General features: G+C 24.5%; 4 protein-coding genes and 2 non-coding genes across 9 annotated transcripts; 4 read left to right on the top strand and 2 right to left on the bottom strand.

Moving 5' to 3' along the window:
* The first annotated feature begins 287 nt into the window (after nt 1-287).
* On the top strand, nt 288-1,263 carry LOC129614067 (craniofacial development protein 2-like). Its single transcript, XM_055528455.1, has 2 exons — nt 288-549; nt 644-1,263. The coding sequence occupies exons 1-2, from the start codon at nt 288-290 to the stop codon at nt 1,261-1,263; spliced, it is 882 nt and encodes a 293-aa protein (XP_055384430.1).
* Nucleotides 1,264-3,024: 1,761 nt separating this feature from the next.
* LOC129614096 (chromatin-remodeling ATPase INO80) lies at nt 3,025-85,057 on the top strand. Of its 2 annotated transcripts, XM_055528494.1 has the most exons (15): nt 3,025-3,179; nt 3,257-3,534; nt 3,591-3,784; nt 3,846-5,881; nt 5,939-6,121; nt 6,182-6,356; nt 6,415-6,815; nt 6,894-7,155; nt 7,222-7,389; nt 43,086-43,244; nt 45,744-45,846; nt 46,835-46,914; nt 48,742-48,991; nt 79,788-79,970; nt 84,580-85,057. In XM_055528494.1, the coding sequence occupies exons 2-15, from the start codon at nt 3,291-3,293 to the stop codon at nt 84,864-84,866; spliced, it is 4,725 nt and encodes a 1,574-aa protein (XP_055384469.1). In that variant the 5' UTR covers nt 3,025-3,179; nt 3,257-3,290; the 3' UTR covers nt 84,867-85,057. The 2 variants fall into 2 exon arrangements, with proteins under 2 accessions (XP_055384469.1, XP_055384468.1); XM_055528493.1 differs by having other exon boundaries at nt 3,025-3,534.
* On the bottom strand, nt 19,279-22,602 carry LOC129614097 (BUB3-interacting and GLEBS motif-containing protein ZNF207). Of its 3 annotated transcripts, none has more exons than XM_055528495.1 (3): nt 22,366-22,602; nt 22,137-22,250; nt 19,279-21,052 (listed from the first exon to the last, which is right to left on the bottom strand). In XM_055528495.1, the coding sequence occupies exon 3, from the start codon at nt 21,015-21,017 to the stop codon at nt 19,440-19,442; it is 1,578 nt and encodes a 525-aa protein (XP_055384470.1). In that variant the 5' UTR covers nt 21,018-21,052; nt 22,137-22,250; nt 22,366-22,602; the 3' UTR covers nt 19,279-19,439. The 3 variants fall into 3 exon arrangements, with proteins under 3 accessions (XP_055384470.1, XP_055384471.1, XP_055384472.1); XM_055528496.1 differs by having other exon boundaries at nt 22,137-22,210; XM_055528497.1 differs by lacking the exon at nt 22,137-22,250.
* LOC129614099 (putative serine protease K12H4.7) lies at nt 56,509-58,607 on the bottom strand. The gene is made up of 7 exons (XM_055528498.1): nt 58,097-58,607; nt 57,799-58,031; nt 57,491-57,722; nt 57,253-57,416; nt 57,056-57,182; nt 56,813-56,976; nt 56,509-56,745 (listed from the first exon to the last, which is right to left on the bottom strand). The coding sequence occupies exons 1-7, from the start codon at nt 58,480-58,482 to the stop codon at nt 56,633-56,635; spliced, it is 1,419 nt and encodes a 472-aa protein (XP_055384473.1). The 5' UTR covers nt 58,483-58,607; the 3' UTR covers nt 56,509-56,632.
* Nucleotides 85,058-102,002: 16,945 nt separating the features above from the next.
* Nucleotides 102,003-102,074, top strand: Trnag-ucc (transfer RNA glycine (anticodon UCC)). The gene has a single exon. It is a non-coding gene; the product is annotated as a tRNA-Gly (tRNA).
* Nucleotides 102,075-102,808: 734 nt separating this feature from the next.
* Trnag-ucc (transfer RNA glycine (anticodon UCC)) lies at nt 102,809-102,880 on the top strand. Its single transcript has one exon. It is a non-coding gene; the product is annotated as a tRNA-Gly (tRNA).
* The last annotated feature ends 19,016 nt before the right edge of the window (nt 102,881-121,896 follow it).

The raw sequence follows: 121,896 nt of genomic DNA, 5'->3' as shown, positions 1-121,896 counted from the left end.
ATCTGTTATTAGATTTTTTATATTTATTTTTTTTGACTGGGCTTCAAAAGTTCAGGATGCGAAAACATAGCCTCTCCGAACTAATTGCCAACCTCAACCTTCTCGTGGTGAAGCCTGTTTAAAACAAATGAGGATAGGGCGACCGAGTATTGGCGGTATAACCATAGCGAAAAACATCCTGGATTAAATACCCAGTGATAACAAGATGGCCCTCCAAAGATGGGGGTTAGGCGTGGGGCTAACTACCCAACCCTGTAAAAACCAAACCAGTTACGAACTCTTTAGGAATGCCTCGGATATACGATGGAAACAACAGATCACAGACCCGGAAACGTTTAAAAGGACATGATTTGAAAATTGGTACATGGAATGTTCAGACTACGATGAGACCTGGAAAAATGAACGAAATTGCAAGTGAAATGATGAAAAACAATTTAGATATAATAGCTTTACAAGAAATAAGATGGATGGGATATGGAAAAATAAATAAACCCGATTTCTCTATATATTACAGCGGGGATAATTTTAGATCTGGAATGTGCGGCACAGGTTTCATTCACACCGATCAACAAGAGAATGTGTAGCATTAGAGTTAAGGGAAAATTTAATAATATAACAATCATATCTGTATATGCCCCTACAGAGGAAGCAAATGATGACGAAAAGGATGAATTTTACGAAGAATTGAACAATTTATGTGAAGGAATACCTGACTATGATACATTAATTATAGCAGGTGATCTAAATGCGAAGATTGGTAGGGAACGGTGTATACAACAAGTGGCTGGAAGATTTTCGTTGCACAATGAGACGAATGAAAATGGAAGGCGTTTATATCAATTTGCTAATGAGAATAATCTAAGAATAAGGAGTACAGCTTTTGAAAGAAAAAATATACATAAAGGAACATGGAAGGTTCCAGAAAGAAATGTAGTGAACCAAATAGATCATGTACTAATATCAAAGAGATGGGCAACATCAATAATTGATGTGCGAACTTACAAAGGTGCAAATTGTGACAGCAATCATTTTCTGGTCGTATCAAAACTGCGACAGAGAATCTCCAATGTAGTAAAGCAGAAAGGAGTAAAAAGAAGAAAATGGAATACGGATAATTTAAAAAATGAAGGTACAAATGAGAATTTCCGTAATATTGTAGAAAGAAGACTTGAAGGTGAAATAAATAACGCAAGAAGTATCGATGAAGAATGGGATCAGATGGAAAATGCGATGAGGAGAACAGCAGAAGAAATAGTAGGCTAAAAACAAACAGAGCGTAATATAGAGTGGTTTGATCGGGAGTGCAAGGATGCAATTGTTATTAAAAATGAAACCTACATTTAATCGCAACAGAGGAAGGCCAAGAACGAGATGGGAAGACAATGTTAAAAATGACACCATTAAACTTCAAGTCAGAAACTGGAAAACAGAGGCTAAAGATCGAGAAATATGGGAGCAAATAGTAAAGAAGGCCAGGAGCTTACCAGGAGCTGTAGAGCCAAAGAAGAAGAAGAATTTTTTTTAACATAAATAACGTTAATTTTACGCAAATGTACTTACTTTGCTGTCTTAAAAACTTGCTTTTCAATTATTTTTTTCAATTTTCAAAAAAATGCTTTATTAATTCATTTTATTTTCCTTTTACCAATAACTTGCATCTAATAAAGAACTAATTTCACATTTTATTTATTCTTCTTTTTTTATTACTCGCCCTCTGCTGGAGCACTCTAAGAGATTCTTTTTATATTGTAATTTTTAAATTATACATACATATGTACATATATTTTGTTTTGTGTCATTTTTTTAAAATTGTTTTTGAAATATAAAAATAATAATTTTTTTGGTTTTTTCTGAAAATTTTCAAAAAATCAAAATACATAAACGTATATCACAGTTTATTAAGTTTTGTTCATAAATCACTAGTTAAGCTCTGAGCTAGCAAAGACGGAAACCATATAATAGAATAATACGTACTAATTTGCAAAAATTTTAGTTTTTTCAACAAGTGTCAATCTATATGTGTATAATATTAAAATTTTAATTTTTATAAAAAAGTTTTTAAATTTGTCTAAAAAAGTATTCAACTGAATGTGCCATTTTTTTAACTTATTTTTTTTTCGATAATGTGAATATCGAAATGTGTTCTTTTTAATTACAAGTCTTGATAGCACAAGTAAAATCATCGCCAAATAATTATGTATACAATTATTATAAATAATTATGTGAATGTTATCAAGCGGAGTATCTTAAAGTAAGTTTTTTTCTGTAGTATAGTAAGAGTATACATAATTTTTGCGCAAAGTGGAAACTGCAAAATTTTTTCCAATTTGATAGCAATCAAGCAAGTGGTTGCACAAACGAATCTTTCGACATGTTTTCAAGCTTATCTTATGCTGCGTTTATATGCAGCTTGAAACCGACTCCAAGCGAATTTAAGCTAATATAAACGATACTTGACTTTTCAGGTCAAATCGATTCGATAAAATTAATAGCTCGAAAATCGATTGTGTATACGTTGATTGAAAGGTGGATATTATAATGTAGTGGATATGATGGAATTTAATTGTCAAATTCAAGTCGATTTCACGTAATATTATTTCATTCTGTAGTACAGTATATACGGAGATTTAGTTTATTAGTATATACTATATACGGAGATATTAGTTGCTAATCAGTGTAGAAAATGTTGCAAACATGTTCAATATTTTGTGTTTTCGCATTATTTGAATACAAAGGTTCACAAAATCAAAGTTGTTTATGAATTATATGCATGAAGTATCATAAATATTGAAAAGAGTTGTACAACATTATACATTAAAAAAAATGAACATATTATTTAATAAACAATTTTCTAAAAAAGTAGCATATTGTGTTTTTAACAAAATGTGCTGTTCTATTATTACATATCCCTGCAAAATGAGCGACACATTTGTGATGCATCTGTAGGGATATGTATACTTCAACTGTCAACATGACACCATTACCGCTAAAAAACGTCAAAACAAAAAAGAAACAAGACAAAAATGTTTTTGGCTTCATTTCTACAATAAATTATAAAATCGCATGGTTTTGAGCTTGCGATTGTATAATTGACAGCAAAGATATTTTCTCATCCTATGTTGTCTCCATTTTGAAAAGTAAATTTACTGTACAAAATTCTGAAGAATAATAAAAAGTCAGTAAGTTGTTCGGTTGTTTTGATGTAAACAAAAAATTTGAAACAAAATATACAGCAAAACAATAAATATTTCTATAGATTTGGAAGAAAAAGTAAATGTCACTCTGCAAAAATGAATATAAAAAGATCGTCTGCAGTTGAAGAAAATGGTGAATTATTTGAAAAAAAGAAATTCGCCAATCCACTTCATATACAAAGGCTTGAAGCTAGTTTGAATATGGGCTCCTTTATGGCATATGCACATCATGTCTTATCCCGACCAATAGTAAGTGATAGTGACTCAAATGATTCTGAAAATGGTAAAGAAATGCATCAAGGTGATAAAATGGTTGGGGGATTTAAACTATCTAAACAAGGTTACTTTATATATAATTGATACATACAGAAAAGTTTTTAATATAATAAATTTTAGAACGGAGAGCTGATAAACTTCAAGTTTTCAATTTCTCCCAAATCGATGCTGAACGTAAATGGTTGCAGGATGTGCTTTTAAGTGATACCGAAAGTGAATCCGATATTTCAGACGAAGATGATTATATTAAAATTATGTTAAAACAGCATATTATGGAACAAAAATTTAGAGAAAAATATTATAAAAAGCCAAGTGTAGGTTCCAGAAATTAGATATATGAGACTTCGAAATTTTTGAAAGTTTCTTTCGTTGTAGAATTCTCAGTACGCCTATTACGGTGCAGGTCTACTGTCAAATTACGATCAATTTCCAGATCATCAGCGCTCAATAGTAGGTCCAAGGAAACGTAGAAGAAAAGAACGCGAAAAGAAAATTAAAGAACACAAAACTAAAAGTCATAAGGATAAAAATGTTAATAAACCTAACCAGACGGAACCAGGAGAAATCGATCCAAATGATATTCCCGATTTAGATTGGGAAGATTCAAGTTTACAAATTAAGGAAGAAGTAGATGACGATGATACTCAGGGCGGTTTAGGGCTCCCCGGCAGTGGAAGAGGAAGAAAGAAGAAATCATTAAAGATGACTCCGGAACTCATGGCCGTTAGGAGGCGGAGGGCTTGGCAGACAATGGCAAAAAAGGAATTAGGTAAAGTACAAAGAGCCAAGGTCAATAATCACAAAGAAATGCTCCAAAGTTGTAAAAGGGTTGCTACAATGTGTATGAAAATAACTCGACAAAAAGCCATGGCTTCACAAAAACTTATGAAAGATTTAGTTTGGAGAGCAAAGAGATTAACTAGGGAAATGCAAGGTTATTGGAAACGTTATGATCGTGTTGAAAGAGAAAATAGACGCAGAATGGAGAAAGAGGCTGAAGAACAGAGAAAGTTAGATGTAGAAATAATTGAAGCAAAACGTCAGCAAAGGAAATTAAATTTTTTAATAACTCAAACAGAATTGTATGCGCATTTTATGTCTAAGAAATTGGGACACGGAACAGAAGAAGAACAAATCAGAATATTGCAACAATTGGATGAAGAATTGAATCCAAGACTGGCAGCTATTGACGACTATGATTCAGATTTAATGAAATTAAAAGCTCAACAAAATGCTGAAGATGCATTTAGCGCAGAAAAAGCTAGAACGCAACAATTTAATGTTGCAGCAGAAGAAAAAAAAGTAGCTCCGACCATAGGTGATGATGGTATCGCAGAACTTCCTCAGCCTCATTTATTTACAGGAACCCTTAAGGGCTACCAAATAAAAGGTATGACCTGGTTGGCAAATTTGTACGATCAGGGAATTAGTGGCATTCTAGCGGATGAAATGGGTTTAGGAAAAACTGTACAATCAATTGCTTTACTTTGCCATATAGCTGAACGTTATGGAGTATGGGGACCATTTTTAATAATATCACCTGCTTCAACTTTGCACAATTGGCAGCAAGAAATGCAAAGATTTGTACCAGATTTTAATGTCGTTCCTTATTGGGGTAACCCAAATGAACGAAAAATTTTAAGACAATTTTGGGAACAAAAAGATCTACATACAAAAGATGCAAGTTTTCACGTTGTGATCACTAGTTATCAACTCGTGGTTTCAGATTATAAATATTTCAATAGGATAAAATGGCAGTATATGGTTTTAGATGAAGCACAAGCAATTAAAAGTAGTTCCTCGCAACGTTGGAAATTGCTTTTACAATTCAATTGTCGAAATAGACTGTTATTAAGTGGTACTCCTATTCAAAATAGTATGGCTGAATTATGGGCTTTACTGCATTTTATTATGCCTACATTATTTGATTCTCATGATGAATTCAACGAATGGTTTTCCAAAGATATCGAAAGTCATGCTGAAAATAAGACTGGGATTGATGAAAAACAAATATCGCGACTTCATATGATATTAAAACCATTTATGTTGCGCCGTATTAAAAAAGATGTGGAGAATGAACTTTCTGATAAGATTGAAATAATGGTATATTGCCCGCTTACAACACGGCAAAAGCTATTATATATGGCATTAAAAAAGAAAATTAAAATAGAAGATCTATTGCATTGTGTTGGTGCTGAAGGACATCACGTGGATAAAAATTTTACTTCAAATCTTATGAATTTAGTTATGCAATTCAGAAAAGTTTGTAATCATCCCGAATTGTTTGAAAGAAGAGATGCAAAAAGTCCATTCTCAATGAAATGTCAAGAATATATTATACCAAGGCTAATTTATGATGATGGAATATTATTAACATCTATACCAAGCAGAAAGCATTTACTATATAATAGGTTTGCCAATATATTAAGTTTTTAAACTACATTTTATAAATTTTATTTTTATTTTAGGTTTAGTATATTTAAAGCAGAACATATACATAGATCAATTTTCGAAAAATTTTCAACAGATAAAAATATTAATTATAAGAATTATATAGATTTAAATTTAAGTAGTTCATTTTCGTGGTCAAGATTTACGAATCATTCACCTAAAGAAATAGAAGACTCAACCCTAAACGGACTTTTATTACTGTAAGAATATAACACATAAATAATATTATTGTTAAAATTTTGGTTTTATCCTTTTTATAGGTTGGAAAATGTTCGTAAATTTAACGAATTCCTGCCTATCCTTGCATATCGCTATAATTGGCTAAATTCACTTCGAAGCTCCAAATATTTATTATTAGAACCAACTTTTATGAATGTTTTAGATAAAAGATATTTAGGAAATAGTATCCTGCAAAATTTTCTATTCACATCGATGGTACATATTTTATAATTTCAAAAATCGTTTAAAAAATAGCTTATTATGTTCTTTTCAGACCATTAACGAAAGTATGGTTTACACCTTCGGAAGCTATACAGTCCGAAATATGCAGGAAACGATTGAACACAGAGTTATTCGTAGTAGAAATCGCAATCGGGAGATTGACTCAAAATCTTTAATAGATTTTGTAGATCCTGTTAAAACTGAAATCAAAGTGGAAGATGACGATAAATCATTTAATAATGAAGACGTTAAAAACATTCCCTCTCCAAACAAAGTTGGAAGACCACCGAAATATGCTGAAAAATCGCCAAAATCTCCGGGAGCTACAACTTTACTGCCAGAATTTCCATATATTCCCCGACAGCCAAAAACATACGAATGTGAAGGAATTGTTTTGCCAAAATTTTTGTGTAATATTGGTCCCAAAGTTCAAGCATATGGCAGAAGACCATAGTGAGTAGGAATCAAACCACAGTTCTTCACTAATAATTTATTAAAATTACTAATAAATAATATATTTTAATTATATAGCTGTGAAAGTAGAGCTGCTGAAACTAATTATATTCGTCACATAACATGCGAAGATTTTGAAGGAAAAGAATTAGTTGATAATATTCTTGCTGAATGTAAACCCGATACAGGTTGGTCATGGATAACAATACCGGATAAACAAACATTAATATCGGATGCTGGAAAACTATCTGTATTAGATAGCTTATTAACTAGGTTAAAATCACAAGGTCATAGAGTATTAATTTATTCTCAGATGACAAAAATGATTGATTTGTTAGAAGTGCGTTCGAATATCAAAATATTTCTGTAGATCTTTTGTTTAGAATTAATTTTTTTTTTTTTGCAGGAGTATATGTGGCACCGAAAATATCGATATATGAGGTTAGATGGTTCAAGTAAAATATCAGCTCGTCGAGATATGGTCGCTGATTTTCAAACAAGAGCAGACATTTTTGTATTTTTACTTTCCACTAGAGCTGGTGGTTTAGGAATTAATTTAACAGCTGCTGACACGGTAAGTTTTATTATTGTTCAATATTCTCAAATTCTAATTTCAAAAAAAAATGCGGAAAATAAAAAAATTGATATATGTAAATATGAATACTAAAAAATATAAAGCGATAAATACCCAAATCGTATTAGAAAATACTCAAATCTAAAGCATATTGGCTTTTATAAGAACATTACGAAACTCCATAATAATTTTAGGCAGTTTGAGTTACATTTGAATTTCATAGTTAGGAGCAAAAGAAAATCTTAAACTCGAGATTGAAAATGTTACAAATTAATCTCTATTAAAATATATCCTATTTTTTTCTCCTTCAAGTTTCATTGATGCAAAGTGACTTCTATTTTGAAATGATTTCTATTTTGATATATTTAGTAAAAATTTCGGTAGTCTTAATATAGTCATCTAATTGTATCACGTAATTGGAATAGTTTTCCATATTATATTCCACAATATAACAAAATATTATAAAATTATTTTTTATCAAGTTCATTGCTTCTCCTTGTGTTTTGAAATTAAGTTTTTTTGAACAAAAAATGTCTTAATGCTAAATATACAATTTTATTTATGTAAAAATATTGCGAGAACAAATTAAAACGTTTATTTTGTTATTAAAAAGTATTAAAAAATCGGTTATAATTAGGACTTAACGAAATATAGAATGTGAAATGAAATATAAAGGGAATAGAAAGAAAGAATTGCTAAATTAAATATACATTCATTTTAAATGAAGTAAAAAATACCCCTAAAGCTGTTAAAAGTATAACACTTTTTCTTCTACATTTTTCTATATTTATATTTTCTATATTTTTTTCTATACATATTATAATCTGTATACAAGAACAAATATATATATATTTATATATTTATGTACTATGTTGTGGAGGATAATAATGAATAATACTGAAATGTTGTGTATTCATACATTGGTGTATATATTTTACTTTAAACGTGCTTAGTATATCTAACATGACATATTCTTGGTACCATAGTGTAAAAGAAAAAAATTTTATATAAAATTAAAGTGCTTTTTAACTTACTTTTTTCTCTACTTAAAAAAATGGATAACAAAATCAAACGACTCAAAGAACTGGGTTGAGAAAAGATATAGGATGAGTAAAAAAGAATTGATTTTTTTTACATAGGTTAAAAAAGGACGTTTTAGATAATTACTGTGTTGCAGTAAATACCGGATTTATTGCGTTATTTTATTTAAAAATGTAAATATTTAATTTATAAGCCCTTATGCTTTGTTGCATTTTTTTTAATTACTAAAGAATTTAACAAAAACAGTTTTACGCTTCCACTTATAAAATGAAATCTAACTAGAAAATTTTAAAAGCTGTAAAATAAAAATGGAAAGTTCTTACTTTTTAATATTTTGTAATACATTAAAAACATAAGTTAGAAACAATTTAGTATTTAATTACTTAAATTTCAAATGTGATTCCTGAACAGACCATGCAATTTTTTGAATTTTACTGTTCGAATTTTTATTCGCTCATTAATAAAAAATTCAGTATAACTATGTATATAAATTTCAAAGAGAACAAGCACGTGCTTAAATTGATTTAATTTTTTCTGATAAAATATATTAGAAAAAATTTTTCGTACATTTATCATCATTTTCTTCCTTTTTTTAAATTAATATTTTTGAAATTCAAGCAATTCTTGCGATTGATCGATATTGTACAATAAGTATATTCTACACTATTAAAATTTATTTATAAAATACTAATAGCTCTGATTATATAGAGATTACAAATATTAAACTAATGTATTTTGATGTTCTTGCAATTTTATACAATAAAACTAAATTTTACATAAACCTTGTTGCTAATTCGAGTTTTGACTTTTTTAAAAAACTTTGATTAAAAAATCTTAAAAACTTTGATTAAAACATGAGCCTGTTGGAATGGGAAACCTACTTGCTGTTCTACATGTACATTCGAACTCAGTGCTAAAATTTCTAAAACCTTTTTAGAACTAATTTAATATTTAGAACAAGTTTGTATCTAAACGAAAGAAAAAATTTCCTTTTGGTGAGCTAAAAATTTAAAATCTTCCTAGAGTAATTTATCCGTCATTGTTGTAAATTTGTACATAAAATATAATTTTTGTGTTTTCTTTTTTTTTGAAAACAATAAATAACAAAAACACTTAAATATTTTAAATCTAAATAAATAAATAATGTTATCCTTTAAAATTTATTATGAATCCATAAATACAGGTGGGGAAGCATTTCATTCATTAATTTTTGTTTGTTTTTAAAATAAAATTTTTAAAATTTTTCTTTCTTTTAATTTGTATTTTAATTTTATATTTTTGAAATTTACAAATTTTGTTATTCGTTTTTTTTTCATTAGTTAAGTTCTAAGACAGGGGTTTTAAAATTCCAATTTAGTTAAGTTTGCAAGGGTTTTCAATTCAAAGCTTTTTGATTCCATAATCGTGAATTGAAATATGAGGAACCCAAAACTTTAAATTTATTTTTATTAATATTTTATTGACAAAAACATTAATTATTATACTTTTATTTAAACTATATTATGTGAAGTATATACAGATACATATATATATATATATATATATATATATACATATATATATATATATAATTAAATATTGACGATGGCTAATTTTATAATTTTGGTTTCTCAATCTATATCTCAATCTCAGTTAATACCTTAGTGCCAACAAAACACTTAATATAATTCAATTAAAATTTATATTTAATAATAAGAACATTATGACGAGGAAATGACTATTATCAATTAAAATATTAAATTAAATGAACTTGTGTTATAAATTAAATGTAATAGGCGAATTTAAATACTCGATATTATACACTCTTATATTGCGGATGTAATTGTATTTATTAATATAAATAACTTTAAATTCTTCCAAAATTATATTTCCAGTTACAACATTTTTAAAGGAAGAAATGAAACATTGTCAATATATTAAACAAGAAATAAATTTTTAGAGTTTGTTTTAGACCCACTTGTTTTAGAAAGTTAATTCTTTCTTGAAAGCTTCTATAGCTTATTACAAAGTATTATTTTTCAGCAGATGGCACATTTTCTTTTGTTTTAAAAGAGAAAAACTTTTATTTTTTTTTTCAATTTATTTATTTTATGAAAATTTGAATATGACCCTGAATGTCCGGAACTTTCCTTATTGTCATTATGTATTATAATTATGAATATATATCTATATCAACTTTCGAATATGTTTGTGCCTTACAAAAATTACGTGACATAATTGATGAATTGTTATTTGCCTAGAATGTCGTATAATGTAACTATTTCTCTAGATATACTGTTCTATAATAAGTATGTATCTAAATACGTACATATGTACACTTAGTTTACACATGTACGTATAATACCGTATTAATATTAATAAGTTTTGTCAAGTTGTTGACATAAAAACTTTATAAGTAACCAGAAAAAATTTTTTTTTTTTTTCGGTTTTTCATATTTATTCTTTCCGTTTTTATTTTTACCGCAAAGAAAATTTATTTTTCATTTCGTTTTTCATACGAGTCTTGCCAGAAAAAAAAATGACAAAGTGATGGTAATAAAAATAAAAATATAATGAAAATAAGTGTGTGAATTTTTAAGTGTCTAATGAAGTAGAAAAACGTTTTTCGTACATAATATGATTTCTTATATTTTATGTATGATTTAAACTAATAGAACCAGAATCACACTACCAACTTTCAATGAGTAAAATAATTGTGCTAATACATATTGGTCCTTATTATGAAAAAATTATCGTGTGAGATACGTTATTTTTGATAAATTTCATAACGTAAAAAAAGCTATTCAAACTTATCAAGAAATAAGAAGAAAAGCTTTTTTGTTGAATATATTTATTGATTTTATCGACTATTGGTTTATAATGTTGTCGTAAAATAGCGATAACTATTTGTTTCCTGTAACGCACATCGGCTCTATCGAATCGCTACAATCACCTGCTATTTCATCTTTAAAATTTGTTTTGTGGTCAAATTTTCAAACCTTTCTAATTAATTTAAATAACGTTTTAATTGTAAAAATTTATTTTTTAATTTCATTGATATTGTTTTCCGAAATATTAAAAATGAATAGAAATTTCGTGTAATTCAAGTAGGATATACTAAATTTTCTAAGATTATACCGAGATATAACATTCTCAAATTTGGCGACGCCTTTGGATGTCGTTCACGTTAAAATCAAATATTTTGTTTCTTTTGCCTTGATTTTTACAAATTTCATACCTAATTATTTAATTTAGAATATTTATGATATTTTAATGTAAATTTTCGAAATAAAATCAATTTCATAAATTTTTAGATTTTCTAATTGAATATAATCAATTCGTTACAATATACATACATACATACTCGTATGTGCATTCCTTTGTACGTCCGAATCAATTTTTCTTTTGTTACTTTTGACTTTAATTGCTTAAATATACATATTTTTAATTTTCTTCCGATGTAGATATTATGTGTCGTATGTTAAATTTGTGCGGATATTCATGTACAATAAAAATATATTCGTTAATATGTGTACTTATGAACATTCATATTTTGTGAATAATAAATTGTCTGAGAATTTATAAATTAAAATATTTGAGTGAAAATTTAATGAATGAGGTTGGCGCATATTTTTTTTTTAATTACGAGTATGCCAAAAAATATGGATGAAGCATTATGAATTTATTTTTGCATGATTTACTTATCACAAAATAAAACAAATTATGTCGTAATACGAATGTAGTCAAAATAAGTGCTCCAAATATCCTATATGAAGGTACATACCAGTACACAACTCTATTGTTTATTACAGGTATGGTATATTAGAATTTTGTAAATTTATGTTAACTTTAGTCAATATTTGCAATTTCCATTTAGGTTATTAAGTCAAATTCAGTTTGTTCTTCTATTGATAAGTTCGGCCCCTTGAAAGGGTTAAACAAACTGTATATTTGAGTAAAAAGAATTTAACTGAGAATTTAACTTCTATTTTTTGTATGAAACCTATCCAAACAAATTTTTGTTTCTAAAATTTCAAGATAACATCTTATTAGCATTTCATTAACAACAATCTTAAGGGTTAATAATTATTAAATTTGTAAAAATTTTATAATTGAAAATTTTTCTTCTCTATGGAAAAATTTATATATAAATTATTTTTGAATAAGAAGCTAATTAAATATTCTTTTTATGAAAATTAAGAGGTCATTGACTTTTGTTTTTAACATTAAAATTTAAAATTAAAAATTTTTGCCAAATTAGTATACCTAATAAAGGAGTATTCCTTTGTCTAAGTGTTGTCAAAATAATTGCTTTTTTTTATTAAATTTAAAATGTCAATTGTTAAAATGTACATAATGTATTTTAGGCTCCAAATTTAAATTACATTTCATTTAAGCATAATATAAAAAATCTATTTTATATATGTATGTACATCTATACATATATGTATATGTATATGTATGTACATAAATACAACTAAAAAGATTCAATTTTAACTTAATAAAAAAGCAATTTAATATGAACATTTTTATTATATTTTCAACTATTAAAAAAATATGTTCTTAAGGCTTTTTCCGACATTAAAATTGCTAATTTAAGAAAAAATAAAAAAAGAAAATATTTTTTTTTTTTAGTTCAAGGCGGCTTCTAAAAATAGAAATATATATTTTTTTTAAATAATATTATACATATATTACCAATATGTGCATGTATGTATGTATGAATAAAATATTAAGTATGTACATACATATGTACATAAAAAAAATATGTATATAGAAAAAAACATTTTGTTTTAAGAATCATTTTTGTTTATAATTATGAGGCCTATTAGCAGTAATGTGGTTTTATATGTACATATATATGTATTTAAAAAAAATAAAAACAGTAACTATAAAAAAGGTTATTATCGTTGTTGCTAGAATAATTTAAAAAAAAATTCGGTATATACTACATATTATGCCCAAGTAAACAAATATTTCATCTGTATTTAAAAACGTGAAAAAATTAGAGATTGAAAAATTTTTAAAACGTACAAAAAATTATTCAACTTTTCTACTTAATTGCCATTAAAATTTTTCTATTCTTATTTTAAGAGAATTTTATGTTCTAAATTCTAAAATATATACATTAAATACATACATATTACTTGTATCTCGTATCGTCATTAAATTATTGAACATTGTATTTACTATACTATTCAAATTATTGCAAATTAATTTTAATTCAGTTAAATCAGTAAAATATGATAAGGTTTGTCTCTTCCCACCAAAAATTGTGTGTTATGACACAGTAATACTGTAATTTTGAAGTAAGGATTTTGAAAAAAAAATTTTATTTTTTTATTTCTACTTTTTTGCCGGTCGAATTAAATACAAGGCCGGTTATATAATCACAGTAAATTTCCCGATTTATGAAAGATCGCTTAAGTTTAAACTAATATAGGAATTGCACAATTATTCTGGTAGGTTTTAATTTTATATGGCAAACACATATGAAATATTTTTAAAAATACAAAAATAATATCTTATGAAAACTATGACATTTTTCGGACAATTGTCATTTTTTTCATTTTAGAATCTATAAATGAATTTTATTATTTTTTATTGAGCAATATTCTTTTTATAATTGAAACAATTTCTTTTTATATTAGTCTTTGAAAAATATTTCCATCTTATTTCGAAATTGAAAAGTTTTAAAATCGTATTTTTACAAATACCCACCAAAGGCAAAATCTTATTTTTTTTTTGTCATAAAATTTTTTTTATGGCTTTGACTTTTAATTTATCCCAATGCTGATTGAAATTTTTTAAAGACTTCAGTGTTGTAAAATTACTTTTAGTTCATAACATTATATGAAAAAAACACAAAATTACTGTGTTATCCACTTTGAAATTGATTATTCAAAAATTAATAAAAATTATGGCAAAAGTAATATAAAATAAATTTAAATTTTTATTGTTAAGTATTTTCGTTTATTATATAATACTGGGATATTTAAGGAAATAAAATAATTATAAATACATAAATGTTAAATAAATAAATAAAAATTGAAAAGAAATGAAAAGAAAAAATGAAAAGAATTTTAAACAAGTTTTAAATTAAATTTATTTAGGCTTATTTACATAATTTTCCTTAAAAACTAATAATTTTATAACTTAGAATTTATTAAACATTATTATAATTATCTAAATATTTTCTAAACAATTAATTGTATACAATTAACATTATATACGTCATACATCACAAACATATTTTACAAGTTTTCATTTTGAACACAAACATTTTATATTAATTATTTCTATTTTATTTAAAGAATAAATAATTTCATTGAATTTTTATGGTATTATAAAAATTAAACTAAAACATTTTAATAATAAATAATTTTTAATTTTTTTTTTGTTTGTAGAAATCGTTGAATGTTTTTTATTTTTTTTTATAATTTTTTGGCATTGATTTGATTATAATGTTAATTATTATTAATTTAATTACTTAAAAAAATTAAAATTTTATTTTTCAAAATATTTGAATTTCAATAATCCATTCTTATTTGATAAATCATAAAACAAGTTCGGTAACGGTTCATGATAAGTCGGAAAACATAAGAGTATATATTTTTTTAAATTTTATTTTACATAATATGAACTATAATGGCCAAAATTGAAATTATGACTAGGGTTTTTAAATGTAATTTAATATTTTATACATTTGCAGAAAATACAAACGTTAACGCAAAATAAAGTTTTTTATATTTTCATCCCATGTTATTCAACTGGACTGTTCTTATAGTTAATGAGATCAACCAGTTTTCAAATTTCCTTTTTTTTTTATATAAATGTAATATTAATTTTAATGTAGAATTTTTTTTCTTTTATGTTATTAAAATTCCTTCTTTTTTTATTTTTATTTCAACAATTTCCGTACAAAATCTAAACATTCTCTTAATTTTCTTTTTTGTTTACTTTAAAGAAAAACTGGGTTTTTCATTGAATAATACGTCATATATATTTGTGCGAATGGAAAATAATATCTATGCATGTATAGATACGATTAAGTATGTGTACTTTAATATACATATTGTTTGGCATACATTGAAAATTCCTTGGAGTATTAAAATAATACAAGTAATAAATTTGTCTTTATGTTTATTTTTTGTTCCTTTTTTTATTTATCCTGCTTTTATTTTTTGTTTGTTTTTTTTTTTGTTTCCTCTTTTATTACTCTTTTGTTAAATTGTTTTTTAGGTGGTTGTATTATGCATCGCAAATTCACACCATTCGGTTGTTCATCAATTGACTTATTCCCAAAAATTTAAATGATATTTGTTTATTGTAAGGGAATAATTCTTTTTATTATTTAAAAGATAATTTCCTTTTTCTACAGGAAGGCTGTTAGATTAAAATAATCGAATTTTATTCAAATACTATTATTCGTTTATTTTAAATTTTATCGATAAAAATTTTAATTAATTGAATTACAATTTATCTTAATTAGTTAGCAAATTTACAAAAAAATTCCAATTTTTCAAGCGTGATGGGTTATAATAAAACTTAGAGCATGTATTTCCAAAAATTTTTATTGTATATATTAAACTTATGAAAAAAATAAGGTCCTGAAATTTCAATATCTATGCCACTACAGTAAATGAAATATAAAATTTTGCTCGAATGCTTGATTTTAACTATAATCAATTTTGTTTAATAGAAAGAATTTTCGAATTTAATTTATACGAAAAATTTAAAATTTGTAATATTTGGTTAATAAAATAAAAATATGAATTCATTTTACGTATTTCGCATTCATTCTCATTAAATCTATGAAAACTATATTCATTTTGATGAAGTAGTTTTATACTTAGGGGCTATAAATATTTGTCTTGTTCTTTTATTAATATATAAAACAGAAGATAAAAAATTCTCTTCAGATTTTTTTCAATAAAGATTTTGCTTATCTGGCAGTAGCTTTTCATATACAACATTTATCCCTCTTTTTAAATTAAAAAGCACTTTTTATTAACACTATTTTAAATTGTTATTTTCTTTTTATTCAAAATCAAATGCTTTTTTAATTAATTTAAAAATAGATATGAACAAGACTGGATGCAAAAAAAAAATTATTTCACTTTAGTTTTCTGTAAATTTTTATCACACGTTAAATTTTTTTTTGTAAAAACAAAACAATAAAATTAATTAATTAAATTTTGTAATACATAGGAAATAACAAGCGAATAAAAGCTACAGAGAAGATTTAATTTCTAATTGACCAAGTATGCTTATAGCCTTGCAAATATTGTAGGTGTTGTTTATCTTTCAAATTTACAGATTTTTGTTTTTTATTTTTTCCACTTTGATTTGCGCAATCTACTTTAGTTTCATTTTATTATTTCTTCTTATAAATTTTGACGTAATTTATATTAGAATTTATATTTTTATACTATGTATTTATACTTAAGGCTGATGAACTTTTATTAGTAAGAAAAAGAGATTTTAGAAAATGATAAGAGAGCTTTTACATAATATTAAAAATTGCAAGCAATTATATAGGATTTTGCAATAGAGAATTTTTTTTTATTTTTCTATCTAATTAATACAGTTTTCAATTTTCAACTCTATTTGAGTTAACTATTGAATATCAAATAACTTGGTATTTCATAATGTTAGTTTTTTTTTTGTAAATTTTTAAAATTTTGATAAAAAATTTCATCATATATTTACTAAAATATTCAAAATTTCTTTATTTCGATTGCATTTTGATAGTGTTTATTATTTTTACTGCCTTTTCAAAAATTTAAATGATTAAATAGAAAATGAAAGATGGAAAATCAAATAATTTACATCTAACGTAAAAAAATAATGTTTGATATACTCTAAAATATTTAAAAATTTTTAAAAAAGCTGAAAGTAAATTAAAAAAAAAACTCGTAATGGTATTAACATTAAATTGAAAATTATTTTTTTATACTGAAATATTCTGATTTAAATCTCCTCTTTTATATTATCCGAATCTTCTGTGCATATACAAAGCATTTCAATTTCTATTAATTCTATGCGATTGGGTTCAATATTAGAAATAAATATCATCTGAGATGCTATCATATTTTAACTATTAAATTTAATCTAGTTATGAATTTTAAAATTTTCATCAAAAAATTAATATTCAGAAAAAATTTATTGTCAGCAATATCTAAACTTCGTTACAAATTGCTTCTCTAAATATACGATTTCGAAAAATAACACTTATTAAAAGTTGATTTCTGCTGCTAAAGCATAAATCAATATAAAAGAAAATTTTTAGATTAAGAATCCTTAATATGTCAAACAGACCTACTCATGGGCAACTTTAAAAGAGAAAAAGAAAACACTTTAACAACTTATGTTGCATGACATGAACATTGTATGCCTATAAAAAGGATATTTAAAGAAAAAATTTAAAGGAAAAGCTTTACTAGAAAGTTTTTTATAAAGAATTATTAATATTCGACGACATTTAAGTCGCATTTAAGTAATAATTTTATAAGGTATTCCATAGGTAATTTTAGTAAGGTTTTCATATTGATTATAAATAACGTATTTTAAGTACATATTTTGAAACTATCGGGGTTTAATTAAAATTATACAAAACTTTTTAGTGATTGTATTGTAAATTTTTAAAATTTTCAATTGTAAATTTCATTTAAAATATGTATATATTTATGATTTATGAAAAGTTTGATGACTTTGATGCAAGCAAATATTTTTAGACTTTTATTTTGAGAATAACCTATTTTCAATTTCAAGTCATTTGCTAGACTTATGTATAAACAAATTTTCTTTTAAATAGAAGTATTGTCCTTGACATCAAATACTCATAAAATATTTTAGTGCTCAGATTTATTTGAAATTTTTTAAAATAATAAACTTCTAACTTTCATCGCTTTTCTGTTTCGGACACTTTTAAACTTTTTCTTACTTGGTTCAGACTTTTAAATAAAAGAAATGAGACAATACAAAATTTTTCAGTTCTTTTTTTTTTTTTTGTTGACTCAGATCTGATAATCTTTTATTTGATCCTCATGCATGAAACTTTTATAAATTTATTTTATAATAATCTTTCGATAAGGATGTTATTTTTTGTTTTATTATAAAAGTTCTGCATCCTTGTTTACTATGAATATCCTTTTTTTTCCTAAAACCTCCTTTATAAAGAATATAATAATGAATTATGCAATATCTCTATTTATGTTAAGAAATGATTAATTCAAGTTCTTACATTCAAAAGCATAAATGCTACATAATACAAAAATCATATTTTTTCTTGTTCTTGATGTCATTATTTTCTCTTTAAATATGTGGGTCAAACGATATGAGCTAATGGGGAATTTGCGTCTTGACAGCATTTTACATGTAAATAATAATAAGTTTGTACATATGTATGTAACTATGTATGTGCTTTGCCCATTAAATTTGTATTCTATTCCAATAATCGTTAATCCTTTATAACGTGCATTACGTAACATACAAATATATTATTTCTTGATAATCAGACTCAAAGAACATCCTAATTAATGTAAATCTATTTTTTCTGAAAAAGAAAAGAATACATACAAACATTCCTTGATTTGAATTATTTTAAAATATCAACAATTTTAGATCTCCAACGAAAATTTATTTTATTGTTTTTTTTTTTTAATTTATCTTAACAGTTTCATACCGTTATACATATTGAAATAATAAAAATCTACCTATTTTAAATTTAAATTTTATTGTTTCCTTAATTTTATTTCAAAATATTCTAAAATTTTAAAATTTGTATGTATATAAATAATTCGATAAAAAAATGAAAGAAACAATAATTGAAATTATAGAAAAATGATCAAAAACATAACACTCAACTTACTTTTTTATGTTTACTTTGTTTTCAGTTTTTTCTTTTAATCTCTTTCTTTTTACCATAATATTTATTTACTGTAATTATTAATATTTCTTTAAGGATACAATATTAGCAATGAATTATCAACTAACGGAGTCAAACAAAATGACTCCCTTGAAGTAGATCACCGAAATCTAGGTGGCATCATCGGCATTATATGCGGTGGTCCTGGTATAACAACACCAATACCAGGTGCCACCATTCCTGGTATTGGTGCTAATAGCCCAGCCGGCATCTGGTGTGGCGGTGGTGCGCCAGGCCTTAGCATATTACCACCTAAAATTGCAGCACCATGTGGTGCTAATGCCATTGTTGGTCTCATAACGGGTTGAACTAGTTGCATTTGCGTTGATGCAACTGGTACCATTCCTATTGGATGTCCCGCTGCTTGTCGACTAGCTTGTTGTATACGTTGCAACATTACTGCTCTATTAATATCATCGAATTGCTTTTGTTGTTGTTGCTGCTGCTGCTGCTGTTGTTGTTGATGATGATGTGCAACAGCCGCTTGGGCATGCGCTTGCGCTTGAGCCTGAGCTGCTTGTGCCTGTGTATGTGCTGCAACAGCAGCAGCTGCCGCTCTTGATTGAGCCGCAGCTACGTGGGCTTGTTGTAACGCAACAGCTGCTGCAGCAACACTTGCTGGGGATGTTTTCGTTAAAGTTGGTTGTTCATGGCCATGTTTGGCCGCATTATTACTAGCTATTGTTGTCGCCGTTGTTGTTGTGGTTATACCAGTAGAATTGATTGAATTTTTTATCGATGTTGTTACATTATTTATTATTGTTGCTGTTGCTGATGTTGTCGAAATTTTATTTTTTTGAATTTTTGCTAATGCTTCTTGAACTAATTTTGCGTATTTTTCTTTCCGTGCTCTAAACTCTTCCAAGCTAATATCTTCTGATGGATGTATTATTTTCGATGTAGTATTATTTGTGACGATTGAATTTTTATTTGCTTCATTTGCAACGCCTGCCACAAAATTTGATGTTAAAGTACCACTTCCACCGCCTGGTATTTGATTGGCATTATTGCTATTACTATTTTGATTTGTTGTAGGAGGTGCACTTATAGTAGCATTACTATAAGCTGGAAATGTTGGTTTACCTTGTTGGGTAGATGGATTACTTGTTTGCTGGTGATTTAAGTGATTAACAGCTGCTGCAGGAAATAGTGGTCTTGTTGGAGGACCCATAAATGGTTGTGGCGTAGGCATATATGGTATTCCACCAGGTCCAATATATGGTTGCATTGGACCCATCGGGCCCATAACATGAGGTGGCATTGCCGCAAACGGAGGAACCATTGGTGGTGCTTTTAAATTTGTTACCTGCAAACCATCTACTAAAGTATCTGTCCTAGTTTTCTTAGTTGTTGGCTCATCATCATCAGAATCTGATTTGCCACCATTTTTTTGTTTTTCATGTTCTTTTAAATCCTCTGATGGTATACCATCCATGCCGTAAATTTCAACTTCTATGCTTGATCTATTTGGTAGTGAATTTGGTACTTTATCAATTGTTTCTTTATGTACTTGCATACAATGTATTGATAGTCCGGGTCCAGTGTATAATTTTTTATGACAAATATGACATTTAAAATGTTTTGCTTTCTGATGATGGACTAGAATTTTTTCATCATCAAACTCACGGTTACAGTACCAGCACCATGGTTTCGAAGCCTTCTTCTTTTTCCTTCCCATTTTGATTGAAGTTGTTTTTACTTCTTATTTGCAAACTATAATAATATTGAATAAATTTATTACATGGAAATTGATTGCTTAAAAAAATTTTTTTGTGTGATTTTGCAAAGAAAAAAATGTAGTTTATTTGTAATTAATAAAAAAACTCATTCAAATAATTTTCATTACTGGAAGCATTCCATATCAAAACGTGTTTTATTTTACGCCAAATTTATATTTTTAAAGAATTTTTCCAAACTAATTGATATTTTTTATGTTATATGAAAACAAAAAATTAACATTACCAACAAATCAATTTATACTGAATTGTTCTATGTATTTTTGGCGGTTTATCGATATAAAGAACTTAATTATCATAAAATTAAGTAAAATTCATAGTCTATAGCTAAATTCTAAAATTTTTATTTTGAAATTTTTGAATATAATTTATATTTACTTTAGGTAGATACTTAATTTATATATAGTCTTTTCAAAATTTGATATGAAATACTTCCATTATCTATTATAAAATGTAATTGAAAAAAGTTACTACACCTATTTTGGTATAAAAGGGTAATAAAAAAAATATATAGAAGATTCAGATATTAGAAAAAAAACTATGTATATAGATATAAAATATATTTATGTATGTAAATATTTAAGTATAGTGTAATAATATTATATATGAAAAAAGAAACCCTCTTTTTTATGGATACAAATCGCAACTTGTGTTAAAAATTATTATTACTTTTCTAAACTTATCATAAACTTGAGAAGAAATACACAACATTGGAACAAGCGAACAATATTACTAAATATATATATATATATATATGTATATAATTTGTAAAAATTTTCTTATAAATATACTGCGTCAATATATATAAGTATGTAATATGAAATCAATTGCCAAACTGCTCATACATAACCGAATGTGAAAATTATATGTTTATATTATATTTTTTTTTATATAATTTTTTTATACATTTAAATGGAAGCCTTTTAACAAATTCCAAAAAAAACAATTTTCCAGCATATTTGAAAAATTAAATTAAATTTTGAACAATTTTATTTTATTTTATTTAATTTTAATTTTGACATAAACAAAAACCAAAGTTGTGATTTTGTTTTTGTACTTACTGTAGAACCGATTGAACATGAGGGATATAGTAATTGGTTATCATATTTTTCACCTCACACAACCTAATTTGAGTCTTCTCATTGAGTAAAATCCAAAAACGAAAAATGGTTTTTCTTTAATGTTAAACAAATTTTTTGGTTTGATTTTTTTTTTTTGAAAATTAAATTTGTTTTTAAAAATTGATAAAAATTTTTAAAATTATTTACTGAAAATACTTTGAGTACGTACCTTTTGTTGCTATTAAAATATAAATCTATTTATATTTCGATTATTCTATGGCGTATGATTTGATTACTTGATTGAAATATTTTAATATTAATGGATTGTCAAACAATAAATTAAAAACTAAAATTATATTTTTTTTCTTGTCTCGCGTTTTTTTTAAATAAAAAAAAAAGAAAATGGAGCTATTCGTGGTCGACTCAAGAACTTTGATTTTTTACCTTGCCTTTTTGAATTTCTGACATTGACAAATCTTGCCTGGGTTGTCACAGATTAAAACTGTCAGAATGCGTTCGATAAATTTTCGTTGAGTATGTCAAAATAGTATTTTGTTGAAGTGTGTGAATCTGATAAATCGGCGGCGGCTGAAATTAAAATTGAAAAAAAAAAGATGTACTAAACAATTAAGCTAAAAACTTGATATTAAGCCATCCACATTTTATTTGGTACTAATTTTGTTTTTTTAATTATTTGAAATACATATGTATAACTTAGTTAATCGTTTCTTACACAAATTTAATATATGCGTCACAAAGAAAATTTAAATATTTAAAATAGCAATAGGGAATTCTTAGTCATAGGGGAACTCTTGATCAACCTGAAATGTTTTAATTCTAAATAAATTGTATTACGATTTACAACGTGCAGTTTAAACTAAATCATCGTTTTTTTGATATTTTAAAAAACTAACAATGAATATAAAATAAACAACTGCATATTATAAATAATTAAACCCTTTCCACTCCAATGTCGAGTGTCACTCGACACTGATTTTGTTCCAAAGCTTTACTGTAGAGTGATACTCGACATGGTGTAATATCTGTCAAATGTAAAAATTTTATCGATGCTACATAATAAAACTAGTTGTTATCGCACCGTTATATGTTCGCGTCGTAATTATGACAATTTTTTTTTATTTATTAACACTTTTAAATTAAAAATACACATGAATTTACATGATTATAAAATAATACACATGTATTTAAAAGATTTTGGGGCTGCTCGGAATAGCCTAAAATCCTATTTTACCGCTGGTGGTTTTTGGTTGATATTATCTGTTTCCACGTTTGTGTGACATTATATGTAAAAATGCTGATATAGTTCATTTTGCCGTTTCACTGTTTTTCTTGGCTTAAACACAGAAATTGCCCGTCGCTAACGTTCGTACTTGGTTATATTTTTACAACTAAAAATAAGAAAAAAGCTAATTTTCTAGCCATTGATTAATTTGAAGTCAGCTAAGAGTTTTTTTAATTGAACGAAACAGTGCGCTATTCTAAAATACAAAGACACCTGGCGACTAAAAGATAAAACAGAGATGTGTACACACTTTTCAACTATCATAATGCACTTTAATACGCTGAATTTATATTGAGTTTTCATAAACCAAAAACTATAAAAAACTTATTAAAAGCTTTCAAAGTTTTAGAAAGTATTACGTAATTCTATATCCTTTGACGTCATTTTCGTTGTTTTTCCTTTGTTTTTTCTGACTTTCTTCTATTTCGTATTTTTCTAGTAATGTTATTTTTTTTCACCCAATCCAAGTTCCATAATTTGTACAAGTGATAAGCGTATGTTGTTAAAATTATTTTTATAGCAACAAAAATGAAAATATATAAATATCATGACATTTTGGTTAAAAAAGAAACGATTTAATTCAAGCACTTTTATGTACATAAATACACATGAATTTGAGAGTTGAAGCGTCATAAAATCACAGGCACAGTTTTTGATATTGTTTCGCCTGTATATATGCAATTTAATTTTTTTAAGCTTATATTTGAATTGCATATATCATTTTACGCATTTTTTTTCGTTTTACATAAATGATTTTTCTTCGCGGTCGTAATAATTTCCAAAATTATTATTATATTTCTTATTTAATAGAATTATATTATTCTTCATTGAATAATGTAATATAACTTTCATATTTACTTAATACAGGTGAAAGTAATAATTACATAGTATAATGCACCTGCCAATTTCAAAAAAATTTTCTGATATTTGTCTATTATTTTGTTTTATATTTTCCCATTAGTGTTAAAAAACAAAAGAAAAATGTTTGTCAACCCTTTTTCTAAATTTCTCATAAAAATAACTAGAGCTAAATAACCATTTCAACTTGATCTACCTTAATAAAAGTTGTTCGCGCCAGTGTGTTTCAAATTAAAATACTCTCGACAACAATTCTATTTGTCTAGTATTTCTAAACACTTAATGTACTATTTTATCTTCAAAATCTAATTAAAAAAAAAGTGAAACAAAAGTATGAAAAATATTTGGCGATAATATTAGAATTTTTTATAATTAATAAAAGGAAAATATTTTATCCACATTTTTAACTAAATTGGAATTTTTAAAACTTTTATATATAGAAAAGAATGAGTGTACGTAATTAATTTTGAAAAGAAAATTATGAGATGAATTCGATTTTCATTATATTTAACTTTTAAAAGAATGTTATTTCTACCTGTTCTATATAAATAATATGATGGTTTACTGAAATAGTTCGTAGTCAATTTTGGAACCATAGGAACTCTTAACTAATAATTGAACTAGTTTTTAAGAATTTTCTAACTTATTTAAAATATATTTATGGAAGGCGATACTTAGAATGTTTAAGATATTTTTTAATTAAGTAGATTTAGTAGATTAAGTTGATAGTTTATTGTTTACTTTTGCTTTTATACGATTTGTTAAAAATACAAAACCTTGTATAACATTTTATTAAATTTATTTTATTTTTTTTTTTTATAACAAAATCAGTTGTCATTTCAAATAAATACGAAGAACAGTGCACCGCAACATAAAGTGACAAATTTAATCTTACTTCATGTTGAGGAATAGGAAAAAATTTTTTTGCAAGATTTATAAGGCTTAATTTTAAATTCAAAAGAAATACGAGTATTTATATACAGTTACGTATACGTGAAAAAATATACGATTACAATGACGTAAAATTTTTTTTCTATGAATAGCTTTTAAAATTTAAATTTCTGATAAACTTACATATATACATACATATTTCTTGTTTTGTGAAAAAATACTAATAATACTTTAAATACCTTCTTGAAAATCTTGCTTATTAATATTTTCTCTATTTGATTAAATTTTAATTTTAATTTACGTATTTCAATTGTTTTTAATTTTTTTACCAAGAGAATCGTTAATTTTTCTTAAAAACTAAAATAAGTGTTCCAATAAAATAATTATTTTAATTCATCGTATTATTAATTATCGAAATATATGTATATGGTTGTTTTGTTTATGTATAAGCATTCACGTCATTTACAATATAACCAATAAAATCAATGTAATAATGACATTATATTCAAAAGAGTATTTGTTGAGGGCAAATCTAATAGTCAGAAGATACACTTTAGAATTTTAGATTGGTTATATTTTTGGATCATTTTTATAACGAGTGTACTGTATTTGTTACGTTCTCTTAGTATACTATTGTACCATGAGTATTTTAATACATAAAAATTACTTTGTTTTATTTTATTTTATTTTTCTTTATCTTAAAACTAAAATGGATACATACTATAAACTATACTATTGTTCTACGGGAATTAATGGAGTGATATTATTACCGTGCGTAACATAGTATTTATGTAATATAGAAAATGTATGTATGTATGTTCGTTTTTGAAATATTTAACTTTCATTTAACTCTTTAATTTCTTCCTTTTCTTTCTTATTTAAACGGTTATGTTTGTGTATGTATTTAAAATAAATTAATTATATTATTATGATAATATGTTACAGATATGGATATACGCACAAACATATTTAAATTTTCTTCTGGGTGCTACAAAATTACCTACCGCATCTTTAATATAAGATTCCTTTGAAAAATTAGACTTCAAATTAGATATAATTATGTCAAGATATAAGAACATTAAAATATTAAGAAAAAAAGTCATGTATATATAAAGTTGTTATGAAAATTTATGCGATTTGACCTTTTCTATACCATTATTATTAAAAATGTTATGATGTCTTTTATTACGATTGCTATTATTAGTGTTGTCGCTATTTCATAAAATTATTGTATCAACTTGGTTTGTTTTTAATGTTGTATGGTTTAAGCTCAATTTCACTATATGGTTTACAGATTAACAATAGTTAATCTATATATATAGATTATAACTTTCGGTTCCTACGTGTTTTTGAAATATGAAAATGTATTAATTAAATACAGTCTTACATAAGAATTTATAAAATTGTGTAAAATTTTTAAGGTATTCAAGATATAATTCTAATAAAAGTTCCATTCAATTTTCCGAGATCTATATTTTAATTAACACAATTTTATGAATACCAAAATAAAATTTACATGCTTTCTCTAAATGTGTATCATATTTGATACATATGTTTGAATATTATTAGTTTTGTTGATTTAATGAACCTTTTAAATTTTTCATTATTATTTACGGATGCAACTTCAAAAATTTAATATGAGAACAGGTTCATAAAAAATAGAATATCATTTTCAAAGGTGATTTTTTTTTCCTCTATATATTCCTCTTGTTATTGTTTTAATATTTTGTGGGTCGTTTTTCTTATCAAAAAAATTGTCTTTTAAATGGTTGAAAAACAGGAATAAAGGCATTAATAAAAAGATTAGATTATGAGATTAAAAGATTAGAAAATAAATTATATTTATTAGTACATGTATGCAAATTAATACATTTTGGTTTTAAAGGAATGCATCCCAAAAATTAAAAAATTTAGAAAAAAAAATTTTTGTACCCACAATCCTTTGTTCTCAGCAAAAGAAAAAAAAAATTGTGGATTATTAAAAAAATTAATGGTATTATGTTTGTAATTTTTAAGTTACTAATACTGGAGCTACTGTAGAGAAATAATAGAAATATTTAATATAATTGATTGAATAAAAATTAAATTAATAATTAAAAGAGAAGTTGTTAATCTAAAATCTTTTGCAATTTTCAAAATTAGTTTTCAATTATTGTGTATGATACCATAACAAAATATAATAAAATATTTTATTTGGAAAGATTAATTTTAGTCTTATATCATCGAAAATTGTTTACAGATTAAGTGAAAGAATTCATATTTTCTTTCTTTAAATATTAAATATAGTGGAATATATTATGGTATTATTTTGATATTAGTCAAATTATTAAACGTTACGCTGACATCGTAATTGTATTATAGTATAAATCCAAATAGTAAAAATGTTAATCACTTTATCACTCTTCAATTTGGCATTTTAGAACTTATAATCTAAATTTGGCGCTAATATTGAAATCCAAATACAATATTACTGCAATTCTAATGTCACGATTAATTTCTTCAATAGCTTTATATTAATTATATTAGTTTTAATAAAAATTCAAGTGTTTTCTTAATAAGTATAATAAAACTAAGTAACGAAATCTTGTCTGTTTGAATCCAATTTAAGCCAGTAAATATGTACATCCTCCAAGAGCTGCAGAAAAATAAAAAAAAACGTGAATTAAACAATTATTATAGTTTATTAATATCAAAATTATAACACAACTTTTTTGTTGCATGTCAATTCCTTCATTTGGTACGGCCGAAAAGATTAAAATAAAATAAAACATCGAACTTAGAAATTCAGGAAAAGAATTTTTTTAATGAATAAGGTTCGACCAACAGTAATAAATTAAAAACGGATAAAAAAATTTCGCTGAATATTAAATTGATTATTCGACGAATGTGAAAGAATATAAAATGCCTATAAAAAATTTAGGAAAAAAAAACAGCTGAATATCCTTAAAAAGGATAAAAGAGATGAAAAAAAAAAATGACTATTGAATTTTTTCAATTAAAATTTTTTCACTTTTACCCTTTTATTCTTTATTTGGTTGTGATGAATGTATAGAACCATTTGAAAGGACATTAGGACATTTCTTATGTGTTTTTTTTCTTCCTTAAAAGGCGTTTGTTAAAAAACGATAAATTAAAAAAAAGTAAAAAATATGAAATTATCATTAAGTTTCACATTGCATTCTAAAATGCGTTAGAAAAAAAAAACAGTGAAAAAAACGAGGTCATTTGGTCAGTTATTCAAAATTTTGTTTATTTTTTTTTTTATTTATTACAAAAAAAGGCTTAAATGCAATAAAAACCATAAAAAAATTTAGGATAAGGAACAAATGTTCATTTTAATTGAAAGGAATGCATGACCGTGAAATTTTAATAACGTTCTTGTAAATTTTAACGATAGTAAAATTATTTTTTTGTTCATAAAAAATATTAGTTGCGTGTATCAATTAATTTACTCGACTCTTGTTTTCTTTTTCTAATTAAAGAAAACATCCCTTTCAAAATAACACAAAACGAAGAATCCTTTATAACAATACAAAAATACTCAAATTTCCAAAAACATTAAAAAAAGGAATAGTTCTTAAAAAATTTTGGTGAAAAGGCTTAGTATGCTAAAAAATATTTTGCTCTGATAGAATTTAGAATTATTCAACTATCTTCAACTTTTTTCACAAAATTTTATTTTGTACAAAAAATACTTTTATTTTTTAACTTACAATTGTCTTAATAAACTAAATACTAGCATAAAAAATTTGTTTTCAAATTATTTTACCGCCAACAGTTTGAAAGGACATTTTTTGTTCAGTTCCTTTAATAGTATGATTATTCGTTTGAAATTGTTCAAGCCAACCATTTCCGTACATACTCTTGTAATTTAGATTTGGAAGCTTTCATCTCTACTGAATCAGAATCGCTTATTGAATCAAAATCTTTACAATGTGCGTATACTAAATGAAATTTTAAATTAAAAAATAAGTTTTTAACAAAATTTAATTTCAATAAACTAACATGGAATAATAGCAGAAGTTTGGTCATCATTCATTTGTATTCCAGCTGGATACCATGGATCAATTCCACCATGACTATAATAAACATTTTTAATTTTTGGATTTAAACCGCCATAATAGTTATTAGTTTTTTCAATATTTGCCCATAGTTGTGCTTTGTCTATTCTGCAAATTGAAATGCATAAATTTAATTAAATTTAAAAAATTATAAAAGATAATTTTTTTTATAATATTAACCCAAAAACATCATAGCAAATGTGTTCATAAAATTCTACTGGAAATTTTGTACCAAATGGTTGATAATATGATTTTGAAGTTTGTGAGTAACCAAATTCAGTGCAAAGTAAATAGGTCCATTGACGCCCTAGAAATGAATATGATTGTTAATATTACCCTTATTTTTTTTTTTTATTTTAATATTTTGTACAAATCGAATTTGTGACTTGAGTATATTTCATATGAGCTACTGTTGCAGGAAATGTATAGTCAAAACATTCTGCTCCTCCTAATTTTGAATTATACCAATTGGCAATACCAGTAACGTCATCTACTGCAGATAAAATTTGTTGACAATCTCTTTCAATGTCACCACGACTACAAAGGAATTTACAAAAATTAACAATAAAAAAAAAAATGGAATAAAATATGCAAATTTACTTATGATTTTGTACTAAACCAGCTGCAATATTTGATATTGAACTAAAAAGTGCACCAACATCTAACCAATTATCAACATCAAAATTATCACATATTTTCATAACAGTTTTTAATTCTGATACCCTTTTAGTCTCAACATATTCCTCGAGTTTTCTTATACCATAATAAAAACGATTAAAACAAGCATCACCACCAATATTTCGTATAGCTTGTCCAACAACTTCTTTGTATTCTAAAATAGATAAAAAAAAAAGTAAATGACATTTATGTTTACATGACTAACTTTATATTTTTATCGTATATATACCTGGAAAATCAACTTTAGCAAGAAGCGGTGCACTTGATGCCCAACTTCCATCCACTAAATCAGGATATAAATGTTGAAACCAAACAGTTAATGCTCCTGGATATGAACCACTAGCTAAAATTACTTTAGAATTTGCAAATTGTGGTTCAGCTTTTTTTGTACGTATAAAATGTGCTAAATCGGCTAAAGCTTGATACGATTTCAAATATTGTAAATTTTGTAATGATAAATCACTGTACATCATAATTCAAAATACAAATTATTTTCTATTGTTTTGTATGATAAAATTATTATTTTAAATAGCAATCAAATAACTTACGCTGTTGGAATACTTTTTCCATAAAAACGATGTTCAGTAGTACATAGATAACCATTATGTTCCCTTGCCATATCATATAAAATACCGGCACGTAGGAAACCATCATGTATTTCACCTTCACCACCGACAAATATAAAAATCGGTCCATTTGGTTTATGAAATTCACTATTGGACATGTATCGCATATTCCATGTTCCTGCTGCCGGATTAAAATGATCCAAATTTTGGGTAATATACTCAATCATAACATTAAAACTACTTTTTGTATTCAAAGTTATTGGTGATTCTATACTTTGATGTAAAAAATTCAGAGATCTTATAAATCCAGATTCTAATGATGGTGACGGTAATTCATTTTGTGCATTATTTTGTATTAAATTTCCAAATATTAAAAATGAAAATATAAATAATTTTCTCAACATTTCAAATGAAAATTGCAAAAAAATTTTTTTGAATAAAATATTTTCAAAATTTAAATCACGATTAAATTGATTTAGAATTAAAATGAACTTTAAATAGAATTTTTTGTTTTTGGGAATATTAGAAAAAATTGTCTTTATTTACATTATCTAATCTGATGTATACTTATATATACATACTTTTGATGGTATGTACTTATTCATATTCGCTCATATTAATAATAATTGATAATAATAATCTTGTTATTAAAATCTAAACCTCTTGAAATTGACAAATTTAATTGATCATAAAGAATAGCATTTAAATTTAGTTTTCAAGTGTGTAATTTTGTGTATGTACATCTTATTTTTAAATATTTTTTATTGTAAATTGATTAGATATGCTTTGTATACTTATTTCAATTTAAAATACGAGGCGAATAAAAATTAATTATGATGAACATTTTTTTACAATAATTTCTCTTTAAAAATAATATCTGAAAAGTTCGCTTTTTCAGAGAAGTATATGTAACAGGAATAAATAATTCTCTTAATTTTTGACGTCTTTTTGTTATTAATTACATATTAAACACTTTAAGACTGCGAAATTAAACCAAAATAAATCAAATAATTAACTAAAACTTTTAATAATTCTCTTTAACAGCATATATTAATAAAATTTTAATTATATGACGCTTATTTGAAAATAATAATTATATCTTAAATTTATTTACTGTAAGTGTTATAGCGAATACAAATATTAAACTTTTAATACTGAGAAACCAAATGATTGTAAACAATTTGAATACCTATTGGTGACATTTTACGAAATAAATAAAAATATTCTTAACAGAAAGAAAAATTACTTTCTCTTGGACCCAAACATTTTTCTGAATATACACAAAATCAAAAGAGAAAAGAAAAATCAAAATGTGCTCATAAAAATTCCCTAAATAAGGAATAAAACTTGGTTACGGACATGGTTATGATCAAAGTAATTTAAATAAAAAATGAGTTTGTAATAAACCATTGATGATATTAATGAAAAAAATTCTTATATTTCATGCAATTTCTTTGAAAAAAAAAGCTTTGATTTTCTATCATAATAAAAAAATATCGTTTAAAAATAAAACAATAAAAATGCGAAAGCATTCAATAAATTTATTAAAAAAAAGCACCGAAATTTGATATTAAAATCTTAATCAGAAATTTTGTGTACAATGATTCATTTTATCGTGTTATAGTTTTAAGTTGAATGCTCAAACGACCGGTTTATTGAGCACGATAAAAGCAGACGTATTTCGAATATTGTTTTTCTATATTTTTTTAATAGCTTTTTTGCCATTTTCGTCAACCTGCTTATTTTGTTTTTATTTTTTTTTTTTTTAATTTATGTATATAGACTAAGTTTGTTTATTTCGATAATTTTTTGTTAGAACTGCTTAGTCTATTTTATCTGAAAGCTGAAAGAATTAATTTTGAAGAATTGTTTTTTATTGGATTTAATGCATTCCACGAGTAGTTTTTATATGTAAATTGAATAACTTCTATAATTTTTTAACCCTTTAGTAAAAAATATATTCATAAATTTTATAAACTTTATAGAAATTACGGTGCTTTTTATCTTTAAAGTTATAAATATTAAGCATTAAAGTGCGTTAAACGGTGTTTGTTTTTTTCGAAATGATAACTATTAAAGTATGTTGTAATATTGAGCTTTTTCTCAAATTTATCAGCACTCAGCAGTATACTCTAGAGTTTAGAAAATCATCATGTTTACATACTTAAACAAAACTATCAAGCTACTAAAATTTTTCTCCAAAATCAGTTATTGATTCTCCCAATTTATTGAGTTTAATGGATGAAGTTTTTTTTCATAAAGGGCGTATTTAATAAGCAAAGTGATCGCACATTGAAAACAATCCTTTCGCAATATATGGAAAATTGGACGGTATTGTAATAGAGAAAAAGGTACGGTGTTTTGTGCAAGTTTTTAAAGTTCTAAGTGACATTAGTTGGTCTACTTCTTTCTAAAGTGGAACAGAATTTGCATTATGATCAGTTATTTTTATTTTTATATATGTCATTGATTTGGATCAGATAAGTTTCCAATACGGTAAACTGTCAATAAAGACAGTTTCGATCTAATAATTTAAGTATACAAAGCATTTTAACTTTTTTTAATATTATATTTTAATAACACATAAAAATTAAAACTTTACAAATTAACAAATGAAACTTATTCAAGTAATTAATTGATTTTCAATATTACTGATTAATTCTTGTTTCCAAACTTGTCAATTGATATTCACTTTTCTCAGAGGATTGCGTAAGCCATTTACGTACGTATTCTTTTAATTTCATTTTCGCTTCGGTCATCCATGTAAAATCTGAGTTACTAATTGTATCGAAGTCCTTACAATGTGCGTACACTAAATAAATATTTTTAAATTACAAAATAAGTTTTTAACAAAATTTAATTTCAATAAACTAACATGGAATAATAGCAGAAGTTTGGTCATCATTTACTTGTATTCCAGCTGGATACCATGGATCTAATCCACCATGACTATAATAAACATTTTTGACATTAGGTTTTAATCCGCCATAAAAGTTATTAGTTTTTTCAATGTTTTTCCAGAATTGCTCCTTTTCAATTCTTTGAATATGACATATAAAAATAATTTATTAATTATATTTGGAAAGCACAAAGTTTATCTTCACTTTTACCCATAAACGTCAAAACAAATATGTTCATAAAACTCCACTGGAAATTTTGTACCAAAAGGTTGATAAATTGATTTGGATGAATGTGAAAAGCCAAATTCATTACAAAGCATATAAGTCCATTGACGCCCTTAAAAATCCAAAACAGTTTTTTAAATATGTATATCTATATGTACATACATAATTTCTTAATTTTAATTTTTTGTTTTATACTTACAAATTGAATCGGTAATTTCAGTGTTTTTCATATGATCTATTGTTGCAGGAAATGTGTAATCGGCACATTCTGATGTTCCCACTTTTGAATTGTACCAATTTGCAATTCCAGTTACATCATCTACTGCTGAAAGAATTTGCTTACATTCTCTTTCAATATCACCGCGGCTGTAATATTTAATAAATTTTAATTTAAAATTCATATGTTCTAAATGGGTAATATTATAAATCAAAATTTTTGTATTTACTCATGATTTTGTACTAAACCAGCTGCAACATTTGATATTGAACTGAAAAGCGCTCCAACATCTAACCAATCTTCGATATCGAAATTATCACATATTTTCATAATTGATGATAATTGGGATATATTTCTAGTTTCAACATATTCTTCGAGTTTTCTTATGCCATTGTAGAAACGATTAAAACAAGCATCACCACCAATAGTTCGTATAGCTTGACCGACAACCTCTTTATATTCTGAACAAAAAAATAAATAAAATTTTTTTATTTCTCTTTAAGTTTTTTGTTTATTATATAATTTAACAAAACCTGGAAAATCAACTTTAGCAAGAAGCGGAGCACTGGATGCCCAACTTCCATCCACTAAATCAGGATATAAACGTTGACCCCAAACAGCCAATGATCCGGGATATGAACCACTAACTAAAATTACTTTTGAATTTTCAAATTCTGGTTTCTTTTTTTGTTCTCGTATAAAATGAGCTAAATCGGCTAAAGCTTGATATGATGTCAGGTATTTTAAATTTTTCAATGATAAATCGCTATAGTATTGGAGCAAAAAATAAATTATTCTTAAAATGATTAATTTCTATAATAAAATAACTTTATTTAAAAACTTACGGTGTTGGAATACTTTTTCCATAGAAACGATGTTCAGTTATAAATAGATAACCATTATGTTCTTGAGCTAAATCATATAAAATTCCACCGCGTATGAATCCATCACTAATTTCACCTTCACCACCAACGAATATGAAAATTGGTCCATTTGGTTTATGTAGTTCACCATTAGCAATATAACGCATATTCCATTTTCCTTCCTCTGGATTTAAATGATCTAAATTTTGTGTAATATTTCCAATCACAATATTGAAATCATCTTTTGAAACTAAGGAAATAGGTGGCGTTATACCCTTGTGTAAGAAATTCAATGATCTAATAAACGCAGATTTAATTGGTGTTTTTTTTCTCCTAACACCAGCTTCTAATGAATTTTCGAATAATAAAAATGAAATTACCAATATTTGAAATAATTTTATTGCCATATTTTTTTTTAATTTTGGTATAGCTATATCGGTGTGTTTCAGAATGTAATTTGAACTAAAATTAATACTTAATTAATTTACTTTATATTTATATTAATTAAGTTATTTGTTTATTCTACACTATAAACACATAAATATTTTAATTTTATTGTATTGCCACATTTAATTGCCTATGTACATATGTATACAAAATTTAATAAATATTAAAATTAAATTTTAATTTCAAAATTTTCCAATTTTATACAAAAATATTATTATTAAATTTTTTTGTTCACTTGATAATCTAAAAATTAAATCACTTTCAACAATATTCCGCACAACAAATTTTCTGTACAAAATAAAATATAGTGTTCTTAATACGGAAAACAAAACAATTCTAAGCAACTTGGGCGCTAGACAATACTATAAGTAAATATTCTCTGATGAGAATATTTTTAGCTTTTTTATTTAATTCAGGCTAAAGATTATTTGAACTCATTAAAAATACCCTAATAAGAACATAAGGGAACTTGTTCAAGCGAAATCTGTATGAGTTGAGAAAATAATTCTAAAACTTTTTTTAAATTTTTTTGTCAGAAAATGTTGACGATGTTCATAAAATTTTTGGTATTTCCATGCAATTTCTTCGTAAAAAGCTTTTTAAATCTTAATTAATTTATAAGAAAAATATTAACGCAAATTATTAATGTAACCATAAGGTTTTGGCAATAAAATCTCAATTATAAATTATAAACAAAGATTATTCTCACCGTGTCGTGATACAAAGTTGAAAGTTCAAAGGACCGGTTTTCTTTAGCTTTTTATTATAAGCAGAAGCAGAGCATCTTTCAAAGCTCTTTTATTCTACACATATTTACATATCTATAAGCAAAATACAACTTGCTTTGTTTGTTTTATTAAGTTAAAAAACCACACATATGTTTTTTGCTTGACAGTCGTATATTGTTTACAATATGGAAATTCATGTTCAAGTTTTACCTTTTTATCAATGGTAATAAAATTTTCCATAGTAGAATTAAAAATAAAAATTCTAGAAAATAAAAAAATTTTTACTAAAATTCTCGTCCGCTGGTCTGTTAAAACTCCCGTGTAATCTTATGCGATCGCGTATTTTAGTGCACAATGCAAATTATACAAATGTGCGTAAATAGTTACGTACATGCATACGTTTATGTATTAAAAGGATATTCTTATATCAAATGGATAACAATATTATAATTCAATTTTCAATAGAAAATTGTACAATATTTGAAACTTTTGGAATTCCATGAAATATATTTGATTTGCCTGGTTTTTGGATTAAACCTATAAAACGATTTAATAACTTTAAATGTCGGTACGGGTATTCAATTCCCGAAAAATAATAAAATTGAGTGAAATATAAAAAAAGAAACGGTCGAGCAAAATTGATGCAAAAATAGTTAGTTAATTTTCTATATTTAGTTTCGGCGAACTTTACTTGAAAAATAAAAAATTAATACAAAGTAAGTCTTCGTTTATATATGCATATGTGATAATATGTACGTTACGTCAATTAAACAAAAAAATATATACATATGTATGTATGTGTATACATATTTATAAGGTTGGAGCAGGTCAGTGTTTATTAAAAAATATTTAAAAATTCTTTTGTAAAATTATGAATATTTAAAAAGGATGCTAAATTTTTGTTTTGAATAGTTTTAATATTAAGAATTAAGACGACAATAAATATTAATTAAAATTTTTATTGAAATTCTCGAAAAACTAAAATTCAAATTAAAAAAAATAATGTTATCGGTTACTAATAACATCACTATTACTTTACGATTTGTACAGAGTTTATGAACTTTTATAGTTTCTACCTATACACTTTTAAATAAAAAGCTGATGACGTTGTAATCGAACGTTCACAGAGATTAAAAATAAAATCGCATAATTTGGAGTGGGGCTAATTACTAATTACTAATTCAATTAAATTAAATTAGTTAGCGTACTTACAACCTATTTACTTATAATCAAAATTTAATTAAAAAAATTAACTTCCGCCATTTTGTAAAAGTAAATTAAAAAACTTTCATTAAATTAAAATTATAAATGAAATCCTCACACGTGTTCCAATTTTATATCTAAAAAACAAAAAAAAGCAATAAAAAAGCAAACCAAAAAAACAGGAAAAAAAATTTCTTTTATAATTTCACCGAAAATTCTTCCAATTACTTAAAAGAATATTAAAATGTTTTTCGAAAATTTGAGAACAATTTGTTCTTCAAACGGTTTAAATTTTTTATTGTTCTGTTTTTTGCGAAATTAAAATTGTTGTTTTTTGTTTGTTTGGCAAATTTTTAACTTTATACTAGAGCATTTTGATTCAAACTTATACCATTGACATTTTGTTTATCATGTGACATCATAATAACTCTCTTTTTGTTTTTGTTTTTTGTTTCTCATCTTTTCATTTCTTCTTTTGTTTCTCTTTCATCCTGAATGAATGATACAAAAAAGTTTTTCCAACTCGATCAATCATTTATCTTGTAAACGTTTTAGATTTTTCTTATGTACTATTGTAGGGTTCTTCAAATCCTTCATTTTGATAATTGAATTTTTTAATTTTTATCAATTTAAACATTCTTAAAATCGATAAATTGAGTTTTTTAATTTTGCGACACAGAGATTAAATTTTAAAGTATGTGTATAATGGCAATAATAAAAAGAAAATGATAAAGGAGGGACCAAAAAACAAAAAAGCAGAAAACAGGAAAAAAGTGGACGAGGCGACAATTTATAAAAATTTCAAATGATTTTAAGTTAACGTTTCAACATTAATCATCGCCCCAAATTTTTTTTTTTGTGATTTTTTGTATTTTGATTTTTACTTATATTTTTTATTGCAAAAGAATACAAAAAAAAAAAAAGTTTTAGGTACTTTTTGCTTTACTGGGGATATTTTTTTTTAAAGGCAAAATACTATATTTGTTTGTCTCTCATCAGCAGGGAGGAAGGACTCTTGTGTTACCATTTTATTGATAAAATCTTTCCTGACAAGTTGTCAGTTGATATGTGCATCTTTAAAAAATAAACAAAATGAATGAATTGTGAAATTGAATATACGAAAAGATGAGTTGAAAAATATAAAATTCTCATCTTTATTTATTTTTTTTTTGAAATACTCGTATACTAAAAAAAAATTTATCATATTGAATGATTGGATTCAGAACTATAAGTAAAGTTACAGGAGTAAGGCAAAAACAAATATCCTAAGAATAGGTTTTTGAAAACGTTGTAATCTGTTGCAAAGCACAATTTAATAAATAAAATTTTGTTTCGAGTTGGATTCACTATTTTATCGATGCCGGCTTCGCTTAGGGCGAACCCAAAATTTTTTATCAAAAATTGATTTTGTGTAAATTTCTGCACAAATTTTGCCCAGAAAAATCTTATAGAGTATTAAATTTTTAATTGAATAGTAAACGGTGAAACTGTATTGTTATACAAAATTTGTACAACTTTTATTTTACAAAAATATTTTTACGGGAAAATCAAATTTCTCTCCAATGAATTTTCAAATTAAAAATGAGTTAAAAAAGAACAGATTTCATATCTTCAGTTTGGTTTCATTTCTTTGTTTTTTTTTTGGGAACCAGTTCATATTCTAGAGTGAATATTTTGCACTCCTAAATCACTTAAGATAAATAATTGTGCTTATATATGTATATAAGTATTTGTGATTGTATTTATGTATAATAATAAATTTCATAAAAAAATTAAGATTTGAATTCCATTTTTATTACCTTTTTCGGGAAATTTTTGTTTTTTTTTCAACAAAGTTGGACATATCACATTCAATCAGAGATAAAGAACGGAGTAAAGCAAAAAAAAAAAACTAGCAAAAAATTTTTTAAACTTATAAGTAAGGGAAATTGGAACAAGATGAAGGTCTTTTATTTGTCTTTAACACTACAAACTAAAAGCAAATACTGATGAGAGCATGAAAAAAGACAAGATACTTTTTTTATATTTGTTTGTTTGTTTTTTGTCATAATATAGAAAAAAGGAACAGAGACACAATGATACGAACCCAACAAATCTGAGAACATTCTTAAATTGACAATGATGAATTATTTTGTAGTCATCTCTTTAGATTTCATTGGATGTTGAAATATTTAGTTGAGAAATGCAAATGTTTAAATTAACAAGAAAAAAACAAAAAAATGTGAAATGTTTTCCTGCAAAATTAAAAAGAGCATTCATAATATACTCGAAATAAAAAAATATATTTCATTTGATATATTTACTGTATAAATCTTAAATATATATGTATAACACTCCCATACTTAAAATTTAAAGCACTAAAATGAGTTCGATTCACGCGGTCTATAGTTATGTAACAGCGCCGTATAATATATGCATGTTTTTAAAGCATCCCAGAATCTAGTATCCCAGAATGATTTATAAAAGAGGAAACCCGTTGAGAGTCTTATACAAAACGATAATGAAGAGATAAGATTTTTTACTGATTATATAAGAGTACAACAAACTTTCATCAAGACCGATATTTTTAATTATTAAAGTTTTTTTTTTTATCAAAAGGGTTAAACAAAAACGAAATAAGAAAATCAAAGTTCGCGTTATTTAAATTAAAATTTTAAGCAACACTATATACAAATTCAATTGTTTGTTTATTAATTATTTTCTTTTAAAATATCCGAATTTTATGTTAATCATTTTTGATGTATTTTATATACAGTGTGCTTCAATATAAATCGAAATATACTGTATATCACAAAAAAACGCGAGAAACTTCAGTGTTATGCAAAATATTGTATTATCAAATATAGCATAAGCAAAAAGATGTAGATTTCTTCAAAACACAATTTTTTTACAAGATATTTGAAAAAGAAGAAAGTGACATGAATCTGATAATTTTCTAAATTAAGATTTTGTAGTTCAAGGAAATAAAATATTTTTCTCCTTTTCTCATTTCGGTTAAATTCTAAAAAATGTCAATCTTCTGCAACTGTTTTCAATGAAAACATAAGTTTTATGAAATTTCGGCAAAAGTCAGAGGTAACGTGAAATTTTTTTCGTATTAAAAAATATAATTTGATAATTTGAAATAATCTTATAAGGTAACAACCAAATTTATGATTGTAATGCCTCTTTTATTTTTGTTCTCCTCCTGAAAGTATGCAAAAATACAAAATTTTAGAGTAGTAAAAGAATAATTTAAATTGAAAATTTTAAAAAATTTTATCAGAATTATGTAGCTTGTATCGTATGTATTTGCTTTTACTTACATATAGGTCAGATTTTAATTTCCACATTAAACCTTGTCTTATATTTCAGTAATATTTCATTAAGAAAGACCCTGTACATGTCTTTCCATGCGTTATGGGTTGAACATATTGTTATATTATTAGTGACTACAGTATAAAATGTTTGGTAGTTAAAATTACAACAATAAATCCATGTAGAACAATAAATTTTTGTTAATAACTTATTACACACCCATACACACATACAGAAAAAAAACTTAAAACTATTAATTTAAGAAAGTTTGTTTTTATTCATCCTTGTTGTAGTGACGATTATTTGTTGTGGAAAAAATAACAGCGCCATTAATTAATTTATTATACTACAAAAAGTAAAATAAGAAAAAAAAAATTCCGAAAGGAAACTTAATGAATAATGGAGAAAATTTTAGAGTTTTTATGCAAAAATCTCCTCTAAAAATTTACGAGCATAAAAACGGTTATACTTCTGGGCATAAAACACTAATACAGAATAATAGATTTGTTCTTGTTATTCTTTGTGGTGTTACAAATTTATTTCTGTTTTATAGATGACATTCTTTTGCAATTTGTTTTCGCTAATTAAATTATAGTGGCCTGGTGTATTTAATAGTTTTATGGGTAAACTTAACATACAATATATGAGATTATTTATTATTTTAAAATATTGCGCACTTCGTTTTATTTTATTTTGTTTTTAACATACAATATGGTTTGGTTTATTTAAGTATATTAGTTGAAATTTTTCTTAATTTTGGAAAAGTTTTTCGAAATTCAAGTCTGTTGAAAATTTGCATACAATAAAAAAACGAGGATAACGATGACGAACGGGAGTAAAACATGCGTTGAATCCTTTTGCTAATTATTATTCATTCTAATTATAACATTTGTCTTTATTCTGTGTATGTCGTTTAGGATACTTTATGAATAATGCTACAATGGAAATACGAGTACATATAAGATGCATCTGCGACGTAAATGAAAAACTTTTCCAAAATCAAGAAAAATTTGTCAGGAATTCATTAATTTTGAACTGAACAATCAAAGAAAATAATTCAATGAATAATTCAATTTAATAATATTTTTTTATTTTAATCATGTAAAATTTCACAAAAGCGCTTGATCATAGCAAAGTTCCTGTTAAAAAAATTTTTTTCTTGTTATTAAATATGTATTAAGATAAACTAACGTTTATGCTCTTTTTTTCGAACTGTTCACTATTATAATTTTAAGAAAATTGTCATTGTGATATTTATATCCTGTATATTTATCATCCTTTAAATATAAAAATCTTAAAGTACATTTTCCTCTCTAGGAACGTGCCTTATTTTATAAATTTTTTAATTGCGGTTAACAGATTTATAAAAATATCGTGCTTTTAATTATCCGCTTGTCGCTGTTAAAATTGAAATCGTCTTCAAAATTAAAAAGAAAAAAAAAAATAAAAACTACGAAACCATATCCTTTTTTACTTACAATTAATAAAATGTATGTAAAAACAAAGACCATTCACTTGCCGCAATCTTCAATAAAAAAGATTTATTAAGAAATATTTCAACTTTAAAAGCAAGCGTTAATCTATTTGATAAATAAAAATTCCGCTTTATACGTTTTGGAGTAAATTTACTATTTAATTATTTCTTATTCAATTTATTGCGTTCATTTAAAATACCTTCTTGCCGTTTAATTAGTAAAATACCTTCAATTAGTAATTATAATAAAGAAGAATTATAAGTCTTGTGAATATAAGATATTAAGGATACGTCCCAGAACAAAATAGAGCGTATAAAAAAGGAGTACAAATATTTTTATAAGATATACATATGTGTATTATTTTGAAGTTCTATATAATTTTTAGCATCTCGGAAGCACTTTAATTTTTAAGTATATTCCGTAACATTATTTTCGTTCATTTACAGTTTTATGTTACATTACCATTATGTTATGTTTCTTAGTGAAGGATATAAATTCCAAAAAAAAGAGCAAGAGGCATAAAAAAAAAACAATTTATTTTTACTACCCCACTTTTATTGAACCAAATTTTATTAATGGCATTATGTGCTTAACAAATAAAAATCAACAATGAATATAAGAAATGAGAAGGGTTTAATTCATTTTTGAATCATATTGGTTTTGTTTAAAGGATTGAATAAAAATTTAACACTTATTTTAGTGAATAAGAAAATAAAAAACAAAATAAAAAATTAAGGATTATTTCCGTTCATCAAATTTTGTTAAAGAATCAAAATTTCTGCCTTTTTAAAAAAAAAAACTTACATAGAAGGGATGCACATAGAATATTAAAATTTTCTTAATTTCTTTATATAAAATTACAATAAATAAAAATTTTTAATAGATTCATTGCCGACAATTAAAAAATGAAAAACAAATAGGGTTTTTTTTATGTTTAGGAAGACAAATCACTTCCGCTCAAAATGAAATTATTACGCTTTTACACTTTGGAAAAAAAACTAATTTAAAGAAAATTTTATAACAACAATAATAATCTCAGCTTTCATGGTATATCAATTTTCAAATTAAAATTTTAATATAAAATTTATGAATAGAATTTTGAACATTTTCAATCTAATTATGGAGATTTTTCAATTGTTGCAAAGTAGTTTGATCAGAACTTAGTAAATATTAGAACATCCTTAAAAATCGTTATTAAACATAAATATGAAAAATAAATATTCAATTTTATTTCCAGGTTATATTCTATGATTCTGATTGGAATCCAACAGTTGATCAACAGGCTATGGATCGGGCACATCGTTTAGGGCAAACAAAACAAGTAACAGTTTATAGATTAATTTGCAAGGGAACAATTGAAGAAAGAATTTTACAAAGAGCTCGTGAAAAGAGTGAGGTATGTAAAGATAATCGCCTTTATTAAATATTAATATATTTAATTATTAGTTATAATTTATAAAAAATCAAATAACAGCATTCATACAATTAGTTACATATTTACAGTACGCGAGTTACCGTTCGTTTAATTATTACCTTAATATTTTTATTTTAGATGAGACCAGATTTAGTCTTATAATAAAATTTTGTGTCGAATATTCGAAATAATTTTTTTGTTTCGTTGCAAGTTCGAATTTCGGATATAGGGCCGAAAAATTTTGTACCCCTAAGGTCCCAGTCTGACCTGAAGAAATCGTGCAACATATAAATTTATTTATTTGTGTTAAAAATGTCAATTCAAGAAAATTTTCAAAGTGTTTTCTAAAAATTCTGGCGCGGCATTAAAAAAAACTATATGAATTTAGTTTTACAAATGTAGTACATAAAATTCGGAGTTTCGGGTTATTTCAAAATTTTAATTTTCAAGAAAAATCAACCTAAAGCTTGATATCTAACAAGATGATGACTTAACAAACTAGTTTTATCCATCCATTCATTGCAAAATTTCTGTATATTATTCTTGGTTAATTTAAATTTGTAGTATGCTTCAAAAATATAATATGATTAAAAAAATAATTAAATATTTTAAGTTCTGCTTAGCTTTCAATGTTGTATTTTGTACAAACTATTACATTCGCTGGATATTTAATGAGTTGTTTTGTTACAAGCCGAAATATTAATGATTCGAATTTCATTTCTACTAATCATATTTAATGTTTGACACGTGCTGTTTTAAGAAAAAAAAACATTCAATTTTTTCCCTTCTGTGTTTAAATCATAAGTAATTTCTAAAAACTAAATTTATAATTAGAAAAATATCAAAATAAAAAAAAAGTTACAAAAATATTTAATTTTTTTTTCTAATGTAGCTATCAAATATTTTTTACTCATTGTATGCCGCGCATAAGAAAAATCAAAACAAATTTTCATTGTCGATCGCAGATCGAAACCTTGTTTATATCACGATGAAGACAAATTTAAAATACCACGTACATACTTATTATAAGACAACACTTTTACTTGTTTTATAGTAGACGGAATTTTTTGCTTACCGGCACTCGTTCACTTTTAAAGTACACACTTATATACGTCATATATAATTAGTTTTTTCTTTACAAAAATGAAATTTTAGAAAGTGTTTGTTTGTCTTTATGTTTTTGTATTTTAATAAAATCTTTTAGAATTATTTAAATTTTCACGTAATGCGTTCACATTATGAAATTGAACTTGAATTTGAAACATTGTATTTAACCACAATATTTTCAACATGTGGGGTTTTTCTCGAGGCATATTTTTTTGAACTAATATTGTTCTTGTCGAAATGTTGAACTATAATTTGAAATTTTGAATTTCGGCGAAATCAACATACATTGAACTATTACTTGACATTGACATTTAAGTTCTATATTCTTACATGCATACAAATACATACATATGTATGTATTTAAGAAACATAATAATTTTGTATTCCATAATTCGAAAATTTAATTTATTTTTCTCCATTACTGCACAAATTCACTGTGGAAATGCCTCAGACTTGCGTTATTGAATTATTTTATTCTTCTGTATCGATTGCGCCTAACTGTCGATTGCCGAATTGTGTGAAGAAAATAATGTTATTGAAATTTGAAGATTTAGTTTGCATGTTAATGTTACATATGATATTTCTCTACAATTTTATTGCTTTTAACTTTTGTGTTTTAAGAATTTAAAATTTTTTTGCAAAACTTGAATCTAAAATGTTCAATTTGCAATTATTGTAACACTTCTGTTTTGCTAAAAATTTTGTTAAAAATCCGCACTGAATTTTGTTTACATTATAAAATATTGTACTTTTATCTTTAAGTAATTTAATATACGCGGCTTTTATAGCATTATGTAAACACATTAATTATATACGTAACGAAAATACGTATGTATGTATGTAATATGTAATGTGTAATAACCCTTAATATTAATTTTTAAAAAAACATTTTGCTTTTATTTTTGTTTTGTTTTTATTCGTAATATTAAAATTACTTGATGGCGCCCAATTAATGATATTTTTTTTCTACATTTTTGTTTCCAAAAAGAAAAGTCATATTCTATATGCTATTAAATTACACCGTTTGAGTAAAACCCGATCACTTAAATATTAAATCAAATTTTTATACTTTTGGAATTTCTTTGAATATTAAAATATTTTTATTAGTGTGCGCAATTTTCAAATACAAGTATGTATGTACTTACATGAAATGTTTGTGCTTCTTACATGCATACATAAGAACATATGTATATGATATATTATATGGTATTATTAGGTATACTGTAAACAGAAAAAGAAAATATTTTAATATTCAAATGGAGAAAAGGGAGTCTATTTCTCCCTTAATTATCATAATTCTATGAATAAAATGTTTGATGTTTATTAATATTTTTCTTTCTTTGTTTTATTATTTTTATTTAATTCTATTTTCAGATTCAAAGAATGGTCATAAGTGGTGGAAATTTCAAACCAGATACATTAAAACCAAAGGAAGTTGTCTCGTTGTTATTAGATGATGAAGAAATTGAATTGAAATGTAAGTTCAGCATGAATTTTAGTTTTTAATTTTTTGATTTACAATTTTCCAAATAATATCCAAGGGTAATCCTACGTATGTACACGATTGAAATCAAACAACGGTAGATTAAAAATTGGTGAAATACATTTGTATACAATCTCCAGAAATGGAGATTTTTTTCTCCATTTTTGTGATTAATATTGTATAGTAGTTTTTTACTCGAAAGTTGTATTACATGAATAATTGGAGAATAATTTAAACTAATCAAATTCACAAAGAACAATAGTTTTGGTAAATCTTTCATTAATTATTATGTAGTGTTCATCCCAAATGTATGCAATTTTTGTATATGAATGAAACTAATCTTAATAATGTAGTACATATATTGCTTTTAAAAGCGGAATTTTCACTTGTTGAAGGAAATAGGGCTACATTACAAACCATTGGTTTGACCCAACTTTATTTAAAATTAGTTTGAATTTTTATATATATATATATATATATATATATATTAAAACGAGCAAAACAAGAGTAAAATATTTTTTATAATATGTGTGCCATCTGTGATCTAATTGTCGGATTATGAATTCGAATTCAAAAAATTTAAATTTAAATTAATTTCACTTCAAGTACCATACTTTTTACACATAATTCATTTTTTGTCAACTTAATTGTAAATGCACAACTTTTTTGAAATTCGATTTATTTCATTACTTAAAATGTGGATTGTTCCGAGCAAATTAAAAATAAGATTTTGTTTTTCTTATTAATTTGAATTCATTGAATATTTTTATTGTTAAGAAATCAATAGTATGATTTTATGTTTATGAATATACATTTGAATTATTAAATTTTTGCAAAAAATATTTTTTTTTTTAATTAAATTATTGTACAAGTATTCATATATTTCATAAATATTTCATGATAATTGTAGGACCTTTTACATATAATATTTTTATTAGCTATTTTTATATATTTTTAACCTTTGATAATTTTTTCATCATAGATCGACAGAAAACAGAAGAAAAGAGAACAACTGAAGAAAAGCCTGGAAAAGATGCTGAAAAGAAGAGAAGAATTGTTAAGGTAATTAAATTCAATTTTTTTTTTCTCTTAATTAAATTTTTTAAATTAAAATTATTTTTATTCTTAAAAAAAAATATTTTTTTTTTAATGCAATTGTGAAAATTGATTTCGTTTTCTTGTAGTATTTTATTTATAAAAGTCTTGATTTTAAAATCGAACGGAAAAATTGAAGAACTGGCCGTGGTCCAAAGATTTCATATTCATTATCCAAAACTTCAAATTGTACAGAAAATGTCTTTTCAATATAAGTTAAGCATTTAATGAAAACCAGAAGCAAAAATTTATTATTTCCAAAGATTCGCCATTTCGATTTGTTTCAAACATTATAAGAACAACTTTTAATCCTAATTAGAACTTAAAACATGATAGTTCATAATTGCTATTATTAATAGGTAAGGCGTTTTATTGACTTTCGGTAAATAGATTGAACAAATAATATTGAAGCAGATGATTGAATACTTATTCAGATAGTATAAGACACAATATTTTTTTTTATTTTAAAGTTTGTATTAAATTTTTTTTTCTGCTTTATTGGATAAGTAAAATCATATATTTGGATATTAAAAATTTAATTTATTTAAATTAATTCCTACAACATTAACCATTTTGAATTTTTGAAAGCATTCTTATAGAATTTAGCTACTTTTAAAGAATTACAGAAGAATTAAATAAAATATTTCAGTTATACATGAGTAGATGTTCAGTTCTTTGAGATTTCTTTCCTAAAATTACAGTAAAATTTCATAGAATTGGTTTATTTTGTTCATTCAATGGAACACTGAAAATAAGAAAAGTCAACGTTGTGTTTAAAATTGAACGCATTTTATTATAAAGGTTCTTATATTATTTTATGATTCTAAGTTGATAGCCAATCGTAATATTAGAAAATATTTTTAAATAACCCATTTATGTCTTGTTTAACCGTTTACATTTACATTAAATATATATAAACATATAAAAAGACGAATATGCAAAAAAAGGTCATAATAAAAATTATTTTTCTATTTAGTTATACGTCATAAATTTTAAATATTTATAACACTATTTATAAGTTCTATGTTTAGTTTACAATAACTGTCTTTTATTTAACGTTTTATTTTTATGTAGAAAATCACTGACGCGTTATTTAAAAAATATTTTTTTATTTTCTTAAAATTTTATTTATTAAGCGATGATTATTAAAACCCTTTAAATATGTGGTTAAAAGTTTGACGTGCTTATTTATGCATATTAGCTATCTCGTTACATAATATCAGTTGCATTAATATTAAGCCTTAAAAGAAATTCATTAAAGAACAAAATACATTACTAAATTTCCTTTATAAAAAATATTCTTTGCGTAGATTTGACGGTATTGTACTCGTATGTTAGTTAATTAACGTACGAACAATGTTTGTATATTCGTTAGTATTATGGAATTACTGCTCTAATTTGCCTAAGAAATAATGTTAGAAAATATGAACACGCACCTATATACATGTATGAGCCAAATTTGCTATGTCAATTCGTCCGTTAGTTCATTTATTTCCAAAATAATTCAGAAACTAATTTCAGTAAATTCACCAAATTTCAATAAATTTTACATAATTTGATTTTGTTTTCTTTATTTGTCATTTTGTTATATTTAAATACATGTGTTCCCAAATCAAATAATTTAATTAAAAACTTGAACAACTCAGTGACTTCAAATTAAATTTGTAATGTACCTACATTTTATACTATTATAATACAATTTTTCCTATTTTCTTTTCATATTGAAAATATATATTTTCAATTTCCCGGGCTACCCGCTTTATTTAACACCTTTAAAACGCACTATATTTATAGTCTGTTGAATCTACAAGTAAAAAAATTAAAATTGATGGTAGCGGTAATGATGATGAATCAATTGATGTTGGTGTTGATAGTCCAGCTTTAAGTGAAAAATCACAAAATGGTAGTAGTGGAAATGGTTGTATAACTGGCAATGAAATTTTAGTACCTGGAGCAACATCATTTCTTAGTGGACATAATGATGATTCGAGTAATGAAGGTTTAATTGTTGACTGTGATAGTCCTTTAAGAGGAAGTACACCAGGTATGTGAAATTATAGCAAAAAAAATTAAACATATAATATTTATTAATCTTATGGATTTGTGGTTAAGTAATAATAACCATGAAAAAATCTAATAAACTTTTTAAATTAACTTTAAAAAATTTACTAAAAAATTATAATTTTTTTATTATTACCACATTATTACTCATTTATAATTTATATGCTCACATATATTTAAGAAATTAACATAAAAATTTTATTGGGAAAATCAATAAAAAATATTATTCCCTTTAGAAAATAAATATTCAATTACAAAGAACTTAAGACGATTTTTTAAACGGAAAAAGATGGAACAAATGAAAAATATGAAAATGTGGTTTAAAAATTCTTAGTAATATTACCTACAGTTGTGTATGAAATCATTATTATTAAAAAGAAAAAATAAACTCCTCTAAAGGTATAAGACCGATAAGCTGTTGAATGTATACTTCATTAATGAACATTAAATTTAATTGTATTTCTTTGCTTATTATATGAATTTTATGTTTTGCACTCATAAATGAATTAAAAAATCAAAAATAAATTTTTATTTAAATTTTCTTTTCTTTTAATTTGTCAATTTGTAACACTGCATTTACATCGTACAAATATTAACAATTATTAATTATTTGTTTTATCGTATACGATATAGAAAAAATTATATAATGTAAATGTAATTGTGTTAATTTTTTCTTAATTTCTATAAAATATTATTATTTATATTATGTACAACTTAAATAAATTTAATAATAATTTTGAAAGGAAATTGAACTTGTCATAATTAATTATGAATTTTAATACAACGTTTAATTTTTGGGTTTTATTTAAACATTAGAATGAGAGTTTAATGGCATCCTTAATATTTTTATTCAACAAAATATTGACAAAAGGTTCGGTAACGATCTTTAGTTTTATGACTTACCGGAGTGAAACAGATTGTTTTAAAACACAGATACATATGTTGTTTCCCTTAATATTTTGATAGAGCATTGATAAAATGTGATAAATTTCTGATTCATTACTTTTATCTATTCATTACTTTTATTATTAAATAGAAGGTACAAAATAAAACTACGAAATAGTAGTTATTTGTCAAAATCTAAATATTTCATCTTTTCCCATGGATTTGGATAAAAACGGCCACGAAAATATTTCTGAGCGGTAGTTCCGATCTTAATCACATACAGTCAAATCAATATGATGTAAACTAGTAAGCGTTACGTAGTAATAATTTTATTTAACTTGCGCTAAATATGAAATTTATAAATGCTGAATGATAGTTCAGTTCAGATAGAACAGCAGGTCCATGTTCGAATAGTTTTGAATTCTCTAATGATAAGCAAGAAATGAACAATAAAATACTTTATATGAGGTTCCCTTTGATTTATCTGTAATGTATAAGAATAGTAATCGTCTTTAAAATTAAAAAATCCTTAAAAAAATAAAATAAAAAACATCTATGATTAATTACATAAACTCAAAGAAGAAAAAAAAAAGAATTTTTCTTATCCTTTAATTATCCTTTTCTAATAAATTTAAATTAATAATTCACTGCAACTAATAAATATACGCTGAAAACGAATACTACGAATACTCTCCTCGTGTTAAAATAACAAACAAAATGTGTGGATATAATTACAAAAAGAGAAAAACGTTAATAACCATAAAAGTGGCATTAAATTTCATTATGGCTGTCAGGCTCCATGTGTGCTTTATTAGTTTTTTAGTGTCAGTTTTTTTTTATATTATCATTTTTTTATTTTTTTTATTGTCTGATGCAACCGCTGGATTATTTGTTGTTGAATACTAAAACAGGCGTATCCTTTTCTATAGAAATAGAATTATACGTAGGTAATATTTTAATTGTTTACTATTGTGATAGTAAGTGAGCACATACTTACATTATTAGGTACATAATATCATATTGGTTTCAGGCAGAAAATATGGAACGAAGAAAATTTTGAAATTAAGTATAGGACGTCCTTTAAATTATCTAATTTCAATTATAAGCTTGTTTTAATTTAAATTCTTATTTTTGAGATTCTGGAAAAATATCTGTTTTTATTCACAGAATTATTATTGTACTCGTACATACATATAATGGCTTCATGGGTAGATCCGAACTCAAAAAATGTTTATACTCGTATGTAATAAATAAACAAATGGTGATAAGTATTAAGTACGTGATTAACGTTATCAACTCTTTAAAATTTTATCTCTATACAAAATTCAGTCTTATAATTTTTTCCATTTTTTAATTTTATGCTTATTTTTTTTTTGTTTTTATTATAAACTTGACAATGTGGTTTATTTTTACATTTATTTGAAAATTTGTATACGATCATTCTAATAAATTAATTATTTATGAATCCTTTATTTGTTTTTAATTTTCTAAAAAAAGGATAAGTCATGGATTCATAAATTATATGTTTAAAACCTGCCATATACACCCACAACTAAAAAGTATGTTGCTGCAATCATAAATTTATTTCAACGACTTTGGGTAATTAAATTGGAATTTGATAGTTTAGTTGTGGTTCATCTATAACGATATTCATTATTAGTTATGAAGGTTAATTTTGGAATTGTGTTAAATTTACGAGTGAATTCTTTTAGAAAGACCATATGATGATGAAATGCAATATCGGTAATTTATCAAATGTTGTATTTTACACATATCATGTACATTACCTTTAAATCCATGAAAATATAAAGTGCAATAAAAATAATGCTGTATTCAAAAACATTTTGGGAGTAAATAAATTATTTTGTACTGAAAACATTTAATATTTAACAATGTGGTTTAACATTGAGGTGGAGAATGTGTATCACGTGCTATGCGAGTGCCCCGCTCTAATGCGGAGGAGGGAACGCTCTTTGGGATATCGGTTCGGCAGATTGGAGGAGCTCTGGGTAGCGCCTGTGAGCGATCTGAACATTTTATGGGTCTTATGTTGACCTAGTACTAGGCGGCAGTGTTGGGACGGCCGCCTCCCCTCTCTAACTAATTAACTAACATTGAGCATTAAACATTTTAAGTTCAACATCACTCTGTAATTTATAATTATAACTGTAAAATATTGAAATATACAACATTAAGTTATTAAATTTAATTATGTACAATTTGATAGGAATTGAATTATACACGTGCACCGTAAATATAAGTAGTTATTTTGTAAACTTTTATTAGATGTAATATAGTACTATAGTCAGAAAGAGATATTTTACATCATTGAACCAGTTTTTAGAGATTATCAAAAGCTTTAAAATTATATTTAAAATTATGTAATAGAACAAAATTTTTGGTAATTTTTGACAAAAGTCTATGATAAATGGATAGAGTAACAAATTATTACGCCAATTTCAATATTCTATTACTTATCCTTAAAAAAATTTGATCAGAACTAATTATTGATCATTCATTCTATTTATGTTTAATTTTTTGCTTGAGTATTAAAATCTTAACAATTTAGAATTAAGACACTAATATAATACGGAAAAACCGAATATAGAATATAGCCGTAGAATATGAAGTCAATTAAAGTCTTCTAAGCTCATCATATTCTAAGAAAAAGTTTAAAATTTCTCGCAATTATTTTAATAGCATGATGTTGCAATAATTTTAAAATTAGATTAGATTGCAGAAGTAATGTAATATGTATCCAAAGAAACAATTAATAAGCATATTATATGGTAAGAAATTTTAATTTTAGAAATATTGATACTAATTTCAATAGTTGAGCTCCTCAATTATGATTTTATTAATTTAATACGATATTTAAGTTCTGATGAAATATTCAACAAAATAACTTTAAAGTCAAAAAATACGAAAAAAAAAACAAAGTTCGTTTTAAAATTCAAAAAATCATTCATATCTGTTGAAGTTTGAGAAATGCAAGCGCTCTAATAAATTATATGCTAGCCTAAGTTTCTTTTTATATTTTTGGTATTCTGTACGACATATAAATCTATGTTTCTGGACGTACTTTTCTAAAATTTCTAACCCATTATGAAACTCTTTATATTTTTCATGATTTTCTTTTAAAATTTTCTCATTAGACCTAGTTTCTGACTGTTTCTGTGACGGTTTTCTTCGTAAAATATATTTTCTTTCATTTTTTTTGCTTTCTTTTAAATAGTCTTCCTCTTTTTTTAAAAATTCTTCACGAAAATCTTTTTTGGGTTTAGCTAAATATAATAAACGTACCCGACTTACGTATTGTTTAGAAGTTGGAGCTCTGATGTTTACCACTGCACATACATTTAAATTTTTATATGATTTAGGTTTTGCCAATTCAGAAATACGTTTCGATATTTTATTTATATGCAAACTTTTTCTTCTACATGAAATTTCAGAAATAGTTGTACTCGTATCCGATTTTTTGAGTTTATGTGGTACAGATAATCGATTAATTGTATTTATTAAATATTTAATATGAACTTTTTTACCACGTGAAATTTTAATATTACTCTGTTGTGGAATTTTTTTTGGACGTGCCAAAAATTCATTTAAATATTTTTTATGCATTTTCCAGCGCAATCTACTCATACGATTAATTTTTGATGCTTTTGAATTATTTTGTTCCATCAGCTTTAATTTTTGATTATTAACATAATTCCTAGGTATTGCTAACTTCTTCAATCGATTCGTAATGCGATATTTCAATACTTTTTTGGGTACCTTAAATCTTAATTGTCGCCAAAAATCAAGATTTCGTTCCATATTTGAGTCTTCTACATTAGTGTATTGTTTAGGTAATCGAATTAGTCTGGCTGACGAAATAGAGTTAGTTGGTAATACATTTAACCCCGTTGGTAAAATAACTTTTCTATTAACCTGTTTATGGTAATTTGTTGAATAAAGTGACCGAGGCTTTTTTGAATGATCCAACTTAGATTTATGGGGTTTTCGGTAATCTAATGTTAAAGGCTGTCTTATTTTTGTAAAACTGTTACGAGAACGAATATATTCGTTAAATGTTATTCGTTGTTCAGCTATATTTGAGGAAGTTACTTCTGCATTTTTTATTTTAGGATTTTTATTGTAGTAATGTTTTCCAGTTCCAAGTTTATTTTTCTTTCTAACGTCATATGATTTCCTTATCATAGAATTTTTATTTTTAAAAATTTTTGATTTTGAAAAACTTTCTTTGTTTACAATTTTAGTGTCTAAATTAGAATAAGTGTTATACATTATAGCGCTTGTTCAAATTAATTCGAAATATGTATGTATTCGAACGTTTCTAAATTTTCATTTAATTATAATTTACACTAGAATATTGTAGGTAATCAAATTAATTTTTCTTTCAAAACGAAGAAGTGAAATTCTAAATATTTTTAGCTGAATTTCTCTACGCACACTTCAATTGAATAAAATTTCTTTCCATATTTACATATATGAACATTTAAATTAATTTATAATTTTTACTATTGGAAATTCAAAATGTTGGACATTGTTCAAACTGTGATCAGAATCAGATCCCACAATTCGGAAGCTGTTATTGGAAATACTCACACCGAATAGACAAAAGAAGCAACTAAAAAGAATGTGATCAGATAGCATAAAAACACAGTTTGCTTTTTAAATTCCTCATTCTAATTAAATTGAATTTCCTACAAAACAAGTCAAAATTTTTAGTTTATTTTACATTAAAAAAAAAAAATTATTTTTCAATTTGAAATGGAAGACGAAAATCAGGAAATTTTAACGGAAAATTCTACCCGTTTTAAATATGAACTTCGTCAAAGGCGCTTATTGGCTTGGATTGAGAAAAATTCAAAACCAAAAGTTCTGATATTACCAAAATTTGTACGAAAATTAACAAGATTTCAAAAACGCGGTCCTATGAGCAATGCGGACTGGTTACGTTGGAAAAAGTGGGTAAAAAGATTTGGCGCACCTAAAGGGAAGTATCCTGCTCTATTTACTGATTTAAAAAGAAAAAAGCATTTAAAAGATAATAAGAAAATTCAACAAGGTGCAGGAGATTTTACTAAGCAACTGGATAAAGAACGAATGCTATTTCTTGCTAAACCAAAGCCTATAAAAATGCAAAAAAAGTATGAAACACCACCACAAGAACTTTTAACTTTCATCCCAAAAATTAATTCTCCTGATTCAAAAAAATCGAAACCTCGAAAACCAAAATTGCGTGTTGGTGTTAGTCGTGGCGCATTAAAATATAGAATAACAAGGCATACGAGAAAATTAGCAAAACCAAAAGAACAACCGGTTGACTCTTCTATGATTTTTCTTGAAAATAAAAAATTTTCTCCTCAAGAATGGGTAAAATATAGAAGATATTTGACAATACTATCACTTCCAAAAGTTCATTTGCCATTTGAAATACCATATTTGAATCAGAGTTACATTTGCGAAATAGAGCCTAGTCAGCAAAATAAAGACAAGAAGTCTCAAGGGCAGAAGAAAAACTCAATTGAAAAACAGAAAGTTCCCATAGAGGAAACTGAAAATCTAGAAAATACGAGTATATTAAATTGAAAAAAATTTGTTCTTCTTTACGTTAACGGGTTCCATGTGATAGCTTAGAAGTTAAACATTTTCTAAAAGTGTTATACGTGTTAATAAATTAAACAAATGAAGTTGGTGTTGAGGCAATGTTTGTAATTACTTCGCTCTTCAAAAGTTATAGACACATTACTCAAATGCAAGTGATTGCGCTTTCGAATAGCAAAACTCTTATTATTTATGATGAATAATCTCTTTTTTCTCAATCCTAATTTGTACTGTTGCGATGTTAGTTTTTGTGTACGTGAGAGCTCGGTTTATATTGATTTATTTTTATAGGAAATTAAAACTTTCATGAATTTGTCAATTACCTTTTGGAATTTAAAATTTTTTGGAAAACTTGCTTAAATGCTTAAAAATTTGCATAATTAGTGTTTTTAACTAAGCATTCTTTGAAATGTTTTCCAGACAATTGTTTTTTTAAACACAATATAAAAACGTATAAAAATATAACGATAAAACTAGTTGTTCTAGACAAAATGAAGAAATAAATTTTCTAATGGGGATTTAGCAACTTCAAAAACTTTACTTAGAAACAGAAAAACAAATTTTTTACACCAAATTAAAGAATAAAATTTTATGTATATACATACATACATACGAGTACATGCATATGTATTATTAAATTAATTTCAACAATCAAAACAATCCCAAATAATGAATAAATCTGAAAAAGAAAATTCTGTTAAGATAAAATCAAAAATATTTCAAAAAAACACAAGATTATCTGGTATAGTTTCTAGAGTTGGGGTTTGCCGATATGAATGCAGAATTTGTTGCAGTGAAGATCCAGAATTATACAAGCAGAACAATAAGAAGAAGAAGAAAAGAAAAAAGAAGAATAACTGCTGTGGAATATGTTGAAATTTTTACTATTTTCGATTTATTTTAGCGACCAAAAAAGAAAATTGCTTTTACATTATAATTATTGCCTTTGAAATTTGAAGTAAAAATATATTGCTTAATATTTTAGAGTTTGAAAAATATAAGATTATTTCTGTGTTTACATAAAATTACGAATTCCACATTGTGGAATCCATAACATTTACGGTATTAAACTCAATAACAAAATTTTATGCTTTTTCTAACACAATAATTTTTATTGTAAAAATATCTATTTGTCACTCAGCCATTTTTTTACAAGTTTACTCAATTTCTCTTTTGAGTTTTTCATTTCTTCAGTATCGGAATCTTGAATTGAACCAAAATCTTTGCAGTGTGCGTATACTAAAAAAAGAAGAAATAGATGAATAGAAAAATTAAAGTACTTTAACATCTCATCTTTCCAACTTACAAGGTATTATATTATTTTCACCATCTTCATTAACATGAACACCCATTGGATGCCATGGATCTAATTGCCCATGAGTAAAGAACACATTTGTCACATTTGGTTGCCATCCTCCATACATTTCATTTGTGTTTGCTATATTTTTGTGTAATTGATCTTTTGTAATTCTGGAAGTTTCAGGATTTTAAAATAGAAATTAGCACAAAATGCAAAAACTATAACAATATAAAATTAATTGTATTTTACCCATAAACATCTTCACACCATTTTTCACTTAAATCGACAGGGAATGTTTTACCAAATGGTTGATTAGTTGAACCAGATGTTTGATACCAACCAAATTCATTACATGTTTGGTATATCCATTGACGGTCTATCAATTGTTTCTTCATTATTCATTAAATCAAATTTTGAATTCATCCAAATTATGGAATTTAACTTACAAATATTTGAAGAAAGTTCTGTATAACTGAGATCTTTAACAGATGTTTTATATGTAAAATCATTACAACCTCCTCCAAGATATGAATTAATCCACTTTGCAATACCTTCAACATCTGTTTCTCCACTTAAAATAACACCACAATCTCGTTCAATACTACCTTTACTATAAATTTTATAATATCAAGTTTAAAATATTTTAAAACTTTACAATATTGAATTTAAACCCTTTCATCTTACTTATGTCCTTGAACTAAAGCAGCTCCGATTTGAGAAATTGAAGTGAATAATGACATAACATCATATTTATCATTTGAATTAAAATTATCACAAATATTAAATAAGGTTTTCAATTCTTCATATCGTTTGGTGTCCATCATAATTTCAAATTCCTTTACACCTTTTTCAATTCTGTTATAACAATTTTCTCCTCCAACTAATTTAATTGCTTTTCCCGTCACTTCGTGGTATTCTATGAAAAAATGTACATAGTTCAAAAGAAGGATTAGTGAATTAAATTTAAAAAATAATTTTTTTTTGTAATTTACCTATAAAATCAACTTTTGCAAATAATGGTGCACTTGAACTCCAACCTCCAACAGATAATTCAGGATATTTTTGTCGGAACCATGTAACCATTGTAGCTGAATACGATCCACCAGCTATTACAATTTTTGATTCTTTAAATTGTGGCTTTTGTTTTTGAACTTTAATAAAATAAGCTAAATCGGCTAAAGCTTGGCCAACAGTCAAATATTTCAAATTTTCGGTTCTCAAATCACTTACGAATTAAAATAGATTTGTTATTAAATTCCATTATTTAATCGTAACAAATTAATTTCTTACCTTGTTGGAAAACTTTTACCATAATATCTATGTTCTGTGTAAAATAGGTACGCATTATTTTCGGCTGCCATATCATAAAAATGACCAGCAGTAATGAAACCATCAGATATACTCCATTCTCCTCCTAAGAATATAAAAATTGGGCCACCAGATTTATGATGTTCGGGATTCCCTTTGTATCTCATTAGCCATGTTGCGTTATTATTTGGATCAAAATTATCCACTTTTTGTTCTATAACAGAATTTAGAATTAAATGACGACCTAATGATTTAGGTGGTGGAGGTTCATTATGCAAAATTTTAAATGTTTTCCCGAAAACTGAACCGGCATTAATAAATTCTACTAGAATTGAACATATTATTCCAAATATTAATAGAATATTCATTTTTTTTAATTTGTTTTGTAAATTTTGTTCACTAATAGTTATTGCATAGAAGATTAATGAAACTGAGTAGAAATCATTAGTTTTGTGGAGTTTTATATACGCAAATAAATGTTATCTGCCTGTTGAGTCACTTACGGTTTTCCATAGACTGTATTATGAATTAGAGAAATAGTTTGATAAAGAAATTTTTTTTTTAATTTACTATCACTAAATGAAAACGACATGCAGAGCGATTATTTTTTTTTTCTTTTGAATGAAAAAGTAAACAAACGCCGCAAGGTGATTTATGACCCTTTAATCAATTGCATACTTATCTTTATTGGTGAATACTGTTTTTTTTTATCAAAATAATTGGAGTACACTATAATCCAAGATTAATAAAAAATTATAGAGAATTAAATTAATTTTGATTTGGCAAGTAATGGTTTATACTTTGATTTAGAAAAAGCAGACCTAAATTTTTTCAAATATTTATCAGTATGACCTTAGTTTTCAGTATGACACTCAGATAAGAAGTAAGAATTATTATAAAATTGTGTGCTCATTATTCAAGGAATTCTTGAATTTAATACTAGTAGTTGAATGACGTCTAATTTGATATTTTCTTCACTGAATATTTTTACTAATTAATTAGTTATTTACTTTTCCTTTAATTAAGAACACTATACTGCGGGAGAAGTAACTGTTTCAATTATAAAGTAATTGTGCACCAATAAAATCGGATTTAATTCGGGATTTAATTATTCGGAATTATTCGAATTTAATCGGGTTAAAAGAATGAATCAGGAGTTTCTGAAAATCGTAAGGCTACACATATTTCGAAGTATACACATATTCCGAATAGCGTTTAGATTTTGAATAAAAACTATGACAATATTAGAACACAGACAAAAAGTGGATTAATAGAAGTTATATAATATTCCTGAAACATTGCTCTTCTTTATAGAAGACAAAGTAAAATGAATTTGTTTAATCTTCATTTAATGGTTTGTAAATTAAATTTTTGTTTTTTTTTGAAAATTTAAGAATGCATGTTCTTTTCAAATAAAGGACATAGAAAATTTATTTTCATATCGTCATTATTGCAATCATCAATAATCAATTCTATATCATTATTATTAAAGAGTGAATAGTCATCGCATAATCATTGAAATGAGAAATTTTGCACGATTTTTCCAATAAAACTCGAAAATTTATTGTAATAAATAATGGTAGTAAATAAAAAAAAAACTGGTTATTTTTTTTTTTTTTTTTTTTTAACTATTCTCTTATTTTTTAACTGAATTTATTGAATTCAAATATATTTTCCGTGTTATATATTATTTATTTACTTATTTTTTTATTTTATTGGTGTTACTCCTCTTTAAGTGTTAAGTAGCAAAAATAGCACTAAAAAAATTGAATAAAATGATTGAATCCATAAATAGGCACGAAAATGTTGGATGTATAATTGAATGCTTCTTTTTTTCGTTTTTATTATAAAAATACTCACAAACAACAAAAAAAAAATTTGTTTAAAAAATTAAAATAGTATGGAAAAGTTTACACCTCCAATAACTTTTATTGTATTTTTTATATAAAAGTTTGAACTGTTGAATTTTAAATTCAACAGTTTAATTATACAAAAAAAATCAAACCAATTTGTGGTACTCGGTTATCGTTTGTATTTTAGTTCTCACAACAAATGTAAGTTCTGATATTATAGATGGAATTGCTGGTACTGCAATTAACATGAAATACGAAGACGACGAAAGTATTTTTATTTCTTTCTTTCACTAAAAAATATATTTCTAGAAAATTATCAAATTTTTATCATTTACTCAATTAATAATGGGATATTTAGTCTCAATCATGATCATTTTTTAAGTTTTGTCTGCCTAGGTAGCGTCGAAAATATCTTTGTTTGACGAGGTTTCGTGGAAACTTAATCTTTTGAATTTGTTCATATTTATATTTTTTATTTGAAGGTAAACGGCATCTTTTTGTTTGTGTATGGTACTCGTATCTATATTTGAAAATTAAAAAAAAATTACGTAAAATTTTGGAAAACATTTAGATCCTCTGATTTAATGGAGGTATTTTCGCTAAATATAGATTTATAATGTTATAAGCTTATCCCAGTATCTATCGTTTCCCTAAAGAAATGTTTTTTTACATAGTGCAACAAATTTATAATGTAAAAATTATATTCGATTAAAAATTAAATACAAAATGAAAATTTCATCAAAAAATATGAAATTCACAGTTTCCAAATATTTCAAGTAAATAGAAACTATATTTAATCTTCCGCTCATGCTTAGATTATCAAAAAATATAATTTTTATTTTTTTTTTTTCCTAATTTTTCTATTTTTTAAAGTCATAAGATGCATTTCGTTTTTTTTTTTTTTTTTATAAATTATCACCTATCAAATTTTCTCTATTTATTTTTTTTGTTTTCGTCCTCCTCTTCCTTATTTTGAACTATTTCAGTTTCTACGTTGTTTTTTTTGCACCTTTATCAACAAACATTATATTTATATACAAATGTATACTGGTTCACTTAATATTATTTATGAGCTTTTTCTAAATTTTCATTATATATACATACACATGTACATTTATGATGATTATAATAATTTCTCACAGATTTGCAAACTATAAAAATATTATATGTTTACCAAATATAGATAAAAATGCAAAAAAACAAAAAGAAAAAAAAAGAGAAAAAAAAATTATCTCGTTTAAATCATTGGCTGCTCATACAGAATGAGTAAATCAAAAATTAAAAACGAAAAAGCGTTAACTTGCATCCCAGCGGTATACAGAAGATCCATTTTTCTCTCCTTTACAATATCCTCTATAAATATATTTATAATGTTATATTATATTATCTTCTATTTAAAGATATTGTACTTGGTATGTAAATATAGATCTACACAATATGTTAATATTTTGTTAACATTGCACGCATTTCACTTTACATACACGTGCATACATTTGTTGTTTAGGGTTTTCTGGTTTTTTTTTTCCGCGATCAATTATTTTTTTTTTTTTTTATATTATTTTCATATTAACATGACTTCCATTTTCGGTAAATCCTGCTACAAAAATGACCTTTTTTGTCATAAGAAAACACAAAACAAAAAAAAAAAAAAATTGTTTAGAAATTTTTGTTCCTCCATACAATTAATATAGCAAATTCATTTTAAACCTATTCCATTCTTTATAATCAGATAAGTATTGTTTTCATATCAAATCAGATATTTTTGATCATGCATTTAATCTTGCTCTCAAAATCGAGCAAAACTCGTAGTTAGAAAGCCGCTATTATCTCAGTAATTAGGTGATATTGTACAGGGGGTAATTATTGCACCTTTATAACCTTAATTGACTGTGTCTCCAAAAATATTCAATAATGAAGCTCTTAAATTATGTGTAGTACTATTTTAAAAAAAACTTTTGAAATTAATTTATTAATAGTGTCATCTGTAATAGTTTAATTTTCATTAAAAACAATTTTGCCTCTTTGACGTTATTCTTCTCTATTTCTGTGATAAGACGAACCTTATTTCACGAACCTTATTTCACGAACCTTTATTTAACAAATTAAAATATGCAAACATATAATTGTATGAAAATGTTCAATTGATATATGATCCAATATTTTATTGATTTTAAAAAATCATAAACTAAATATGAAATTATTGGCCCTTATTATGAAAAAAATATATCATACGATACACGATATTTCTGATAGTATTGCTATTACGATACGTACGATATATTTTTTTCATAATAAGGGCCATTATTTCGATTTTTATGTTTTCCTATTGAACCTGTCATTTGTCTACTGGTATGTGTATCTACTGTTATTTCGCTAGATGTTATCTAATATTCTACGATTTGGTTTAATGATTTCAAGATCGGATATGTGTTGTTCTCATCTTAATTTGCCTTTTATTGTTAAATATTATAGTTAATAATATATTGCATGCCAAAATCAATGGTAATATGGTAAAATTGTTAACCAAAAAAAAAATAATAATCACGAAAAACAAAGAATTATTCACTCTTATTATGGATAATTTAAATGATTTAAGAACATGGCATAAAAATTGTACAAAACTAATGGCAATTTATCTTTGTATATCATTTTAAAAGAAGATTTTTTTGTTTGAGTTTTTCCTAAATAAAACATTTAAAATATAGTAATCAGTAACTTATATTTTATTAGGTGATATATTTTATATTTATATGCTTGTTAATGTTAAAATATGGCACCTAACAAACATATTATTTGAGTTAATATTGGTATTAAAAAAATGAATTTTTTTTTTTAAATGTTATGTATTTAGATTTTATAAATTATTGAGCTGCCGTTAAGTGTTAACACTCCCTAGAGTATATTCTTAATATTATATAGGTTTTCTACTTTTTTGTTTTTTTTTTTAAACGAAACAACTGTAAAGCAAAAATATAAAATGAAAACTTCGAAAATAACTTATTTTTAAACTGGATTTAGATTATTATACAGTTAATATATTAAGTAGACGTGCATTAGTGCTTTTTCGAAACATTATTATACAACGCGTGTAATAACCATATGAAGTTTACAAAAGAGTTTGTATTGTGTACAAGGAAACAAAAAAACCATTGATTGTGATTAAAAATAAATTAATTTGCCATATTTGTGTCAAAATACATAAATGTATAAATGTTTTAAGTTAATGATATAATTATAATTATTATTTGTCCAAAAACTCAACAGGTTGCATGTGTAAATATTTTAAATTAATGTTATTCTATTGTGACAAAATTTTTATTTATTTGTTTTAATTTAAACTAGTTGACGGACTCACAAAGTAAAGTTATAGTTTTTGTTCCTTTCGCTTTACTTAAAGAAATTATTGGGTAAAATTATTATCACTCGTTACTGTTTGTTTCTTTAAGCGTAATTTCATGTAAATATCGTCGACCACGGTTGAATTGTGAGCAACTTTTTTCATCGAAATGCTAAAAATTTCACATTCAGGAATTTTTCACAAAAATTTGAAATAAACAAGAAATTTTACGTGGTCTGAAAAAAAAAACATCAACAGATAGAAATTCTATTACATTGACGATCTATAGGGAGGCCTAAATCTTGAAAATCACGTGTTTATCAAAAGCATTCTTTACTAATATGGTTTATTATATGTGTAAATTTAGTTGAAATGGCAAAACAAACCGAGTTATTTAGATTTTGGCAACTGAAATATCAAAATTATTAATCTAAAATCATTAGATGTTCATTTCAATTCCAAATGCATTGACGTCATTATTTTAATTTCTTCTATTTAGTGTTTCTAAGTTAATTCTAAGATATAAGAATTTAGTCAATTAATTTTCTAAGTTGATTAATTATAGTAGAATTAGACATAAGTATGAGTTTTATATGTAAATCAATAGTAGCATCAAGGATACCCAACAATCAAACACATGCAGAAAAAACAATTGTGTTTTCTTCTTTGCTTGCGAATATAAATGAATGATTTGATTATTGCTACGAGTATCATCATTTTTTTTGCATTCACAATGAACTTAAGTTCATATGCTTTTATTTTAAATTTTTCGAAAAAATTTCGAATTAAATTATAATGTACACGTATATGATTTTAAAATTCCTTTCCACCTTAGTCATCTTGTAATTCATAGGGTTTCCTTTTAAAGATTAAACTATATGTTACATATGCATCTAGTGTACCCAATGAATAAAGTATGCATCATAATATCATGGACCGATTAACTGAAACAGAAAAAAAAAGAACAAAAAAAAAACGTAAAAGACTAAAACAAATAGTGAAATAAATAAAAAGTGGTCAGTCATCATGTAATCATTCAGAAAGGAATTCATTCATCAAGCATATGCTTTCTTTGGAAGACTTACTCATATACATATTGCAAGGTTTAACCATATAAATAAATAAAGCTTAAATGCGCTAAATTGGTTTCTTCTCCTTTCATAATTATTTATCTATACATACATAGGTAACAATACCTTTCTATATTGATTTTTTTTTTTGTTCAAATTATTGTTGATCTTACAAATACTAGACAAGAACACAATTTTATAGATTTTAATTTTAGAAGATCACAAAAGTCAAACATAATTCTAACGTCGGTACTTTTCAATTTTTTTTTTTTTAACAATTTTAATGAAAGGAATGAGTGAGATGGCATCAAAATGTAACTATAACAATAATAAGTAAGCATACCTAAAGTCGAAAACAATAAAGAAAATTTGAAATGAAGGGGCCATGTAAAGTTTATAATCGTGTTGTGTTTTCAAAAAAAAAAAAAAATATGTACCTAGATATTTAATTTTTTTGTTTCTTTTTGATATAATTGTGACCAACTGGCGCGATATTTGAGAATTACAAACTTTTTATTTTTTTTTTCTTATGATGTATGTGAATGTTAATATTAAAGTACTAAAACACCACAAGGTATACCTAAACTCGTATATAAGAAGGGTTGGTTGCACTTTAGTCGAATGGTTTTTAACAAACCATAAACTTGTCAAAAGGTGATTTGAAATTTTTTCGCTTTTTTTTTTTTGTAATTTAATGAAAAACAAAAATAAAAATTAAAACAATCATTGGTGGTGCTCTTTTGTATATTCTTTTTGTTGAATTTCCTTTGGTTTTGGTTTTCCTGATGAAAATTAGATATAATTTGTTTTTATTCTTATTTTAATTTTTTTGGTATTTTGCAAATTAATGTTGATTTGTAACATTTTCTCGCAAATGTTTCATAATAATATTACGAGTATTGCAATAATTGTTGTATACACAACATATGCAACAAAATATTATATAATCTTATGTAATATGTAATGATGTATGTACATGAGTATGCAAGTATTCATATGCAAGTTTTTAATATGCAGCAAATTTTTGTATTTGAAGTAGTTTTTACATTTTACAAGGTATCTTTCGAATTAGCCCAACTCGATTTCTCATGGAACCAGATTTTATAATTATATTATCAATGAAACAAATTTTAAATTTATTTACTACTTGTATATTTAAATAATTTTTGTTTTTTACTTTTTTTTTCATTTTTTCAAATACGATTTGATAAGAAAATTATTATTTTAACTGTTATTTTTCATATTAAATTATTGCTTTTTTCAATGTTTTTTTCTTTTTATAAAAAAAATTATTTTATTGCATACATACGTTCATGTACATACGTATTTTGTTACAGTGAGTGACAAAAGAATTTGATATGGCAGGAGAATACTATCTTGATTTTAAAAAAGAACATTCCTTTTATTCATATATTAGGATTTTTACACCCATATGGTTTAGATTATTCTCTTGTTCGTTAAAAATATAATTTAGAACAATAATTTTTAAATATTGGGGCTTTTTTTGAGAATCCAATACGTTTTGTTGCAATTCGGTTGTTTTTTTATCATAAAAAATTAAAAAAAAATTTATTGTAGACACAAACCTTTCGTATAAATGAGTTTGTATTTAAAATAATTATATCAAACTTTTAGTGATTAATCTTACTAGCACTTAACGATTGGATTATAATTATAAGCCTGCCGTAATTCATTTTAAATTTGCGTTTTTTATAGTGATTACAAACTCAATTTAATTATCCAGATGTGGCAATAAAATAAAACTATTTAGCTTGTGGTTAACCCAAATAGTTTAATAACTAATGCTTGCTATTATTTTAGTTGAAGAAAACAAAATTTTAGTTGGACTTGCAAATGAAGAAAAATCATACTCTTCTAAATTCGTTGAACACAAACCAATATTTAATTTACTTAAACAGTTACGAGTATAAATTTACAATTTAAAAAAAATATGGTAAGGCGCATAAATTTTTATTATTTGCTTAAATTTTATTTTATTTTAGTTCTATAAAATTTTTAAATCTATAAAATTATTGCAAAATCTTATTATACCGCTTTTTGCATATAACTATACAACATGTTTAATTGCCCACGCACAAATAAAATATTTTTTACAAAATTTAATAAAATAAATTTATAAATTATTAATTCAATTAAATAAACAAATAGAATTATTATAAACTCGACAAAAAAAAACGAAATCTTTAAGAAAATCTTAAAAAAAAGAAACGCAACATACTCGTATGTGTGTACTTGTTGTAACTGTAAGATTTAAGTTAGCAAAATTTTGTATTACGTTCATATGGCAGTTATACAAAATAAATGCATAATAATAGCATATTAATGATGTGCTACTTTGATAAGTTTTTAGAGGAACAAGTAAAAATTCAAATAAAATAAAAATCATCATCTGGAAGTAGCAATCAGAAAGTTGACTTTTGTTTAACGAGTATACGAGTGTATTGCCCAATAAATATTAAAAAACGAGCATTCTCTAATCGCTAAAATAAAAAATTTCTGTAAGAAAATGTTGAATGTCAACTACGATGTTTAATAATTTTCATTAAGCTTCTATTTCCATAATTTTATTTGAAACTCAATCCGGAATATTTTTTTATTTTGTGAATGGATATAAGATGTCTAAAACTATTAAATTTAAACTAAGTTGTTCGTTAATATAAAATTACATGCATAATTTTGAACATCTGCTAATGGTCTCAGATTTGAATTAAGATTAAATGTAATTTTTCTAGAATTTAACATTATCTACATATGAATTTGTCAAAATTATTAAATTTAATATATAATTATACTTTACAAAATTGAAGATTAAAATTTTTTTAAAACTCTACATAAATTGTCGCAATTCGAAATTTTTCAATTTACTTTCAAAATATGTACATTCGAATCAAATATTCAAATATTTTAAGCAACTATACAAATCAAAAAAAATTTTAGATTAAACCTCAACAGAGCCCGGAGAACACAGAGAAATCAAAAAGTATCTCTGTATATATAATAATAATTACTAACTGCTCAATATTTTTTTAATTAATCAATAATCCTCGCGTTTCTCAAAACAAAAGCTATAAAAGCATAAAAAATTAACTTGTATAAGTGGAAGTAAATGCATTTGTAATGACAATTGTATGTGTATTTGCAATAAGAAATTTGTATTATGTTTTTGTACTAGAAATCTTTGACTAATTGAAATTATTAAATAGTAGACATTATGATAAATTTATTTAATATAATTTCGACAGAAAATATGGAAATTTCAAATTTTTCTAAATAATTTTAATACCAGTTTCATGGTAATATTCATTATTTTTGTCAATTAATCAATTAATTACCGGAAAAATGCCTTCAGTTTTCAATATTTGACATTTCAAAAATAGGTCACAATTAAAATTGCTGGTCCAAACACGAAAATTATACCAGATGTTTTAAGTTAGTTTTTTATTATTTTAATATACATTTATTGAGTATTTGTTGTAAAAACGTCCTTTTTCAAATACTTTACACATAACGATATACCATTCTTCAAGAGTGTTTCCACGTGCTTTAACGGAAACTTATATTATTAATAATTCTTTTTTATGTCACATTGTACATACATGTTTTTTGAAATAATCAAATACAGTCTTGAACAAAAACACTAGTATGTTTCATAAAAATTGTTGGAAATCTTCGGGTGAAACAAAACATATGACATCTGTTAGTTATACGGAATAACAAATTGATAGTTTAAAACTTTGGGCAGCTTTTAAAAAATATCTTTTTTTTTCAGCTTATTTTGAGGATATTTTAATAACTTATAGGCATCGCTGCGAAATAGTGATAATTTAAAACCTGATACATTTAGAAACTGTACTTATTGAGTCAATAAATTCTTTTATATGCTTGTAGTTTACTAAATGTGATCATTAAGTTTTAGTGCAATATTCTCCCTTGTAATCATTTTATCAACGAAAAATCAACGAAACTGTGAAATTATTTAAGGACATCCGTTTTGTCATTTCAACAACAAAAAATCCGAAATATTTAAATTTACGAATGTAGTCCGTTACGTGCTTATGTATTATGGGTATTCACCTAATTACATTATTTTTTTAAATTTCTTAATTAAATTTTGAATGGAATTTTTAAAAAAGGACCCGGAAAATTATTTCAAATATAATTAATATTTTTTTTTGTCCATTTGTTTTAAAAATAAAATTGACAGGATGTGAATTGTTTCATATTTCATATTTTAAATCTGCATTACCTTAATTACATTAAAATACTAAAAGAATTCCTATGTTTTTCTAAATTGTGGTCTTAGAATGCAGATTGACGATATTCATTATAAATTTTTTAACGGAAAATTCTATTTTTAAAACTATATTTTCCGATATTTCCCGAGTTGATTATTTTTACAATTTGGTTTGCTTTCAAAATAAAAAGGATATTTTTTTTTCAAATTTTTTTTTAAAACTCCTCTTACATCTGCTCCGTAATGTTTTTTAGGGAGTTTTACTATTAAAAAATGAAATAAATGTTTTTGACACGTGGATAAATAATTTTTTTTAAATGTTAAAAAAATATGATCAAACATTATTTTTGTTTTCATTAAGGAATCAAATTTCTGATTTCTTATTTTAATGAACAGACGCGTCATCGTTGCGGTAATGAAATATTTCATTTGATATTTTCATGTTAGAGTATTTTAAGGGCTTTATTATGTAATTTTTTTTTGTTACCAAATTACTAACATAAAAAAAATTACTAACATGCACTTCGTGAAGGGTATATTAACTTTGGTATGGAGTTTGTAACTACTTGAAGGAGTCATCTGCGGTATGGACATATATATATATTCTTGCTCAGCGTAAAATTCTGCGTCGATTTAGACATGTCCGTCTGTCCGTCCGTCCGTCCGTCCGTCCGTCCGATCGCACGATAACTCGAAAACGAATAATTCAATCGACACCAAACTTTCACAAGTTTTTTCTTTTGTGCCAAGGACGAGCCCTATTGTTATTGGACTAATTCGGACAACGGGTTCGGGTAGCTGTCATACAATTCATAGAGTTTATTTTAAATATTTCAAAAACTAATAAAGCTATAAATATAAAATTTTTGTATACATGTGTCCAATTATATTCTACACATGCTCTAAAAATTATAATGGGATATCTGCACCGGTTCGGGTGGGTGCCATACAACTCCAACAGCAAATTTTTTATATTCGGAAAAATAATAAAGTCAGATTCATGAAATTTGGCAGTCATGTGTCCAATTATAGGTCAAATATATTTCTGATGTTTTAGAGGAATTGCTTGACAGGTTCGGGTACCTGCCATACAACCCCAGAAGCTAATTTTAAATATTGGGAAAATAATATAGTCAGATAAATGAAACTTGGCAGTTGTGTGTCGAGTTATAGGCCAGATATATTTGTGAAGTTTTGATGGAATTGCTTGACAGGTTTAGGTACGTGCCATACAACTCTAAAAGCTAATTTTAAATATTTGGAAAAATTATAAAGTCAGATTCATGAAACTTGGTAGTCGGATGTCTAATTATAGGTCAGACATATCCGTAAAGTTTCTGTAGACTGATTTCACAGGTTCGAGTAATTGCTATACAATAACGAAAGGTGCAGGGTATAATTCACTCGGTTTATACCGAGTAAAACGTTTTTACTTGTTCAATTATTCGTTTGTATACAATTGTAATTTTTTACCAAAATAACATAAAAACGTCGAATTGAGTTAATTTCGTTGTTGTTATAGATTTCGTTTGTCTTAAAGCCGTAAAAACCAAAACTACCTGTAGCCAGGTTATATGCCGCGCTTATTTTATTGCCCATTTGATAATAACTTCTTTACTAATTTTAGAATTTCGAAATTTAAAAACAAAAGAGAACAGACGAACGCAAAATTGAAAGAGGACTAGGATAAATTCAGAAATCTATTACTGAAAAGCAATACTTTTTTAGTTGATGTATGTACACATGATTTCAAAGTTAAAAATCAAAATTTTAAAGAAACAGTAACTAGTTTTGTGAAAACCCAAAAAATAAAAATTTTTTAAATTTGTAAAATTTCGAAATTATCTTGTATTTATCAAAATAAATAATTGTACACTTAATTTGAGAAAATTCCTTTTATATAAATATTTCACCAAATTAATGGAATTAAAAATAATTAAAAATATTCCTCTTTTCAACAAAAACAAGAAAAAAAAAAACAAAGTAAAAAATCGTAAATCCCACTATTAATGTCACATCGAATATCCTTTCAACTTTTCACCTCATACTTCTTCATTAAAGCATTAAATCGGATTAAAAATCATTTATTTTTGTAGATATTGTTTTGATTTTTTTCGTTACTCGAAGATTTATTTTGATTTTATTGAAATGTGATTAAATCAAAAAACAAAAACTACCAAAATAAAATTTTTTTGGCGCATATTCTTTGAAATAAATACATGTACACTTTAAAAACAAAGATTTTATTAAATTGTAACTCCAAAAACAGTAAACAGGAAAAAAAAACAAAAAGGAATTACTACTCAAACCAGTAGCACTAAAAAATTAAAAAAAAAAAAGAAAAATCCTATCTGTCACAAAAATGTGCAATAAAAAAAATCATTTATCAAATCCTTAGATTCGATACCTTCGTTCTTTATCCCCCTTTTCTGTGTAATTTTCTTTTTGATTTATAAGAAATTTGGGTGCAAAAATAATCCCTAAAAAGGCAAAAAAAGTACACTATAACAAAAAACATTAAAAAAATAGGAAAAATAAAATTTTTGTGTTTTACTCCATCACTTTCAATTGCAGATTTTGTATTTTTGGAAGAAAGGACATTAATTTTGTTGGCTTTTAAACTCTAAACTCGAAAATATAAATTTCAACAAAATCTGTGCTATTACTGAAAATATTAAGGGTGAACAAAATAGAAACAAAATTTTATTTGAATTTTATATGAGCAAAGATCAAAAATACTTTCAAAGTACTTTTAACTCCTGCTCTCTCTCTAAATTTCTTTTTTTTTTTGATAAAAGATGTGCAGGAATTTTGTGTTTTATGGGGAAGAAACTGAATAATGGCGTTATTATATCAATTATTACTATATTTTCAACTATTTTTGTACAAGGTAAGATTGAAAAATATTTGATAAGTAATGCTTGGTAGTGTGTTTACATATTAAGTGCTACTAGAAATTAATATATTCCTATATTATCTTTCTATACATTAAGATTATTCTAAAATTTTAAATTATATCGAACAATTGCTTGTAAGCTATATTGTTCCTTGCAACCTGAAAATCTATCCCAATATCTAAGCAGATTTTATACAAGTAAAAACTTTGGTTGTTCTCTTAAAAGTGACTCTGCCATTCATTTAATTATGCCATTTAATTTTGAATATCTCTCGTATTTGCTTATATTATATGTATACGCATAGATGCATTCATCTATATGTATAAATATGCTAATAATTATACAATAATAATTCTATGGTGACAAATTATAATTTTTATAAAGGGATTCTGTCAAGAAGAAGTTTTGATTTCTTATAAGATAACAAAAAAAAAAACTAGCTATATAAATAAAAAGGAATTCAAAAGTTAGTCAAAAAAAAAAGAAAGGAAACATGTTTCTTATTATCCTCATAATTTCAATTCGTAGAAGTTAATAATAAAAATAACAAAGGAGAAAATTCTGTCCTTCGGAAGAGTATAAAAAAAACCTTTATTATTCTTTCCCTTCCATTAAGATTGTTTCATTTGTCAATTCTAATAAAGTCATATAAGCTGAAATTGGGGTTGTTTGTTATATTGAAAAAGAAGATACAATTATTTGTCAATAATCCGATTAGATATGGATTTATTGGGGGAATTTTTTTTTTTTTTTTTTTTTTGTTGATAAAAAATACAAATTAGTATTATATAATACAAAACAAAGTTTTTTATAAGTTTGTGCACACAAATTTTTATACATATACACTTACATACTTTAACTTGTCTTATGTAACTTAATCTTCAAAGCAAAAACCCAAAAAATTTCTAAAATAAAAATTTAAAAAAAAAAAGCGGCAGATGTAATTTTTTTTTAGTAAAGTTAACAGTCATTTTAGTTTTAGAATTTCGTATTTTTTCTATTTTATTAAATTTTTAATAGAAAATCAATTTTTTAAACGCACAGTAAGTAATCCCGAGATTTTTTATTAAATAAAATCGAAATAATCGAAATGGAACAATAATTTTCATAATATTGGGAATTGTGCTCTACCATACATCATGCGTACTTTGAAACATTACGTACACAATATAGTATAATCTAATATTCACTATTTGAGTCAATCAGCTATTTTGTAATTGGTTACACACACAAACAATTTAACACTGAAATAATTTGTTTTTTGTATTGTCAATAACTAATTTACGAAGATTGATTTTAAAAATTGTGGGTATCAGTAGTACATTCATATTAATACAAAATGATTAAAATGTTTTAGTCAAAAGTTAACTTATTAAATCTTAAGAAATTTAAGAAAAATTATGAAATTCTAATTATATATTATACATTTATATTATATCCATTAAACATACCCAAAAATACTGTTTTTTACATACTTTGTAAGTAAAAAAAACTTATTAAAAATTTAATCTTTAAAGTGAAAATTTGTTGCATAAATCGCATGATTTTCATTGAATTTCATAAAAGTTGAACTCTAGGTCAAAAAAAAAACGAAACACCAAAATAATCTTAAATGATCAATTATTATTTCAATCGGTCTTCATGTACAATTTATTCACAATATGAAAAATTTCTAACTAATTACACCTGATTGCATTAAAACAGCTGACCTAAAATCTTCTACAAATCGATAACAACAATATTATTGAAAATTTGTATGTATCGATATCAGAAATATCGATTGTATAAACTTAGTTTGAATACTTTTTAACTCGCTATTTATAAATTAATAAATTTTTTTTTGAAATATAATTCAATTTAATATAAAAGAAAAATATTGAAATAAAAAATGTTGAATTTCTTTATAAAACTTTCACCATGAAATTTTTTATTTTTGTTTATTATTTTGGCTTTTTAATCTTTTTATTATCATTTTAATTTTAATTTCTATAAAATAAATTTCCATTTATAATAATTTTCTAAAATGAAAAAAAAAATATTAAATGAAAATTATTTTTTCAAGTTTTATCAATAAAATCATAAAACGCAAACTTTTAACAAATCAAAAAGTTAGACGTTCTTCTGTATAACTAAAATAAAATTTCTCATGTTCGCGTTTTATTTTCCGATTTTTTCTCAATTTTATTACACTTCGTTATATTTTAAGTTTTGCAATATCTGAAGTTATTCTTTAATGTCAACCTATTTTTTTATTAAAATTATTTTCATATATTGTTGCAATAAATATTTACGAAATACTTTGCAAAGTAAATAAGAACTTTCCATCCGAGGACATATTCCATTAAATTACACCAAAAGAATGTACCTTAACATTTCAAATATAATTTGTCCTAGACATTCTTGAGCAATTTTAAGTACACTTACTTGAAAATAACTGGAATTATATGCAAAACTAGAATTCCATTATCTAGCTTAAATAAATAAAATTTTTGAAATTCAGATTCTTTAAAATAATCCATTTTTGCGTAAAATCCGAAGAGACCCCAATACTTTTTGCGGATAACATCAACAAAAGAATGGAAATAATAACACTATTTAAACAGACATTCTCTTGTATCATTAGTATAAGATAGTAAGTGAATCTTTATATTGCGTAGCACTTTCCACGCCGTCCCCCTTCCCAATGGCAATTGAGTACGGACGTCGCATTCTAGTCGATCACAAGATATTTAGAGTCACATTTTTATTATGATTATTTATAAGTTTTGCCTAGCAGTCATATTTGTTGCTTTTGCTTATGAAAATTATATTTTAGTAAGAGCTTAAGAAATAACAGTTTATAAAGTTAACTTTCATATTTAACAACTAGATGGCACAAATTTAAACGGTCTACTCTTTCAAAATTATGACGCAAACTTCTTTTTTTCCCACAAATTTTCATTTTAAATGAAATTATTTAAAATTTATTGATTATTTCGAAATTTATTAAATTTTATATTTTTCGTATTAAAATGATTTAAAAAAAAATTACACAAACAAAGTTTACAACTCAGTAGCTCATTAAAATTTTGCAATAATAAGGAGGCGAATTTAAAGTTTACAATGTAATTGTGATATTAAATTATGGGTCATAGTTTGAATTGTACGCCATGATTTTTCATTTTTCAACTATTTATTATTTTATTTTTTTATTTTTCTTGTTTTTTTTTCGTATTTTTAATAGATACAACCTTATAATTCAGTAACACTTCTACCTTTTTGTAACTAAAATTGTTTGGGTTACTTTAACTTTTTTTCGTCTGATTTTTGCAATATGTTTTTGTTGCATATTTTTATTTTAATTTTTGTTTTTTTTTTGTTGATTGCATTACTTTTTTTTCAAAAATTTTATTTTAATAAAATAAACAGTTTTAACATGGTATTTTCTCATTAATTGAAACGTAAGCAAAATAATATAGTTTTTAAGTGCCTATCCCTTTAGGTTGATGTGATTTATCAGTTTTGCGAAGTCAAAATTTAATTTTTTAGAAGTGTGAAAATTCATTCAGTTAAGTAAATCAGATGTATTGCTGTCTTAATCTTAAGTTCTGCATGTAAATTACAAATATTGAGAACTACTACGGTGTTGCCGATGATGAATATATAGCACGAATGTTACGATTTTTGTGTTACATTTAAAATATACACACTGATTGGTGTGCTACAGATTTTTTATTGAAATTACAATAACATTTTGTGACGTAACAAAAAAAATGTAATTATTGTGACATAAAATGAATAATTAACAATAACAAATACTCTGAATATTTTTTTCTGTATTGAAAATTTGTTTGAATATTTCAAACAAAAAAAAATAGATGGCTAAATTTGTCAAATTTGAACTTCATTAGATAACAAGCAATGCCTGAGTAGAGTCGTGAAAATTTGTGTAGTTACTAAAAATTTTACAGGACAAAGATTTATGTAAAAAACCTAGGTATTACAGCAAAAAGATTTAGGTATTATTTCCCTAACATACTCTTATATACAAAGGAACTTTCTGTTTGTACTTTTTATAATTTTTTGTGCCCATTTGCATTCGAAATTCGTTTTATAAATTTCGTAGTAAATAAAATTTTTACATCTTTTCTCTTTACATATTATACTTGAAACTAATTAAGATATTCCCATAAATAGTAGCTTAACAAGTTAAACCTCCTTATTGGCTATTATTGGTGTAAAAAATCATTTAAAAATAGAAGTGGTATGTAAGTACTTACATGTATGTATATGTATATGACTATTAACGACGATCAATGCTTTTTTCTACAAAAACAAAAAATCTTACAAAAAAATTTTTTTTTCTTTTTCATCAGTTTTAATAAGCCAACTGGGTATGTTATGAAAAATTATTTTTTTTTTTTATTTTCAGTTTTGAGATAATCACTTTTCCTTAAAATATATACTCATAGTATTTCAAGCTTAAATGGCTCTCAAAGTTTCAAAACATTTGAATTAAGAATTATATTTTATACAGTCGAAAAATGAGCAAACATACGTTTTTAGACGAATATAGTCTCTCTTCGGGAGAAAGCAATATTAGTCTCAAAGAAAATTTCGAATGGTTTAGAAGTGTAAAATAACCAAAATTACCTAAAAGAATACTGTAATTTTTGAAACAGAAGAAAGCTAATTAAAATTGTAGTTCAACTTTTGATATTCAATAAAAAACGGAAACCCGGAATTCTCTCCCTCATTGCTCCTAATTGGTAGTAAGGGAGAAAAATCAGAAGTAAATATAAACATTGATTTGATATTCATATTCAAAATTAAAAATTCAAACTCCATTAACGCCAGCGGGTTTAAATTTTGCAAAAAGAAAATTTTTTTTTTGTAATTTCCACACAACTTCATACAATGTTCGTGTCTTAAAAGTGCAATTTAATTTTTTTTTCATATTATATTTTGAACCAATGATGAATTGGAATTTGATTAAATGGTACGAGAAAATATTGGAATTCAATGATTGGTATTTTTTTTTTTGTGGGGATCAATGTATTTTATCATGTATTTGTGATATTCATTATAACAAAAGTGTAAATTAAATTTTTACTGTACGTATTGTGATGTGTCCATTTTTACATTATTGAGTATTGGAAAATTTCTCAATTAAGAATAGCATATTATAATATATGATAGATGATAACTAAATAATAATTTGCATATTGGAATTTATTTTTTAGTTAACGAATAGTTAATTGATTTTCGAAACTTTCAAGCAATATTTTTTTCATGCTTAATTAAAATTATTTTCAAATAATTTCGAAATTTTGGTTTTATTAGAATTGTTTGTTTTGTGAACGTACGTGGAGTTTGGGAGGCGATCGCATTTCAATTAAGAATTTATAAATTATTCTTACTAAAAAGTCCTTTAATTTACGCTGTATTCGAAAGATACAATAACAATTTATACAATTCAAATTATAATTAATTAAATTATATAAGTTCTTGTAATCTCAATTAAACTATCACGGTTCTACCCTAAAATTTTTTTAGCGAAATTTATTTTAGTTTACGTTAAAATAAAGAAAACTCATTACAATTCAATTAAATATTTTATCCGTTTATTATTTCCTCGTTACATACAATATGTAAATAAACGCATATTAATATGTATATAATGTTGCAATAAAGGATATTTAATAAAAAAAAGTATGTGCTCCAAAAAAAAACTTTTTTATCATTTTCAAGTTTTGCAACAATTCAAATACACTTGTGTAATTTATTTAAATTTTTCTCTTAGTTTTTTTTTTAATTTTTTCTTTGATTCAAAGGATTAGATAAAAACCTCTTGAAGAAGAAAACAATCGAATAATAACAACAAAAATAAGAAATAAATACAAAAATTTGACCATAAAATTCTCAAATTTTTATAAATTTAAAATTAATATGGGAAAAAAAAAAAAAAATAACCTGATTCATTTAGGTTTTGATCTCACCTGCAATATTTCTTTTCTTGTTTTTCACAGAGAAAAACAAAAAAAGGACATTTTCTCACTACTATTTAAATTTTTTTTAAATTCTCAATAAGTCAAAGCCAAAAAAAATAACCACTATAAAATATAAAAATATGCCAATAAAATGTTGAAAACTTTGTTACACGCTACATAATTTATGGACTTGAAATTAGATTGTTAATCAGTCAAAAGACGATTTACGAATAAAGCAAGAGATCCAAGCAAAAGTTTCTCTTCTTTAACTCAATTTTATTTTTCTGCATCATCTTCTTGTTGTATTGATAAGACAATGGATAATTTCTTGAATGGAACCGAATTTTTATGAAAAAAAAAGTAATAAATTTAAAATTGAGGGTAGCAACAAAAGCGTCAATGAAATAATTTAATAGAGTGGGGTAAAAAAAAAATTTTTTTTTTTTCAAAAATTTTTCTGGTTTTCTTTTGTAAAAAAGCGAGAAATTTAATATGTACAGTACTAAAGTATGTTGTCGTTAAAAAAATGTTCTTGATTCTCTGTTTAGATTTTAGATCATAATTTTTTTTCTAGATTCAAAAATCTTCGATTTCTGACTATTGAGATCAGTTCTAACTATAAGTAACGAAATTTCAAAACTGTTTGAAAGTTAAGTAGTTAACTCTTAAAAAGAAAGTGTGTTTAAAAATGTTGATTTTGTCAATTTTGAATTTTATGCTAGAAATATGGAATTTGAAGCTTTATTTGTTATTAAAATTGCATTGAAATTTCAAGTTACCAAATGCAACCGGTAATTGAATTAGGAAAAACACTGAACGATAATGATAATGAAATTTTTTGTGTAGGAGTTGCTACATTTTAATTTATTTTTGAATTCGAATTAAATTCTTAATATAACTTTTAAATATATTCCTCCGAAAACAAATTATTGTTGCTTAATTAAAATTAAATGCAATAATAAAAATACAGGGGGAACAGAAATAAGTCAAATTTAATTATTTATCCTTCCCTTTTACAACTGATCTTTGTTATTAAGTACATGCACATTGCATTGCCCAGCAAAATATAAAGGCAAACAAACAGTAAGTTTATACGACAAATAATGTGCGATACATTATAGAGGTGATGAAAAAAGGAACTCTTTAATATTTTAAATGAAACAAAAAAAAAATATAGTCATAATATGAAAGTTTAAATTGCGTGTTCGTTGTGATGATTTTTTTTTTATTATTATATTTTTCTCCTTTTTTTTTCATCTTGATTTTATTACAAGTAATAAAATAATGTTTCACCTGAAATTCAACATTACATAAATGAATATAAAACGGACGAACATGCAACATTTAATAAAAGGTAGAAAATTATAACAAAATATTACAAAGATGCGATGGTCATTTTTTAATACATACATATTTAACTCGTTACTTTTTATTAACTAAACTGTACTCATTACAGCAACAGAAGATTATGATATCGTTTTTAAATTTATTGTACACATTTTTCCGAATATATTAAGATAAAAAGTTAAATTTTAAAGAAAAAAAATTCGTTTGTTAGAAAATGAAAAATTGTTTTAAAAACTGTTCTTCTCAAAATGGCCATTTTTTTTGTCTTGTTTTTATTGATTATTTGATATCTATAAAATTTTGAAAATTTTTTATATGTAAGTATTTTTTCATTGGTTGCGTTATTGCGAATATTACTAATGAATTTTTAAATCTTAAATTGATAACCTTATTTAAGATTTAAGAGCGTTTATATTTTTAAAGTTAATCCGTTTGTACCATCATTTTTATTAAACTACCATTTTTATTTATGGTTAAGACAATTTTAATACAAAACCATTTATTTTGATTTCAACAATTTAGCTTCCCTAAATATAGACTTTTCTTCAATTTTTTTTAATTAATTTAAAACAAAAAAATAGCTCTGTTTAAAATGGGTGATTCCGTACATACGAAACTGAGCACACTTAATAAACTGATCAATTCAATAAGAAATTTTCAAAAAATTAAATGCACTTTCATACATACATACATACATATATAACAATGCTAAGAGAAATAATTAATATTTATAAATTATAAAATTAATCACAATTCAATCACATAATATAGTCGTCGCGTCCTAATTAGAAATTAAAAGAATAAAAATTTAATAAAAAAAATTCTTTTAGGAAAAAGTGCCAAATCTCTAATTTTAACTATAAAGCAATATTTAAAAATAAATTAAAAAATTGTAATTAGTCCCAAATTTTTTATTAATTTTATTTATTTTTGATTATATTTCAGTATCATTCGCACATGGTCGTATTCGAAGAAGACATCATCCACGTGGTACGAAACGTGGTCGACCACGTGGTTCTGGCCGTGGTGGTAAAACAACAAATCCAGGACGTTCAGATGGTACACCAGGTACACCAACAGGTAGTACAATAACATTACAAGTTCAATCAACACCAGCTACCCCAACAGGTATAAATACAATAAATATATACTTTTCTTTTAAATATTTAATACATAGTTTTTTTAAAAGACTAAATTATATTTAATATGAGACTAAGAGTTGATGATTACATTAAATATACAATTAAATACTACCATTATTGGTGATCAGAATTCATAATATTTTTTAAGGGAAGAAATTTTGCTATTATGAAGAGAAATATTAGAAAATGGGCCGGATTAGATGCTTTTCATATTCAAAAAGAATTTATATAAGAAATAAATTCCTATTTCACATAAATACTAATTTCAGTATGCGTTTTGCTTTTGGCAATATTCAATACAAAAATCTTATACATGTATACGTATAACATTACTTAAAATTAGACAACTTAAATTAAAATTATAATTTATCTAATCAAATTGGAAATTATTTAAAATTTAAATTAATAACATTATTTTCTAAATATATTAGAATATTTTACAATTATTTACACAAAAAAAAATCAACATCACTTAATTATACAATCTTGTTAATATAGATTAACATTCAATTTTTTGAATTCTTGCCATTTTTTTTATAAAATTTGAGCTACCAAAAAATCGCCGAAATCAGATTATAATTATTAAATTAGCATAAAAAATCATTAATTATATTTTGAAAAATAATTACACATATACACATATACACATAAAATTTTTAACCTAAATAAATCACCTTTCATATTATTTTTTATTTTAACTAAAATTAACCAAAAAAAAAGGTTACTGCATTTCAATTTTTAATTTATTGACACAAATTTAATGCAATTTTTAAGCTAACTTAAGCGTGTTAATTTGTTAAAATTTATGAAGATATCAAAAATAAATGAGCTGAATTACTTAATTGAATTTAATTGAATTACTGTTGGCGAAAAAAAAATAATAATAATTAAAGAAAAATAATAAAAAATAATAAAAATAATTGAAAATGTTTAATTTAATATTTTATTACCAAATCTCACGTTCGAATAAGTTTATTAAAAATTTTTTTTTATTTTCTATTTTTTTTTTTACAATATTTTAAGTGATTTAATTTAAAAATTTTAAAATTGCCAGCATGTCATTACTTTGTATGTTTTCTTATAAAATTATAAAAGTGTCTGCGCATTGTATTCTTTATTAAATTTTAAAATTAAATTAGGTGTAAGACCATAGTGGATTACTCAAGTATATGAATGAATAAAAATTTAAAAATATTTGATTATTTTGATCTCTAAGAGCGTACACCTGTATTACGGCATCATTCCCTATATTGCATCAAACCAATTTTGGATTTGTACCAATATACATTAATATACATTGGGACTTAAATGGGTTAAGAAGAAATATTCCAAAGTTCCTGTTGTTCAATATCCCTGTATTCCAATAATGTTCTCTAGAAATTAATAGTTTTATTGTACAAAAATTTATCAATAGTTCTTACAAGCCTTTCTAAAAAAATATTAAATTAAGAAATTATGCAAAACTATAAAAACAATTTTTTTCATAATAGTGGAACTATATTCTCATTAAATTGATTTCAGACCTAATTTTCAGCTTCATTTATTATCATTTTTCCATGTTTCCTTGAAATTTATCGCATTTAAACTGTTTTATTTTTTTTTATTTTCTTCATGTGTTTTTTTTTTGCCACAATTCACTTAAATGATACTTTTAAGTCTTAATAAGTTTCAGATTAATTTCTTGACCGACCACCTTACAACATCAACTCATATTGTATATTATATTTTGCTATACATATATATTTTTCAATGATACCAATTCAATATACTTTCTCTGAATTTTAATTAATTTTCAAAAACAACACAAAAAAAATGCATGATCTAGAAAACAAAAAAAAAAAAATTTGTAATTTTTAATTATTCGAAATAAAAAAAAATGTTAACTCTTTTAAAATATATGGCGTAAAAATAAATTTATCTTAATTAAGTCATTTTAATTGTATTAAAAATATACAGAAAAATAAATGCAAAAAAAAAAAAATTGTAATTATTCTGAAATAGTTGTGCTACAAATGTTATGTTAACTTGTTAATATTTATGTTTTATATAGATTTTATCAAATCAACTACATAGCTAAGTATATTCAATAACATGATTTGTTTTTTATGAAAATTGTACTAGTTTCACTTTACAAGTGTTCAACTACATGGCTACTTAAAGAAAAAAATTTCAAATAATTATTTATTGTTGAATATATGCGTTAATTAGATTTATAAAATTTAAGATTTTATATGCATAAATTATAATCCTTTCTAAATTTTTTGTTATATGATTGAAGACTTTGAAAAACCATTTTTAATTTTATATTTCATTGAACCAAAATTTTAAGTATTTGCAAAATGAAATCAAAATCCAAATAATTAAGCTTCAAAAATATTAAGAGATTTGTTGTAATTGGTTAATCTTATATCGTTAACTATTAATAAATTTTACAAGTTCTTGAAATAAAATATTGTAGCGTGTGATGTAAACGAAACAGAGTAGTCCAACTCATATATGTTTACTTTTATTATATTATCTTCTCCCTCTAAGAGAGAAGGTATCAACTCGAAAGTACGACTCGTATTCTTAACTTTTCTGTCTATTTTCTTGCATATGTCGCTTCATTTGCTGATCCAACCGTTTATAATACAAAATATAGATATGTTCTATTAAAATTGTATGCTAAATTTCTGTCTCAATGACATAATAAATAAAAGTTAGTTGAAAAATATATTTAAAACCAAAGAGGGTATCTAATTATAAACCCTCTACTTAATATTATAGAATAAATTTCAAAAATAAAATTTTTAATTTATTATTCCATTTATAGTTCCCAAAAAAAAAAAAAAAATTATTAAAAATTATTAAATAATAAATTATCCCCATTATTTTTTTTAATTGTCTTTTTTATGTCATACAAAAATTGTGAATTTCTCACCCGCATAATAATTTGGTATTAAAATTTTAACAAAAAAGGATTTATTTAATTTCAGGACAATGTAATGGATCTTTTGTCCTTTCTATTTTTTTTTTTTTTTTTTGCAAAAATTTACTGTATTGCATATTTTTTTTAATCAAAATGAATAAATATATCACCGAAATGCCGACCGTTAACATGTAATCCCTTTTGAATTGTAACAATCACAATAATGGTTTTTGGTTTTTGCCATTTGATACTATAGAAAATATTAAAAAAAAAAAATTTGAGTTAAAAACGCAAAATTAATTTTGAAATGGAAATAAGTAGTTGATTTTCTTTTTCGGATTTTTTTTTTTGTTTGAACGTATTTTTGTAAGGACCATATGCTTCATGCGTAACATTGTTACAATATTCGAAAAAAAAAGTCATCAATAAGTATAGCGTTTATACAACATAATTGGCAAATCCTTCGAATTACATAAAATTTCGTTTTACATATTTAAACTATTTATATACGTTATATTATATAAATATTATGTAGTACGTACATCTCTATTAGCACGAATATTTTTGGCTGATTGAATTTATTAATAAATTCACAAAAATATCAAACAAATTTAAATTGAAATTATGTGATATTTTTAGGCGAAATAAAAGAACGAGAAAAAAAAAGAAGAAAAAACAAAATCTTTTTGAAATCGGATTAAAAATTCGTTTTAAATAATAAGCGCTTGTCCTCGTGTTCATAACGAAATTAAAAGAAAAAAATAATAACACAATCAATTCTTTTAAAGGACTATATGAATTTCGGGATAAATAAAATGATATCAATTCGATATGGTGGCGTTATTTATTTCTCTTTCTATGTTATAAGTGCACTTTTAACATTTTAAATTCATTTTAATTGAAAATAAGAAAGCATCATAATTTTATTGAATCAAAGGGCTTATAAAATATCAAAAAGAAATAAAAATAATAATAATTGATCCGATTATTATCAAAGCGATTCAAAAATTTTTAACATTTCTGTTTTTCATTCTATTTTTAATCATACATACATACGTACATATATAATCTTTTTTATATATTAAGGTGCATTTATATATAACGTGTAATTAATAACGTGAGGAGAATTTTTCTACATTTATAAAACGTGCTCTTTAATAGTATTTATTTAAAATATTGAGAATTGAATTAAAAGTTGAAAAGTTTCAATAATGAGATTAATTAAGGATTAATTATACAATGGTTACATTCATTTCAATAAATACGTTATAATGTTGAAAAATTATATAATTTTAATTGATTTATATGATTTAATTTAATAAATGTGAGGTTTGATAAGTGTATGTTCATAATGTGTTGGTCTGAACGACTGAAAAGCAATTGAAACTGATTTCACGCTAAAGTTAGAGTTTTTAAAATTTACTTCCATAATTTGTTGATTCTAATCAAAAATGGTATTCGGAAATTTAAATTACAACTTTAATTCAGAACAATGTCAATTTCTTAAAATTTTGAAAAAGCTTAGCATATAATACATCAATTTATATTTAAATTCAATTATTATTTTAAGATAAGATAATATAATAGATCTAATGTAAAATTATTTTTTAATACACAAAATTTTTTCATAAAAATTTTTAACTTAATTTTAATTAATAAAAATTTTTACCTTTTAATTATATTTCAGGTGATTCAAATATAAGTGCCAATGGTGGTGGAAGTGAACAATCATTTGAAACAATTGTACCAGTAATAAAACGTGGACCAGGTAGACCAAGATTAAAGCCAGGTGGCCCACCAAACTCAGGATATAGAGGTGCACCAAGAACACGTAAACCGATTGGTCCACTTGTAGTACCATTAGGTCAAAGTCCTGGTGCAACACCATTAACAAGAAGTCCGGCAATGAGTCCTGCACCAAGTCCAGCACATACTGGTATCGGTTATTATCAACCGAATGATGAAGATATTTAAATTTTATTAGATAAATTAAATTATGAAAATATATTATGTAGATTATGATTAGTTAATAACTGAAAAGTTGATTTTTTTTTATGAAAGAAAATAAGAAGTAAAACTTAAAGTTAAGATATTGATGTAGTCTCAACAACAAAAAAAAAAATTTTTATTTATGAAAATAATAGACATAAACAAACCCTTTTGTATCACTCTAAAATTTAAGAATTTATTGTAAAATTAATGAAGAGTACGGTTTTTTTTAGAAATACATATACGATTATATACGTACATAATATTGAAAAAAATGTAAATAAGCAGATCATTAGTAATGTGAGGTTTACAGTTTATTTTTTTTTAATTAAATATTTGACTTTCCTCTATAACAAACCTTTGATTATATTAAGTAGAAAGCTTTAGATTTTAATAAATTTGAAAATCATTGATTTTAAATCTATATTTAATATTACACTTTTGGTAGATATGTTCTGTATAATAAAAATCATGTAATTTGAAAAACTAGGAACTTATTCTTAATATTTGAAAATAAAATGAAACTTGAAAATAATATATTTTGCGTATGAATAATATAATGCTTTTAAAATTCAATAAAATTTTAAGTATATTAAGCGAGACTAATGAAACCCTCAATAGTTATTGAAAAAAAAACTTCCAGTAAGAAACTGACTTATTTTAGCAGCTTGGATTAAATATGCAAATTTTAATTCTAGCCTTATTTTTAAAATTGAAACAAATTTTTTGAATAAAAATATTAATCAAATTCGTAAAAAGCTCAGTATAAGGTAGATTTTTTGAAATTTTCTTTTTAGTTTTTTAATTTACTTTACTAAAAACTGCTTGCCATAGAAAGATTAATAATTCTGTTATTACAAATAACACAACAATATTATTTTGTATAAACCAATCTACAAATTTAACTAAATTTAAGTAATTAAAATTGATTTCTTTCATAAGACTAATTTATATTTCTTTCACTTCATTATAGTTTCTTTTAAACTGCTTATAATGCTTATACTAACTGACTTTTGTCATATTAATATCATTTCTCCAATTCTTCTCCTCAAGGTGAAATTCTATCGTTCCGTACTCCATGAAATTGCCATAAAATTGCATAAATAAAATATACAAATGTAAATAATTAACTAAATAGTGCCAACTCTTAACGCTTCGGCTACATATATTTCACAAAAGAAAATGATAAATCAAAATAAAAACATTAAAGTTTTTGTAAAAAAAAAACAAAAATTAGAAAAATAAAAAATTAAATAATAAAATGCTGGCTGACATACAACTACTTAATTAATCTAAACATCACTCATTTAGTATTTTGAAATTAATCAGAAAATGCCCTTAAGATATTTTAACAGTTGCACTTTATACACACAAAAAAAAAACATAATATGAACTAGATCTTGAACATACCAAAATAAAAATATCAAAATAAGAAAAAGAGTTATTACAGGTTCAGATGAAATTGAAACAAGTGAATTTTAAGTATTTTTTTTTTATCTTCCCTATGTTTTTACAAAAATCTCATATCTTGTCGTTTTTATTTCTAAAAACGTTTCTCTTCATAAGATCACAAAAAGGTTGAATTAAAACCGAACTAAAATACAAGAAAAGAAAAATTAAATTAAAAAGAGAACAGGTATATAACCCTCTTGGTTCTGGTTTTTTTTTTTTTTTGGTTTCCATCATTCTAAAATTTACCCTTCGGGGTCATGGTAAAAGTATTATTACCGACCGTGTTACTCTCAAAAATGCTCCTCATCATATTTTTAATATTACTAACTGGGTAGTAAAACTATAAAGATATGGTAAAATATCAAAAATAAAAAATCTCACAGACTTTAGAGACGGAACTCTTTTTTTTTTTTTTCTTTGTCTGCTCTCTGCTTTTTTTTCACGTATAGTTTATTCACAATAAGGATCGTTTTTATATAAGAAATCCATGTTTATACTGAAATATTCTATAATATTTAAATATCTCGAGATATATTATATACAAATGTATATGTTTACTTCAAAAGTCCGATAAATGAATGCAGATCGCGGTAAATATTCAACATTAACCATATTATATTGTGTATTTCGTGCGCATCATAATCATCATCAAAAAACATAATCATAAAACATAAGTGCTTAATTTTCTTATGTTGTGCTTTCTTTTATTATTAAATTTTGTTTTTTTTTTTTTCATTTAAGCAAAAAGATATCGAAAATACAACTAATATGGGATGCTATATGAAAATTTTTAACTTGATTATTTTATTGCAGTTTCCCGTGGCTTATAAAATGTTACCTACCTTTTTTCTGTTACATATAATATGAAAGAAATCCTTTATATACAAGTAAAGGTATGCATATTTTATATATAAATATTATAGATATGAAAAATCTGATCTAAAAAAGAAAATAATATTTAGGATAAAAATATTATTAAGAAAAACTGAAACAAAAATTAGAATTGCCAGTTATCAGTTAATTTTTGTCTATTCTTCAAAATTGCAGTCCATTCTTTAAAATTGCAGTCCATTCTTCAAAATTGCCCAACACTTCGAACACATAGACTTACAATCTGAAAATTTTAGATTTTCAACAAAAAAAAAAATTGACGAATTGCCTGCGGCAATTGAAAATCATTTGAAATTATTTTTGGAATGATTTAGTAGTCGGATGATTTCATACTCAAAAAATAATTTGATTTTTGTGTTTATAAGCAAAAAGGCTTTGCTCAAGACTTATTGTTAACACTTAAACATCTTTTTTAAATGTCATCACATTGTGGTAAGTATTCAATATTGTTTCGATTCCATTTTACTTTTCTATCAAAAAAATTATGTTAAAAAATACATACTTACTTATTATTTATAATCCAACTACAATATATTTTTCCCTTTCAAATTAATTTCAATTGAAAGGCTTTTTTTTACAGTACATGAAAATTTACTTAACTGATGGCAACCCATAATATCAAAGTTCAAGACTAGAAAATAAAAGAAAGAATGTATATGATCTACTTTGTACATAAAATACTTATTTTTATTTAATAGCAACTCAAATTTTTCAAAAAATCGTGAAATCAAACTGAGAGAATCAAAACGTACCTACATAGGTAAGTATGTATATGATAAATAAATTGAAGATTTGAAGATATGGCTAATAACTTTATTAATTATTATACATAAATACATTCATAATATATATGTATGTATTTATATATGAAGGTACACTCGAACCCGCTTATATGCACACCTTTTTGAGCTCAATTTTTGTTGTGCATTTATAAGGGTTGTGCAATTATCCATTCCCATTAATTTGCAAAACCAAATTTTTCGCTAAAATTTGTACTAGGAATAACGTAATAATGTGTAAAGGTAAGAGATGTTTTATATTATGAATTAAATATTTAGTCTATAGGTTTTGTTAGCGTAAATCTAGGTTGTGTAAACAAGCCAAAAATGTTTGTGATTATGAGAGTTGTTAAACAGTTAAACGTTACAAAATGGTATAAAAAAATTGAGAAATTACAGTTTTGCTTACATGCGCCTTGCAATTAACCATGTATTTTAATGTTTTTATTAATATGCGACTGTATATCTTCTACATACATACATATTAACATATTTACTACATACAAGTTACAAAACTTAAGAAAATTATTTTTGCATGAGTTCGAAAAAAAATACTTTTAAAAAATTTTATATATTGTAAATTTAAGATATTGGTACTTTTCCCTTTCGTATGTACATATATAGTTTAACCTTAACAATTATTATATACAGTATACATACATATTTTTACAAATTATAATATACTGCTGTTTAATACTTTTAAATTGTTATTGTTAACGTGGGACTATTCAAAATACACATACAATAATATTTCAAATTTTTGTTGAACAATTAAAACTTGTAATTAGTTAATTACACCCACATAGTGTGTTGCAATTAAAAAATGAAAAAATTATGTTTTTATGTTTTTTTTCTTTTATAAATAATTAGCTATTATGATAATAAAGTTCAGCTTTTTTTAAGGTTAATTATAGTACTTGCATAAATTAAAATAGGCAGTAATTCTTTTATAACACCTTATTATATGCAATCCAAAAACAACGAATTGTATATATTCAATTATTGCATAATTCAGATCTATATCTTCAGATAAACACATTCAACATTCATTCTGTATGATGCGCTGAATTTTTCCAGTGTGAAAAATTTTTAGAAAATTGTAGATTCAGTTACATTAACTGTATGGGTTATGCTTGCAAAGGAATATCGAAAAACTGGTACTTGGAATGTGTAGCTTTAAAATATTAATTCAGTTAATGTTCTTTCAATGTTGTGACAACAGACTGCATTAAAACAATTCATTGTTTTGACTTTATTTTAAAATAAAATCTATTTCAATGAAGACATTGAAAACACAAAAATATGTTATTGAATTTTAAAATTTTTTGAAAAAGTTAAAAAAGGGTTTAACATTTTATTCAAAAGATTATTATCTATACCATTTGATTAGGTAAGGTGTTACTAAAAACGAATCCTGAGAATATTTCATTTACAAAATTTATCCTTATATGTGCGATTGCATGTACAATTTCTTGACATCTTTAATGTACAAACATAGAATCTTTTAAAAATGTTTCTTTTACTTTGGATCCTTTTTGATCCTTAAAAAGGAATATTGTATGTGTTAAATCGTCTTACAAAATTATTTTTGTTTTTTGTGTTGTTTTTTAAGAGTGCGCATCTGCTGAATGTTCTCATACTATTAAAAAAACTGATGCATGTTTTTTTTACTAAAATAAAATTATAAGTTAAAATGTAAAAAAAAAATTTATGCAATAATAAATTTAAAATAGCGGGAGTTTTTATTTTTTTCCTTCTAATAATAAAGAAAAAATCCTGGAATGATTTTAGTTTTTTTATTATATATCATGAAGTTTTGAGAAATTTTACTTAATTTATATACTTAGGTAAATACAAGTATATTTTTGTAGCAATTTAATCTCACAGTGACATTTTCAAATGAAATATTGAATTGAAAAACGAAGAAATTTGTAATGTACTGGGTTTATGCCCGTATACATATTGTAACAGAAATATACCCGTATATGATCTTATATCTCAAAAACACTAAGCCAGTGGGACAGAAATTTTTTTTGAATATCCAAACAAAACAGATCCCAAAATCGAATTTTAATTCAATATTTACAAGTTATAAATTTTAATGCTAAATAAATAAACCGCAGAAACTATTTCACTGAACGCGTTAAAAAAATATTTTTTTATTGTTTATAAAATTCATAGTTTAGAGATTAAAAATTAAAAATAACATTGTGTAATATTGGCTCACCATATAGTCAAAAATAATGCAGCGCATCTTACAACAACTTCTTTTTATTGAAAAAAAAAAATTTAATATCCGATCCAACTAGTCATGCGATCCTTTTTTATTAAAAAGAAACAAAATGAAAATCTTAAAAAAAGGAATTCTAAAACTCTAGGTTAAATTTATTCAAAATACCATTTCTGTATGTTGTTGTTTTTTTTTTAAAGGATATTCAAGAAAAATAAACCGATTGCATATACAAAATTTACTTTAATCCTTGTAACTATTATTACATCAACTTCAAGATGTTTAATCCTTCATCTTAAAAAAAAAAAAAAACAATTTTTTCCCACACAACCTTTCATATAAAGCAATAATAATAAAATTAAATAAAGAAGCTGAAAAGGTCCTTTTTTGTACAAGGATTTATAAATATAGAAATTTCAATTTAACAGAATGCATTCTTATTATCTCACACAGTGCTAAGTTATATACATATGTGAGTATATTTGTGATAAAAAATTAGCTTATATTACTGAATAAGAATGACAAAAATTTCTTAATAATTTAGTTTTTTCTAGATTTCGTAAATTAATAGCCGCATTTAATAATGAATCCATATAAAAAGCTCTACTCAATTTGATTTTGTAGTAAAAGTAAAATACTTTGAAATTTTGCAGCAATTTAACATTTACTAGTTAAAGTGTTATACTCTATAGATTTTGATTTGAAATGTTTGAATTTGTTTCAGCATTTGCAAATTTTATGAAATCCGATTCACTTCTATTTATAAAATAAAGCTCAAAATTATAAATTTTCGATGCCTTAGCAAAATGTGCATATATTATGTAGCCCATTCTCTTTTCCAATTTTTCTGGTTATTTAATAATTAAAAATGCATTTAACTTTCAATTCTTTTCAAAAAATTTTTTTTTTTTTACTAATTTTATATTGTTCATCATATTACCAAAATCTTCATTTCGCTCTTCAATTTTCTCAATCAAAATTAGGGTTATACTTTCATTTTTCACCCTATAATTTTGAATACAACGTAATATATAGATTAACCATCGTTAGATTTACACATTTTCACCTTTATTTACTATATTTTATACTATATAAGCGATACAAAATATCACCTATAATTAGTTCATGGTAAATTAAATACGTCATAATTGTCATAATATTAAATAAATTATTATAATTTTTTTTTTTTTGAATTTTTCCTTAAATTTTTCAAAAGCGATTTAAATATTACAAAATGATCATATCTCGCTTTACTTGATTTGTAAGTAGTGTTAGGTAAAATATGCAAGAAAAATAAATATATACAATAGTTTTGAGAAACACAAAAAAAATATAGTAGATACTGGTGATTTAAATTAATAAATAAAATAATTAAATAATATTAGTTATCTCCCACAGATTAAAATTTTAAGGTTAAATTTCTGAAGAAAAATATTTTAAAGAAATTGTTTTAGACGACCCCAAAATTGTAACTAAATGCATCATTAAATCCCAGTTATAATTTTTGGTTTTTTTCGTTATGTTCTCCTTCAACTTACATATTTTGAGTTCTGTAGAAAAATAATTAAAATTTATTTTATTTCAAACAAAAAAAAATGTTATGTACCATAAAGAATGGTTGAAAATTCTTCCACTAAATTTTAAGATGTAAGAAATATATAAGTATATGCATAAATATTTATTTGTAACTCCAAAATAAAATTATTAATTAAGAATATGTACGTATATAGAATTTTTAAACACGCTGCAGCACCTGTATTTTACCTGCTACTATAAGACACTTGTAAAATAAAATTAAATGAAATTGTATCGTTATTAAAAGCTCATAAATAAATAGAAATGTACATCTTAACAACTAAAATCTGAATGTGAATATACACAAGCATATGTAGATTGCATTCATTGACACAGTCTACATACAGTGTTAAAACACAAACACACATGATATAATATGTAAGTATGTTTAAATATATCATAATTAAAAGCATAGGGTACATTCATATGCATTTGACGCTTTCAAAAAATAAAATTTCCAAAAATAATAAGAAAAAATATTTTTTTCATAATTTTTTTGGTCAAAAATAAATGTGGTGTTCAGTGATCAGAAATAATTACCACTAAATAATAATAATAATAAAAATAAATAATATGGTTAAGTATGTATATACAAATTCTTGTATACGTTAAATAACCAAAATATGTAAATAATTTTCATAAATAAATTAAATAATAAAAAAAAAAATTAAATTGTTAATGGCACTGCTATTTTAGCCTTAATGCTGATTTCTGTAAATATATTTGGAACGATTACCTTTTATTGTTTTTATTTCTGATTGTTTTTATAATTTTGTTTCAAATTTAAGTCCCCTCCTGCAGTGAATTCACCCAATTACGAGAATTATACGCTCTTAATTACCACTTCTGTTTCTTTTTTTCTCTTATTTTTCATCCTCTTTCTTTCATTATCATCAAAACAGTGAATGATCCATGAAGGCCTATCTTTTGCATTGTACATACATAATAGTGTAAGAAATTGAAAAATGGTCAATTTTATTAATTTTTGTGTTGTAATTTAAATTGCCAATAATTGAATAAATTAAATTATAACGTATATGAAATTCGGCATTGAGCTTGGATACGTGAAATTTAACTGTATTGATATAACAAAAACTTTTTGCTATATCTAGAAAACTTATTATACAGCAGTAATCTTCTAAATCAATTATAAACATTAATCGAATAAATCTGCCAATTCAATATTCAACACAAAAGGGGGACTTTTATGCTTTGATCAAAGTGTTGGACTGTCAGATAAGTAATTCAATTTTAATTTAACTATTTAATAAAAGCAAAAGGCTAATAATAAAAATTCTTTAATTCTTGAAATAATATTAAAACAAAAATATAGATTAAAATAAGAAGTGAAAAAAAAAATAAAATCACTCATTGATTTAAAAGGAGAAAGATTTCAGCGAGTCTTTTGAGACTATAAAATTGACGATATGATTAGCAGTATAACAAAGACAAGGACTGTAATGGCAGAATGAAAGTATTTTAAATATTTTTTGGTTGCTAAATATGTAAATTACAGTTACATTTTGTTTAATATGAAAAACTGTTATCTGAATGGTTTTTTTTATTGATATTATTTTTGCTTTATTCCAATTCGCAAAATACATGCCGAATTTTTTCACATATACTTACATACACATAAGTATGTACCTGTAGATTTATTTTAATGAAAAAGAATTTCAAGATAAGAAAAACAAGCGCTAATGAATTCATAAACGCTAATGAATAAGTTGTGAATTACAATTTTGCAAAATTTAAAACGAAAAATAAGTGAAAATATTTCGTTTACATAGGTCAAATTTACCTTTATACTGTTGGTATACTATTATGTTTATTTATACGTGTATATGAACATATGTATGTATATTATGTTGTACAGTAATTAATAAATAGTAAACTGTTTTTATCACTACAATCGAATAGTACGAATAAAATTTTTATAAATGACTTTTTGAAATTTTTGAATTTAGAAAATTTTAATAATGTATAAATACGGTAAATCAACTGAACTAGCACATTTTTCAGGAATATCATGGCCCGGAAGCCGAATGTTCACTAGCGTAGCGGCCTATTGCAGATTTATTTAACAGATCTGAAGAACCGGTTGACGGAATTTCTGGGAATTTAATATTTGAATCCTGTTTACAATCGGAACTGGCTGGTGAGCTTTTCACGGAATACGAATGGCGTAAAATGAATTTTTTGGTTAGCACCTAACTTCTATTTTGCTCAGTATGTTAACTAAAGGAAACCAGAAAATAAATTTTGAGGTTGGTTTTGTACCAGACACATCGGACACTTTTTTTTAATCAAAACTGAAAATAATATATTTGAATATATGGTACAAATTTTCGAATAAAATTATAAACATTTTAAATGCGTTCTTTGCTTTTATTTAATAAATGAAATTATAGAAATGAATTTCTTTTTGAATATTGTAATTGCTAAATGGTTTGTCCAGATTGCATTACGGCGAATTCAACAAGTGAATTTTGAAGATCCTTTTTGTTTTTTTTTCTTTTTGTCTTTTCCTTCCTTTTCTATTAATTTCTGAAAATATTGTTTATCATATTAATAACATTGATTCTATGGATTTTTACTCTTTCGTTTTATTTTACTTGAATCTTTTCTTTGATTTTAAATTTTAAAGGTTTTGAACTTTATTTTTGTTTTAGGTAATCAACAATATAATAGTGAAAAAGCAAGTAAACCAGTGTAGTAAGCAAGTAAATCGATACCCGTTCTTTGCATATAATGTAAATAACTATAGCCTATGTGTATATATGCTAATATAACATGTATACTTATTTATAAATATGATGAATTAAAAAATATAATTATATATGTTTTATTTTTCCTATTAATATAATATAACGTTATACATACTTACATATGATTACCTTAAACTTTATGATGTATTTTCTTTCATTTTTATTTCTATTTCGTGATCATGGCAGGGGTTCTTTAAATCAACGGACCGAAAATTATTTCATACATATATGTATGTATATATGTATATATTTAAAAAAAAAAACGAGAATTAAAAAAAAAAAACATATAATTCTAGTATTTTAATTTTTGTTATGATCTTACTTTGAACTTAAATACTGTATATACACAGGTACTTTTAAAAATCTATTAGTAAACACATACATATACTTTAATTTAATATTATGAATGTGTGCATATGCACAATCTTATACATGTAGATAAGCACACTTGTATAAATGTCTAAATACTAAATAGAGTTCCTCTTAATAAACCACCGGATGTAAAAAAATTTGTGTTTTATTTTTATATTCTAAAATGCGAGTAAGTTAGTCGAGGTCTTGAAAGTAAGGAAAAAAAATAATAGTAAGTTTTATTTATTTTCTGTAATAGATGAGTTCTTTTAACCCCCTTTTTTTACATAGAAATAGAATTAAAGAAAAACAAAATTACGTCAAAAGAGAGTTGATTGTTTTTTTTTTCTTTGTTTTTGTTTTTTACTTTTAGTGTAGTCTTATAAAATGATAAAGTTAAAGATTTGTTATTACCGGTCTTCTTCTTTTACCTCAATTTTTATTTTTATTGGTTTTTTTACATTTTTATTAAGTTCGATGGTCACAATATGGAACAATTTTTTTTTGTCTTACGAAACCCATTGTTAACAGTATATTTTCGCAATAACGAACAGTGAAAATTATTAAAAAATTAGAGCACGGAAAGGACTCTTTTAATTCTCCAATGAAAAGCAAGACTGCAAGGTCAGAATTTTAAGAGATTTTAAATATTTTGCCTTTTATAATGGGAAACAAAATTCAAGAATTAATTACGGTAGCAGTCTGATCTCTCCATGTCACAAGTATTCTTAACTTCATAAGTGTTTTATACATACACACATATATAATATTCTATTGCAGTATAATTGAGTATCTTTCAAATAACGTTCTGGATTATGGCCTAACATACAAAAGATGAAATCAGAGTCGAATTTAAATTTAAATAAAAAAAAACGCTAGCGTAAAAGTCATAAATATTAGGGAATATCAAATATTTGCAACGTTGAATTTGGAACAAAAGAACAGATTCTCTTATGCAATAATTGATATTTTGTAACTACACTCGTAATATTATTTTCAAATGAAAATATGCGTTCATATATTTGAGAACCGACTGTACAATGAAATCAGTTTTAAATATAATATAGAGCAGAAATAGAGTACACTGCAATATTATACATTTGTGTAAATGTGTATACATATATTTGCCTTCTAGTAAAATCAATACACATAGCTTTATGTATGAAATCATTTTACCTGCTAAGCTAAGTATATATTCAGGTAATTATTATACTTGACTTTTAATTCTTTTTTTTATTTTCTTGAACAATATTCAAAATATTGTGGTTTTATTAGTGTGGACTAAAATAATAGAAAAGTTCTACAGTTTCAATCCAGCTTTTCAGTGACATCAAATCCTTACTAATATTATTTTGTCAATTTTGGGTTTCTAAGTATTTTCAAGAATATATGTACATACTAAAATGTTTTGAACAATAAAAATAAATTTTAATAGTAATTAAAAGCACCAGACAATTACAAAAACCCCATAGTCCAAGCTTGATTTGATCTTTGGGGTTTTTGTAGAATCCTTGCGTTTACATTTACTATTCAAAATTAATTTTTTATTTGTATATACATACATAATGTATGTATATCTACATATGTATACCTTAAAATTTCAGATTTTCTTTCAAGTCCCGCACTAATTATAATTTACTTACATATACATAAGTATGTTTTTTATTCCATCTCAATGATAACCCCATAATATATGACACAGTGTATATTTATGTACGTACATACAACATACATAATATATAAACGCACATATACTTAAGTATTGTTGGAATCATTCAAATTCTTATAGATTTAAGTACAGATTTGTTCTAACATACATACATAATATGTACATGTTAATACATAAAATTTTAATTTTAAAATATGTATTTACATATGAAAAATGTATGTATGTATATGTGTCAGCATTTAAAAACAAAAAGAAAGACAAAATTTGCTCATTTCTTTTTTTTGTTTTATTTACAAAGCACGACAATTAAATAAACTTGAAATGTACCACGAACTGACCTGTTATTCTAATGGAACCCCATAAAACACATTACCTACACAACAATGTACAAAAACCGTAAAAAAAAAACGGAAAAAAAGTCGTTGGTTTATTCTTATACTCGTAGCTACAAACAAAAAGGGTTTTGTCCAGAGATTGTATTTCTACTTCTTTTCTTTTAATAATCTTCGTAAAATGAGTATTAAAATTAGAGAAAAAAAACCAATTCTTAAAAATTCACGGTTTACTGAATTGCTTATATGCCTTGACGTATTCGTCCCATGCAACTTTATACAAAGTAGTAAAACAAACAAAAAGAAAATGAGGCGATTTTCATTTTACAGAAAAAAAATACAGAGATGAAAATGTGTTTCTAGGTTTTACTGTACAAGCTATGAAGTTTTATATTTCTTTCAATACATACATATTTAAAATATTAAAATGATTCATAAAATATTGCAGAACTAATGTACTCGTATAAAGAATGAATTATGTTTTGTATCAATTAGAAATTCAATCCGAAATCAAAATATTTAGCCTGTAATCCGCATATCTTGGGGGCATTTGGAAAGCTCGTGAGATATGATCTTGTATATTAGATAGAGGAAGTAAGCCTTTATGCTAAATCAGTCTAACCCAAAATACAAATTTTCTGTTTTCAAGTCTATATTAAAGTTCAAGTTTCAATAAAACACATTAACATAAATCTTCTACAGTTATACAAATTATACCAAAATTCAAAAAAGTCAGGTTGTAGTGAAATCTTTAATTTGGTATAGAAGCTCAAAGTTTTTTCTTCACACAAAAATATTTGGCATCATTCAATTTGGTCCTTGAAAGAAATTGTATAAACAATTTCGAAATCAAGCAAATTCTTTAAGTATACAAATCCTCAGAAGAAAAACAAGAAACATAGTCTTTTAACTGAAATAATGCCGTCCAATTGGGTTTGTGATTTCTCTTTAGAAATGTCATGCAGAACAATCCCTACTAAATATCCTAAAATAAATATTAAATCAATATTTATTGAAATTTTCATAAAAAAATGATTGCAAATTTCTAAGCTTTAAATTTATTTTATAAAGACTAGGTAAACTGCCATTCATTGTCAATGTAAATTTAAAATGACCACTGATTGCTTGTAGATCAATTCGATTTGAACAAATTGTTGGTATACTTGAAGAATTTTTTCAGCTCAAAATTTTGATAAATTAATAAAGAAATAGAAAAATAAAAAAAAAAAATTTTTTTTTTAAATTTTGGTGACTCAATAGACATTTTCCCCAAAATTTTAAAAATAAATTAAAATTTTAATTAGTGCAATAAAATTCATGAAAAAAAAGTTATAATAATTTTTTTGAACTTTATATAAATAAATTTGGTACAAATTTTATTTTCAACATTTCAAAAGATATTCCCACATTCTCAAGAAATCCAGTAATGTCTTTAAACTTTCCACCTCTTTTTTTTTGGTTTGAATTTCTTCAACTTTTATGATTTTATAATGACCATTAAGCTGATGATATAATGATGAAAAAGATGATGATGCTGCTGCTTCTTCTGTTGTGGGTAATGATGCTGACTTATAGAGATAATGGTGATAATTTCTCTTAGTAAAAGTAGAGCAATTTTACTTATTTTTTTATTTAACAATTTTTTTTCCATCCAGTGAACTTATCATTGATGGTCTCTTCTTTTTTTTTCTTACATATTCCCAATTTTTTTTTAACTTAACAAAAATAAAGTTAATTGAATTTAATTGAAATACTCACGGTTATAATGGTGGTCATTATAGTGGCATTAGTAACATTAGCACTATATTAAAAGTACGCATTCATATAAATACGAGCATTTATCACTTATGATTGTGTGTATATTATAAATTTTCATTTTAATTTTTATTTACGAGTGTGTTCATATATATTGTACATACATATATAAAATAATATATAAAAAATGCCTTAATTACCAGTGATATGGCATCAGAGAAAATTGTAATGAAGCAGCACGCACACATTTTGTTCTTAAGTTTGTAAAAAAGTAAGAAAACAAAGAAAAAAGACTTATGAAACACAATAAGATAATTTTAATTTTAATTAGAGTGTTTTGTTTTTAGATGAAGAGATCAAATACCTGGTTGACTTGGTTTTTTCATCAGGTAGAGTACCTTCAGCAGAAATTTATGTTATAAGTTGCATTATTTCTTTTAATTATATGTATGTATGTGTATGATCCCATATTTTGGTTGTATTTGCTGAAAATTTTCAATTGTACTCTGGATACCTTCTGTAGTAAAAGAAGTTGAAAAATTTACATTAGAAATTTTACAATGTTATTCGAGTCAAAGCTAACACAACAAATTGTATTTACAAGAAATTTTAAGAGAAACCCGCACTGAGGTTTTACACAATTGCAAACATAGAAGGACATAGTCCTAACATTAAATTAACATTACATTGTATCGCTTGTGTCACTTTTTTCTCTTATGTTACCACTAATGATAGATCTTTAAATTTTTTTAGCTTAATATAATTTCTCGTTTTACTATTTATTCAAGCCATTTGTTCTCATTCAATTAGACATTTTTTATCATAGCTATATTATATTTATATAATCGTATATTGTATATGCACACATATGTTTGTACTTATTGATTTTACGCGACTTTTAAATTATTATAATTTTATGTCAACAATCGATTTTCATCCGTAACAAATGACATTAAATATTATCGCCAACAAAGAAGAAAATAAATAATATGACTACAGCAAACATAAAACAGTGACAATACTGAAACATTTTACCTATAATATTGACTGGATCTAAAATATATTGACAAATAAAATGAAATGTCAACAAAGAAAAAAAGAAGCAGGAAAATAACCAAATAAAAGAATACAAAAAAAAAACAAAAAATAACGTGTGTACATATGTACACAAAATTCAACGTTTTAAAAATCATCTTTTGAAATTGCAAACAAAATTAAGAAAAATAAATTTTAACTTGTAAGATCTAAATATATAAAAATGAAATTACAGCGTGTAACACAAGTCAGCCTGGTTTGGAGCGCTTTACTAAATTATCGAATGTTAAGTTAAAGGAAGGCCACTAATTGCATATTCAACATAAATATGCATACGTTATACGACCACACCAAAATCATGTAAAATAGGATCAAAATAAGCCAACGAATTTTACTTGGCAAGATTCTACTTTCTCTTCAGCAGTTTTACGAATTTATATTCCTTTTTGCAAGAGTCGTGAGAAGTACGTTATAAGCTTGCTAAAGTCAGTAATATATTGGCAATACAAGATGAAATAACAATAGTATCTTCACTCCACCATTGTTTTCAATATCTAAAAACAAAATGTAAAACTACTTTCTTACCACCTTGTACAAATTAAATAAGAAGCTGCAATACAATAGAACCCAGGTGATGATAATAACTTATCACTTTTATTGATTTCTTATATTTTACTGCTAAGGTACTGGACATTCAATTATTTAACAATTTCTTTTATTTTTAGTTTTGTTAAGAAAAAGAAAAATACATAAAAGTTGGATAATAGAAACACTTTATCATTTTATAAAATAATATTTTGAGTTCCTTACTTTTGTTCCATGTATGTATATTTTCAAATGGTAAATTGTTTTGACTACAAAGTAATAATAGACCAATAAGTTGTTCAGTATAAGTTTAACATTGTATCATCTTTTATTTCATTTTAAACAAGTATAAATGAATGCATCTTTACTGTACAAAATATGATGTAAAAAAAGAAATTTAACATACATACATACACACATACATGTTCACTATCACTACAAAATATGTTGTGCGTCACAATAACAATAAAATAAATTATATATTATGTAATGATTGCTTTGCTCATAAGATCAATTATTCAATTTTTACGTAGAAGTCTGTGAATCGAATGCAGCTGATCACACCATTTCTTTAAGTTATACTCACATAATGTGCATAAATTTTTGAGCGCCAATCAAATAACGAATTAAAAATTAGCAAAAATTAAAAAATAAAATTTAAGTTGAAATCTAAGATTTTTATTGTAAAATTTAAGGTTGATGCTTTATAGCATTATTAAGGACGTTGTTTGTATGTAGGTTCAACCGTATATAGAAACTTAAATCTATTAATTTTATTTTGTTCATATATTATTCTGTTAATAGTTTAGTCTCTTAATATTTTAACATTTGGAATTAACAACAATTTCTACGATTAACTTCAAAGATTAGATTATTTTAAACAGTTTTCGGAACCTAAGATTTTAATTACAAAATACAATATGGTATAAAAATTTTCTCGAAACTTTCCAACGGAAGTTAAACTACCGATTTGCTGCAATGAAAAATTTGCATGCTTGAGAGGGGCTTGCTTAAATTTACCTAAAGAATTATTATGTATGTATGTGCATGTAATTTATGGTTGTAATTCCTCTTTTGTGCTAAATTCGCTGTGAATTCAATATACAGTGTACATATTATATACATATGCGCGTACATAAATCTTTATAACACTTAAGTGGGAATAAAAACTCTAATTCATAAAAAGCTCATTATTTCCATTAATTAAAAAAATTTGTAAGAAAATTTTTGAGGATCTTTTTTTTAAAAGCCAATATTATTTAAGACACGCTATTCATTACTGAATAATTTAAAGCGTTGAAAGATTCGAGTTATTGTTTCTGTACACACTTTAATTTTTGTTTTGTAAACCTACACTTAACTCTTACTTTATATTACAAACATACAAATATGAACTTTATCTCGTCAAACATTGAAACACACTCATGTTAACGTTATCAATTTTATTTTGTTCAATTTCATATTACATTATATAATATAAATGTGTGTAGGTACGTAATAAACATTTCGGTTAGCTTTATTTATTCAATTTGGTTTATCTCGTAAAGTGTTAATAATTTTTTTTAATCAATTTTTAATAAAGAGTTTGTGTGATTACATCAACATATTTTTTTAATTGAAATAAAAATTTACTTAAATTTTTTTATTTTGTTTGTTTATAGAGTAATATTAAATTTATATAATACTGAAATAAGATATAGCGTCGGTGGTGTAATGGTCAGCATAGTTGCCTTCCAAGCAGTTGATCCGGGTTCGATTCCCGGCCGACGCACTTATTTTATTTCAAAATCAAAAACCGCATTGTTTTAGTTGGAAAACTTATTCTTATTTAAACTCCGTCAATTCTTACCTTGCGTCTTTTTATAATAACTTTTGCGCCCCTTGATACGTTCATATATTCTAAAATTTTGTTTTTAAAATGCGCCTTGCTAAGGAACTTATTTCTTTAAAAGGAAATTTTAGTCTACCTCATCATTTTAAAATTTATGGCGCATTGTTGTTATTTTTCTGTTAATACCAGAAGTTTTTCAAAATTTGGAAACGTAGATAAATAGGCAGTGATTTGCTTTTTCTATTACAAAATAGTAATGACAAATACAACTGCATTCTTCTTGTAGGCAGATGTTAGACAGTAGAGATCTAAAATAATATCAGCTTCCTGACATTAATTTTGTTCCCATCCTAAAGGTATGCAATTATTCTAATTTACATAGTTATTATATGATATGAAGAGCAATGTTAATATAATTTATTATATTATAATATATAAAACATAATTTTATGTTTTCCCCTATAAAAAATGTGCTACTCTGCAAATCATTGATTAAATCCGAATTTATTTAATTACATAATAACATTTATAAAAATTTTGTTTAAATTGGTGAGAATAAATTCATCAAATTGCTTTTTAATTTTTTCAAAGTATAAATTCAAATAATTTTTAATTCATTACTTAATTTTTAATTCATTTGTCTATATTAAGTAATATCAACGTTTTAGTATATAGCGTCGGTGGTGTAATGGTCAGCATAGTTGCCTTCCAAGCAGTTGATCCGGGTTCGATTCCCGGCCGACGCACTTTTTTTTGTACATAGTTTTATGCAATTTTTTTTTTTTAAATATCATTGAAAATTATAAAAATGCTACTGAAACGTGGTTTGTTTATTCATTTTGTATGAAATATTTTTAAAAATGAATTTTCTTTTGTACACGTGTTTGTATACATACATATTTGTAAACATACAAACATGTGTAGATTGTAGATTTGTACAATTCTGGTCGTAGTGCACCGCAACGTCGTATACGGATCTATTGTGACCTAAACTCCTGAGTTCGGACATGCCTCACGCAAATTATGAGGTGCGGAACTTGTGAGCAATATATGTTATATGTTACTGGTTTGCAAATTCTTTTATAGTAAAATTATTCCTATTAAGTTAAATTTCTCAACAAACTAAATTTTGTACTAGGAATCAAATAAATAATTTTGCCAATTCAGCAATATTATGTATTTACAAAAATGTCTCCAGTCTAGTTATTATGTTATTAACTGCAATTTAGAAAAGAAATCTGATATAAATTTGTGAATAAAATTTCTAAAAATAATCTTTCAAATTTTCTCAACTTACATTTTGTTTAGATATTTACAATGAAATTTAAGTAAATTTTTCTAAATTCATTTAATATTCCTTATAATTGAATATGCAAAAAAAAAATTCAAATTTTTACAATTCTTGTAAACATTTTGTACTATTTTACATTTTTGTATACTATTTTTAAATATCTTGTTTTAACAACTCATATTTTAAAACTAAGAAAAATTTTTTTAAAAGATTATACTTACTGGTACTTTTAAATAAAGAACAAGAAAAAATATGAACTATAATATTTCATGAAAATCGTAAAAATTATACATAAGTACATGAATTTTTTTAATTTGTTTATATGTATGAATAGCTATGTAAATTTATACATATATATACATTCGAATATTCTTTATGTAGACCTTAATATTTAAGTTCAATTTTCCTCCTCCATCATCTATTAAATTTCTCACTTGGCAAATTTCTTATTCATGAACTATTGACATTAAATACCTTCGTTATGATGCTGCTGAATGTAAACATCTCTTTTTTTTCAGATACTAGTGTACTGAGATTTAATATTGAATAAAGTGTTTTTTTTTCTTTTATTTTATTATATAATTTCTTTTATTTTTTTTTTTTGGTTTATAATCCTCGATAAAACATTAAGAACATTCAACTTTCTTGCACTTATCATATGATCATTTTTCCTCTTTATGATTCTTTTTCTTAACGATATTTAATGAATGTATACGTTTTTTAAAATATTTGAATGTATAAGTATAAAATATGTATATATATATTTATTTTAATTTGAATTTGATTTTATAATAATAAGTACGTACATTTAATATTTATTTCGTTGTATACAAAGGTAAATTTATAAGTGATGCTGTACATTTTGTTACACTACAATAATATAAAGTGACCATAAGGATAGGACAGTATTATATTTCAATTCTCATGCATTTCTAAATAATATTGAAGCAAAACATTACTTAAGGAAAATGATATTATCACAATTTGGAAATTTAATTCAATTAAAGATATTTAATTACTTGATTAGTAAAAAACAAATTACATTACATTTCTTTAATATTAATGTTACTATAGAATGAAAAAACAAATTCTGTAAATGCAATATCAGCGCACACAAACAAAACCAAAATTTAAGAAACATAAAAATTTCTCTACTTCAATTTTTAACTTGAAATTTGTTTTCAAGTTTTACAAAAGGAATGAAAACAAATAAATTGGTTCAGTTGACCTTATAGTTGACTGAAATATACCCTACACCAGTATAATCTGATTATGAAATCAAAACCTGGAATATCATCTGAACAAAATTTGATCAAAACATGCATGTATGTATATGAAAATTCAGAATTTTACCAAATTTTATGAAGTTTGAATTATTTTTTGAAATATTTAAAAATAGCTTTTTGTGTTAAATAGTAGTTGTCCAAAGCTAGTAGTCGTATTTCATCTATGTGCCACTTAAATTAAAAAAAAATTAATTATAAATATACCAACCTCGAAAAGTGGTGCTAAAAATAATGTCCTATATTAAAGTTATCTAGATATGGACATCCGAAATATAGGTACGCCTATTCACATATTGATTTTAACTTGTTCATCATCCGTTTGCTCATCATTGTTTAGAAATTATTCATATGCGCATAAGTTTATGATGGAGTACGTTTCATTTTGCCTTTTTTTTTTTTCTTAAATTTTTTTTTATATTTTTACAACAAGTGCACAAAAAAAAAAGTATATAAAAGTTGAGAAGCATGTACACTTAATTCCATTATATTTGTTGTTATTTTATAATTCATTTTATTTAAGTGTGCAAAGCACGTGAATCACTTGTCCACACACAAAAGAATTTTCGCTATATTCTAGATTTTCTTTTGTTTTTCCTATTTTTTTCTATTTTATTTCTACTTTTTTCGTTGTTGTTTTTTTTTTGTTATTTGTAAATGAATAAGAATAATGCACATGTAATAATCTACCTGTATCAAAGTTGAAGAAAAATTTTAGAAATTGCATAAAGCCGCCAAATATCTTCTGATCTCCGTTGCTCACTTATAATGAGAGTTCATGAAGTGAATGAGACTTCCTGTTTCTGAGGTTTTGGCGACAGCTTTTTCATTTCTTCTACGTTGTTTATATTGGTATATGCATTGTTTTTTTTTCTTTGTTTATTGTTTTTTACTTATTTTGTTATTTTCTATTATTTTCTTGCTAAAAAGATATTAACTAAGCATAAAACAAGTTCTAAAATATGAAGTGACCATCAAATTACTAGTATATGTGTATAGAGGAATATATCCATAACTATATATTTGTCTTTTTTCTATTAAAAATCTTTAAAAAAAAAAAAGAAAAACAAAAAAAGATGTGCGTAGTCTTACCGTTTTTTTCTATCAAAATTCCTGGACTTTTAAAAACGCATAACTTTCCTAATATTATAAGTCTGAATGAATGTGGTTGTTGTTGTATGAATGGAAGAGTTGTTGTTGGAATAGTGGCTTTATATTGCAAATTATTTACATCATTTTATACATTTATTTTTTTTACAGTAAGCTCTTGATAAATTGTTTAATGAAATTTATATTAAACTATGCGCACGAAAACTGTAATAAAATTGCAAATTTAATTATAGAATTTTTGTAATTGTGTCATAAAAAAAAATTGTGTCATAAAATTGTGTGAAAAATACGGCAGGTATTTTTGGGCTAAACTTTTTGTCACTAAAAAAATATTCATTTTCAAAAATATTGTGAACTTACAGAGATAATAGAAGACTGCAGTAATTTAAAGCGTATTCTACGGATAGCTTTTCTATCAAAACTGGTTACAACTGCTTTTGATTTGATTTGGATGGTTATTTTCGTGCCGAACGTACTTAGGTCAAAAATGATTTTCGCCTCCAAATTTTGGATTCAAAGCAAAATTGAATACTTTACTGTTCACATTTTGTTGTTGCTATTTTTTTTTTAAATCCACTTGTTATCACGATATAAAAATCTCATTATGTACCTTTTGACTAGAAAATAATTTGTAAGTTGTTTTTTTATTTTAAACTGTGCATAGAATTCATAAAAAAACAAACAGAACAAGAAAAAGTAAGCAAACTTAAGAATAATTTGCAGCTAAATGTGAACTTTTAAATAAAATAACAACAGGTTTATTGTAATGGTATGGTATTTAATATTTTTATTGTAGTATCAAAATGCTAAACAAGAATGGTTAAAATTAGAAAAATATGATATACGAATGCTTACATAAATTTTTATTTCTTGTTATTTTTTTACGTCTAACTTTAAATCAGTTCTGCTCCTTATTCAATTCAATTTTATTTAGAAAATGTAATTCATGTGTCAAAAGTGTGCGTTCGTATTAGATTTCAACTTGATTGTATACATATTTATGAAGATAATGTAGGGATAGTTAAGTTAAACATTATAATTTTCAATTAAATTTAATTGATTGTAATATAATCTGACTAGAATTAAAAATATTTAGTATAAGATATAAAATTAGAGTTTATAGATATTTTATTGCAGTGTTGCATAATAATTAAAATTTAAATAGTATAAGTATACGAAATTTATAAATTTATAAAGAAGAAAAATATTCTAGTAAATATTAATTGAAGTCTTTTAGGAAATTATGTAATTGTTTAATCAAACGTCACAGAGTGAATGAAAATATTTTGCCTATAAAATATTTATGAAATTGTTAAAATAAATAATATCAAAATTTAGGTTTCACCAATTATTGTTTCTTTCCAGTGTAATGCACTTATACTTGAATTCATTGTTAAATTTGAGAGCGCAGTGTCGTTGTACTTAGCTTGAGAACAACATGAAATGCTACCATTCTTGTAATATCTTTAAAAATAGAAAATTATATTTAATTATAATAATTTTCTGTTTTCTAATAAGAATACTTTAAGCCAATAAAATTTCATCTTATTTCTATAAATATGTACATGTAAAATAATTACAATGCATTTACATATGCATATATGCGCGTAAACATGAACAAACATATACATAAGTACTTCATTATCATAAAGACTCTTATTTGAAAATTTTATTACGTGTTTTATTCTGACTCACACTATTTTTTTTTTGCTAATGAACATTCTAGACTGGGATTATGTTTTATAAAAAAAAAATTTAAATTCCCATATAATTTTATAATATAGATAATTTTTTTTTTAATATTGTAAAAAACTTGTTTATATTTTTCTATTTTTTTAATATTGATTACATACAAACATATACAGGATTATTTACATGTATGTATAGAGGCATATACCTATATATATTGTATAGCTAAACATTTTTTAATTAAAATTATAAAATCTTCTTTAATCATTTTGCACGTTTAATACATAAGAGTTTTATAAATAAGTAAAATTGCAGTTTAAAAGAAAATTTTTCCAAAAGCTTTGTATTTTAAAAGTAACAACCGACAGGGGCCAATTGGGATTCATTCAATTTTTTTTTTTCATATTTTATTGCAAGTTTTTTTTTTTTTTTTGTTCCTTTTCTTGATTTTGAAATATGAATTCCATTAATACGAAAGGTTCTAAATTGCTATTAAGATTAAAAGGAAATATTTTGCAACAGCAGGAGATTGTAATGAGAATTAATATAAAATTTATTTATATATAAACTAATATGTATATATACATACAAAATATGTATATATGTATTCATTATATATCTACATATTATGTATATGTGCACTTGTTATTTAGCTACTTTGGTTTGAGTTTCAAAAGATTTTTACTGGATGATAGCCAGAGATTTTAACTGAACGGTAAAAATGCATATTTTGTTTTGTAATATTTTCTTTAATAAAATGACCATAATTGCTAATCTCAAATAATTTACAGTTTATGACTTTTGGTGTATTTATGTATATTTACATATATGTATATGAATGTATTTATAATTTATAGATTTAAATTTATTAATATGTGATTTAAATGTATGTAAGTAAAAATATTTCTATAATTATATGCAAGATTTGGCATTGATATTCGAAAAAAAATTTTTAAGTTTAAAGAATATTTTGGCTGATTTGATTGCAGCAGAGAACTTTAAACATTTTATAGCTTAATGAGGCTTAAATTCTCAATTATCACAGAACACAACGTATAAATTAAAATATTAAAAATTCGTATTTTGGCTGTTTCCGAACGTATAGCACTTCGCACTGAAATCTAATTTGTCACAGTATTTTTTTTTTTGCCGAAAACTCCGAATTGTATATACTGTGGCCAGACCTCATCGCATTTCGCACTAAATTGTTGTTAAGCCTACATTTGTTAATCACACTTCGCACTAAATTTAAAGTATATAAAAGAGTTGAAGTAAAAAAAATGTGGCAGAAAAAGTAGAAGACATTTAAGAGGTGCTTATTTAACGCTTAGAAGATTGACATGCGAAGTAGGTTCACAAAATTATGGATGGAATAGTGTATTGGAAGATTAGTGGTTTTTCTTACAGAGTAATTGCAATATATATTAGAGTCCCACAATCAGCTGTCTTGAATATTGTGAACAAATTTTTAGAGATTTCGATTTACCTTAACAAATATAACCGAATAATGCTAAAATAATTTTTTTTTCGGCGCTGACGTAATAATTTTAAAAATACTATAAAAATATGCGCTGATGTGACACTTATTCTATTCCAAAAGATTTATTTTTTTTTCCTTCTTCACCCCTAGAAGTAGCATAGCGTCATAGAGTTTAACTAGGTAGGTGACTAGCCTGCCGTAGTTTTATTTATATTAATTATTTGAGGTTATTAATATTTACTGTTTATTTTTCTTAGTTTTTAGTATCGAATATTATGAATATTTGAAAATTACTTGTATAATATTAATTAGTATTGCATATTAAGTTATATAATATTGAATATAATTTTTATAGTGACCTCACCGGGGTTTGAACCCCAGACCCTTCGGTTAAAGAGCCGGTGCCATAACCACTGCACCAATGGTTAGATTTATTAATTGAAAGATTTATTAATTGTCACAAATTTTTAGGCCGGAAAAGGATTAAAATGCGATAAATAGCGTGTATTAAAATATTTTCGGAAATGTTTGCGCAAATTGCAGGTCGAAGTACTAATGGGATACCTTCGAATGCAGCCTTAGAGCAAAATTAAAAAGTATACACAAACCAAACCTTAGTTGAGGTACCTTAAATTTCTAAATATCAAATTATATAATCTGCTGTACGCTATGTGGTTCGAGTTTTTTTATGGGATTTTAAAATAACATTGAATTGTAACAAATTCAAAAACTATTTTCGCATCATCTTTTCAAATACAAATTATTTAATTAAGATTTTTATATAAATATACATATGTTTCTTTATGTTTATAATTATACCATGTATGTGTATAATACGAGTATATAGACTTAACTACTTTTTTGAGCACTTTTTCAATCATTTAAATTTATGATTTCGTTCCTTTAACAATAAATTATATATCGTACACTTCTATTTGGCAGCAGTATAAAGGTATCTAAATAGAGACACACATATTTTTTATATTGTCAAATTTAATTTTCTGAGAAAAATGTTTGTTTTTTTTTTTTTCCAAAGTACTGCTTTATAAATTACAATAATTGTACTGGTCCAATCATTTAGATTATAACAACTTATTTTCGATCTTAATTCGAAAGTAATTTTTATTTGTCCTTGTTTTTTATTTTTTTTCGCTTTATTGATAATATTTTATAAAACTCATGTCATTCTAATAGAATTATGTATGTTGTATGTACATAATATGTATATATATAATTTTAAAATTAAAAATTTGCTATTGACAACAATGCCAATCTTAAAAATATTTACACACATAATGGATACCTACTTTTTAATACATACATACATATACATAGGAGTTAGTCTAAAAACAATAAAAGCGCATTCATTTTCTATGTTTTTGTTGCAGATATTTTGTACTTATGTACATTAAATAATAGTATAGTTACAAGGTTTATGACTGAAACTGGACTTAAAATACAAATTCTTCTTGATTTGTTAAATAAAATGAAGAATTCTTTTGATTGTAAGACTTAATTTTTATTTTGTTATTTTATTTTTTTTAGTATAATTCCCAATTATACAATCTGTTGCAGTTTTTTTTTTTAACTGAAATTGTCGCGAGATAATTTTGTATATTTTTTTTTTTGTAATTTTTTGATTTTGATTCTTTTTCAAAACAACAAGTTCTTCTCTTTCAAACCGAGATTTTTGTAAAATTTTCCACTTAAGTTGTAATGAATGAACGATTATAATGAATAATTCATTGAAGACGAATGAATCGATCGATGGATGGATGGCTAGTTGAAAGTTGGATAAATAAAGTAAGTGTACAAACAAATATGAGCAAAATAAAAAAAAAAGAAATATTGTTAAATTCTTGTGTTTATTTGACGGATTTTTTAACTACTGCTATGGGACTGACTGACTGATATATAGTATTTGTGGTGTTTTAATTTTTAAATTTTTTTGTTTTCTGATTATTTTCTGATTTTCTTTTCTTTTTTCTTGTGTTATACTCCTTTAATTTTTCTTGTTTTTATGTTTTTAGTTCTACTCAACAATAAAATACAAAAATTTAAAAAGTATCCTACTCTGCGATTGTCTTTTAAATAACAGGAAAAAAAAATTAATATCAGAAAAAACTAACTGAAACTATGCTTAGTAGTATTAAGTTTGTTTTTGAGCTGATGTTGACAATGATAATAATATAATAATGGAGACAATGACGATTGCATACTTGCCTAGCCTGCCTCATACAAATTTTGATTTTAAAAGATTCAATTTATACAATAATTTCAGCTCAAATAGTAAATATGACCGTTTACGTTTAGTGATTTAAATGATGTTATTGTGCTTAGATGTTTTTATACTTAAATTTGTGTGTTTTCGATGTTGAACGTTCACTATCACGTACGTGTATTAAGTGAAATGATATCGAATGATGGAAACATATATAAATTGAAGTTAAAGGAGTGAAAAGAATGATTGGATAATAATTTTATGGTAAAAGTATTTTTAATAAAAAAAAAAAACTTAAAACTCAAATTGATGCGCAGTAAAAAAAGAAATTGCTATCTATTTTAATTTTTCTTTCATTCTATTTTTATTATCTTGGGGATTTACTATACGTATATTTGCAAACAGGAGAATGGAAAACTAAAAACTGGAATTCATGCAAATTTAAGTTTTCTTCCTCCCCATTTTATATAGATTACAGCTTAAAGATTTAATGATTTTCGCTTCAATGCTTGTCATTTTGGTTTTATTTTAGTTTTTTTTTTCGAAATTTTTTTGAAAATTACAAAATTATATTGAATAGCAGTTTGGCAAATTGAATAAATTCCAATCAAAGAGAAGTAATTTCTATTTTCTTTTTTTTTTGTGTTTAAAACAAATTTTTACCAAAGATTAATTTATAGTAAATTACTATTTACTTAAGTAATTTAAGACTCTTAAATGAAATTGTATTTTATATATGTATTGAATTGCTTTGAATTGATAATTGAGTCAAAGATGGAAGTCTTATTTTCTTTTCAAATTTAATATTCAGTATAATTTAGTAAAATATTTAATGATTATATGAGCTCTTCAGTAAAGATGTTTTTTTTAAGTTAAATATTTACAAAAATTTTAGATATTCACCTTTTGATTAACTTGTAATTTTTTTCAATTTAAGGTTCCGCATCAATATTTAAATAAATACTAGTTAGATATTGGTGGAAAAAATTAATAAGGGGTCCGAAAAAATGATTAAATTAAAAAAGTCAATTTTTACTGCTATATTACACTACTATTTGCTATAGTGAAATGTTCACATTCTACTATATTCGTTAGTATGTGAAAATGAATCTGGAAGTGAAATAATGGCTTGTATTACATAAACATATCTGTTTCAAATGAAATACAATTTATACTATGTATATATTATGTGTATATACATCTATTATACGTATTTAAGTAAATTGTTAATTCCTTATATGAAAATAAATCCAGTTTAGAAAAATTTCCGAAACTAGAGAACTTCTTTAAAACCAGTGCTTTCATAATTATTCTTTTCTACTAGCATATTTCTTTTCTGTTCCTAATTTTTATTTAATTTTTAAATCTAATATTAAATGTAATAGAAAATCCTTGTTTTATAATTAATGGCAAATAATGAACTAAAATTTTAATTTATTGCACTTAAATTTTACGGTTCCATAAGTATATAAGTTATTATTCATAAATTAGTAGTACATGAAAATTATTTATTTGCTATTTTTATGTTTTTTAGAGTCCTTATACACACACTTTAACTACAGTTTATGTGATGTATTTTTGATTTACTTCAGCGAACCATCTACAAAATTTTAATATATGAAAGTCAATTTCATTTGTCAATTATTGCTCGCATGGGAAAATAATTTAAAAATATCAACAACAAGTAATTTAATAATGTAAATTAAATCTGTATACAACTTAAAAATGTCTTCATAATTAAATCAATTAAAAAACAAAAAAAAAGCAGTGCCAAAAATTTTCACAAACTTTTAAAAATTCGTCGCTTTAGAAAACAAAAAAAAACACCAAAACCACCTTAACAGGCGACAGTCATTTTGATTGAATTTTTTTTTATTTTAATTTTTATTTTCATGTTAAAATGAGAATTGCTATTCAATAAAATGTTTTTTAAACATTTTTAAAATGGAAAATATAATTACCGCACTCAGTTGACAGCGTTCGTTTCTTTTCTTTTTCTTTCTTGTATAAAATTTTAATTTTTTATTAAGTTGCTGCTATTGCTGCTGAATTGAGTAATTTGCCCACCCACAGGACCGTATAATATTTTATACAATTTAAAACACAAAACAAAACAAAAAAATGGCATAATCAAAAAATTTAATTTTAACATTTTATTAAGGAAATGGAATTATTTACGCGGCCAACATAATATTCTCATGAAAAATAAATTTTAATTACAATCACTTTTGTTTTTCGATCATATAAGGTTTTCGTTTAAAATAAGATTGATTATTTTACTCAAATTAAAAATATATCAATGTTTTTGAATAATTTTTGAATATTTTTTAATATGATTTACAATATGTACATACATAACGTTCAATATTTAAAATACTTTGAGTGTATCATAAAATTTGAACTCGATTTACAGCAAAATAAAATGTATATTGCACTATTTTACTTTTACTTTCAATTTTTGATGTTGCTCAATGTAATAAAATGTATACATACATATATCGTACTAATTATTTATGCAAATAAAGTAAACTTGTAAAAAATTTTACATAATTGAAATTAAGTTGTCCTACAATTGAATTTTGTGCGAAATATAAATTGCCACTGATAAAATAACATATCCTCCGACTTTTCAATTAATACCGAAAAGTTCTATAGGGAGATTCTAAACGTTTAATTTATTCAATTCTAAATTGAAGATTTAGAAACTTTTATCGTTTATGATACAAAAATAACAAGTTTGCTACTATTAATACATATTTATGATTTCGGAATTGTTTAAATAATTAAACTAATTTAAAAATATTAGACATAACTTTCATTTTAATATTATGTAATAAAAAATTAATATCAGTTTATACACGTAAAATTGCATAGTTATAGGCGTATAACCAAATCACTAAATCGAAATATCGGATAATTATAATATTATGTTATAATAGAAATTATTTCTTTTTGACATTCAAATAGCTAACTGTGATTGATACAAAGCTCTTAATTTAAATTAAATTAATATAAAATATACGAAATATTCATTAAAATGGATTGTCTAAGAATTTTAGATTTATGTCCTTGATTAAATTCAATGAACACGGTAAATTACACATCAGTATCTTGCCCATAATTTGCAATAATAGTTTTATGATTATTTCTTCTCAATCTTCTCTGTTTAATAGCTAGTCTCAACCACATACATACTAAGTCTGAATGTTAGGAATATAGAATAATATAGAAATTAATATTTCAAAATTTTTTAACTTTTTTTCAATTCTCTTTGCATTGTGTATTTTAAACGAAAAATGAAAAATATGAAAATTTAAGAAATAAATATTGATTTTTAAAAATTATTTATGAAGTAAATATTTCATTCATTTCTTCATTATCATTGTAAATTAATAATTTCCAATCAAAACTAGTGATCCGAATATCCAAAGAAACTGGTACATTTCAAGTGCTATGAAGCGTTTTAAATTTATAAAAATCCATTGTACTTTTATAATAAACTCTTTAATTTATAATAATATTCATCTGTGATTTATTTTGATGAATTTTCATTATTTATACAATGTTTACACCATATTTTATATATTTTTATTATTTTGCACGTTATCTATACGATTTTCTCATAAATCTCAAAAATTTTAAATCAATGTGATTCATTAAGAAAGCGCAGAAATTTTCGTTTTACTTTAGTACAATAAACAAGAAAAAAAAGTGTTCAAAGTTTTTTTTTTATTTTATGAATGAATGAATTACTAAGGTGGAAAATTTTATTCATTTCATTATATTCAAGTGCTTTCTTTCATGTATTATTGTAATTTTTTAATGGCCCAGTTATACATTATATACTCGTATATATTTCCTTACGTATACACATTTGTAATAATTATCAAAAGAGATTACAATAAATTATTTCCTGTACACTGTATACTGTGCTATACTCAACAATAATTTGTATGAGAAATTTAAGTAAATTAGTGTGCAAGCTATTTGATTTATATACGAACCTATATTAATGTACATATAAACTTTTCATCTACTACATTTAATAATCAAAACATTTTAGCCGCCAAAACTATACTTGAAATCATTCATCTTTTAAAATGTTGTAGGAAACTATTATGCATGTGAAAAAATTAACAGATGTCTTGCTCTACAGCACATATTGGTGAATTAAAGGTGACTTGACGACCATAGAGAAAAGAAATGAAAAATTTGAATTATTTTTTGTGCATACTGGCTTTTCTTCAACTATTTTAGAATACAAATCCTAAAAGAAGTCATAAATCTTTAAATTATATAAGAAAAGAGACATTCTTAAAAAACTGTTATATGTATAAAAGTTGCGTTTACTAAATCGATGAGCCACAATTGGAATAACAACTTTTTAAAGCTGAATGTGATTGTGTAATTGCTTTGTTTGTGCATTGCGCCACCATTCATCCGATCGACACGAAAAAGTAGGATTTTATGTTTGGGTGTTACGTTTGTTCTTGCTATAAGGTAAGCAATTTTTAATTTCAAAAAATCTGTAGGCCCGCAAACACTGGTAAATAATATTTAGAATTCGAAAAGTATATCACAATTTTTATTTTACTTATATCTAGAATGTCAGTTTAGCAATATAAATAAATTTGGATTTAAGGTCCTTTAAAAAATTAAAAATTTGCATTACCACATTATCTTTACCTTCAAAAATAATTTTATGTTATATATCATTTACTTTTATATTTTCCATTAAAATTTTCAATTTAAGTGATTATACACCTTCTTGATCAAAATGAACAAGTGAATTAAAAGTTCAACATTTAATTTTAATTTGTGTTATACACAGTCTAAAAATCAACTATATTTATAAATATAAAATTATTATATTTGTATACATGTATAATGTATCTATCTAGATAAATATGTACAAGTTTAAAAAGTACTTCACAGTCTATTACACTTTAGATTTAAAACAAAAATTTTATTTTATTACAGGAAAAATTTGCATTTTATCATTCATTATTACCATTGAATTCATACATTGAACTTATGTGTGATTTTAAATTCGATAACATATTTTTTTTTTTGCTAAAAAATACGACAGCATTTCATTATTGTAGTAACGATACAATCAGAAAAAAGGTTACTTGATTTAACTGTAGCGAATATATTTATAAACTCGTATAGAAATTATATACAAAATACCTGTATGAATTGCTTAAGATTAAGAACGTTATAATTAATTAAAATTTTAAATGTTATTAGATTGTTTTCAATATGAAGTGTATATACAGTTATTGCAGTATACTTATTGTTTTAATCAATGATAGTTAACATATGTGTAAACGGTATCGATATACTTTTAATTGTAAATTGTAATAGTTAATGTAAATTTTAATCATTAGATATTGTTAACAACTATAAGAGTTGATATAGTTTAAAGATCTTAAGCACAACATTTATTATTTTCGATATCGTCATATAGCTAGAGAATTCTTAAAGAAAATATATTGATGGTCGTCTCAAATTGTTCCCAAGTTAACATAATTTATAATATACCACCTATACAAAAAAAAAGTCTTATGGCATTGTTTAAATAACAATGACATTTATTTTGTCATTGATTACTGATTTAATGCTAATTTTCATTATTTGTATTTAATTAATAATGAAATTAGTGTTAATGACCGCCATGCAGAAATTTTAATTTTATACCATATGAATTAAAATTCTTTTATACATACTTATATAGCTTTCATATCATCTATCTTTTACGGAAAAAGTCTCGGATGACACGTAGTGTCATCCAATCTAATGGCTACTTTACCGTTTTTTTCTACCCAGTATACCAGTTCTAATTCGATACTGTTCACTTATTACAGTAAAGCTTCTGTTCATTGCTAAATTTTCAAAATAATCTATTCGACAAAAATCTTAATCTCTTATTCGTCATTGATTATTCTCATCCGTTTGATCATTTAAATTACAAATTGTGACATTTCATCTGTAGTCAGAGAGAGTATAGGCCGGTTATCTCTGACGTTCTCCAAATTCTCCTTATTTGTCAACTTGTAAAAGTCAGGAAACTATTATTTACATAATATTAGGTATCTTTCTTTTAAATTTAAATTTCTTAGTCTTAATTATTAACCAAATGAAAATTCAATATTTAATGTATGCATATACATAAAGTGTATTTTAAAAATTAATTTTTTTATAAATGATGTCTTAATTATTTAATTTTGACATTTCTCTCATTTTAATCTTGTTAAAGACATTATTTGTGAAATGAATGTACTCACATACATACTCACAGTCATATTAAATTTATATAATGTATTTTTAAAAGGAAAAACATCGCAATTTCTTTAGAATGATAACAATTCATGTTTTTGCTCTATTCCTTTTTCTTTTATATAGAAGAAAAAATAATCAAGTTCATTAAGAAATTACTAATATGCTTCTGTTATAGACTGGCGACAGTATAGACGGGCATTAGAATTATGCATATATTATGTATATATGAAAGTTTAAACGTATTCGCAACATCAACTCTACATAATGGCATTTGTACAACTAAATAATTTAAGTATATATGAAATAGATATAGCAAGAAAAATGTCAAATTCTAAAGAAAATTCTCTACAAATACAAATAATTCACTTGCACAGGATGGAAAATAAACTTGGAAAATTTATATATACTCGTATTATGCATTTATACATATCTATAGTAGTACAACTCCTCGTTATACTTTTATACAATTTTGTTTTGTATGTATAAGACGTATGGATCTAAAATGTACATTTAATCAAGATTTTTGGAATTTGTCTACGCAGTTATATCAGATTTGAGTATACAAATCGAAATGTTTCACCTAACAATAATTGCTGTAGAACAAGACAATTTGATTAATTTCCTTCGTTATTCAGTACACAGATATACATAATGTAATTATAACTAAATAATACATATATATGTACGTATATGTTACTTAAACGTATTACAAGTAATAACGAAGAACATAGACTATAGAGTATGGAAGAGGAGAAAAATGTGGTAAAGGAGCTGGGATATAGAAATGCGCGATTTTAAAATGATTTTCTTTTCATTTAGTGTTCTTTTCGTTTTGTATAATATGTATACATTATATTTGTAGTACATGTTCATGTACATACATTGTGGAATTGGTATAATGCCGCCACAATTCTTTTTTAATTGTATATGAAAATGAATACACTTATGTATGGTGCAAATTAAATATTTGATTTGCTAAAATTTATTGCACCTTTATAACTCGACTATGTAGTTCAATGTTTGTAAAAACTTCTAAACAGATGTGTCACTTATATGATTATTATATAGTATTAAAATAATTAATATTTTATAATTTAGCGACTGTGGTTTGTCCACATGCATCAAATTTACCTAAACAAAAATTATGTAACCCAATCACTTTTTGACTTTTACGAAATTTATTTGAAGAACCTGTTTACAGACACATTAATCCAGACGTTGGGAAATGTAAACATAACAGGGTGTTGTGATTACACTGTCCCAATAATAAACTGTAACCTTTGAAAATTTTGATAAACCGAAAATATTTGACACTTGCGGGTCGTAGATATGTTATTTATGATTTGGAATAAAATTTAATTACTGAGAATTTTATTTACTTATTTTAGGTTTTAATTATCAAATACCCAACACAAAATGTTTCTTGCGACTCTGTATTAAACCAAATTACCTACTAGAGCGAGATAACTTTTTTGTACGCCCAATACATATAAGAGTGCATATTATTTACTTTGATAAGTCGGCAATATCAAATCAAACATTTATGTGTAATATTTCTGATGCAACTTAGTTTATTTTAAAAACTCATATAAAACTAAAAACTTTCAATCATGTTTCAATTTATGTTACTAAAAAATAAGTTAAATAAAATTAAAATTCTTGAATCAGACCTATACACTCAACTGGCTATATGTGTATGTGTAATATACCGAAATAGAACCATAAACAACTGCACAAATGATATTAATTCCATGTGTATAATATGATGTAGGTTATTCTACTTGGGAAACTAATTGACGCATTCTTGTATTTAGTGATACCTATATACATATATGTATCCACATGTACATGAATTCAATTTTCCTTTTTTTATGTAGGATAAAAATAACATATACTTACAATCATATTTTTAATATGACGCGACATCATAGTAATAATCTTATATTGCTTTGTTTCTCTTTCTATTAGATATCAAACGACACAAATCTTTTGTTAATGAGAAGGAATCATATATAAAATTATAATTAAAATAAAAAGAATTTTCCACCTATTTTCGTCATTAGTCGTATATTATTATCTATGTAATCTTATATATAAAACTTTATCATTAAAGAGGTAAATTGAATGTTGTAGATACTTATTTCTTGTACGCATATTTTTGAATCTAGAAAACAATCGAATAATCAGGCACCTGCGTTTATAACAATAAATGTGCGTAGACGCGTGTCGACTGTCTTATCGCTTAAATACATAACAATTTTCTTTTTTTTTAAACTTTTTCTATTGTAGTTACGCTTGTAATTCATACAAACTCCTGTATGCCTTTACCTCTTCTAGATACCATTACATATTAAAGGAGGAGATCTAGAACCATTTTTTTCTTTTTAATTTTTTATTTCTGTTTTAACTTGTCTTGTGTGGTATTTATTTCAATAATTAGCACGTATTAAAACTTTTAATTTATAATTATTATTTTTTTTTTCTTTATTTAAAAGAAATTTCTGTAATTTAAAGAAAACATTATTATTGCAGAATGCGATTAAAAAAGTTCAATACAAACCAAAAAAAAAATATTAAAGGGAAATGTTATTCTTTTTTAGAAAAGCCTTAACGATTAAATAAAAAATAAATTAATAAAAGTAATAATGAAATTTCTTAGAAAACTTATGAATTATTTCAATATAAATTTTTTATTTTCCTTTTCATAAAATTTTTTATGTAAGTAACAAGTGAATTTTATGAAATATTCATTTTAAGATTTCCGACCCTTTCAATTTCAATGCCAAGCATACCTAGAAATGTATGTGTATGTACATAATATGTTAGTAATTCAATAAAAATGTTGAATTTTTTCGAATCGATTTTTTTCAAAACTTCTCGATTTCAACCCCTTTCTTTTACAAATTTAATTTGTCACACCGGAACTTCCAAAGTTTTAGTACACCAACTTTTAGCTGATTAGTGTTTTAAGCTACTAAACTTACTATAGAAGATAATTAAATATTTTCGTGATTGATTTCAAATTATTATAACAGGAAAGGGGTGTAAAACCTACTCTTACTCTTAATTTCATTATAAGTGTTACATCAAATGCACTATTGCTGAGCATAAAACTGAAAACTAAAAATATTTTTGCAAATTCATGTCAAAATAAATTCAATTATGATTTATTAAACAACGTTCAATTTTATTTTTTATTTGAATTTTTTAAAATATTTGTTATAATCTCACATGATTTATTACTAATGATATTTATTCGAATTTTTTGTATGCGGAAATTCAATTCATTAAACTTAAAAACCACAAATCTGGCGATTTTATTTCCGATTGTAAATTTTAATTATAAGTCCCTTTATAATTTATAAAAAAAAAAACAAAACTTGAAGCATGACTGAATTAAACTGCTTAATTATTAAAATTATTAAAAATTTCATCGCAATATTATTAAAATTTCCACTTGAGAAATTTTTAGAGATCTGACTATTCCCATATAATTAATTGGTTTTACAATTATAAATTTTTAAATTAATTTATTATAGGCTTTATCAATTATTATTAGTAATACTTAATATATATGTATATTATAATTAATGCATTGGATTTAATGGATAACATCCCTTAAGCAATTTTAATTGAAAGCCGGGCAATTATAGATAATTTTGATTAATATTGTTTTATAAATGAAATTATTTATTACAGTGCAAAATCATAATGACTACATCATGCATTTTGTTATGCATATAAGACTATAACGCTTCACCAACTAACAAAACTACTAGTTCTAAAAATGCGTTTAAGAATTTGCAAGTACGTGCACATGTATGCATTCTTGGTGAAAATATATAAAAAAAAACAATTATAATTAAATGAATGAAATTTTACCAAAAATAATTAAGCATTTTTCTTTTCATCAACATAAAATTAAAACGTTTTATGTATAAAAATTTATGATATTTTTTTTTTGTTCTGTTTTACCAAAAAATTTTACTTCCAATTTCACAGTTCACATAACGTTACTACACAGTCGTTTATTAACCAATAAACATGCAATTCATTTCATTTCCTTCCGTTTCGCGTTAACTTACTTTTTTTTTCTGCATTAAATTTCTTTTTCTCTCTCTCTCCATCTTTTTAAAATATCATTGCTGCATAAATCGTATTTTATTAATTTAATGCATACAATATTTTTACAAACGCACATACACAAATTACTTTAGAAGAAAAGAAAAAAGATATTAAAATTTTCTTCATTATCAAAATATTAAAATAAAAAGAAAATTAAAGAAAAAGGAGGTGAGTGCTAACCAGAAATGGAAACGGTATGCGGCATGCGATTTTCAAAAGAGCATTTTTTCAATGCTTTTAAAAGGCAATATCGAATTTGCCGTGTGTGATAACCTGAATTT

Source organism: Condylostylus longicornis, unplaced genomic scaffold (genome assembly GCF_029603195.1).
Source record: "Condylostylus longicornis isolate FDR11 unplaced genomic scaffold, ASM2960319v2 ptg000100l, whole genome shotgun sequence".
Classification (NCBI taxonomy): domain Eukaryota; kingdom Metazoa; phylum Arthropoda; class Insecta; order Diptera; family Dolichopodidae; genus Condylostylus; species Condylostylus longicornis.
This window is presented reverse-complemented; position numbering and strand designations above follow the sequence as displayed.

Bases quoted from the DNA above. Each gene is read 5' to 3' on its own strand.
- LOC129614097 (XM_055528495.1), bottom strand. From the start codon at position 21,017: ATGGGAAGGAAAAAGAAGAAGGCTTCGAAACCATGGTGCTGGTACTGT.
- LOC129614067 (XM_055528455.1), top strand. From the start codon at position 288: ATGCCTCGGATATACGATGGAAACAACAGATCACAGACCCGGAAACGT. The intron at 550-643 runs GTTTCATTCACA...ATGCCCCTACAG, and splicing joins ATCTGGAATGTGCGGCACAG to AGGAAGCAAATGATGACGAA.
- LOC129614099 (XM_055528498.1), bottom strand. From the start codon at position 58,482: ATGAATATTCTATTAATATTTGGAATAATATGTTCAATTCTAGTAGAA. The intron at 57,417-57,490 runs GTAAGATGAAAG...TAAAATTTATAG, and splicing joins GCTTTAGTTCAAGGACATAA to TAAAGGTAGTATTGAACGAG. The intron at 56,746-56,812 runs GTAAGTTGGAAA...TTCTTTTTTTAG, and splicing joins TGAAAATAATATAATACCTT to TATACGCACACTGCAAAGAT.
- LOC129614096 (XM_055528494.1), top strand. From the start codon at position 3,291: ATGAATATAAAAAGATCGTCTGCAGTTGAAGAAAATGGTGAATTATTT. The intron at 3,785-3,845 runs GTAGGTTCCAGA...CTTTCGTTGTAG, and splicing joins AATATTATAAAAAGCCAAGT to AATTCTCAGTACGCCTATTA. The intron at 7,156-7,221 runs GTGCGTTCGAAT...TTTTTTTTGCAG, and splicing joins AAATGATTGATTTGTTAGAA to GAGTATATGTGGCACCGAAA.